The sequence below is a fragment of the Plecotus auritus genome (genome assembly GCF_963455305.1).
Source record: "Plecotus auritus genome assembly, chromosome: 3".
Taxonomy (NCBI): Eukaryota; Metazoa; Chordata; class Mammalia; order Chiroptera; family Vespertilionidae; genus Plecotus; species Plecotus auritus.
The window spans coordinates 14,525,370-14,669,548 of NC_137772.1; the positions used below are offsets into that span (position 1 = coordinate 14,525,370).

General features: G+C 39.6%; 1 protein-coding gene and 1 pseudogene across 3 annotated transcripts; one reads left to right on the forward strand and one right to left on the reverse strand.

Moving 5' to 3' along the window:
• Positions 1-31,569: 31,569 nt before the first annotated feature.
• Positions 31,570-102,803, forward strand: MSR1 (macrophage scavenger receptor 1). 2 transcript variants are annotated; one of them, XM_080661011.1, is made up of 10 exons: positions 31,570-31,677; positions 39,554-39,660; positions 42,853-42,966; positions 48,986-49,398; positions 51,635-51,821; positions 61,773-61,853; positions 67,550-67,639; positions 74,678-74,731; positions 92,825-93,013; positions 101,800-102,803. In XM_080661011.1, exons 1-10 carry the CDS (start codon positions 31,574-31,576, stop codon positions 101,931-101,933), a joined length of 1,473 nt encoding a protein of 490 aa, XP_080517137.1. In that variant the 5' UTR covers positions 31,570-31,573; the 3' UTR covers positions 101,934-102,803. The 2 variants fall into 2 exon arrangements, with proteins under 2 accessions (XP_080517137.1, XP_080517138.1); XM_080661012.1 differs by lacking the exon at positions 42,853-42,966.
• A 19,640-nt stretch (positions 102,804-122,443) lies between these two features.
• Positions 122,444-123,196, reverse strand: LOC308243464 (annotated as a pseudogene). The gene is made up of 2 exons: positions 123,032-123,196; positions 122,444-122,790 (listed from the first exon to the last, which is right to left on the reverse strand). The product of its transcript is annotated as an uncharacterized misc_RNA (transcript).
• Between the last annotated feature and the right edge of the window lie 20,983 nt (positions 123,197-144,179).

A 144,179-nucleotide genomic window follows, 5' to 3' on the forward strand; every position in this document is an offset into this window, starting at 1 on the left:
GCATTCTTGAGAAGAATCAGTCCTGCATTCTTAACCTCTGTCCTCTTAAGAATTTTCAAAGTTCAGATTTTGTTGGTGAAAGGATTGGTCCATGATGGTCATCCTATAGATGACCAGTAGTCTGAATAATAGATGGCAGGTGGTCTGGGCAAGTAAGTAAACATTCTTTTCCTAGTCCTTCTGGGAGTAATTAGAGGGTTATCTGGAGGTTTGATATATATCCAGGCATTAATAAAGGACTGGAAAATTCAAAGGTTTAAGTTAAAACAGGCTAATTAAAACAAAAATGTAATAGCTTTCTCAACCTACTTGCTTTTAATAATTTAGTATCTTGACTATAGTGACTCCATTTTATTTCTTCACTCTATTCCTCAGGGTAAAAATTAATGACAAAAGGAAAGAAGAGGGAAGTGACTGCTCTTGAAAAGGAAGCCAGTAGATGATCATTCAAAAAGAAAATACCTACATTAATTTGGTGTTGTGTGAGAAACTGAGGAAAAAAGAACATTATCTCTTAGCTATACTTACTGATGCCCACTGGGATGAAGCTAATTGCTTACAGTACCACCTAATTTGTTTTGGGCTGAAGATCCAATATGGGCTCCAAATGATTTAAGAGGCATTCAATCCGGAGTCATCTATCTTTATGTGTCAATAACACTAACAACACCTTGAGAAAGAACGCTTGAAGTAATTCATCTGCTCAAGGTCAATAGCCTGGGATCATGGCAGCAAAAGCACAAGGAATACTTTTATGAGAGATTTACGGTACTCTAACTTATAAGAATTCATAATTGGATAATGTAATTTGCATAGGTGCTCTGTGACTGCCAAGGTCTAGTCATTATATATTCATATTCAATAGTGCAATTAGTTGGGATTGGAAATCTATCAAACTTGACTAGGATTTTACCATCGAGGAGAAATGGGCATTACTTAAAGGCTCATTGGGAACCAGTACTAGCAATTTTATAGCATGAAAAAAGACATATGGCTATGCCCATAAAGGGATTTGGAATTCAAAATTAGCTGAAATTTAACTTTTTTATTTATCTCCTAATCCATGACAACATTTCTTACATGAACAAGAGCTGCTTTTGTTGGAAAGGCTGATAAAATGCTATTATATTTAAAACTGACTAATTTTCTCATAATTTTATTCTAAAACATAATATAACTGCTTTTTATCATAATATTGCTGTAGTTGATACAATGAAAATGAATTGATAATATTGATATCAGTTGTCAGATATAATAGTAGATAGAATGAAAATCTCCACAAAATGTTCTTCTCTTGGAAGCTGGTTTGATAGAGGAGCAACTAGATTTACTTAATACTTAAATAATTATTACTTAGTTAATCTGGTAATACCATTGCCAAAGTTCAGATTTTGATGGTGAAAGGAGGTAACAAAGTTGTCAAATTTTACAAGATTACAAACAATTTTGGGTTGGAATATTGGAAATGGAAATGTTTCTTTGAAGCAACACTATACTTCATTGACTAATACAAATAGTTAATATTTTGGTTGTTCTTTGCCTTTTCTATTTTATAAAAGGTGCGAAACATGCAGATAATGTGATAACGAACAGTTTATAATTTTAAAAGTTTGAGCATGAGTCAGAAGTGAGGAATGGATAAGATCTATCCTGTAGCTATATTGGAGCACCTATGCTCATTTTTGGAGACACCTATAATCCTCATACTGTTCCTTGGTCAAGATTAGGATAAGATACTCTAACTAGTGGTGATGTGCTGTTTAAAGTTCAATATTATCCTTGAGACACCAGGGACTAGCCTTTTTGTATTATTTTAGAATATATGAAATGATGATTTACACCTGGTTTTACCAGTTTTTCAGCCTGGCTCAACTTAGTGACCAGTGAGGCATAACAGATCCCATTGGAATTTTTTTGTCCAGGTTCTCCTGATGGTAAGATTCCTAAGGCATAGCTTGGTGTTTCGTAACCTGGTGATGATTCGTATCATGTGTGCCCAAGAAAGGCCCCTGTTGGGCTGCACCTGAAAATCTCCCTGATGCCAATGCTGCCTTCACTCTTTTTCTGCTCCTCAATCTATCCTCTGCCTTTATTAAGAGCCTTACCTGTTTCAGTACACACTGAGAACTCTGTGAGTCCTTTAGTTATCCCACCCAGTGTAACGGACACACTTTAGCACAACTACCTCTACAGACTTTGTTTTTGTACTATATACAATTACATATATCAATGTCTTATGGTTTCTGATTTTGTTAATATTAGTAATAGCTCATATTTATTGAATGCTTATTATGTGTCAGACACTGTTCTTGATACTTTAAAAATATTAATTCATTTGGTTTTCAAAGAGGGCCAGGTCACTTTTATTAGTTAAGTAATGAAGTTGGGCCCTAAAGTCTTTGTACTCACCCTCCATTTTTATCACTGAATAATTCTGGTATCAGATTTAGAAAATTTCTCTCAAGCCAAAATTACAAAAAAACAATTTTATATATATTTTTTTCTCCAGTCATCCTCATTTCTTCCACATGAAATAATTTGCATTTTGTTAAACATTTTATATTTTCAATCACTACCTTCTTTTGCTGTTGTCTTTCCTTCTATACAGTAAACCTTTTTCTTTAATTTAATTCTGCTTGCTAATTAGGACTCTTCCCATAGAGTTCAGAGTCCCTGTTACATCTTCCAGTGACAAACTCTGCACTCCTATGCTGTAGAATGTTTAATGATAGATTTTATTTAATCTTATATTTTTCCTAATATATATATATATATATATATATTTTCTAATGAGCATTTTAACCCCAAAATATAAGCTCCTGAGATCAGGATTATGCCTTACTTTTTACATCTGCAGGGCCCAACACCATTTCTGAGACACAGTAGTTCAATAAATATATCAAGGTTTATATTTTTGTGAAAACAATACTGTCCTTTGGACAAGTTTTGCTCTTTACCTTTATTATTTGGTCATTTAATTTCCCTGACGCACTCAATCAAACAGTAGCCCTGGTTTATGTCTGTTTTTCTTTATGAAAATACTAACCTCTGAACCATCAGCATCATTTTACTTTTTTTTTCTGAAACAATTGTGCTAGGCAATAATATATAAGAATAATTTTACTCAAAGGTTAAGCAAAAAGTAGCAGGGCATAAATTGGTATTTAGTATATGTTAAAAGTATAATTTTTTAAAAGACACAGAAACAGATTCCACAAGTCCTTCTTTGGGAGGAATGCTGAGCTTCCTTTTCTGTTCTGAGCTCTCAGATGCATCTCTTCTAGCTCCTTCCAATAACATGCGCTTTGAATTTTCTAAAAAATATTGTCAATGATCTCTTCTTTAAGAACGGTAAAATGAGAATCTTACTGAATACAATTAGTGTCATTTATTTTATATGGTAGGTTTAGAATGTTAGGTCTTAAATGAATAAGTTAGAGATAACTTTGGAATTACCATATTTCCTGCTCCCAGTCTATGCCCATCAGTAAGGAGAATCATTTGCCAAAATTTAGGGAGATTCAGCCCATGTGCAGCATCATCACCTCTATTAGATATGGCATAGTGTCCAGCAGAAAATGCCATTGAGTGAGGTTAAAAAGATTATGATTCTACTTTACTTACCTACGTGTTCCATACTGACAAATCCATTGATTGGAAAATCCAGATGCCCTTACTATCACCTTGACCTTCTGTTTAATGTTGTTTGTCTATTTCATAGGCTTGCACACATCACAACATGAACTTCTATATACTGGCAGAGATTTGGGCTTTTCTCCTACCTTGGAGGGCCACTGAGGCCAAAGTTTTCAGTCAGAATTACTAAAATAACAAGTGAAGTTCTTTATTATTCTTGATAAGCAGCCTTTATTTCAAATGCTGCCATATTTTCTATAGAATTCAGTAATTATTTTTCACTAATATAATCTAAAATGTTCCCTCATCTTGATTAATGTTAGATGGAGTTTAGCAGTCTGTAGACAGAAACTGGCATCATTCATTGCAGAAATACATCCATTTACTTAGATTTCCTCATTTAATCTCATAATAAACTATATTTTCTTAAAGCTAAAATCTTGGACACTCAATTGATGAAATAATAGAAAGTAAAAGTATGCTGCAAATCCAGATTCTTCTATTTTGGGGGGATCAGTTCATTTTTCCTAATCAATTTTCTCAATCACCAATTGCTTGTTCTTGTTGACAATGGGAAAGGAACATATAAATGTATAATCCCATACAAGATTGTCATTTTTTGTGAACATGAAATAAAATTGCATTCTGATTCACTTTCACTTACTTCTTTATATTTAGACCATCACACTGATGGTTTTCACACAGAATAAATCAGATAGCTAGTAGGCACTCTGGCCCAGAAACTATGTGAAGACATTCTTTGGTCTAAATATCAGATTTTTATGAAAGTTTTAAGATGTGTTTCTATATTTTTCTTTACAGAAACTTTCAAAAAAAATGTTAAAAGCAGACACAGAAAAAAGGAAGGGCACCATTCAACAAAAGTTTGAGGCAGGATTGTGCAATTCCAGGATAAGGAAAGGATGTGACATTAACGAGCAGGTCTCAACTGAATTTAAATACAGATAAAGAATAAGAAGTGTTAGTAATTGCCTCCCTCCCCACCCCAACTCAGTCTGCCACAGTCTCTGCTGAACTTACAGGCTCCACAATAGCTCTGCTTGGGATTAGACCACCCCTGCAATAACCTGAGGCAACTGATGGCTCCTCTTGTAGTTCCCTCTCTCAGGAGTCATTGCCTGGTGCCACCTTGTATCTGAAGTCCGAAACTGTTTTCATGTATTTTATCTAGTTTATAATTATTCCATGTAGGAGAAGAAATCTAGTTCCGTAGAAGTTCTACGCATTTTTCACCTTAGAAAAAGAGAAAAAACAAAAGTTAAAATTCACATGAATATTTTATATTCATATTGAAACTGGTAATTTCATTTGGTTCTTTCATCGCATGCTGTATTGGGAGTTATCTTGCGATAAAAGTCTTAAGTTTCTTAATGCAGGGGTGGGTGGGTAGTGGCATCATTTCCTTTTCAGAGCATTAAAATTAGCATAGTATTTCTAATTAAGCATATGTGGACTTTCTGTCATCTAATTTTAACTACAAAAGGTCAAGAGTTAAAAAAAAAAATTCACCAGGACAAACCTTATGTTGAAAATAATTAAGAACAAAAGAATGATAAGAAAATTATTTAGTTGTTATATCTAAGTATAAATTCTTCATCAGCTAAAGTAAGAGGCAAAAACCTTGTCAATGTTTAACACGAGAAGCTTTAAGATAATTATTGAACATTCTGAAATATAAAATTGCACTTATTATTGTAAAAAATAAATTGTATTATAAATGTATTCTTTAAGATATTAGCTAATAATACAGTGAAAACATCATGATTAACAATTCACTTAAAAAATATGACAAGAAGCCCAGCTGGTGTGGCTCAGTGGTTGAGCGTTGACCTATGAACAGTTCAGTTCCCAGTCAGGGCACATGCCCGAGTTGTGGACTCAATCCCCATTGGGGAACATGTAGGAGGTAGCTGATCAATGATTCTCTCTCATCATTGATGTTTCTCTCTCTCTCTCTATCCCTCTCCCTTCCTCTCTGAAATCAATAAAAATATTAAAAAAAAGAATATGACAAAAAACACAATAAAATAGAACAAGAGCCCCAAAGCAGACCCATATATTTGATTTGTGACGTAGGTTACATGCAAAGCTGTTGGAAAGGAAATCTCTTTTTAGTAAGTTGTGCTATGTCAATTAGCTATCTACCTGGAAAATGTTTAAAGTCTTCAGAGATAAACAAATAGCATCAATAAAAATAAACAAGAAAATATTGTCCCCCAAAAGACCCATATCTATTTGTGTCCTTATTTATTCCATACTATGTAAGGAGATAAGTATGAAAAAAGAAAGCATTAAAATGATATGGAAGATAGACTTAGAAGTTGCAATAGTTTCAGGAACAGAAGAGCAGAGTTTGAAGGGCTAAGTTAGAGATTTGTGGAAAGAATGATATGACTTTTGTAAGAACATATCAAGTAATAAGTATTAAAATATCACATTTAGATACATATATCATTGTCTATAAAACACCAAGATAAAAGAGAGAATGGTGAAATAGCTACCAAGGTAACATAACAAAACAAAGGACTATGTATTAGTCATCTTGTATCTTGGGCTCCTATAACAAAAAAATACTGGGTGACTTAAACAACGAACATTTATTTCTCACAGTCTGGAGGCTAGAATCTGAGATCAAGTTGCCAGCATTGTGAGTTCTTGGTGAGGGCCCATTTTCTGGCTTGCATATGGCCACCTTCTTGGTGTATCCTCACACGATGGAGAAAGAGGTCTGGTGTTTCTTCTTCTTTAAGGGCACTAATCCCACCAGGGGAATTCAACCAAACTCTTTCTTCCTATCACTTTGAAACTCCCATATTTCATCCCCCTGATGAAAAAGGCTCCCCCCCCCCACCCAATTAGAGCAATCCTATCCTACATAATCTATCTATACTACTAAAAGGGTAATGTTTTAATTAGACCCAGTCAACCGGCCATCTTCCAGACATCTGACTTCCTTCCAGACAAAGCCATGATGGTGGGGGCCAAGGCAGAGGCTGTTAGGGGCTATCAGGCCGGCAGGGGAGGGCAGTTTGGGGTGAGATAAGGCCGGCAGGGGTGGGCAGTTGGGGCGAGATCAGGTCAGCAGGGGAAGGCAGTTGGGGGCAAGATCAGGCCTGCAGGGGAGGACCATTGGGGGCCAGATCAGGCCCACAGGGGAGGGCAGTTGGGGGTGAGATCAGGCCTGCAGGGAAGGGCAGTTGTGGGTGAGATCAGGCTGGCAGGGGAGGGCAGTTGGGGGTGAGATCAGGCCGGCAGGGAAGGTTAGTTAGGGGCAATCAGGCAGGCAGAGGCAGTTAGGGGCGAGATCAGGCTGGCAGGGGAAGGCCGTTGGGGGTGAGAGCAGGACAGCAGAAGAGGGCAGTTTGGGGCAACCAGGCTGGCAGGGGAGGACAGTTAGGGGTGATCATTCAGGCAGGCAGAGAGGTTAGGGGCAATCAGTTCCAGGCAGGCAGAGGCAGTTAGGGGTAATCAGGCAGGCAGGCAGGTTGAGTGGTTAGGAGCCAGCAGTCCCAGATTGCAAGCGGGATGTCCGATCACCAGTTTAGGCTCAATCCCTGTGGGGTTGGGCCTAAACCGGCGATTGGATATCCCCCAAGGGGTCCTCGATTGGAGAGGGTGCAGGCTGGGCTGACGGAACCCCCTCCCCTCCTGCCACCGTGCATGAATTTCGTGCTCTGGGCCACTAGTTAATTCTTTAAAAGATTAAGCACATTTGTAAGAAATCCTCAGAGGAAAGGAGAAGTCTAGAAAAATATTAATACCAGAGCAAAAATTAGAGCTTAGCAATCATATGACATAAAGTAAGCTGGGGGCAAAGCAATCTCGGGAGCTGGGAATTAAAATCTGACTTTTGTCTTTTAATCTATGTGTACACATCTGCTAAATGTTGAGCAAATGCTATAGTAGCACCATGAGACATTGTCAATATTGATATTGCTTATAGATAAAGGGACCTCATGATGGAAAAGCACACCAAGCAAACCAACTTAACTATTTAAAGAATTCTAACTCAATCATTTTTCTGAGAACTACACCACATGGATATCTTATGCCTTTGATTAAGTGCATCAACAAATCTGTATCATTTTAATTTAATTATAAATTAGTTAATTTGAAAAAGATGTGTTTATATTCAGTTTCTTGACCATACTATTTCAGATCACGACATAAAATGATACCATCTTGCTTGCAGAGTTTAATCAAACAGAGCAGTGTGTTTAAATCGAGTTTTCTTTCTATCATTCCATCTGATGTTTTAGAATGAAACTGTCTAAAAATAATATTTTTCTTCATATAAGTTATCATTATTATGTCTTAATTGGTATTATGTTTTCACAATATGCACAGGTTGTGAAATGAGTAAAACAGCATTTTACACACTTATAAAACCAGCCACTTCAAATATAGAGAGCTCTTACTGTAAATGCTAGTGTAAGACAGTGAAAATGACTATGCCAGTTTAAAATATAATAAGTAAATTTAGGCAATGAGAAAAATTACAATAGTTTCCTTAACTTCAAAATTAAATTTTGTCCAAACATTAAAAAAAAAGAAATGCACAAAATTAAATTTTGTCCAAACATTAAAAAAAAAGAAATGCACAAGAGCCACATGTGGCTAGTAGCTACCATAATGGACAGCACAAAGCATTTTCTTCATCCTAGAGCAGTGGTTCTCAACCTTTCTAATGCCCAACCCTTTAACACAGTTCCTCATGTTGTGGTGACCCCCAACCATAAAATTATTTTCGTTGCTACTTCATAACTGTAATTTTGCTACTGTTATGAATCGTAATGTAAATATCTGTGTTTACCGATGGTCTTAGGCGACCCTGCTAGCGGTTCTCAACCTGTGGGTCGCGACTGCTGTAGAGCCTAAGACCATCGGAAAACACAGATATTTACATTATAATTCATTATGAAGTAGCAATGAAAATAATTTTATGGTTGGGGGTCACCACAACATGAGGAACTGTATTAAAGGGTCACGGCATTAGAAAGGTTGAGAACCACTGTCCTAGAGGTTTTGATTGGATAACACTGCACAGTTGTCACAAAGGATGATATTTTCTTGATCTCATATCTTAATCTTTTTGTACAATTGAAGACTGAAAGGATGTCTGCGAACTATATGCCAGCACATTATTACCTGAAGGAACTAATGCTTTGAAAGTTTTAGGTGACAGAAAACTTTCACTCTTGGGCCTGGTCTTAGCATGGTCCACCAGCCAGTGCTGTGGTCCAGGGGGCTCAGAGGACGTCCGCCCAGTCACTGGACAGGCTGCAGAGGATACTTCTTCCACCACCATGGTTCACTCCCCAGTGGTGGTGGTTTCCTGTATAGGAACTGAGAGACCTGTTGGTGTTTCACTGGAGGCATGACTGGCTGACTCTATCTTGGCCCAGACCAAGCCATAATTCCTGACATAGAATGGATGAATCAAATCCTATTAACAATGGATATAGTAAACTCTGGGAACTTAGTTGAAATCACCTTCTTCCAAGAGCCCCGTGTACAAAACCACGTGAAGAGCCTGGCCCTGAGCCTGGCATCAAAGCATCAGGAACACTGTGCCCAAGATGAGATGAAACAATTTGAGGAGTTCCAGAAGGCCCGGGCCCTAGGTGCCAAGCCTCCCCAGCCTCCTGTTGCTAAGTACTGTCAGGAGCATTATGACAACAGACCTGTTTCTGCTACTAATGTTCAAAAGAAGCAAATACCCTTAAATCTCAGCATTTATTTCTTCCTTTGTCTGGAAGGACAGTGGTTGTATTATTTTGATGCAAATGTGAGGGCTGTTCTAGTAAATAAATGAATTTTCTTTTTCCAATGGCAAAAAAAAAAAGAAAACTCTTTATTGTAAGTGATAGATGTATAGGAAAATGAAAAATGATAAAACTGTTATTTCTTTAATATACTGTAATTTGAAACATCAGAAACATTGAAGATTTACTTTTTTGTCAAAAAAAAAAGGAGTAGTTTGAATAGTGTTTGCCTTCTAATTGCGGAACTTCCTACAGAGGAAGCCTCTTTATCTTGGCAATTTTTCATCTTCTTCTACGATTGAATCAGTTTTCAAGATTTTATTCTTTTGCTTTCAGGTCTTGCACTGTCTCAGAGAGTTCATTTAAATTTAATTTTATTTTATTGATTAAGGTATTACATATGTGTCCTTATCCCTCCATTGGCACCCCACCCCCTCTCACTCATGCCCTCAACCCCTGGTGTCTGTGTCCATTGGTTAGGCTTATATGCATGCATACAAGTCCTTTGGTTGATCTCTCCCCCTTACTCCCACCCTCCCCTACCTTCCCTCTGAGGTTTGATGGTCTGAAACTCATTTATGGAAAATAATGCACAACATAAACTGATGAACAAAAACAGATCCAGAGACAAAGAAGCATCTTTCAGACCATCAGAGAGTTTTTTAATGTGAAGATTTTGCCGGTATCAATTTCTTTAAAACATCTTAATTCTTTTTCGTCGCAGCCACTTTCTAATTTTGTGAATAAGTTTGTCTTCACTATGTTCCGCTGGTTGCATAGCTACAGGCTTTTGAACAGTGGTAGTTTAACATCCACAGTCAGCTGTTTCTTCTGTGACTCCATTTACATTTGATTTGAAGTTCACTTCTAGCCTCAGCACTTTTTGTTTCCTTGTTTCACTTTCATTTTTTAAAATGTACACAGATCTTGTACGTGATAGATAATATTTGGAACCATAAAACAAGTCTCAATAAATTTGAAAATACTGAAACCATAGATATGTTCTCTGATAAGAATAAAATAAAATTAAAAACAAACCAAAAAAGCCCGGCCAGTGTTGCTCAGTGGTTGAGCCTCGACCTATAAACCAGGAGGTCACGGTTCAATTACCGGTCAGGGCACATGCCTGGGTTGCGGGCTTGATCCCTAGTGTAGGGTGTGCAAGAGGCAGCCAGTCAATGATTCTCTTTCATCAATGATGTTTTTATCTCTCCCTCTCCCTTCCTCTCTGAAATCTATAAAAATATTTTAAAAAAAGAGTTGAAAAGACTACCAAAAGCTTAGATTAGATCCTGAAGGAAAAAAGTAAAGACCAGTAAAAAAACTGACAGGTTATAAGGGTTCAATCCAATTGGAAATGATGAATTTTTAGGTTCTAGTTTTGATTAAAGTTGGAGATTTGAAGGACAGCCACTCAAAAGATAAAGGAAAGTTTCTTGAAAAGTGTTACTGATCAAGTAGTTCTAGTGACTAAACTTTATCTTCTGGATGGACAGGAATGATGAAGGCAGTAAAGAATAAAAAATTGGGGAAAAAATTAAAAGACCAAGGATGGGATTGCCTGCAAAGGTGAAAGAGCTTGTGATTAGTCTTAGGTTAACTTGAATTTTTTTCTGTTCTCAATTTCAACTATCCAAAATGTTAAGGTATACCCCATGTTGCCTGTCAAGCTTTTTAAAATGAAAATCCAGCCCTAACCGGTTTGGCTCAGTGGATAGAGCGTCAGCCTGTGGACTGAAAGGTCCCAGGTTCGATTCCAGTCAAGGGCATGTACCTTGGTTGTGGACACATCCCCAGTGGGAGGTGTGCAGGAAGCAGCTGATCAATGATTCTCTCCCATCGATGTTTCTAACTTTCTATCCCTCTCCTTTCCTCTCTGTAAAAAAAATAAAATATATTTTTAAAAAAATGAAAATCCATCTGGTACCATTGCAATTAGCTAGTTATTAATAACTAGAGGCCTGGTGCATGAAGTTCATGCAAAAGGGGGGGTGTCCCTCAGCCCAGCCTGCGCCCTCTCGCAATCTGGGACCCCTCAGATAGGGACCCTGGGCCTAGCCAGCGATCAGGGCCTACAGGGGATTTCCTTCCCCCAGCTGCTGGCACCTGGCCCCACCCCTGCTGCTGCCACTGCTTGCCTGTACGATGCTGCCCCTCTTCTCCCCCCCCACCAGTCACCTCCCTCTGCAGGCAATAATCGCTTGGGTGGCCTGGGCCTCCCTCTGAGGCGTGATCAATTGTGGGACCCCCAGATCAATTGCCCTGCAGAGGGAGCCCCCGCCCACCCAGCCGAGGCTCCGTGATTGATTGCTGCGCAGAGGGTGGCCTGGACTTCCCTCGTTGGGGCAATCAATCGCCCCACGAGCTTGGCTTGGGCCTCCCTTTGCAGGGCAATTGTGAGGCAATGGTGGGGCCCCCCGACCAATCACATCGCACCCGCCTTGGCTGCCTGGTGCCAGTACATGTCATAGCATGGTCGTCCAGCAGGTCGTTCGGACGGTCGTTCTGCTCTTCGATTGTTCAGTCTATTTGCATATTATGCTTTTTTTATTCTAGGTAGACAAGGAGCAAAAGGAAGGTCAGACATTATAGGCATGTCATTTGGGCAGCTTCACCAGGAAGCTGAAACTTTGCTCTGCACAGGGACCCATAGGCCCATCCCCTGCACATTATGGGGGAAGAGACTGGACAAAGGGGAGGATGGATGCCTGCACAGTGGAGTTGGGGTGACCTTGGGATGTACTTGTCAACCAAACCTGGAAACAAGTCATTGGCTAGGAGAAGTGGAGCCAACGCAAGCTGGAGGAAATTTGGAGATACTTAATCCCCGAACAAAGGCGTTTGCTCTCTCTTGGCCTGCTCTGGGCTCTGTTGGCTCTTGGTTCCCTTGGCTCTCTTGCATTCGCCCGTGTGGCCCATGGCAATGTGGATCCCATACACAAGGGACTGATGGACTACAACGGGGAACACAACCTAAGCTAGCCTGATGCTGCATTGGGCACTGCTCCAATGTGGAGCAAAATTTCTGGACATTGTTTTTCATTCCATCCCTACTGAAATTACAGCTGCATTTCTTCCTTGGCGCGGTGCGGGGGGGGGGGGGGGGGTTGGGGACACGGGGGAGGTAAAGCACAATAGGACCTTGGGAACTCAGGAGTTCGATTCCACAGAAATAAAGCTTTCTATAATACCTCATCCTCCTGTGTGAGTATCAGAAAATCCCTTTTCTTGGGAAGACCGCTCCCACCAGGAACTGGTGGGGGTACCAGGACCTCTCTCCACTGATAACACATTCTCTGAAATATTATTGCATATTCATCTTCAAATTAAATAATTTTAATGAGTATAGTTGCTACTTTATTAAGTTATCAGTTGTGTTGACACTTAATGTCAGTCCATTCCACCTTCCTCTAGATGGAAAGAATGAAAGCAAAAAATAACCAAAAAACTATATTTCACCTTTTTCAGACTCCCTTCCTGACTGAGCCTGAGTGCAGGTTGTCCAATTAGCATGACTCGTTTGCAGATTAAAAGTCAAAAGTGAGATAGAAGCCATCAGGGTCCTTATCCATTGCTATTGACAATCAGGTACATGGAGCTGTGCAGCTTTCCTGAAACATTCTGAGGAATGGTGTTCATTTCACAGCTCTCCCGATGAGAGACCCAGTGAGAGGAAGGGGCCTGGGCCTGCGTCTTTGGGCTTGATCCTTCGAAGTTCCTCCAAGTCCCTTGCTAGGTCAGTTTTAAATTGTCTGGGAGACATTCCAACAGTCCAAAATTAATTTGGCCCCTTTCCACCATTTCCAACTATTTGTGGATACTTTTGGTAACTAAATAATAAAAGACCAAAGTGAGAGGCATCAAGCATTAATTTGAGATCAGAGGCAAAAAGCACTAATTTGAGATCCAAAAGAACAGCTAATCGGAAAGCACTGATTCAGGCAGAAACTAAATAGTGTTCTGAATAGGAGGTGAAAGCAAGTGGTATTTATGAGAAAGGGAAGGGACCCAGGAAGGAAAGGAGGATCGACTATTGATGGATACTAACAATATCTTTTGTATGCCCCTTCTAGATTTTAAACCTAAACACAAGGAGTGTTTTATTTTATAATAGAGGCCCAATGCACAAAATTCGTGCAAGAGTAAGCCTTCACAGCCCAGCTGCCTCGGCCCTCCCAGCCCTGTCTGCCCTGCGGCCCTGCCCCCACCCACTGGTAGTTCCATTTAGGAATGTCGTTCTGCCATTGGGACTAATTAGCATATTAGCTCTATATTATATAGGATTTATTTTACCCACATGTCTACCAAAATGGCTAACTCATAATAAATCCTCAATAAACATATTTTTGAAATATGGGCAATGTCAAAGTAGTAGACATTTATCGAAAGTTATAGCAAATGTACATTTCAAAGGCTCAGGAATGGATACCAAAAATTGAATTATAATTATCCTATCTAATAAAAGAGTAATATGCAAATTAACCATCACTCCGCTACACCTACAAGCCACGCCCACAAGCCATGCCCACAACCCAATCAGGAGCAAATATGCAAATAAACCCAACCAAGATGGCTACAGCCACAGAGAGCAGGAGGGAGGCTTGGGTTTCCCCGGCAATGGAGGAAGCCAAGCTTTCCGCCTGCCCTTGCTGGCCTAGGCCTCCACTCAAGGCTACAAAGTTTCAATGGTAGAAGATAAATAAATCCCAACAGAAATGGCGGCAGCCACGGAGCTGGAAAGAGCAGGAGGCTAGGGTTGTCCCCAGTGATGGAGGAAGCCAAGCTTTCCCCACACCTTGGCCGGCCCAGGCCTCGCTTAAGGCTACAAAGTTTCAAAGATATATAAATCGCAAAAGAAATGGCTGCCGCCACGGAGCAAGCAGAAAGCTTGGCTCTGCTGCAGACTACAAAGTTTCAATTGTAGAAGATAAGTAAACCCCAGATACCAGGGCCTCCGCTTGGGTCACCAGGGGGCGTGGCCAGCCTGCAAACCACCACAGGCCCCTCACCCAGGCCCCCCCACACCCCAAGGGAACCACCACCCTGATCCGGGACACCCTTCAGGGCAAACCAGCTGGCCCCCACCCATGCACCAGGCCTCTATCCTATCTAATAAAAGAGTAATATGCAGATTGACCATCACTCCAACACACAAGATGGCTGCCCCCATGTGGTCAAAGATCCTCTCCCCATGTGCACACAAGATGGCCACCACAAGATGGGCAGCAAGGGAGGGCAGTTGGGAGGGACCAGGCCTGCAAGGGAGGGCAGTTGGGGGCAATCAGGCCAGCAGGGGAGGGCAGTTGGGAGGGACCAGGCCTACAAGGGAGGGCAGTTGGGGGCGATCAAGCCTGCAGGGGAGGGCAGTTAGGGGTGACCAAGCTGGCAGAGGAGGAAAGTTGGGGGCAGCCAGGCCTGCAGGGAAAGGCAGTTGGGAGGGACCCAGGCCTGCAGGGGAGAGCAGTTGCAGGGGGACCAGGCCTGCAGGGCAGGGCAGTTAGGGGTGACCAGGCCAACAGGGGAGGGCAGTTAGGGGAAAACAGGCTGGCAGGGGAGCAGTTAGGCATCAATCATGCTGGCAGGGGAGTGGTTAGGGGTTGATCAGGCTGGCAGGCAGAGTGGTTAGGGGCAATCAGGAAGGCAGGCAGGCAAGCAGTTGGGAGCCAGCAGTCCTGGATTGTGAGAGGGATGTCCAATGGGATCGGGCCTAAACGGGCAGTCGGAAATCCCTTGAGGGGTTCCAGATTGGAGAGGGTGCAGGCTGGGCTGAGGGACACACGCCCTCGTGCACGAATTTCGTGCACCAGGCCTCTAGTTTCATAATAAGAATTATAGTAATACCAGTAATAATAATTAACACTTATGAAAACACAGGTATAAACTCATTTAATTTTCACAACAAACCTATGAGACAACTTTCTTTTGTGCTTGTTTTGGAGATAAGCAAAACTGAGGCACAGTGAGGTTAAATAACTTACCCAAAAGCACATCCTATCTAATAAAAGAGTAATATGCAAATTAACCATCACTCCGCTACACCCACCAGCCATGCCCACCAGCCAATCAGGAGCAAGTATGCAAATTAACCCAACCAAGATGGCTGCAGCCATGGAGCAAGCAGGAGGCTTGGGTTTCCCTGGCAATGGAGGAAGCCAAGCTTTCTGCACACCCTGGCAGGCCCAGGCCTCAACTCAAGGCTACAAAGTTTCAATTATAGAAGATAAATAAATACCAATAAAAATGGCTGTGGCCACTGAGCAAGCAGGAGGCTTGGCTCTGCTCAAGGCTACAAAGTTTCAGTTATAGAAGATAAATAAATCCCAGATCCCAGGGCCTCCACTTGGATTGCCAAGGAGCATGGCCGGCCTGCAAACCACCACAGGCCCCTCGCCCAGGCCACCCCATGCCTCAAGGGAACCCCCACCCTCATCCGGGACACCCTTCAGGGCAAACCAGCTGGCCTCTATCCTATCTAATAAAAGAGTAATATGCAAATTGACCATCACTCCAACACACAAGATGGCTGCCCCCATGTGGACACAAGACGGCTGTCACAAGATGGCCAGCAGGGGTGGGCAGTTGGGAGACCAGGCCTGCAAGGGAGGGCAGTTTGGGGCGATCAGGCCAGCAGGGGAGGGCAGTTAAGGGTTACCAGGCCAGCAGAGGAGGGAAGTTGGGGGCGACTGGGCCTGCAGGGAAGGGCAGTTGGGAGGGACCCAGGCCTGCAGGGGAGGGCAGTTAGGGGTGACCAGGCCTGCAGGGGAGGGCAGTTAGGGGCAAACAGGCTGGTAGGGGAGCAGTTAGGCATCAATCAGGCTGGCAGGGGAGTGGTTAGGGGGTGATCAGGCTGGCAGGCAGAAGTGATTAGGGGCAATCAGGAAGGCAGGCAGGCAAGCAGTTGGGAGCCAGCAGTCCTGGATTGTGAGAGGGATGTCTGGCTGCCCGTTTAGGCCCGATCCCAGTAGGATCGGGCCTAAACGGGCAGCCGGACATCCCTTGAGGGGTCCCAGATTGGAGAGGGTGCAGGCTGGGCTGAGGGCCACATCCCCTGTGCACGAATTTTGTGCACCGGGCCTCTAGTAGATAAATAAGAGTAGATCCAGATTTTGCAGCCATTTAATTCAGCTCTAGAATCTGTGATTGTTTTTCCCCATGATATTAGCCTTCATAAGCAAAGCAATCATGATATACATAGTAAGAATCTTTCCACTCATTATAAGATTTAAATTATTAACTTAAATTGTTGAATAATCAAGGAAAAAATATGTCAGGAGAGAAATAAATAAGATAATAGAAAATGTAACAGATCATTGAATTTACATCAAAACAAACTCTACTATTGACTTTTCTGGGTAATGTTAAAAATTAGCTACTAACCATGAAAGAATATTGCTAATCAGTTAATATTTTCTAAGGGATTGCTCTTTTAGGAAAAAAGTTGTAATAGTAATGAAGAGGATTCAGTGTTTTACATTTTTAAATTTTAAGATTTCTATTTGTTTTTAATAATACTCTTAACAGAGGGCTGCTAATTGCCAAGCACTCTTAAACATGTTTCACAAATAAGAATTTATTCAATTCTAATAGGATCTTTCTTAAACTCTCATTTTGTTGATAAAAAACTGAGGTAAAAGAATTTGCCTGATGTCACAGTAAATTCCAGAGGCATGATTCAGTCTCAGCAGCCTGTATTAGCATCCATACTTTACCTATCATGCTATTAAAATAAGGATCTTGTGTATAACAAGGAGTAAATTATCATAAGAAAATAAAAATGTTTAGTTCCTAAAAAACATTGAGGATTCTATAGTGTGCTCCTTAAATAAATAATATCATGTTTCTTTCCTGAATAGTTTGTAACAACTAGTTTATCATTAGAGGCCTCACCTTGCTCATTTTCTCCTGTGTTGTATGAATATAGCAAGTGATTTGCATGCAAGGAGTTTATTTTGAGACATAACTATAATAACATCAGTAACCAATTTTCTAACAATTCTCCTTAATCTGCCTTAGCTAGTGAATATCTTAAAATGTATTGTGTTTTTGGTACAGGTTTTAGAGACAGACTGGAATATTTGATATGCCGGTGTCTCCCACAGTAAAACAAATAAAATAAACAAACAAAATACCTTCCATGTGATGTAAAACAGTCAATGCCATGTGAATCTGTGTAAATTTGTTGTATTATGACAGATGACAAAGAGTCATTTAAATTTCAAAAAACATTTGCTTGTGAATGAATCTTTTAAGATAATTTTTATTCATATCTAAATAATAGAAGGTTCAAGGTTAAGCACTGAAAGTGTCATATATATGATAAAGAAAAATGCAATCTCGAGCAGTTTACATTAATTCCATTTCTTCATTTTTCCTGAATCACTCTCTTTTTTGAACTATTATTCAAAAGATAGTGTTTTTTGTCCTTTGTGGGATATCCTTCATGTTGGCTAATGATGAAAAGTTGCCATTTCCTTTTATCCTTATTATCATACTAGAGGCCTGTTGCACAATATTCGTGCAAGAATAGGCCTTCCTTCCCCTGGCTTCACTCCCAGCCACCCGGGAGCCCGCAAGTCCCCACTCCCTGGCCGTCTGGGAGCCGGCACCTCCTCACTCCTGGGCCGCCCAGAGCCGGCAAGTCCTCGCTTCTGTCTGAAGCACCACTACAGTAGCTCTCTCCGCACCCCCCTTCCCCTCATAGCAGGCTTCACTCTGCTCTGTTCCACGCTTGCATTTGCAAATTAACCTCCATCTTTGTTGGATTAATTTGCATACTCACTCTGATTGGCTGTGGGCGTAGCGGAGTGATGGTTGATTTGCATGTTTCTCTTTTATTAGGTAAGATAGGTAAGATTCACTGTTCTCCTTAGTTGGTTGCTTATTGGATGACACCTGGTCCTGCAGAGAGCTGCAGGACTCCATCAGATCTGTTCAGTCATCTGAGCCTCATTAGTGAAGTTTGAACTGTTCTTTATATTGTTGTAGATTTGGAAAATTAAGGTGTTTTCCTCCAAGTCATTCAGGATTAAGTGAATATTTTAAAATGGGACATTACTAACAGTCATAAAGCATATCTCATATTTATATTACATATCATATTACACATCTAAAGAAGAGAAATAGAATGTGACCAATTTTCATGTAAAATTCCATTTATTCATACTGCCCATGATTTCATAGAGATAGCAGGCCATTTACAAAGTTACCGTTGGAATAGGGTAAATCATTAAATTTTGAACTCTTAACTGAATTGGAAAGTAAAGAAAAAGTTCTAGACAATGGTGATTAGCCAGAACAGTATTTAGTACTATTGAGACCATCTTTACATCTACTTTTATTTGGTTGTGTCAATTATCATCGCTATTGTAGTAGTAAGAATTCTGGCTAATTTCAGCAAAGAAATGTACTGAAAGACTATTTGATCCCTCCTGGAATCAGTAGGAAGGCTGACAAACCCAGCAAGGAGTAAAGAGGGCTAAGCACACAGGCCCAAAGCCTCTTTTACTTAAGGATGATGCTCACAGCATCACCAACACAGGATTCTTGATAGTAAATCTTCCTCTGGACTCTCATTCCTACCATTGCTATAAATCACTTCTTACCTATCCTACATCTTGTCTTAATTTTTTCTCAAGACTCACAACCCAGGCAGGATTAAATCACTGGCCTGGCTTACCTCATAGCTGAGCTCCAGGAAGGAAGAGAGAGATGCTGGAGTTTGCAGCCTCGAGGATCTTGCCTCCCCAGACTATACCCACAGTGGGAAATTACCAGAAACAGAAAGGGTCTCTCGTGCTGTTAGTCAAAAGGCAATGGCTTACTTCAATCATAAGTATTATATTCACAGGTAGGTAGTACAATGTTGCAAAGAATGTTCAGTTAACAAACAGGTTGGGTTCTAATTCAGACTCGACATTTACCATCCTTATGATATTGACTACGAAGTTAATTCTCTGAGCCTCTGTCTTCTAAGAAGGAGGATGATAAATGTTGAGTCTTGTGTAAGCAGTGTGCTATCAGATGATGGGCTCAGTCACAAAAAAAGAGGTATCAAGGGTTACCACTGCTGTTGACGTATTGAAAACTCATTAGCAACAATATCCAGATCATCCTTGTTCAGCTCAGGAGTCACTCCCATCTCTGTTGCGAGATCACTTTGTACATGTGCTGGTGGCTTGTGGAAGAGACTTACTGGCTTTCCCCAGAGAAGGTCATCTTATCAACCTGATTATTAGATGAACTTGGGCCAAGACAATCCATAAGCATCCAAAATGGCATGAGTTCTGAGCTCTAATTAACAAGGCTCAGCAAGTCACCTGAGTATATTTTCCCCAGGACCCTCTGAAGATGGCATCAGAGGAGGTTTATAATACCATCCTTGTTATCCACTAAATTGTGTTTCCCTAAAATCTATACTAACAAAAGGGTAATATGCAAATTGGTTAGGACACCCTCACAGTAACAACCAAACAGCAGGCTGCATGGGGCACAAGGCCAGCAGGGGGGTTAGTGAGGGATAACCAAATGACTGAACAGCAGGGGGGCAGTTGGGGGCGACAGGGGGGCAGTTAGGGGCGATCAGGCAGGGGGGTTAGTGAGGGACGACCAAACGACTGAACAGCAGGCTGCGTGGGGTGACCAGGCCAGCAGGGGAAGGGGCAGTGAGGGGTGACCAGGCTGGGGGGGGGGGCAGTTGGCAGCAACCAGGCCAACAGGGGGCGCAGTGACGGGCAACCAGGCCAGCAGGGGGTCAGTTGGGGTGCCAGGATGGCAGGGGGACAGTTGGGGGCGACCAGGCTGGTGGGCAGGGGCAGTGAGGGGTGACCAGTCCAGCAGAGGGGGGCAGTGAGGGGCGACCAGGCCGGGGGGAGGGCAGTTAGGGATGACCAGGCCGGCAGAGGGGGGCAGTGAGGGGTGACCAGGCCGGTAGGCAGAGGCAGTTAGGGGTGATCAGGCTGGCAGGGGGGCAGTTAGGGGTGATCAGGCAGGCAGGCAGGTGAGCATTTAGGAGCCAGCAGTCCCAGATAGTGAGAGGGATGTCCCAGATTGGAGAGGGTACAGGCTGGGCTGAGGGGACCCCCAACCCCATGCACGAACTTTGCGCATCAGGCCTCTAATCCATGATTCAACCCTAAGCCCTAGTACCTAAATGACCAAATTTGGAGATAGGGCCTTGAAAGAGGTGATTAAGGTAAAATGATTAAGGCCTTAATCCGACCTGACTGGTATCCTTATAAAAAGAGGAAAGTTGAATACATAGGAGACAACAGGAAAGTGAGCACTGAGGGATGACCATGTAAAGAAGAAGCAAAGTGGCAGCTATCTGCAAGTCAAGGAGAGGCCTCAGCAGAAATCAGACCTGCTGACACCCTGGTCTTGGACTTCAGTCTCCAACTGTGAGAAATAAATTTCTGTTGCTTAAACAACCCAGTGTAGTATTTTGAATGACAGCCCTAGGAAATGAATACAGTCCTGTATTAGTTTTTTTCTACTGCTGTAATAACAAATTAACACAAACTTAGTGGCTTAAGAGAACACAAACTTGTTTTCTTATACTAGTATTTCTGTGGCTTAGATGTCCAAAATGGATCTGACTGGGCTAAAATCAAGTATTGGCAGGGCTGCACTACTTTATGGATGCTCTAGGGGGAAATCTGTCCTTGCCTTTTCCAGCGTCTAGCAGGCACCACAGTCTTCAGAAGCCTTCTTCCTTCCTTGCCAAGGCCAGCAACCGTAAGTTTGGCCATTCTTTGATCACCACATCACTTTTTCCGTCTCCCTTCTGCTTTCCTCTTCTACATTAAAGGGTCCTGATTATAACATTGGACACACTCAGATACTCCAGAATAATCTCCCTATTTTAATTTCAGGTGATTAGCAACCTTAATTCCGTGAGCAACTTTAATTCTTCTTTGCCCTGTAACTTAACATTGTTCTTGGAATTAGGATGTAGATATCTTCCTGGGCCAGGGCATTATTCTGCTTACCATAAGTCCTATCACCTGTGGGTTGCTCAAGGGTCCCATAGCTCAAAAAGTAGTGGATTTTTTTTTTTAAACTATTACAGTTCTGGAGCTGGGTAAGTCATTGAAATCATCATAATAATGAGAGTGAGGTTTCTGCCTACCAGACCCAGAAATGTTCTGCTCAATTAGGTCAAGTAGCTCCTTAAGAGGCCACCTAACATTCCCAGACAGTAAATATTCATTTTATTTCTAGGCAATTAACATGAAGAACGAACCTTCCTTCCTTTCACAAATCTGCTGGCCTGCCCATTTGCCAAACCTAATTAGAAGCCAGAGGCCAAGGGAGGCATTTATCTTAGTGCAAAAAGGTTAGCCTGTTGGGTAAAATAGAAGGGTGAAAAGAGGTAAAAGGAGATCTTGAGTAGTAAATAATAAAATGCCAAGCCTACCATCTGTCACCATTTAACCCATTATCAAGTCCCATTAAATTTCCCTTTCAATATCGATCCACTTCTCCCCATTACCATGACCCCACCCAAGTCAGTCAGCTTTCCTAACTTTCTAACTCGTCTACTTCCCCTTATTCTAACTTCCAACCTCTAATTTATTCTCCACATTGCATTGCATTGCAAATGAGTCAACTTTTTCTTTAATCCCACTTCAAAATCATAAAAGTCTTGCCACTGCTCTTAAGATCAAGAAAAACTTCTCAATCCATTAGCCTCCTAGTAACTCTCAGCTTTTTCTGGAACCTTGCTTGCCATTTTCTGGGTTTTTGTTTTGTTTTGCTTTGTTTTTCTCCAGCCACATTGGCCTTCCTTTGGTATTTGATGCTCTTCATGCTCTTGCCTTCTTCAGGCATTTGGATACACTGCTTCTTCCATCCAGAATTCTCTCTTCCTGGGCAGCAGTTCAACTTCCAGTCCTTTGGATAAGTGTCCCTTTCTGAGTTCCCAGTCTAAGTAAGTATGCAGTATTGCTTTTTGCCTCACTATACAGCACTGCTGTTCTGTTTTTACCATTTTTTTCTGTGCCCTTGAGGAGATGCTAGTAACTACATTGTTCAGAATCACCTTCACCATATGGTTCCTGGTTAGGGTTCATCAGCGAGTGGTTCACTCAAGAAATGCAGAAGGCAAAAGAGAAAGACCCCTTTATTCTCTGAAAGCCATTGCAGGCAGATCGAACAGCAAAAGACAGATCTGAGCTTTGGAAGCACTCCTGAAAATTATCAGCAGTGGCTTCTGAAGATTGTAAGAGAGAAAACAGAGAAGTAGAGATAAATAATGATGTATATTCATGAAAGCTAAGTATTCACGTGGAAGTGGAAAGGACACTATAGAATACAGACTGAGTTCATGCTCTGTCATTGGCCAGGTGACCCTAGATAATTTTTTGAGGAGTCTTTCAGTTCTCTCATTTTAAAATGAAGAGGTTTTGCTGTAAGAAGGAAAGGGTAGGAAGTATATAAAATTGCTATAAAGTAAATGAAATCCACTTAGCTACAATTCCCTTGGCTATAATACAGAGCTCCTAGGCTAACATCCCATATAATGATTCCAGGAAACTTCTGGATAGGAATTTGCTTAATGAAGTTTGCTCAGACTTAAATTAAGTGACACTTTTATCACTTTTAAGCTTATTTAAACTACATGGGTCTGTCACTTTAATTCTGAAGCTGCACTTCCCCATACCAAGTGCAATGTGCATTCATGTTTTTAAAAATATCTCTTAGAAATGAGTTCACATTCAATTTTTTCCTTAACTGGTATTTTTCTGTCTTTTTATTACGACATGAATCACAAGGAAAGGGTAAATTGTTAATATTGCTTTGGGGAGTCAGCTGAGCTTGCAAGGAAATTAGTCACTAGTATTTGTGCATACTCGACCCCATGTACTTCCCCAGCTGTCCAAGGAGTGTGACTTTTAGGGCCTGGGATACACTTTCCTGCCATTTGACAAACCTTGTAATTTTGTGTTGAAAGCTGAAAATGAGGGAGTGCTGGGCAGGTGGCAGCAGCAGATCCAGTGGAGTGGTCAGGGCTGTGGGAGAGGGGGCAGAGAGGTGCGTGCGTTTATATCTGGAGTCACTATTCTCTTCTGTTGATCAACATATCTATTTTTATGCCAATACCATCCTATTATGATTACTATAGCCTTGTAGTATAGTTTGATATCAGGTAGAATGGTAATTTCAACTTTGTTCTTCTTTCTCAAGATGGCTGAGGCTATTGGGCTCTTTATGTAAAATATAAAATTTTGGAATATTTGTTCTAGTTCTGTGAAATGCACCATTGGTATTTTGATAGGAATTGAGTTGAATCTGTAGATTACTTTAGGTAGTATTAAAATTTTAATGATGTTAATTCTTCCTATCCATGAACACGGTATATGCTTTCATTTATTTGCATCTTTCTCAATTTCTTTCTTCAGTATCACTTACTAGTAATTTCTGAGTATAAGTCTTTTACCTTTTTGGTTAAATGTATTCCTTATTTTTGATGCAATTATAAATGAGATTGTTTTCTTAGTTTCTTTTTCTGATAGTTCATTATTGGTGTATAAAATGCCATCAATTTCTGAACATTAATTTTGTATCCTGCTACTTTACTAAATTTATTTATCAGTTCTAGTAGGTTATTTTTTTATTTATTTTTGTTTTTTAGAGAGAAGAAGGAAAGGAAGAGAGAGATAGAAACATCAATGATGAAAGAGAATCATTGATCGGCTGTTTCCTGCATGCCCAACACTGGGGATTGAGCCTGCAACCTGGGCATGTGCCCTGATCAGGAATCGAACTGTGATGTCCTGGTTCTTTGGTTGACACTCAACCACTGAGCCACGCCAGCTGGGCTCTAGTAGGTTTTTGGTGGGGTCTTTAGGATTTTATATACAGTATCATGTAATCTTTAAATAATGACAATTTTTCTTTCTAATTTGGATGCCTTTTATTTATTTTTATTGACTGATAGCTATGGCTAGAACTTCCAGTACTCTGTTGAATAGGAGTGGTAAAAGTGGATGCCCCTGCCTTACTCCTGATCTTAAGGAAAATGCTTTTAGTGTTTGCCCATTGAGTATGATGTTGGTTGTGGATTTGTCATATATGTTCTTTATTATGTTGAGGTATGTTCCCTCTATTCCTACTTTGTGGAAAGTTTTTATTATAAATGAGTATACACCATGCACAAGAATAAATTCAAAATGGGTTAAAAACAAATTTAAAACTCAAAATCATAAAAATACTAGAAGAAAACATAAACAGTAAAATCTTGGACATTTCTGATAGCAGTATTTTTTCTGAGCTATGTGCTCATGCAAGGAAAACAAAATAAAAAATAAACAAATGGAACTATATCAAACTAAAAAGTTTTGCACAGCAAAGGAAACCATCAATAAAATGAAAAGACAATCCACTCAATGGGAAAACATATTTGCCAGTGATACATCTGATAAGAGGTTAATATTCAAAATTTATAAAGAACCCAAACAACTCAACACCGCCCCCCCCCCAAAAAAAAAGACAACCTAAACAATCCAATTAAAAAATGGGCAAAGGACCTCAATGGACACTTCTCAAAAAAGGAACATACAAATGGCCAATAGATATATGAAAAGATGCTCAACGTTACTAATGATCAGAGAAATGCAAATTAAAACCACAAAGAGATATCACTTCACACCTATCATCAGAATGGCTATCATCAATAAATATACAAATAACAAATGCTGGTGAGGATGTGGAGAAAGGGAATCCTGGTATATTGTTAGTGGAATGCAAATTGGTGCAGCCACTGTGGAAAACAGTATGGACTTTCTTAAAAAAATTCAAAATGGAACTGCCTTATGATTCAACAATTCCACTTCTGGAAATATATGCATTGAAGCCTGAAACACTGATTTGAAAGAATATATACATGCCTGTGTTCATTGCAGCATTGTTTACAATAGCCACGATTTGGAAGCAGACCAAGTGCTCATAATAGATGACTGGATAAAAAAAAATCTGTTGTACATTTATACAATGAAATACTACTCAACTGTAAAAAAAAATCTTAGCTTTTTTGATAGCATGGATAGACCTAGAGGGTATTATGCTAAGTGAAATAAGCCAGGCAGAGGAACAAATACCATCTGAACAAAATAGAAACAAATAAAATAGAAACAAACTCATAAATAAAGAGAACAGATTGACAGCTGTCAGAGGGGAGAGGGTTGTGGGACTGGGTGAAACAAGTGAAGGAATTAAGCAATAAAAACCCACAAAAAAACCTCATAGACATAGTATGAGGATTACCAAAGGGATAGGAGGGTAGGGCAGGTAGAAGAGGATAAATAGATGATGTAGTATAGAATTGTACACTTGAAATCTATATAATTTTATTATTCAATGTACCCTAATAAATTCAGTTTTAAAAAATGGTTACTTTTCTTCTCCCTGTACCAGAGGCACCCAGTGATTTTGTTTGTTTGTTTTTTGGCCCTTCACTGTAAAGACCTGGTGAGATTTTTAGAGAGAAAGCCCATGAAAGGGTGGGGATGCCCCTAAGACTGCAGCCCTTAGGAGTCTCCCACTTCACACACTAGTCCTCACTCAGCCTCCAGCAATTCAACAAAGTGACCATTTAAGTGTTCTCACCAGTTTGTGCTCCTGTCCAAGTCTTCTGCTCCAGGTAAGCTGACCTCAGCTCTGAGTCTCTAGCCACCTTTCTGAAATTTGGGTGGCACTTTGCCCTGGGACCTCAGTTCTCTCTAAATGGCTCCAAGAAAAATGATTGCTTTTCATTTGTTCAGCTAATTTTTCTTGTTAGAGACATGAGTGGTGACTTCCAAGCTCTTTAGATGTTGGGGCTGGAACTAGAAGTCCTCCATGCACTTTCTTCTAAAAACTGACTACCTGCTGACGTGCTTTGATTCTCAAAGAAAAGTAAACAAGTACATTGGTCCTTCCACTCCACTGAGTGTTGATATTTTAATGTAATTTTACATTGCAACATAGAAACATAAATTTAGACCTAGAGTTCATAGGTCTATAGTTTTTAATCAACTTTTGAAGTACAATGTATGTATAAAGTAAATTTTAAAATCCTATAAAAATACTAAACCCTTAATATCAATTTATGATTTTGTGGGTGAACCAAAGCATTTTTGATAGGTTTAGTGGATGATACTGCTTAGTGCTGATACTAAGTCTCTTTCTGTATTTTAACTTCAATAATATTTGTTTAGGAAACTTCTATTCATAAAAGGTTATGTAAAATGTTACGGATAACATCAAGATTTTTTTCTTTTTCTATTTAGGATCATCAAACAAAAGCTCTGCTAGGATGCAATTTTTCAATATAAATTTCAATGAGGTATGTTTTGAGAGTTACATAAGTGCTTTATATTCACATAGAGATGTATCTGTTGCAACATTATTAAAATGTTTAAATCACTATCTAATTATTGCTTTGAGTTCAGAATATGAAAAAATATTATCTTTGCAAATGTATCACATAAATATGTGGTATCATATACCTTACTAGAGTCCTGGTGCACGATGCACCAGTGGGGTCCCTTGTCCTGGCCTGCGGGATCAGACCGAAACTGGCTCTCCGACATCCCCCGTGGGGTCCCAGATTGCGAGAGGGTTCAGGGAAGGCCAAGGTTATACCACTGGTGTATGATCAGGGCCGGGGAGGGACACAGGAGGTTGGCCAGCTGGGGAGGGACCTCGGGAGGGATCCAGGGCATGTCCAGCCCGTCTCACTCAGTCCTGATTGGCCGAACCCCAGCAGCAAGCTAACCTACAGGTCAGAGCATCTGTCCCCTGGTGGTCAGTGCACATCATAGGGAGTGGTTGAGCGGCCTTAGCATATCATTAGCATATTATGCTTTCATTGGTTGAATGGATGGCCAAATACATAGCATATCAGGCTTTTATTATATAGGTTAACTAATGACCTGTTGCATTTTGGGGCATACGAAAGTATCTCTTAATGAGTGTAAAATATATCTTCCTTTGAGTTCAGCATTCATGCATTTACCACAGTGAGCCCTGTGAGACCCTAGTCAGTTCTTCCAATCCATTCCTCTCTTTGATTGTAAAACTTTATCTGAACACCAGGGATAATGTTATATAGCCTCCACTCTAGACACATATGTCCACAGGCAACAAAAACAAAGTCATTGGAATCCCATGGCAGTAACTGATTGTAAAGCCACTATCCCGATGATCTGGAATATGTCCATGTTTGTAGTTTGTTTTCAATATAACATTTCTGATAGAGACCCTCTGAAAATGCATACACTGATCTTAGATTGAGAAAAATGTATATTTTGCCAAGATTTGAAATCCAACCTAACTGGCTTTGAATACTACATCCAATGACTCATAACTCTATTCTTGCCAAGTTTGCTTAATATATCTAAGCCTCAATATCTTAATCAAAAAGATGACCTGGCAAAATTTCTGTGAAATCAAATGAAACCATGAATATAAACTTCCAACTCCTTAGACATTCCCTCTGTTCTTTCAATTAATCATTAGGTTGACTTGAATATATTTTCTACATGGTTCCCTAGTAAGGTATGTTACATATAGAAAAACCTAATGGAGAATGTCATGTAATGTAATACATTATGTATTACTTTTACACAGAGAGAGAGAGAGAGAGAGAGAGAAAGAGAGAGCTTTTTAAATGCATAATTTCACTTTTGAAGAATGTGGAAGTAATCAAACAGAAGTGGTTAGCATTGTGAAAAGAAAGATATACGCATAACAACATTACAGAGACATGCTAGAAATATAGCCTACTCTGACAAAATTAAATCTCATTAGGCTAGAACAGTGGTCGGCAAACTGCGGCTCACGAGCCATATGCGGCTCTTTGGCCCCTTGAGTGTGGCTCTTCCACAAAATACCACGTGTGGCCGCGCATGTACAGTGCGATTGAAACTTCGTGGCCCATGCGCAGAAGTCGGTTTTCGGCTCTCAAAAGAAATTTCAATCGTTGTACTGTTGATATTTGGCTCTGTTGACTAATGAGTTTGCCGACCACTGGGCTAGAAGTTTGGAAAGTTGGTGCCTTAGCTTATTATTCCCAGTCTGACTTTTCTAATAATGAAGTGTTGACAGGGGTATTCAAGTTTAAGGTTCTTCAAATTCCAGATTTTTTAAAGACCACAAAAGGATCATATTTTATATGTACATCTAAAATAAGATTTATACACAATCAATTATAAAGGAAATAGAGTGAGTTCGATGTTAGTGTAAGTTCCTCCTCACTTAGAATTTCGTGATAAACTTAGTGTGGTTAAGGAATAGCCCAGTAGCCTTCCTGCAGGTCAGCCTTGATCCACCTCAGTGACCCTACTTCTTGTCTGAAGCTACCTGGCTAGACATCTCACAGCTTACCTCAGTGTCTCTGTTACTATTAGCCTTTCACTTGAAACCTGTATAATTTTATTAACCAATGTCACCCCATAAATTTAACTTTAAAAAAGAAGAAATAAGTGTATGGGACCTGAAGTCAAATGTTTGGATTTGAATTCTGGCCCAACAATTTACAAGGGCAAACCATTTAAACTCTGAGCCTCATTTTCCTCATTAATAAAATGAGGATGCTAATAGTACCTACCTCAAAAAATTGTTGTAGCCCAGCTGTCATGGCTCAGTGGTTGAGCATTGACCTATTAACCAGAAGGTCACAGTTTAATTCCCGGTCAGGGCACATGCCTGGGTTGCGGCCTCCATCCCCAGCGTGGGGCATACAGGAGGCAGGCGATCAGTGATTCTCATCATTGATGTTTCTCTCTCCCTCTCTGTTCCTCTCTGAAATCAACAAAAATATATTTTTTAAAAAATTGTTGTAAATATAAATGAAACTACAGACAAACTTACTATGTGGTTCATGGAAATTTGGCAAATATCTTTTAAAAGAATTTACTATTAAAATGCCAGGTGGATTTGAAAAAAGAAACAGAGACATGGATACATGGAGCAGACTGACAGCTGTCAGAGGGAAGAGGGTTTGGGGGACTGGATAAAAGAAGGTTAAAGGGTTAAGCAAAAAACATATATACATAACACATAATCACACCAGTTTGATAATAGCCAGAGGAAAATGAAGGGTGGGAGTAAGTGGAGGTGGGCAAAGTGAGGGAAATGAGATAAAAAAGAGACTTTGCTTGGGGGGTGCACAATGCAGTATGCAGATGATATTTTATCAAGTTGTACACTTGAAGCCTATATGGTTTTGTAAACCAGTATCACCACAATAAATTCAGTTAAAAAAGGCCCTAGCCAGTTTTGCTCAGTGGATAGAGCGTCAGCCTGTGGATGGCAGGTTCCTGCATTCAATTCCAATCAAGGGCATGTACCTTGGTTGCTGGCTCCTCCCTGGCCTGGGCCCTGGCTGGGGTGCATGCAGGAGGCAACCAATCAATGTGTTTCTCTCACATCGATGTTTCTCTGTCTTTCCCTCTCCGCTCTCTCTGAAAGATCAATGGAAAAATATCCTCGGGTAGGGATTAACCAAAAAAATAAAAAATAAAAAAGGAAGCAATTGAAATATTATATAATCTTAGAAAAATAAGAATGATTGTGTGATACTGTTACTTTCTCAAGTACAGTGCACTGTTCCTACATTCTTTCTCGCAGGCATACTGTCTTTGGAGAAGGTAGTGTTCTGTGGTACTCAAGGGCATGACAAGATTATTTTGGCCATTTATGGTAGAAAATATGATCTCTCCCTGTTTAGAGCACTAAGAAGTGCCTATGGAATATAAACTGAACACCTTTCCCCTGAAGAATTAGATCTAAATATTAGATTCATTAATGTAATGTATGCCTTTTGTATTTGTCACACTGGAACTTGTTGAATGTGATCAAGCAAATGAGACGAAAACTACAAACTCGGACAGGGAGGTAGAAGGTGAAGGACATTTCTTTCCTCTGACTCAATACTTGAGACCCCCTTTCCTGCTCTCTTCTTCTGGGGAAATAAATAATTGGTTAGGTGCTCAAAAGAGATCTGTAGATAATGCTAACATCAGTATAGACAGAGCCGAAGTGAGCATTGTTATATTATTACTTTTACTTAGTAGGTATTTGTTTCCTTTCCTCATGTGTTTTGTGTTTGAAGCAAGAGATAAGAATGTAGGGGGAGAAAAGGTTAAGAAAAATCACTTGCCTAGCCAGCATGGCTCAGTGGTTGAGCGTCTACCTATAAATCAGGAGGTCATGGTTCGATTCCTGGTCAGGGCACATGCCTGGGTTGTGGGCTCGATTCTCAGTGTGGGTTGTGCAGGAGGCAGCCAATCAATGACTCCCTCTCTCACTGATATTTCTGTCTTTCTCTTCCTCTCCCTTCCTCTCTGAAATCAATAAAAATATGTATATTTAAAAAAAAAGAAAAACAAAAACCTTAAACATGGAATTTCTCAACAAACTTACATAGTATGAAAGAGGATAAGATGAGAACCCTATATAATAAAAGCCTAATATGCTAAGTGTCCAGTCGTCTGGTTGTCCTTTCAACCAATCAAAGAGTAATATGCTAATGATATGCTAAGGCAGCTCAACCGCTCACTATGACATGCACTGACCACCAGGGGGCAGACAGTCTACCAGTCACTAGGATGTGCACTGCCTCCTGGTGGGCAGACACTCAGACTGGTAGGTTAGCTTGCTGCTGGGGTCCGGCCAATTGTGACTGAGTGAGATGGGCCAGACATGCCCTGAAGCCCTCCTGTAGTCCCTCCCCACATGGCCAACTTCCTGTGTCCCTCCCCAGCCTAGATCATGCACTGGTGGAGTCCCTCAGCCTGGCCTGTGCCCTCTTGCAATCCAGGACCCTTTGGGGGATGTCAGAGAGCCAGTTTCAGCCCAATCTCACAGGCCAAGCTGAGGGACCCCACTGGTGCATGAATTTGTGCACCTGGCCTCTAGTAGAAGATAATAGAGAATAGGAATTTATAGAAGGCATACACATCATAAGAAGGGAGAATTAATCTGCCATATATTCTGTTCCCTGGTATAATAACCCCTGTTTCTTTTTCATCTTACTTCTCTTTTTATTTTGTAATGTCCTAGATGGGAAGACAGATTTAGATTTTGCAAACTTGTGCTTTGGTGAGAGTACGATTGAATTGCATTGTTAAGAAAGATTTTCAACACTCAGTGTGTCATTTCCTTTCTTCATGTATCAGATGCTGAAATACTATGTGATAAAGATTTTACACTTCAATTGTAAAAAGTGGGAAGTGGATAAATCAGTTCGGCCGTCTTTAGGACAAACAGTAAAGTAAGTTTATTTTAATGTTTTTCCAAAATTCTATTAATTATAGAATTAATAGTGGGTGTGTGTATAGGATGTGTGAGATACATATAGGTGTATATACACAAAATCAATCATTTCTAGTAGATTTTTTTTTATTGTAGCACTAATAATTTGGTTTAGTTGTTTCAATGATAAAAAAATAGAAATTTGTGCTAGGTGTTCCATGAATGGACACTATATGTGTGTACATAGATATATACATAAAATATACTATATACTTTGCAGGTTAAACTGGTAAGAAATTTTAAGCATATAACTGTATATTTTATTGAAAAATATTGGCTTTATTAAAAATATGATTAAACACTTTAATTGGACACATTTCCTTAATTTTCACATTATACTTGTGGCTTTAATATCTTTTATTAGCTTTACATGCTCATGTAGGAACTATTGGTTGTGTATCTATATATGCACTTCACTGGACTAGTCGTAGGGAAGTATACACTCAAAATATAAAATACAGTTACTATCTTCAGGAAGTTAATGATTTAACTTGAGCATCTTGATATGATATGATATAATATAATATAATATAATATAATATAATATAATATAATAATAACATATACTTTAGGTACCTTGACTAGTGTGAAAGTGTATAGACAACTACTATGGGAATATAGGAGAGGCCAAAATTACTTCAAAGAGAGAAAGGACTATTAAAAAAATGTTCATGAATTTGTTAGAATTTAGATTCATCTTAAAGAATGGGTAAGATTTGCACAGCATAAAATGGAGATTAGTGTTCTCAGATAAAAAAAAAGTTATAGAACTCAGATTATAAATGTTTTATGCAATAGTTAGAAAGCTGATTTTCTGGAAGTACACACAAATCTAAGCTTCCTCTCTCCTTAGTTCTACAACATTAACTAGTTATTCAAACCTTTTAGGTCTTGGTTTTCTAGCCTTGTAAAATGGAGCCATACTGCTCTGTACCTCATGGAGCTGCTGTGAGGATAAATAGAAAAGGTACAGATAAAAAGGAATTGTTATTTTAAAATAAAGGTGATTCATTTTTTGATGGTTGTCTGTGTACCAAGCAATTTACAAAAATTATTTTAAATACTCATAATAAATCTTTAAATTATAATCATATTTTACATATATATATATAGAAACTGCAATAAAATAAATAAAAATATTTGTTAAAGGTCACATAGTTCAGAAATTGCACAACCAATATTGAATCCTAGACTTTATATTTTAAAAAAATGATGCTATTTTTCCTTCACTACCGAGGATGAGCATCAGTAGTACCAGGCACAATATAGTTGTTTCCATTTCTTACCTTAATCCCCTTTATGGACACATTTCTTAAGTGTAGAGCTATTGGTTTCTCAAATATGTCAGTTATTTTCATTTTATACACATTTTTTAAACTTTTCATGCAAAATCAAAGTTTTTTTATTAATAATAAAAGTTACAAAGTTATTATTTACCCCAAATCTTAAGGATAACGTTAACCTTAAGAGTTTGATGACAAATCTGAATAGGAACAGTCTTAGAAGGAAGTCTGCATAAAATGTACATTGCATATAAAGAGTTTATTTATAAACTCTATATAAAGATCTCCTGAGGATGTGTAAGCAATTGATATGAATACACAAACCCAAGAAGAAAAATAGTTACATGCCGATATCTCTTACAGACTAATAACAAAAAATATAAGTAAAAGCCACCATGAGGTATTAACTATTATCAAAGTCAAAATGATTCTAAAGTAAATATTATTACTGAATAGTGGTGAATTTGTTTTAATACTGCCATACTTATATTTGACTGTAATCTTTGTAAATTTGTATGATCTTTATAAAGAGCAGTTAGGCAGTAGATACCAAGAATTTTAAAACAGTTTTTCTGCTAACTGGTAGTTTTAACATACAGTGAATTATCCTAAAATAACATTTCTAAAGAAGACAGATATTATGAAAATATTTACATTATCTATATTAGTAAATATTGTCCTCCAAAGGAGAAGGGAAAAATTAAAAATAATCACATTATAAAAATGACTATATGAATAATATTCATGTATTTAATGAGTTATTATGTAGCCCATAATTATAAATTAAAAATAATTTGAAATATAAAATATTGATACGATTTTAAGGGAAATATATAAGACCAAATGATAATGTCATTATGAATCAACTAAGTAACATGGATATTTAGGTACAAAGACTCAAATTTTATGTAAAAGTATGGAAGTATATTTTTCTTATATTAGGACAAAGGATGATAGAAACTTTCCTTCAGTTTACCTCAAACATTGTTATCATGTTTTTATAATAAACAAACAACAGGAAAAACGTAAAAGACATATTTCCAAACAAGTTAACATTGAAATTCTTTCACATGGATTTCCTGTGGCAGCTTCTGTAAACTTTTCACGCACTTTACTAAAAGCTGATATTGCAGAGATGTGTTTCACTTCCCATGAGAACATGCTTTTAATAGATTATACAAACGCGGAAAATTTCACAGTCCTTTGTCAGTGCATTGACATTTGGTTGGAATTATAACTTTATGTGAAGTTACTTTTTCTCTTAACCTTGGAAATAATATTTAAATGCACAAATGAACTACATAAATTGTAAACTGGCTGCTAACTTCATATGTGTATGTTCTTTAAAATTATTTAAAAATTGCAATAATAATGCAGTAAAGAACTGAAGTAATCTAGTGGTAAATCTAATTTGTATGTTTGAGGCAAAGTGGGAACTTTGAGGGTGAAATGTTTTGTTTCAGTTTCTTATTTACACACAATTCAGAGAAATTTTTTTCATTTTCCAATGTATAAAACAACTTTAAAGTTTTTCACAATAGTGAAATACAGGCTTTTCTTGAGGCATAACCCTATATATGAAACCTAGTCATCTTGCAAAAAATACTGTCTTTCATTTATTTATGAAATTTCTTATAATGTATTTATGTATGTAATTGGAATCTAACAAGTGCAAGGAACTTTCTGGTCATTGAACTAAAGAGATAAACACTCCTGAATCATAGATCCAACTTGCGTGAAAGAAGACAGACAATAGACATGATGAATAAGAAAAATGTATTTCATATCAGTTAGATAGTGAAAATTTTTTTTGAAAAACAAACAAAAAATTAAGCCAGGAAGGACTTGAGGAAGTGAAAGAGATATGTTGTAATTTTACATATGAGGCTCTAGAAATGTCAGTCTATCTAAGAGAGTGAGGTTTTAATGGGGAGCTGAATGAGATGGGAAGGTGTTCACAGGTTTTGAGCCATGGAGTGACATGATCTGACTTGCTTTGTGAGAGGAACACTCTCCAGGTAGTATGGAGAATAAATAAGCATATAAAATGGAAAGAGTAAGAGTGAAGCTGAGAGACAAGTTGAGAAAGATGATGGGGCTCCAACTAGGATGGCAGAAGGGAAGGTGACAATGGATTGAATGTGGAGTATGAGATAAGGAAGACCCCTAGGTTTGGGCCATAAGGAAATCCAAGTTGTGATGCTGTAAGACCGTTGCATATACTAGTAAGGTCTGGAGTTAAGAGGAGAGTTCTGGGCAACAGACATCAATGTAAGAGTTATCAACCAGCCTTCAAGTTTGTATTTAAAGCAGTGAGGCTAGTGAGAACACCAAGGGGATGAATAATACAGAAAGAGGACAAGAACTGAGACCTGGGACAATCCAATGTTAATAAGTTGGGAGATGAGGAGGAATAAGGAGGGAAAAATAAAACTTCCCTCGATGTACTATCTCAGTGCAATCTTCAGTATCTCCTCAATATAAGAGGATGAACATGACCAAATTTCTGGTTTACATACTCACAGCCTATCATTTTTACACATTTACAGTTTCTTGATTTCTCAAGAATCTGCTTCTCTACCATAGAAGCAAAACAGCTCAAATTCCATGTAGCAGGCAGCTTATGGATGTTCTTACATGCCTTGGAATTCTTTGTCCTATTTCATGATCCGGCCTTCTTCTAGTATAGTGTCAAAGGTTCTTCCTTACCTTTAATGCTGATTCTTCTTCCTTTACTTGCTCATTAAATATATTTGTTCTCAAGTTTATGTTCTCCATATTTTTTTCCTGAAACATACTTTCTGTTTGATATTTTTCTCCTAGTATTTGTTAAAGTGTTATATTTTGATGCTTGCTCATCAAGTTTTTTCATTTCCTTCTCTTTTTAAATATCTCTTGGATTCTCCCCTTTCATTGACAACTCCATTTCTACTACCCAAGGAGCCTAGCTGGGATAGAGAAAAATGAGCTGAAATTAAAAAAAAAAAAAAATGGACTAGAGTGGAAGGAATGGAGGAGGAAGTCATGAGTTGCCATGCAATCAGATATGGGTCTGGTGGATGAGAGTGAACTAGAATAGACCCTGGCCTTTGGTTGAAGTGACTATGCTTGGCTGGCATCTCTATTTATCTTTACATCTGACTTTATCATGTGTGTCTCTCTGCATAAAAAATAGAAATAAATGATTATAATAAACAGATGATATAAATAGACATATGCCAACACCAGTAAACCTGGGAAAAATAAAAATTAGGTTGATGTGGAAAATATACCATTGTAGCTAGTTGTATTATTTAAAGAAATGATTTTGAGCTGGATCAGAAATAAGATCACAGCTGGATATATGTATATGTATAAGTATGTATGTGTATATATATATATATATATATATATATATATATAATTTATCTGGTGATAATTTATATATTTTAGCCTTTTATATTGGTGCATAAGATCTTTGGTGCTTGAAAATGTTCTATGCACATCGATCTTGGCTGTCTAGTGACGTACACAGTATATGAGGTGATGGTACATAATAGGAATTTGTTGGACTAGCCTACATGAAGGAATAGGTATTTCCATCTTAAAGTTATTGATTGAAAAATATCCCAATACTTACCATCCTATATAATAAAATCTAATATTATGCTAAGTGTCCGGTCTACCAGTTGGCTCTTCAACCAATCAAAGCATAATATGCTAACGATATGCTAAGGCAGCTCAACCTCTCGCTATGACATGCACTGACCACCAGGGGGCAGATGCTCTGACCGGTAGGTTAGCTTGCTGCTGGGGTCCTGCTGATCAGAACTGAGCGAGAGGGGTCGGACATGCCCAGGAGCCCTCCTGCAGTCCCTCCCCGGCTGGCCAACCTCCCATGTCTCTCCCCGTCCTCGATCATGCACCGGTGAGGTGCCTTGGCCTGGCCTGCACCCTGTCGAAATCTGGGACTCCTTGGGGGAATATCGGAGAGCTGGTTTTGGCCCGATCCCACAGGGTGAGCACTGCTCAACCAGAAGCTGGGCTCAGGGCTGGCAAGCACAGCGGCGGTGGCAAGAGCCTCTCCCACCTCCACAGCAGCACTAAGGATGTCCGATTGATGGCTCCTGGACTATGAGAGGGTGCAGGCTGGGCTGAGGGATCCTGGGCCTCTGGTATATATATATATCAGAGGCCCAGGATACATCATAAATATATATATTTATGATGGAGCATCTAGCATTCTAGATCCACCTTTAAAAAAAAAGGAGAAAAAAGTGGAATTCTTTCTTTCTCCCAAGAAAAGTCCTTTAAACCAAAACAGACCTGTAGGTTCTAAATTGCAAATTTATGAAAACATACATGTGGGAATTCTGAGCACGTATATGGATAAGAAATAACATTCATTTTAACTTATTGAGGCCAAAATCAGATCACTGTATTATCTTTCTGAATTTGCTACTTTCTTTTCCTCTTTAAAATACAACTAAGACTGTCATTTGCAAAAAAAAAAAAAAATTGTCCCAACCAAAATGTTAGTAATGTTCTCTTGAGAGCTATAGTGGGATATAGCCATTGCTAGATGCCGGTGGGCCTGACAACAAGAAAATGATGCTTATTAGGAACAGGCGAGTGGCAGTGCCTTAATAGTGCACTACAATCACCCAGCCCTAACATTTGGTTCATGTTTAAGGAAGCTATAAAAAGAAGAGTGTAGAATAGGAAAAAAATTTGAATTAAGGTCAAAACCTATTTACCAAGAAATTCTCTGTCAGCAGAAGCACACTTTTTTGGTCCCCCTATCTCCAAACTTCTATCTTGTCCTATCTAATAGAGAGGGAATATGCTAATTGACCCTCATGCTGTTGCAAAGATGGCAGTGCCCACAGCTAATAAGGAGGGTATATGCTAATTGACTGCCCCACCCTCAAAGATGGCAGCGCCCACAGCCACAAGATGGCGGCGCCCAGTCCCCTCAGCCCCACTGGGGTGGCAGGCATGTGGCAAGGCTGGGCCCACCCGCCTCTAGAGTCCCCCTGTACCCTCAGTCCCCCAGCCACCCAGGGCCGGCCCGAGGCGCAGGCAAGCCTCGGATGGCAGCTGCCCAGCCAATGCCCGAGGTGCAGGCAAGCCTCAGATGGTGGCTGCCCAACTGCCCAGAGCTGGCCTGAGGTGCAGGCAAGCCTCATATGTCAGCTTCCCAGCCACCCAGAGCCAGCTTGAGGCACAGGCAAGCCTCAGATGTCGGCTGCCCAGCCGCCCAGGGCTGCCCAAGGCTCAGGTAACCAGGGCCAGCCGAGATTTGCGCTGCTGGAAGTAGCAGCAGCAGAGGTGTGATGGGGTCACCTTCCCCTGATCACCAGGTCGCCTCCCACCCCTGAGGGCTCCCAGACTGTGAGAGGGGGCAGGCTGGGCTGAGGGACCCCCCCTTCAGTGCATGAATTTTCATGCACTGGGCCTCTAGTTTAAAAAATAAAAATAAATAAAAAAACTAATATATGTGACTTGATCTTGGCTGTCTAGTGACTTGCACAGTATATGAGGTGCTGGTACATAATAGGAATTTGTCCCAACTAACTGTCCCAACAGTTCAGTTCATTTGATTGATAAACTTACAAAATAAAATATTCTTGTTGAATAAATGATCTGATTTGTAATACCTGACCAAACACAAATCAGATCATTTATTCAACAAATATTTATTAAGAATATTTTATTTTGTAAATTTATCAATCAAATGAACTGAACTGTTTCCAAGAAAAAGTAGTGTAATTTATTTTCATGGAAAATGTTTTTAAAATGTGATCCTCAGATTCCAAGCTGCAGCATTACTAGAGAATTAGTTGGATTTGCAAATTCTTGACTCTTCCACCACAAACATTGGAAACTGAGGGTAAAGCCCATCAATCTGTTTTTAATCAAGCCTTTCAAATGATTCTGATGCATTTTCAAGACACATAGCTATAGATTGTATCACAGATTATGGATTGTGCTTTAAAAGGTACAAGGATAGCCCAGCCAGTGTGGCTCAGTGGTTGAGTGTAGGCCCATGAACCAGGAGGTCATGGCATCAATGTTTCTGTCTCTCTATCCCTCTCCCTTCCTCTCTCTCTGAAATCAGTAATTTTAGAAAAAAGGTACAAAGACATATTTATGATGCTGCCAGTGTATAATGAGGAGTCCCAAAAAATAAGTAAATAAATACAAGTAAGAAAAAGGAAAACCAAAACTAAGTTTTTTCTGTAATTCCTAACTACTGATTAGATTTTTTTCTGCCCAAAATGATAAACAGATGCCTTGGCAAAAGAAAAACTGGCTCATAAAGTTCTGATGAAAGACCACAGGAAATATGTACATGTGTACGTAGAAAGATACATGAGTAGGTCCTATGTAAGTCTATCTCACTGTTACAATTAAAACTTATTGATATATATGGTAGATATGTAAATTTAGTTAGTTAATTATGTTTTCTTGCTCAAATTGAATTTTAATTCTAAAATTCAGTTGGAAACATTATGCCAAAGGGTCCTAACCATTTTATGTGTAATTAATGTTTTTCCATGTGTTTAATAGAAGTATGGCACAGTGGGATAGCTTTTCTGATCAAGAGGGGGACACTGACAGCTGTTCACAATCTGTGAAGTTTGATGCTCGATCACTGACAGCTTTGTTACCTCTGAGTAAGTAGAGGAAGGGTGGGATGCCCAGGGAGGTTGTCCTTAGAGTTATTGACACGATGTAAAATTAGTCTTGTAACCTACCTTCAATGTGTATGACTGTTAAAATAAGACTTATTGGATAAACAGGTCTTTCCCTGTCTTGAGAGAAAATACAAAATAAACTTAAATTGAAGTAAGGAAACATTATAATACATTAAATGAATCCATGAGATTGATTGAGTTACCTGATTTCCCAGCCACTGGACTAGGTCCTGGAGATGTCTGTGATTGTAGCACCATGAGGGAAGGCAGGGTGGGTGGGAAGAGATTAACCAAAGAATTTATATCACATATATGCAGAGCCCATGGACACAGACAATAGGGTGGTGAAGGCCTAGGGGGAGGGGATGGGCTAGAAGGGTCAATGGGGAAAATAAAGGGTACATCTGTATAACTTTCAACAATAAAGATAAATTAAAAAAGAAACACATAGGTGGTTGGTACTTGTATTAGTTTCCTGTGGCTGCTGTAACAAATTACTACAAAGTAGGTGCCTTAAAACAACAGACATTTATTCTCTGACACCTCCAAAGGCCAGAAGTCTAAGTCAAGGTCTCAGCAAGGCCATACGCCCTTTGAAGGCTCTAGGCTCAGAATACTTTCTTGCCTCTTTCTAGCTTCTAGTGCAGCCGTGGGCAAACTATGGCCCGCGGGCCGGATACGGCCCGTTCGGCTGTTCTATCCAGCCCACGGAGCCGAAAGAGCGGAGGGTTCTCTTGCTCTCCCCTCCGCTCCTTTACTTTGAATTTATATTAGTTCACACAAACACTCCATCCATGCTTTTGTTCTGGCCCTCCGGTCCAGTTTAAGAACCCATTGTGGCCCTCGAGTCAAAAAGTTTGCCCACCCCTGTTAGTGGCTCCTGGTAATATTTAGTACCGCTCCTTTGCTTGTAACTTCATCACTGCAATCTCTGCCTCCATCTACACGTGGTCTTCTCCCCTGGTGTCTCCAAGTCCTCTTATCCTAAAGACATTAATCAGTGGATTCGGCCCCACCCTAATGCAGTATGCCTCACTTGATCATATCTACAAACATCCTTTTTCCAAATAAGTTCACATTAGTTTTCAACAGATAGTTTTTTGAGAAACACAATTCTGCACATAACAGTACTGAAACAGATGTTTGTGCAGGGTACCAGAAGACTTCAAAAGAAGCAGTATTTGTATCTGGATAGGTCCATTTAGTGTGAGGACAGAGGTGCTTTAATTCTGCTAAGCCTTAAGTGCATTTACCAGGCGTTGAGGTGGGTGGGGAAGGAGCCATAGAGATATTTCAGTTAGAGGAAGCAGCAAATGCAAAGTTACAGGATCGTATATGAATTCATACATAGAAAAACCTGAAATACAGACCACCACTGCAAGACATGATGGATCTTATATGCTGTGTTAACAATAGATGGTGGATGAGGCACCAGTGAGACAAGGAAAAAGATAACAGTAAAAGCTTTTAAAGGTGGAGATGTTGAGAGATTGAGGAAGGAGAACAGAGCCAATGGGAACAGAACAAAGGCAAAATAACCAAAACAAAAACAAACACGAAACAAACACACAATAACACATTTGAGGGTTTTTAAATGGCAGCTTATAGATTATTTGTGATTATAAATTGGAGGTAAAGGAGATGATGACTCCTGGGTTTCAGGCTTAGTCAATCTGGCGGATGGAATACCCCATCTTGCTTGTATTGTGGGTGGTTCTTTTTCCTTAGATCTATCCTTATTGTTTCCCTTTATTTTATTTTTCTTATATTTCTTTTGTTTTGTTTCGTTAGTCCTCACTTAAGGAAATTTTTCCATTGATTGCTTTTTTTTTGTTTGTTTTTGTTTTATTGTTTAAGGTATTACAAATAGTAGTACATATGTCTCCTTTTTTTCTTTTTTCCCATTGACCCCCCTCCCCTATCCCCTGGCACTTGCCCTCATCCTCCCCCTTCCTCCCTCCCCCCACAATGTATTGTATCTGTTGGTTTTGCTTATATGCATGCATACAAGTCCTTGGTTGATCTCTATTGATTGTTTTTTAGAGAGTAGAAGAGAGGGGGGAAGACAGAGAGAAATACTGATGTGCAAGAAACACATGGATTGGTTGCCTCCTGCACAAGCCCCGACCAGGGCCCAGACCCGGAGGAGCCTGCAATCAATGCACATGCTCTTGACTGGAAGCGAACCTGGGACTCTTTGGTCCACAAGACGATGGTCCCTCTGCTGAGCCAAACCAGCTAGGGCTTATCTTTACTTCTTAAAATTTTTTCTCCTTTTCCTTTCATTTCCTCATAGAACATTATTGAGCACTGTCTGAACTTTTGTTTTTAATTTTGGAGTTTACAACCTGAAAACAAAATTTACTTTTTAAAAAAAAATGAGCAACAAGAGCAATGGCCATAGGAAAAATATTTTAATAAATGGTTTTATTAACTTAATCTGAGAAATGTCTTCCTCTTCTACTGAGATTTCTTCTACATCAAGTTATCTTTTCCACAATTAGTACCCATTATGTGAATCACTGTTTATTATAAGTTAATAATACTGAAATGTATAATATTTTCTAATATATACAGAGGATGAACTTAATTGATTTATTTCAAAATTTAGTCAAAATGTGAATTTTTGTTTATTTTTTATTTTACATTTTACTCACATCATAAGAGGTATCCAAATACAAAGTTATAGAGATTGGATTATAAAAAGAAAACTGTATTAGTATAATCATCATAGAAAATAAATGTTTCTCTTATCTGACTTAATATAAGAAAAAAAATCATAGTTACATAGTTACTTGGGGGTTTTTATTTTCAACCAGAATATATTCCCATATGAAACAGAAGAATAAAATTGTTTGCATATGTTGGTATGAATATTAGAATGTATCAACCAGTGCCCCCAAATGAGACAAGTACAAACTGTAGAAGATACTCACTTTTTCATGCATGCTTAGTTCATGGCTAAGTAAATCAAATGTCCACAGTGATGCCAATATTGGCTTAGACTGTGATTGTCCCTTTTTCTTCCTACTGAATAAACAAGGACCTATCTCCCCCCACCCTCTTTTTTATTTCAGTAGGCTTGGTAGTTACAATATAACTGCAGATCATAAAAATTATAATTAAGTAAGATTAAGTTTTCTAACAATAGTTTGGGCTTTTGTTTTTTAGATTTTAAAAATGGCCCTGCCTTTCCAAAGAAACTGAAGTCCTTCAAAGCTGCCCTGATTGCCCTTTATCTCCTTGTGTTTATAGTTATCATACCTATCCTTGGGATAGTGGCAGGTACAGTATTCTAGAGTTCTGAAACCCAGCAGCTCAGCATGTGAATTAGTTACTGTAGAAGCAAAAATAAGCACTCAGTCTTTTGTATTTGGGAGATTCATAAGGTAAACTTCATATCACAAAGTGTTCCTCAAATTTATTAAATGAAAAAATAGATTCTTCAAAGTTACTAAGTCAAAGAATAGAAACAATGAAATAGAATAGAAAATGAAATATTAAGATAAAAATATAGCTGTGGAAAGGATTATTTCAAAAATATATTATCCTCTGAAGTCCTATAGACATTTAATGGTGAGTCACAAATTTCAAGGTAAGTATTCTAGTTGCCAATGTGAAAATATGAACATGATCATTTACATTAGCAATACCTAAAATATAAAAGCAAGCCAGTTGTTCAGGTAAAGATCTCCTAGTATTGAGAGCAGAAAGAAATATTCCTGTAAGTCTTAAAAAAAATAATGGCCTACACTTCAGTAATATCTTTACAGTTTATATGGCCACATATTTCATAAGGCCATTATTTAAAACATCTCTAAAAATTAGAACACTTTACTTGGGCTCAACATAATGTTTTCCAGGTACATATTTCTTTGGAGAGTCTGACTTAAATTGGGGATAAATCTGAGGGTTTCTACAGGGGTGGCTTGCATATAACTCAGTGAAATCTGTAAGTATTGTTCCCCTCAGCAGCATTTTTTATGTATTTGATTGGCATTTGCATTTATATACCTTGTAGCTCTCCTTTCTCTATGACTGAAAACATGTCTGGGCATGTGATCTACTAAGAGATAGGCTGGGAGTAAGATACATTTTTTTGTGCATACACTAATCAGCTTAACGAGAAAATGCTCCTAAATACAAGGCCAAACCTTCTCTGCTAAGAAGTAATCTAAAGGAATATTCCAAGACAGAGCCAAAATTATGCTAAGAAAGAAATGATAATAAAACAACAATTGTAACTGTAGCTATCAATTTTAGGCACTCACTATATTCAGGAACTGGGCTATAAATTTTCCACAGATTGTCTAAATACACCTTTCCAGTTACCTCTGAGTAGATATAACCTCACCCTCATTACCCACAAAAGGAATTTGAGAGTGTTCTGCAGTTCCCACCCACAACACTTGACTCCTAACCTCTGTGTCCTACTGTCTTCCAGGGTAATTGTGTTTTTAGCACAAAATATGATTGACCAATAAAAAAACAAAGAAGAGTTGCTGTAATTTTAGCCAGGAAAAATATTTTTCCCAGATAAAGATCAACTCCTATTTTGGCCATTAGAAACAAAATAAGAAACAAAACCAACAAGAAACGAAACCAGTCACTCAAACCAACCACAACCATCTAAGTAAAAGAACCTGATTATCTCTCGTGAAACTAACTTCCTGGTGAACTCGGGTTATCTGTATGCTGTTTATGTACATGCTTATCTGTAGTTTGAAAGACATAACTGAAAGATATTTTATTGTTTGGGATTATTAACAATAAGCCAGTTATGATTAGGTTAATTTAATTGCCTTTATACAAACCATGGTCTGTAGCGCCAACCCAAGAGTGCAACTGCTTTCTAATAGGCCAGTGCAGAATGTGGACTGAAGCCTGAAAAGAACTCCGGGTTCTCAGCAAGTTCAGGATCTCTGGGCTATTAGAAAATACTGTCCAGTCAACACATTTAATTTAGGGTTGACAATGATTGATCTGAGGTGGTTTTGTTTACTAAAACTATAATAGTACCTATTAAGATTGACGAGAAATTTAAAATGTTCAAATCAAATAAGCTCATGTTAGTACCCAAATTCATAAGAATAGGGAGATCTTGCCATGTCTATCACTCTTGAATAATAAACAATTGATCATCCATTTACAACTTTAATTAAGTTGTAGATCAGAATATATTCCAAAAAGAACTAAAATGTAATACATATCTCTATTGATACCAAAAAATTATAATTATAGACCAAATATATCCCTACTAAAATAACAGTAATCACTTTGTTTTGGCAAATATGAGTTGGTGGGTAAAGTAAAATGTTGTACATAAAAACTCTGCTTAAATTTAAAGTGTCATATTCATGAAAAGATATTCCTTAATTTTAAAATCTATTCTATATGCTATCTTTTCTTAAAGAACCTACTGGATCACTGGCTTAATAGAACAGCATAATATCTCTGGGCAATCCTATCTAATAAAAGAGTAATATGCAAATTAACCATCACTCTGCTACACCCACAAGCCAGGCCCGCCAGCCACGCCCACCAGCCAATCAAGAGCAAGTATGCAAATTAACCCAACCAAGATAGCTGCAGCCACAGAGAGAGCAGGAGGGAGGCTTGGGTTTCCCCCGGCTATGGAGGAAGCCAAGCTTTCTGCACACCCTGGCTGGCCCACTCCACGCTACAAAGTTTCAATTATAGAAGATACATAAATCCCAACAGAAATGGTGGCAGCCACGGAGTGAGCAGAAGGCTTGGCTCTGCTCCAGGCTACATAGAAGATAAATAAATCCCAGATACCAGGGCCTCCACTTGGGTCGCCGGGGGGCTTGGCCAGCCTGCAAACCACCACAGGCCCTCGCCCAGGCCGCCCCACACCCCAAGGGAACCCCCACCCTGATCCAGGACACCCTTCAGGGCAAACCAGCTGGCCCCCACCCGTGCACCAGGCCTCTATCCTATCTAATAAAAGAGTAATATGCAGATTGACCATCACTCCAACACACAAGATGGCTGCCCCCATGTGGTCAAAGATCATGCCCCCATGTGGACACAAGATAGCCACCACAAGATGGCCTGCAAGGGAGGGCAGTTGGGGGCGATCAAGCCTGCAGGGGAGGGCAGTTAGGGGTGACCGGGCCGGCAGAGGAGGGAAGTTAGGGGTGACCAGGCCTGCAGGGGAGGGCAGTTAGGGGCAAGCAGGCTGGCAGGGGAGCAGTTAGGCAGCAATCAGGCTGGCAGGGGAGTGGTTAGGGGGTGATCAGGCTGGCAGGCAGAAGCAGTTAGGGGCAATCAGGCAGGCAGGCAGGTGAGCAGTTGGGAGCCAGCAGTCTTGGATTGTGAGAGGGATGTCCGAATGCCTAAAGGGGCAGTCGGACATTCCTCATGGGGTCCCAAATAAGAGAGGGTGCAAGCTGGGCTGAGAGACACTCCTCTCCCCACCCCCCCTCCCCCCCGTGCACGAATTTCATGCACCGGGCCTCTAGTCAAATATAATTCAGTATTAATGTATATAAATTGTCACTGAAATATTGCATATTCTTTAGCTCAGAATAATATAGGTTTTTGGTAGGAAAAGGTATTACCAACACGAAAGAGTAAATGTGATCCATGGAATCAAATATAACTCTCTCCCTAGGACTTTACACAAGTCCTAAAAGCTTGTCTCCTTTAAATGTGAAATAGAAAAGTCAAAAAAATGCCATCTCTCCAATGATAGTGAGATAAATGAAAATCTGAAAATAGAAACTCTTGAGTTCTTTACCTAGATTTATGATACAGAATTAAACATTCTTAAAAAACGTAGGGATCAAATTAGTTCTCATTCAGAATTTGGGGAAATAAGAACTGTTTTGTTTTTAAATATATTAGTAAAATGTAACCTTTATTGTCAATCCATGTTGAACTTGATGTCAAATAAAAAAAACCTTTGGTCATATGACATTTTGTTAAATCAGGTGTCTCTCTTATATTGTGAGCAAGAGTTGCTTTACCCATTTAATATAGAAATTGTTCCCAGTATAAGCAAAATTACATGGTTGAATAATTATATCCATATGCCTCGTAAAATAAAGCACAGAGATTACTGTACTCATTGCAATATGGAACTTCCTCCAGTTTTTTGCATTACACAATATTAATTACCCCTAATTATCAATGATGTGCATATATAGATGCACAAGTCACAAACAGTGAATCCAAAATATTAACAATAACAAAAAAGCTGAAACTTGCCAAAAGCTTATTATGTGCCAGGATGTATTCTAAAGACTTCACATAAAATAGCTCATTTAATTATTTGAACACTGACTATTAGTACCCCATTTATATAGAAGTGAAATAAAAGCATTGACATCTTAATTTGCCCAAGGTCACAATTTGTAAAGGAAAGAGCAAGAATTGCTAACCCAGTTCTAATCCAGAACCTGAATTCTTAACTGCTAACTAAAAAACAAAACAAAACACAATAATGACCATAAAAGGAAAATTTTAAGGGACAACTTTGAATTTCAGTCTCTTATTCCCAGTGTTTTATACTTAGTAGGTGCTTAATAAATAAATCATAGCATTGGTGAATTCATAAATGAGGCTGTCAATCTAAAAATTACTCCCCACACTTAATTTAATAAATGGGATAAAATCTTAGTAAGAAATATACTTTTTTTGTCCAATTTGTTGATAAATTAAGAAGTATAAAATTATGCACACTTAAAATGGCCTTTGTTGTGGATCATATAAAAATGTAGTCACATTTAGCTTAATTGTAAAGAGAATGTAACTAGGAAAATAGGATATAATGTGTGTTTCTAAAAATTGGGATTTAAGTACATATACTATATGTCTTATCTCATTCATTCTTAGCACCACTGTTGAGATAGTTACTATTTCTAGATCTTTGTGAAGACTTAAGCAAGGAGAAGATAAGTAACTTGCCCAGAGTAACCCAGCTAATAATGAGGAGTAGAGCTAGATTCCAGAATCAGGCAGCTTGACCCTGTATAAACACCAATGTCTTATTTATATAACAGGTACCCTGAGCTAAGGGTGGAAACTAAATGTTTTTTCATGTGTTATTTCATTTAATTCTCAAAAACCTATAAAGATGATACTATTGCTATATCATCTTTACTCAGAAAACTGACAGATCAGGTATAGCTGATTATGTAGATATATTTTTCAACTGTGTGAAGTTATTTTTATTGCTTAATAATGGTCAGATATGGAAAAATTTATATAATAAAACAAATATAAATAAGAGATATATATGTAGATAAAAGGTATAAATGATGGAGAAAAATATATAGAGATAAGGAAAAACAAGAAAATGTTAACCATCACTGGTTAGTGGTAAAATAGTATTTAATGTTTTCTTTATTTTGTATAAATATATATTATTTTATCTGCAAAGTTAATGTTTATGCTTTTCATTTTTTGAAACTGTAAACATATTATATTGCTCTAGATCATTTCAGAAGGATAATTAGCTTGTTTAGATATTATATGTCTATTTGGAAGTACATATCCTCAGCTCTGCATGTCCCCAAAATATAATCTTGCTTTTGTAATAATAATATGATAGTGAAAACAGAGAGTCAGCTTTGATATACGTACACCAAAATGTTAGCATTTAACTTAGAAGAGATTAATGTTAAATCGTTTTTTCTTATTCATCTCTAAATTTTTGCTATGAATATATATTTCATAGTAGACAAAGACTAATCTTAGAAAAATAATACCTTTTAAAGTAAGAATATTATTTGCCCATTTTTTTGTTCCACCAACTATAAATTAGGCCTGTGTAAACTGAAAATGAAAATTCTTAATGATAGGATGAGGAAGATGAACCAACAATTTATTCATACAATAAATAACACTAATACTTCTACTTTACAAACTTTATTGTTATTATCATCATTTATCTTGATAAGAACTAATATATTCAACATGCTAACTTCAGATACTCTGTTATGTCATTTTATCTTAATGACAGACCCAAGGAGTAGGGTACAATGCACTTATAATCTGTGGAATCTCTCTTACTGGGAAAGCCAAATGCAATGGTCCAGGAGATCCTTATAAGTAGCAATTCAAAAAGAATGGCTTAAATCCTGGAATAAATTCTAAAGTAAATTGGGAATAGGAGACTGTCACCCTCTCAGCAATATACCTACTATGGTTCATACATGTCTATTTAAAATAAATACCTGATTTGGGATAGCATTCAGAATGTTAGAATGGGATGATATACTGGTATGCATCTAAGGAGCCAAGCCATGACTCTGCTTATTTTTACTTAAATACATAGCTCAACTCCTAAGATGGGAAAAGAAGAATTGCACAGTTGGTTCAATTAATGCCAATGATTCATCTCAGAGTCTCATGGGAAAAGGAAATGACCATGAAGAGGATATAAAATTTCGAGAAGTTGTCACAGGAAACCTGAGCAGCATGGAGAAAAGAATCCAGGATATTTCAGATACACAAGACAATCTCATAGATTCAGAGCATTTCCAAAATGTCAGTGCAATGACTGATGAAAGATTTGATGATGTTCTTCTCCAACTGAGAACCGTGGCTTCATCAGTCCAGGAACATGGAAATGAAATAGATGAAATCTCCAAGTCATTAATAAGTCTGAACACCACATTACTTGCTTTGCAGCTCAGTATTGAAACACTGAATGGCAAAGTCCAACAGAATACAGTTAAACAACAAGAGGTAAGAACTTTCCTATTGGAAGGCCACATGCTGACACTGAATTCATTTAGCTCCTGTCTCCTCAGAGGAACAGGAGATCAAACATTATAAACCCTGATTGAACATCATCCTACCTACCCAGATTCCGTTCAGAATCTTACCAGGTCTCAATCTAGTTCCTTTTCCAGATTCCCAGCGAAAAGGAAAGTATTTTTCCATTGGCTATAGCCTCTCAAGGTATTTTAGTATAATAAAACCTGGTATAGTATCTCTTGTGGCTGCCTAAACCAATTATGATTTTTACATTACCTTAGCAGATCTGGGGAGGTGGGCACTCTGTAAATTTTACAATAGATCCATCATTTTTTTTATCCTCATCCTTTACATGAATAACCTAAAAAATCTAGTTTAAAATAGTTACTTTTTCACTCCCAGGAAGTATACATAACTTTTATGTGTAAATTAACTATAATTTAAAAATGAAAATTTGAATAATATATTACATGTATTATCATAATAGCATCAAATATACAAGACAAAAGAGCAAGATATATTCTAGACCAGTGGTCGGCAAACTGCGGCTCACGAGCCACATGCAGCTTGTGAGCCGCGGTTTGCCGCTCTGTTGACTAATGAGTTTGCTGACCACTGTTCTAGACCAATTGTCAGCAAAAGTTTCTTTTTAAAGGGTCAGATAAATATTTAGCTTGGGGACTACACGGTCTATGTCAAAACTGCTCAACTCTGTGATAAAAGTAGAACAGAGAAACAAAACATTATCAAAATAGATAAAAAGGTTTGGTACATCAGCAAGAGAAAAGGCCAATGCACAACGGTAAACCAAGAAAAGACTTGAAAGGAAAAGTAATAAAGAAAAATATAAAAAAAATTATGATTTGGTATTTAACCTTATCATAGTTTGAAAAGCAAATTAAATATCAAGAATTTATTGTGTCTACTTTTACTCTGCCAAGTTAAATATATTGATAATGTCAAGAATTTAGGTGCAAAAAGTAGGCACTAATATACAATTAATAAGATTTTAAAATGATATCAAGTATTTGGATGACAGTGTGAGAGTATTGAACAAAAAATTTAATATTTACACACTTGGATCAGATTCACTTTCAGGAAGCTGTCCTATAGAAACACACACATATATATAAAATGATGTTCAGCCCAGCCAGTGTGGTGCACTGGTTGAACGTTGACCTGTTGACCTATGAACCAGGAAGTTATGGTTCCAATCCCAGTCAGGGCACATGCCCAGGATGCGGGCTTGATCCCCAATAGGGGTCATGCAGGGGGCAGCCAATCAATGATTCTTTCTCATTGATGTTTTTATCCCTCTCTCCTTCTCCCTCTCTGAAATCAACAAAACATTTTTAAAAGATGTTCATTATAGCATTATTTAAAGTTGTAAAATATGTGCAGCTCAAAACTCTAATAGGAATCAAATAAACTATGAAAAATACATACAGTATACTTCCACTAAATTATTAAATATAAGGCAGCCTCTAAGTTTTATAATAGGTAAATATATTACTGAGTAAAAAATTAAATATATTATTGAGTGAAAAAGTAAAGCATGTCCCAGATCAAACAAGTACTATCTCGCTTGTTCACAATCTCTCTATACTAGTATATGCAAATATGCATGCAGGTATATAAATGCCATTAAAATCAAAATAATAATGAAATCTCAAATACAGAGGCAATAAAAATTAAAAATAAGATATTGTTAATATGCTAGTTGAGATTGTATTGAATATGAAAAGCGATCCTGAATGTTCATTTCCACTGGGAAATATGTCATTAAACTTTGTTACTGATATAAAACAATTATATATTCAAATCTGTCAAATTCACAGAATTGGAATACTAAATTTTACTATAAGTACAGTATAAAAAAACTTTACTTCAGATAAATTAAAAATCATATCACAAGTGTTTTAAAATTATTTGTGTTTTGACGTCTATATATTTGGAAATAGAAGAACACCTTAGATATATTCAACTAAGGTGGGAGCAGGGCAGAGGGTGTGAATATTCAGCTGTTCAGTCAAAAGAGGAAATGCTTCAAAACCAAAGAATTAATCTTTTAAAATAGTTCTCTCATTTTTGTATTCTTATTCCATAATATTCTTGTAATATTATATGTATTTTTTAAAAACCTGTCTTCCAGGGTTTCTTAAGCTTACATATTTTATAAATAATGGTGTAACAAAAATTGTGGATGCTTGCTTATGCTTCACAGGAGATGAGTAAATTAGAGGAGCGTGTGCACAATGCGTCAGCAGAAATTATGTCTATGAAAGAAAAACAAGCACTTTTGGAACAGGAAATAAAAGGAGAAGTGAAACTATTGAACAACATCACTAATGATCTTAGACTGAAAGATTGGGAACATTCTCAGACACTGAAAAATATCACTTTAATTCAAGGTAAAATAACTTCTCTTTCTTCCAGAAAATGATATATTAAAATGTAATGATACACATGAGATTTGATCTTCAAAATCCTATGACTTAAAATAGTTCTTGAGCATACATTTACTACAAATATCTATAGAAAGAAATCTTCAGATCATATCAGGACATGGTAAGGTAACGGTATCCTGGTATCCTTTAAATAGAAAGGGATACGTTCTAATGAGTCATTATCCCAAGTTTTCTGTAAGGCACAAAGTTCTCTGTCTGTCTATAAATCAAGCTTGTTAATTCTCTTTTTCAAAACTTCCAGATTCTTTCTTATGTTTTACCCTATTGTATAATTAATTAGAAAAGTCTTTGAATTCTCCAAAATAAGTGAATTTGTCCATTTCTTTTTCATTGGTTTGTAAAGCAAGGTGAATTTGCAAATTAATATTTTTACACTAGTTTCTAGTTAATTAATTGTTAGTATTTTTCATATTTACTTTCAACCTTTTGGTATTCTTTTGTTTAGGTTCGTCTCTCATAGAGAACAAGTCCCAGAAGACTATATAGAGTAACATTTTTGCTTCCAATGCTCACAATTCAGAAAAAGTAAATAATGTATATTTATAGATATATACATATGCAATAAGAAAGCTTATTTTTAAAAGCAGGTTAATGAGACACACAGAGTTCATATTATCTTTTTAAATATTTAACTTCGAAATGGAAGTAGATGAATGAGTCTGGTAGAATGTAGATTAGATACCTATTTCTTGGATTCGAGGGATGTTCTCTTTATTACTCTGCAGTATAGCTTACTTATAGAAAACACGTATGTATTCTTTAATTATTACATTAAGATAGATGATAAAGAAATTTTTCAATTAATCAGCTTTCTCTCTAACAATTAGACAACTACACTTCAGATTTCAAATAAAGATCCTAAACTTTACAAATCCAAATCTAAATCGTTGATTCTTGAGCATCCCACTCTATCCACCGCCAAATCTGTTGCTTTCCTAGTCTTATCTGTTTGTTGTATCATTGTTCAATTTGTTACTCTCTCAGACATCTTGGAAACTATCTTTGACATTTTCCTCTCACTCCCTACATCCAGTACATCTATAAGTCCTGTTAACTCACAATATTTCAAATAAAATTCATTTTTACTATCTCCTCTGCTACTATTCTAATTCAAGCAACTATACTCCAGTTTGATGTATTCCATCAGCTTCCCAATGTTTGGCCTAACTGTACTCTTTAATTCATTCTACATAATTTAGAGCAAAAGAGTGCTATCAAAAAATGTCACTATCCTGGCTGGGGTGCTCAGTGGTTGAGAGTTGGCCCATGTACCAGGAAGTCATGGTTTGATTCCAGGTCAGGGCACATTCCAGGTTGCTGGATCAATCCCCAGTAGGGGGCATTGCAGAGGGCAGCTCATCAGTATTTCTCTCATTGATATTTCTATCTCTCTATTCCTCTCCCTTCCTTTCTCTCTAAAATTAATAAAAACATATCCTATATAATAAAAGGCTAATATGCAAATTGACCGAACAGCAGAACGACCAGTCACTATGATGCGCACTGACCACCAGGGGGCAGGCGCTCAATGCAGGAGCTGCCATCTGGTGGTCATTGCGGTCCTACAGCACCACTCAACCAGAAGCTGGGCTCAATACTGGTGAGCACAGTGGTGGTGGCGGGAGCCTCTCCTGCCTCCGGGACAGTGCTAGGGATGTCTGCCTGCTGGCTTAGGCCCGCTCCCTGAGAGCGCAGGCTGGGCTGAGGGCTCCCCCCGCCCCCTGCACCCTAAGTGCACGAATTTTGTGCACCGGGCCTCTAGTCTATAATAATAAAAGTGCAATATGCTAATTAGATCAGACCTTCTTCTGGACGACCTTCTGGATGAAGCCAGGGCTGTGAGGGAAGCCCTGGTCCTGGGTGACTGCCTGTGGCTGGAGGGAAGCTCCAGTCCCAGGTGCCGGAGGGAAGCCCAGGTCCCAGATGCCAGAGGGAACCTGGTGCTGGTAGCCGAGGGAAGGAAGGCCTACTCTTGCATGAATTTCGTGCATCAGACCTCTAGTTTAAAAATATCGTTAGACCTTTCCTCTCTCAAGCTAAGATGCTCCAATATCTCCCTATTGGACACGTAAGAAAATCTAAATTTCTACTTGGTCTGGCACCCATCTCCTTATCTGCCCTTATTTTCTAATTTTCCCTCTGTCTAGCTTAGAAATCTGGAAGAATGAAAATGCCATTAAAAGGTGTGAGTTAAGCCCTGACCCAGAGGCTCAGTTGATTGGAGGGTCCTCCCATACACCAAAAAGGATTCCTTCAGGGTGCATACTTTAGGTTGCAGATTCAGTCCCCAGTCAGAGTGTGTGTGGGAGGAAATCAATCAATGTTTCTCTCTCACGTCCATGTTTCTCTCTCTCTCTCTCTCTCTCTCTCTCTCTCTCTCTCTCTCTCTCTCTAGAGTGTGTGTGGGAGGAAATCAATCAATGTTTCTCTCTCACATCCATGTTTCTCTCTCTCTCTCTCTCTCTCTCTCTCACACACACACACACACACACACACACACCAATAAAAACATATTCTCATGTGAGCATTTTTTAAAAAGTGTAAGTTAATAAGGAGGAAGTGCTAGTTTCACTTGTTGCTATCTAGAATGAGCACTAGACTCTCTCTGTCTTGAAATGTCCTTCTCTTACCTCTCCACTTTTTCTTGGCTCCACTCAAAATCACCTTTTCAGAGATAAGTTCTCCCTTCCTCATTCTCATTCTTCTCTCCACCTCTATATCTTTACTTACTTTAAGTTCCTCATAGTACTTATTGCTATATGAAATTGTTTTCCACTTTCATTTGCTATTTGTTTATTATGTATCTTTCAATAGAATGTGAGCTCCAGGAAGTTGAATCTTGTCTTGACTGTCTTTTCTAGCATGTGTTAGAGCACCTGATATATAGTAGGTGAGCAACTATATATGTATTGAATGAATAAGTGAAATTAATACTTTTATTTCTTTTCATTTTTAGTACTATCTTGTCAAGTTACACTTTATAATGGCAATAGCATTCTTCCAAGTTTCCAAGATAGAATATTTAATTGTTTTTTATTCTTTCTCCCAAGGCTATTAGTTCTTATGTTCTACCCTTTATATGCTTGTGTAAACTGTTTTTATCACTGCTTTGCCAGACTTTTGAAATAGTCTCCCAATTATTTCCTGCCTCAGTCTTTCACACTATAATCCTTTCTACATTCTTGTTAGAATGCAGTGTTCTTGAAGGGAACATAGATTACAAAAAGCTTTCACTGCCTCCTCATTAGACATACATGTCTCTTTTTAGCATTGAATGTATTCTGTAATGTGTTTCTTAACTATTTTTTAATGTCTCATGCTCTCCTTTTCGCTTTTTGATCCCAAATATTTCAATTACTTTTACTTTCATACATCCTGCCTTGGGACTTTTCCTTCACTTGAAATAATATCTTTCCTCTTCTATTAGTATCTGAAAATATCTACCATTCAATGTCCATCTAATATGTGAGCTCTTACATGAAGCCTTCTCTAGTTCCACCATAGTAATACTATTGCTGACATTTTTATTTTGCTTAATATTGAACAATAAGTATTTTTTCACAGGAGTATTCTTAATATGATCCAATATAATAAAGATGTAATATGCAAATTGTTGTTATGCCATGAAGCGTAATGACCGACCACATAACAACCGGATCATGGATCAGCAGGAGGGTGGGGCAGCAAGCTACAAGGCAGTGGAGAGCTACAGGAGGGGGCAGGGCAGAAAGCTATGATGGGGTCAGGGGGCAGAGGGAGCTACAAGAGGGCAGGGCAGCAAGCTATGACAGGGGGCGAGGGGCTACAGGAGGGTGGGGCAGTGGGTGGAGAGCTACTGGAGGGTGGCCACGAGCTACTGGCAAGCTACTGGTGCACGGATTCGTGTGCAGGGCTACTAGCTGTCATATATAAAAGTATCTCATATTACCTCATAGTGAAATGTTAGGTCTTCTTGGAAACAATAAGTTCCTTAAAATGAAGGACTATTTCTATATTCTTTATAGTATCTAGCCATAAAATACATTTATAAATACATATTTATTAAACTATGACCCAGAGATATATATTGTATAAATTAATGAGTTCTTTATCATTTGTGGATTGTAGGATCATATCATTACTTTCTGTCCTTTTCTTTATATTAACAATTGCTAAGTAACTATAAAGATAAAAGAAACAAAGATGTTTTAATACATTTCTCAGCTAATTGTAGTAAGTAGAGTTTAAAGGACTAAATTATTAAAATGGTAAACAGAGTTTGGTAGAGAGTGGGGGACAACATGACTTAAAGTTGGTGAACACGGAGGCAGGAAGCTAAGAGAAATAAAATATGTCTCAGTAATGAAAAAAGATAACATAATGTTCACTTAGGAAAATTTTAATGTATTTTTCCAGCATCTAAAAGCACCAAATAGATATATTTCATGGTAAGGAAGAAGAATAAGCAATTGATTGTATTTAAATTTGGAGATTTGTGTGCAATTAATTATTGGAATTTAAAAATAGATTGACGTGTCTTTAGCCACTATAAAGGAAAAACTAATCTCAGGAATAATGGAAGAACAGATGTCAAAAATGAAGTCAACACTCTATCCTAGGATGTCAGGAAAGAAGGGTTCTAGCTCTGGTTTTACCCAATTAGCTTTAAGATCTTGAATAACTCACTCTCTCTGACCCTCTATAAGTATGTTTGACTAAACAATCTTTAAGGCTTTTCCAGATTAAATATATCTAAGTCAGTGAGTATGAACACTGGAAGAATACAAAAAAAGGGGGCACGTGTAAGTAGTTAGAGCCTACTTAAGATTTGAACTCAATATGAGGCAAGATTGAGAACAAAGTAAATAATTTATTATCATAATAATTAGGACATGAAACATAACTGGAAATTTCGGCAGATATTAGTGCTATATTATCGTCTGAGGATTTAAAATAATGATATGCCTGGGTTTGCTCTGCCAGTAAACTGCATAATGTTGATCTATAATATTTATGATTACTGAGTGTTCTAAATCAGTACATTTCTTGGGCTTATGTAGAAATCTCAGTTTTCCTTTTTAAAAAAATTATAGAGAAGGAGCTAAATAGTAGATTTTTTATGTGTGTTCTATAAAGGGAATTGTTCATGAAACATTTTTGCTATAGCATTTAATAATTATTCCTGTAACTTTGCAGTTAGGAGGTATAAAAATGAAGAAAAACTAATGTGAATGCTTATGGCTTTTTGAACTAGAGCAAATAATATATTTTGACCTATACCAATCTAGTTTTCTTTGACATATGCTAGCAAGGGAGTTGACAGGTAGCATTATTTCCATTTATTTATGCACATAGGTGCTTATTGATGTGATTATGGAACAGAATTTTTAGAGGCTAAATAGTAACTCAGAACAAAGAAGGTGACTATGATAGACTCTAAATCTCCTAACTTGAAGTTCTTCATTCTTTTTTTCCATAACATGGCAGAGTAGATTGCTACATTTCTTTATGGTTGAGTTGGAGATATATAATATCTAGATCAATAGATAGATGATAGATAGATAGATAGATAGATAGATAGATAGATAGATAGATAGATAGATAGATGATATAGAGATATACAGTTTTTAAGCTGACTGAAGGAAATCTGAGGGTGAAATATACAAAATACTTTCAGACCAGATTACAAAATATCTAGAATCGTCAGCTGAGGGATGATGGGCATGTGAACTACTAGAGATGGAAAGGAGAGCAGTTTTGGAAAGTAGCATGATAGCATTATGTTGACAATGTTTTCAAAAGTTCTATGCAAGAAGCTAAGAGAAAAGTGGTTTATGATCTGTGTACTTTTATATGCTCAAACTATTTAAGACACAAAACATTTATTTAAATATTACCCACATTTTGTTCATAGCAATAGAAGAGATATAACAATGGCTAAAAATGAAATAAAATATAGTGACTGACATTGATGTTATATGAAGAATAAGATAACACAAAAGTAGCATCTAACACTCCTAGTTAAAACTCTTTAAGGGAAACGTTAACCTGGTTTCCTTACTTTGAGATTCAGATACCTGGCATCAGGTGATTATTGTTGTCTTTGTTGTTTAAAGAAATGCCTTTATTTACTTACTGTTTAAATTATTTTTTTATTTTTCAGTTACAGTTGTCAATCAATATTATGTTAGTTTCAGGTATACAGGATAATGGTTAGACTTTTATGTAACTTATGAAGTGATCCCCTGATAAGTCTTCTACTACCCACCTGACACTGTACACAGGTATTACAATATTACTGACTGTAGTCCCTCCGCTGTACTTTACATATTCATAACTATTTTGTAACTGCCAATTAGTATCAGTATTATTATATTAAAATAGAAAGAGGGGGATTTTTAACTCAGAATTTTATGAAATAACATGTTTTTCTCTGGTATACTTATTTATTTAAGTGTATATATATATTTTTTCATCACCATTTATCCCCCCATCCCCTCATTTACCTTCACCCACATCCTTCCCCCCATGCAACACTGCACTGTTGTCTGTGTCCATGAGTTCTTTCTTTTTTTTTCTCTCTTCTGCTCAATCCCTCCACCTCTCAACCCCCATCTTCCCTGCCAAGCTGTCAGCCTGCTTTCTGTCTATGCGTCTGTCTCTATTTTGCTTGTTAGTTCATGTGAGTGAAATCATATGGAACTTGTGCTTGGCTTATTTCACTTAGCATAATGTTCGTTATGAATGAACTAATGCTGCAGCCTTAGAGCTGTATGCAGTTACTATACATAGTTACATGCAGAATAACTGAAAGGATGATTAATGATTATGACGTTCATTTCTTACCACAGAAATGGTGAAAACTCTTCATTTCAGAGGCTAAGAGCCTAGATCTAGTCTGTATGTCCTTCGTTTCTTGTCTCACACATTCTAGTTTTCCCTGAAATACCTGTTTCTTGCTTTAGAGGCTGAATCACTAAATCAAAGTTTTTGCTTGTCCACTATTTTAAAAAAACAACACCATCCTTGGGTACCATGGATTTCTTCCTTTCAATTCGATCAGCGAAACTCAGGCTGCAAATTGAGTCTCTCTGTCCTGCTTGCCCCTCCATCATCACGGTATGGAGAATGACCTGCTGCTGTGTGCATGGTGGGAAGTTAACCTCCCTTTGTTGGGAAGAACTGCATTTCACATAGATCAGGAGATGCACACAGATCCCCACCGATATACTAGTAGAATCACATTTCTTGTGGAACATCTAAATATATGTTTCCAACAATAAGCTATAGCTTAGGAGAATTTGCTAGTTAATTACTTAATGCCCAGTAGTATGTAGTTTGCATGATGATTATGTGAAAAAACGTGCAAAAATGGACAACATATACACAAATACAATAAAAATGTACAGGGCTGTTCTCTTAAGATGATAGAATTATAAATTATATTTTTCTCTCATATCTTTTCTAGGCTTTTACATTTTCTAGAATAAATAGAGTTGCTTTTGTAATGAAAATAAAATAAAACATTACTGTTCAATGTTGCATGTGAAAAAAAAGGACAATGTACAATTGAGAAGAACAATGATATATGAAAACTGAGTAACCAGGAAAGGAAGGTTCCGAAACACAAGTTATACCTTTAAAAAAATGGAACAGATCAGAAAAATAGAGAGAAGCAGAAACAAGGACTTCAAAAGAAACAAAGGAAATGGATGAATATACTTACTCATGATATAATCTTTACCTATTTATGTGGCCACCTCTTAGAATTCTTCCATTGTTACATCTCCAAACCTAATTAGAATTTGTAAACAAACCACTCTAACCAATAATGTTAAATGTAGTTGTGTGTTGTCCTTGGGCTTTGTATGTGGCCAAACCATAGCAATTGAAAATGCCTCTTTTAAAACATCTTTTTGTTATTCTACTAGTGGCCTGGTGCAGGGATTCATGCACATTGAAAGAAAATTAATTAGAAGAAATATTTTTAAAAATATATATATTATTGATTTTTTACAGAGAGGAAGGGAGAGGGATAGAGAGTTAGAAACATCAATGAGAGAGAAACATCGATCAGCTGCCTCCTGCACACCTCCTAGTGGAGATGTGCCTGCAACCAAGGTACATGCCCTTGACCAGAATCGAACTTGGGACCTTTCAGTCCGCAGGCCGATGCTCTATCCACTGAGCCAAACCAGTTAGGTCTAGAAGAAATATTTTAATATTGCTATTGGCCCTTTATAATAGAAGTGTCAACCACATTCACGATCGACAATGACAGATCGAAACACACACGTGCAATTGGCGCAAACGAGAGCCTTATATGTATTGTGCATGCACAAGTCAACGTTTATTTTTAAATTGCCAGTGCATGTCATCTGTACCGGCCGGTTGGTCGGACGGATGGACAGTCAGGTCACTTAGCCTTTTATATATATAGACTAGAGGCCCAGTGCATGAAAATTCGTGCACTCAGGGTGGGGGGGTTCCCTCAGCCCAGCCTGTGCCCTCTTGCTGTCTGGGACCGCTTGGGGGATGTCCACCTGCTGGCTTAGGCCCACTCCTGGGGTGGGGGGAGGGATCAGGCCTAAGTTGGCAATTAGACATCCCTCTGGCAGCCCAGAATCCCTGGGCCTAAGCCATTAATGGGACATCCTTAGTGCTGCCGTGAAGGCAGGAGAGGGTCCTGCCACCGCCGCTGCGCTGGCCAGCCATGAGCCAGCTTCTGGCTGAACAGTGCTCCACCTGTGGAAGTGCACTGACCACCAGGGGGCAGAACCTGCATTGAGTGTCTGCCCCCTGGTTGTCAGTGTGCATCATAGTGACCATTCATTCCTGGTCGTCCACCTTTAGGGTCAATTTGCATATTATCCTTTTATTGTATAGGATAGGATGATGCATCCGGTTTGTTTCTTCCTCTTGGAGCTGAAAAAAAAATTGCTAAGTGTTTTTTGCTTTACAGGTAGGGAAAAGTATTTTTGCCCTATGCACTCTGTATGGAAGAGAGAATACTAGTAGGATACCTTTAAGTTCTAAAGACATGCTCAGTGTCTAAGTATCTAAGTGTCTAAGTATCATTCTAAAGGAGTGATCACCACATATCTTATATCTGTTTTACTGGGCACAGAAAATTCAAATGACTGTATTAGTGTTGCTCTAACTCAGTACTCAGGGACATCTTGAAAATTGTGAGGCCAAGTAGTCATTAATATTCCCTGCAACCCCTCCAATTAGATAGATAGATAGATCTATATCTAAGGATCCTACTTAATATTTTACTTGAAAAACTATTCATTTTCACCTGCCTGCCATTCCCCACATCTCTCCCACTTACCCAGAATTTTCGTTTGTGTCATTCTACTCAGTGTTCAAAATATCCTGCAAATCCCACTCCCTCAATAAAGCCTTTCAAATATTGCTACCCATGCTGATCTGAACCTATCAAATACCGGAGTTTGTCACTTTTGACATTGTTTAGTTTGTCTAGTATGTGTGGTTTTGTCTTCCTTGAGGTTATCTGTCATGAGTTATAAGTCCGTACTTATACATTTCCTACACAACATGGAACTCAATACAGTGAAATATGCCAAGCATGTGCACAATACTACTATGGGTTTGTGCCATCATTGACTCATTGTCTCTTCTCTGCCCCAAGCTTCTGAGAACCTGGAAAAGTGCTAGGCACTCATAAATATTTATAAATAATTAGGTTGTCTAATTTAGGGCTGGCTCATTTTTACCAGTATAGAGCATTGCACAACTCAATATGGGTATGCTTCAGTCTTATTTATTCTGCATTATTGTGTAACAAATAACAAACTCTGGATTTACTTATACAATTGTCTTAACAAATGACAAGTTCATTTTGCCTATGTTTTAAAACTGTGATCAGTAATTGTAATTTATTTTTTAAAGGGCCTCCTGGACCCCCAGGTGAAAAAGGAGATAGAGGCTTCATTGGAGAAGCTGGTCCACCCGGCATTCCAGGTCCAATGGGTATGATAATAGAAACTCCTTAGTCATATACACGTCCATGTATGTGTGCAGTGTGTGTATGCATTGAAGGGCACATTACCTGTTCCAGCAGCCCAATCACTATAATGTACTGAATGGCAAACACTGATTTGGAAGAAAGTGAAACGCTTTAGCCAGAGCAACCACATGCAGTGGTTCATAAACCTCCTAAATGTCGGGAGGCTCTCTGTACCACGGGCTGCAGACAGTATATGGCAGCGATCTAGCTTTAGATCACATGTGAAGGAGAACATGACAATCATCTTCACTTTGAATATATTTGCAAGTTACCTGGTTTTTAGGATACAAAAAATTCATTAATGTAAGTCAAAAGCAAGTTCACTTATATTCCTTGTATAGCCCTTAAGTGGAATACATCTGCATAAACCTATGAAATCCAAATGTAAATATTGACTAGAATGCAGGTGATTTTTTTCTGTGCTGTCAGACATTCTCTGTATTTTAGTTAGAGCAAAACTGTTTCAAATGATTTTTCTCTGTCTAGGTTGTAATCTTGAAAGCAATATTTTGAAAGAAGATAGTAGAAGACAGAAAAGGCGAAAGAGCATAAACTTTCTTTGCTCTCAAGAAAATAAAGAAGACAGTAACAATAACATGATTGTCATGTAATTCTTGGCTAGAAATCAAATACCCACATGCTTTTGGAAAGTGGGGATTATATTGCATGGTCTGATTATAACCAGATAGTTTGTGCAGACAAAAGTATCTAAGTATCATGTATTTCATCTTATTTTTCTGTCTTCTGATTATATGAAATACTCTTTTTTTTTCAATCAATGTATTGACCACCCCAGGTGACATCAGAAAAATAATTTTTAAAAATGAAAAGCATGGATTTTACACCTGCCTGACCTTTACATCATTGTGTTTAAAAAGCCACTATATGAGGTTTATGTGGGAAAAGTTTAAAAAATCATTTTAAAGAAAAAAATATCTATTATATATATAATGGGTTGTTTGTGTGCCTTTGAAAGTACTGTCAGGTAAGATTCTTTATTCAGAAAAGTCTTTCTACTTGACTAGCATTAAGCAGATCTTAATAATGGTGCATTAATGGCATAAGCAGGTGAAGTAACCAGTAGTAGTCAGCTGCCAGAGCTGCTATTGTCAGAGGCCTGTCACCTCCTCCATCACAGAGAACAATTGTCACAGCTTTATAATTCAGCCATAAAAGTGGAGAATGGGTTACAACTTGCCCTGCAAAGCCTCATCCGGGAGCATCTTCTGCAGCTCTTTCTGAACTATGGATGCATGAAACACAAAGAAGGATTTACAAGCCTTAGCTCTAGTTAATACCATAAACAGATGCCATGGCAAAGCTGCTTTGATTCTTGTAGTGAGGGCTTAGTCTGTTGCTGTTGGTACTGCTCATTTACACAAATAGGCCTTATCCAGGCCCTCGTAACAGAAAGATTTCATTTGTTGGGGTGGACTCTTTTAGATGGTTAGGCCACCGCTTGGTTTGGTGTACTGTAGCAGAAGTACCCAAGTCATGAGGCATCTCTGTCAATGAATTCCTCCTTACTTAATTGCTGCATTCTGTTTCGTCCTCTGCCAAATTGCCTACCTGGCCATACTTGGTACTGGAATAAAGAAGTTAAGAATATATAATGGACTGTCAGGATAATTCTACTTCCTGATTTGAGCAAGTTTATTAAAATTCCACCTATACATCTAATGAAACCACTAAACTCAGCTTGACAAAGTCAAAGTCACTTAAACTCACACCAATAATATGAAAATCTGAGAAACTTAAGTGGTTATGCTAGTGGTCTTAAATAATACCATCACAATTTTACTCATGTACAGGGTGGATATTATGCTAAAATATGCTTTACCTCAAAATAATATGATAGAAATTTATTTCAGAGTGTCATTTCCTTGGAGTTATGCCAGGGAGAATGACCTATTATTGCCTTTTACTCGAGATACTATTCTTTCCCTGTGCTGGTGCTTTACAAGCCTCTGTGGATCCCGTGCACAGAAATAGTCTCTGCCTTCACAGAACTTACAGTATGATAAGTAATTATATAGCGGTGATGAATTTCATGACCAAGGATTCCTGATCTCACATGAGATTTTTGGGGGGCCACTTTTAGGGAAATTTCATCAAGTCAGGAATGCTTGGAAGAACACCTCCTAGTTCCTAAAGAAACCTCTTGGTAGCCATTTAATGGACCATTTCTTCCCATTGTGGGATCACAGTGGTGCCTGACCTGTATGCACAGGAGGTACGACCTTCATAAGATGCCTTGAAAGGGAACCAAAGACTCCTTGGCTGCAAAATTCTCATCCACTGGGGCTGTTAACTTTTCTTATGTGGTTTGTATTTTCCACCATGGATCATGCCTCTGGAGAAGAAATGAACAGTATCCTCATGTTGGATATTGGAGCACAGGAACCATATTGTATCAGACTGTATTTCCAGGCATGTCTTTATTCCAGCCCTCTCCTGCTGCCAGACTGACCTAGAGAGGCCCCGCCTCAGGCTTCCTTAGGACAATGCTTGCTAAAATAGACATGTTGTGCCAATGAATTTAAAAATGGCACTGCTAACTATGTACATACATTAAATAAAACTAGATTTAGCAGCCTTCACAAAAGGCGGGTGAAATAATAATTATCCTATCTAATAAAGAGGGAATATGCAAATTGACCGTTGCATCATCACAAAGATTGTGGCTCCCATAGCCACAAGATGGCAGCGCCCAGTCCCCTCAGCCCCGCCGGAGTCCCCCAGTCCTTTCAGCCCAGCCGGGGACGGGGGTGGCAGGCGTACAGTGCGGCTGCACCCACCCTCAGCCTCCCAGCTGCCCAGCACCAGCCCGAAGCGCACGCAAGCCTTGGATGTCAGTTGCCTAGCCGCTTAGGGCCAACCCAAGGTGCAGGCAAGCCTTGGACATTGGCTGCCCAGCTGCCCAGGGCAGGCCCGAGGTGCAGGCAAGCCTCAGATGGTGGCTGCCCAGCCTCCCAGGGCCACGGCTTGTGCTGCCAGCAGTGGCAATAGCAGAGGTTTGATGGGGGCGTCGCCTTCCCCTGATCACCAGGGCGCCTCCCACCCCTGAGGGCTCCCAGACTGTGAGAGGGGGCAGGTCGGGCTGAGGGACCCACCCTCCAGGACATGAATTTTCATGCACCGGGCCTCTAGTGTTATTATAAAGAAGGAGGAGGAGGAGAAGAACCAATGCAAAGCATTTATCATAAGGCAGGCACTTTTTCTAAGTGTTTTACATTAATTAGCTCTTTTAATAATCACATCAAGTTTGTGTTATAGGGACAAATAATATACAATTTTATAGATGCCAGGAAGGTTAAGTGGCCTGCCAGAAATTAAGCAGCAGCTAAGCAGCAGAGCCAGTATTTGAACCCAGATGGACAGGACTGCAGGTTCCGTGTACTTAACCAGTCAGCTAGACCACAGAAAGAAGCCAGAATGGAGAGCTGGGGACTCAGGATGTGTGAATCATGGTCAGACCAGTGTTACATAAACAGCTGGATCTCTCTGTCTTCTGTTCCTGCCTCTATAAAATGACAGATTTGAAAAAAATGAGGTGTAAGCCCCCTTGAAAGATTTCATAGCTGAGATTCTGTGTAAAATGTATTTGTGTTGCCTGTGGATTAGAAGCAGGTGCCAGACCCTTTCCCCTTGCCACAGATTATTGCAGAAAATTAGTTAATTGCTGCCTGAAAGGCTCAGAGAATCTGGTCTCTTGGAATAAAATTCAATAGTGGTGCTTATTTGTAGGGGTCACATTTTCAGACATCATTAAACAAACCATTGGGCTATATGGAGTTGGCTTAAACATCCCATAATAGAGGTCTCTCAAATGAGTAATTTCTAGTATCACAGGTGCTTTAGTAGTATTTATGGATTCATTTGTTCACTTATTGAAAAGGTAACATCATCTCTGGTTGAACAGCTGTATTCTGAAGATCACTCTGATGTACTCATCATTGGAAAGGCTCTTTCTGATCCCCAGAGGCATTCTCTATTACATTTCTTTTTTTTTCCTAAAATTTTAATGTCCAAAATTACCTTCTATATTTATCTGTTAACTTTGGTACCATCTGTCTCCACACTGGAAGATCTGTTTGGATAAGAGCCTTTGTAACTCCAGAGTGGGCAGGGACTGGAACAATGTGCATGCTCAGTATATTAGTGCTGCATTAATGGAGGAAATGGTCAACATGGGAGTCACCAGTGAGTGGCACTCTATAAAAAGTGGAGAATGTTCTAAGATAAAGAAAAAAGAAAGTTCAGAGTCAGTTTTTATTTGTAAATTTCACAGACAGATCTTAATACTTGCAAGTACAAAGGTCTGACGGCCTTGCTTGGAGAATGAAGAAAGGTATAAATATTAACCTATTAGCCTGTTTTGAGAACTTATGTTAGGTCTTTTTTAGGCTGTATGCTATGTATATAACCATACATATGCATACTGTGTATATATACACACACTATATATATATTTATGTAAATGTGTATATATATAAATATATATAAAATCTATCTATATATGTGCATATATATGGCAGTATATATATAATATATCAACATATATAACATAGTATATATTGTATAATTACATAAAATAGAGATGTCCTGACTTTACTAATATTTCTAAACATATTTTATCATTTTATTGCTTTGAATATCTGCTTAATATCTGTTGGAATCCAAATTTTACACAAAGTTGAATAATATTTCTTAACTAATTATAATAATATACTTCTTAAACTGAATACTAGTATTTCTTAGAGAACAGTTAGCCCAAATTTAGGCTTCTATATGAATGAACCTTAAGAAAATATTTTTTAATGAATTAAATATGTATAAGCACTGCCTCCTGGAACTTATAAACTGGTGGCAGTATATTAAGAGATTGACATTGGCAAAAGATTTATAATCAATTTTTCATAATATGCTTCCCAATGTGCTTCTGGGAACTGATAAACACACCTAAAATGGTATTTTTACCATAACTTATCTCAAGCTACTTGACTTCAGATGGAATATTTTATTCCACAGGAAAATATTTGCTTTTATATGCAGTTATCACAGTCAACATAGCAGGTTAGGGTAAAAAAACAACTATTTGTTTGCCTGTGTGTGTGTGTGTGTGTGTGTGTGTGTGTGTGTAGTTCCATTGTTGTTCTGGATTACAATGGAATATTTAAAAACAATTCCATGAGAGCTAGAGTAATGATTCCAGAACTAGGACCCCGATTTTTAAAAATAAATACTCTTTGATACTTCTCATTGCTTGAGCTGTGCTTTTTCTGGGCCAAATCTTAAGACTTCAATTTTCAGCTTATACATTTAAAAGTTATCATTATAGTTACAGCAAATCCTGCCATTTGAAGATTCCTGATTAGATAACATAAGCCCTCTGGTTTAAACACCAAGACTTTTTCCTCCTGATATGTTTTTATTTGTAATAACCATGTTATTTATTGAAAACCTACAATGTACTAAGTACACTAATGTTACTACCTACTGTTTAGATGTAAAATGGATGTTTCTACCTACTGTTTAGATATAGTATATGGAATTTTAAGAAATATACAATTATTTGGAGATTCACTTATATCATATTCATTAATGAAACTATATTGCTTCATTATACTCATTTTCTTTTTATTCATTAACCATGCAGGTCCTCCAGGTCTTAAAGGTGATCGGGGATCGGCTGGCTTTCCTGGAGGTCGAGGACTCATAGGACCAGCAGGGAAGACTGGGAGGCCAGGTATTATGATAATTGTATTTTATTCATAGAATATGTAACATAAATACTGGATCATAGGTATTTTTTCAGCTTCTTACATAATAATGGTCATCACAGTATGAATAGTAGCACTCAAGTGCAATACATTTAGTGGTCTGAAACATTTTGAAACTGATTATTATTCTCCTGAGGAAAGTTTCTATGTCCCCAAGGGAAATAGTTAAAAAACAACAACAACAGAGGATTTATAAACTCCACACAACCATAAACCACCATGAAGAATGGTATCTATTTTAGAACAAAGAGGGTGGAACGACTGGCAAAGACAAACAAGCAAAGTACAAATATTGCTTTGACCAAAACCAGCCAAACCCTCTTAAGGTATAGTTAGCAAAATACAAAATGAGCCTGAAATTCTATCCTATGCAAGATAAACTGCCTGCTATTACATATTACTACTTAATAATCAACATTATTCATGTCCTTTAAGATTTACATACATGATGATATTTCTATTCCTTACACTAGCCAGTAGCTTAAACTTGAATTATTAACTTTGCACAGACATTTAGACTTGAGCAGGTTTATTTTTTCCTAATTTAAATTATGACCAAGAGAATATGATCTTTATTATTTAAAAAAAATAGTGTGTTTTTTAGAATAGTTTTAGGTTTGTAGAAAAATTGTACAGAAAATATATACTTTCCATATACCACCTATCCACGTATAGTTACCATTATTATTTTTATTTTTTAAATATATTTTTGTTGATTTCAGAGAGGAAGGAAAGGGGGAGGTAGAAACAAAAATATCAGTGATGAGAGAATCATTGATCGGCTGCCTCTTGCACACCTGCTATTGGGGATCGATCCCGCAACCTGGGCATGTGCCCTGACTGAGATTCTAACTGTGACCTCCTGGTTCATAGGTCAAAGCTCAAAAACTGGCCGGGCCAGTTACCACTATTATTCATAACTTGCCTTAGAGTGGTGCATTTGTTACAAATGGTAAACCAATATTGATACATTATTACTAATTAAAGTTCACAGTCTACATTAGGGTTCACTCTTGGTGATGTTCATCCTGTGGGTTTAGACAGATGAATAATGGCATGTATCCACCATTATAACATCATACAGAGGAGTTTTACTGTCCTAAACATCCACTATTCCACCTACTCATCTTCACCCAGTTCCTCCTGAACCACTGATCCTTTTGCTACCTCTATACATTTACCTTTTCCAGAATGTCATATAATTGGAGTCAAACTATATGTAATCTTTTCAGAGTGGCTTATTTCACTTAGCAATTTAAGTGAATGCATTTAAAGTTCTGCATATCTTTTTTGTGGCCTGATAGCTCTTTTTAACGCTCAGGATATTCTATTGTGTGCATGTACTATAGTTTATTTATCCATTCACCTATTGAAGGATATCTTACGTTCTCCCCAATCTTAGCAATCATGAAAAAAGATGCGTTAAGCATACATATGCACATTTTTGTGTGAACCTAGAAGTGCAATTGCTGGATTGCATGGTAAACTTGTGTTTAGCTTTGTAAAAACTGCCAAACTGTCTTCCAAAGTGACTGTACCCTTTTGCATTCCCACCAAGTGAATGATAATTCCTATTACTCCAGATCCTCAGGCATTTGGTGTTGTTAGTGTTTTGGATCTTAGCAATTCTAATAGGTACAATGAGGTATTTTTGTCACTGTCAGTGTTTATGGACTGTCAATGGCATTAGGCTTAGAGGAAAATCAGCTGGCCACAAATAAGCAACCTACACTGTCTCCACCAGAGACCTGAGTACCTGAACTGAATGGTGTATTTAGGTACCAACCATTTCTAAAACCATCCAGCTTTAATCAGGCCTTTTTGTCATCCTGGGAAGAAGTGTTTGTTCATTTGTTAATTTGTTGGAAATTATCTGCATCACTCAGGAATTGTGAATTTCCTATATGACAATTTGGGTTCAGTAGAAAAGTTTTTAAAAAACTTAAATTTGAAAAAATGTCAAAGCTATTTATAGATTCCAAGACAATTCAAAATAATTCTGTGAAGTGAGAAAACATATTTTATCTGTGAAACGGAATTTTTGGACTGGAGCACGCAGTATTCCCGCTGGGCAGAATGGTTCCTGGGTTCTTTGTCTGTGGGAATCAAAAAAGGAAAACCATGGACGGAAGGTGGTATAGCAAAGGTGGAAATTTATTGAAGAGCAAGTACAGATTCCCACGTGGGAAAAGGGAAAGATTCCCACAGCACACACTCCCACATGGGGAGGGGGAAAGAGTCCCACTGAGTTCCTTTTCCTAAAGGCTTATAAAGGCTGCAGATCTTGGTGCCTTGATATCCCCTCTGATTGGTCACTATTTCCTTGGACTGGTTACTATAGTAACTTCTGAGCTCAAAGGTCAACCTCACAGGGGACATGTGAGGTTCTCGCCCTGCCTCCTTCCTTACTGTTTTCCTATTCCCTTTCAGGTTTCTCCTTCTCCTTCTGGATGAAGGGCTTCCTCCCTTTATTTTGTAAATATAGATCTTTTGCTGTTTCCAGCTCCCCTATTCTATGGAAATATACCTTCTGCTGCTCTGCAGCCCTGTGTTTCTTCCATGGTCCCCTTAATTTCTAAAATTTCCCAAAACCTGTCTTTTTAACCCTAGAAATTCCTGTTTCATCTGTATTCTAAGTTTAAAATGAAAATGGTGTATTAGTCTGTGATGTATCTCAAATAGCTGGTCATTTACTATCCTTGGAAACTCATGGTAAGATTTTGTTTGGGACTCTTTCTGGTGCAGTTTATAATGACTAACTTTATGATGAACTAATTTGTCTTTCTAGAAATCTACACAAAAAGAGGAAATGAGACAGAAATTTTAGGAATGTTAAGAGAGCTAGACTATTCTCCCAACAGTCTGTCAACTTTGCACAACTTTCCTCTGTAAGTGGCCAGGGAAGAAGTTAGGAATAAATCCCAGAATAACTGTAGCACACTTTGCTGGATTTAAGGAGAAATAGCTTACCTCATTAACTGAGTACCTACATGGCCTCATATACTGTGCTTGCAGGCGAGGACACAAGACAAGCTAGTAGCCCACACTTGAGGAGTTATCTTCCAGAAATTTCCTCACAATAACTGCTCTTTTAAAGTTTAATTAGCCCTGGCTGCTTTGGCTAGTGGATAGAGTGTTGGCCTGCGAACTAAGGGGTCCCGAGTTTGATTCAAGTCAAGGGCACATGCCCAGGTTGTGGGCTCAATCCCCAGTAGGGGATATGCAGGAGGCAGCCAATCAATGATTCTCTGTCATCATTGATGTTTCTATCTCTCTCCATCTCCCTTCCTCTCAGAAATAAATAAAAGAAATATATATATATATATAAAGTTTAATTAAAATGATAATTCTGTAAAGTTTATGTGAAGTATCTAATCTTAGATTGTTCATTTGGGGGGGTTAAACATTTGTCAGAGTGGCTTGACCTTGAATTTCATGGGGGCACATAGTTATTCCGTGTATAATATTTTCTTTGCCCTTTTAGGAAAAACAGAGGAAGTATAGTATATATTTGTATCTTACAGAGATAGTACATATTTGAATCCTATATCTGAATCCTACCTCTCCACATAGTTAGCCTCTCTGTGCCTCAGTTTTCTTATCTACAAAAACAGTGCTAATAAGAGGACCCATGTTTTAGAATTTCTATAATAAACAAATCATGGTAAGATTTTGTTTGGGTCTCTTTCTGGAACAGTTTATTTGTAACTTCCTATTGACATTAAATCATAATGATTAATTTTATAAATGAATAGATACTATGAACTAAAATAATCAATAGATTCCTTAAAGTGCTTCAAACAATTTTTATCATAAAGCGAGCTGTGCATACATGTTGGTTATTAGCTACAGCTTTTACAAGTTTTAGGCATTTTTCTACTTTCAGAGCCCTAGAGTTCAACAAATGCCAACTAGCCAAAGTACTTGGGAGGGCATTCATTCATTCATGCACCCGGTCAGCACAATTTTGTGAGAGTTTACTGTGTGTTGGGGATAAATATAGCATAGTTGCTTCCGTCAAGGATTAGGCCACAGAGAAATTCAGAAGCAGTTAGCTCTGATGCAATGTGCTAAGTCATAAGGCTGTAGGAAGCAGGACAAAATGCTATGAGAGTAGAGAGTAGAGAATGATTGATTCTTTACAGCAAAACATGTTAGTGTTAGCGCAGACCTGAAAGATGCATGGGATTTCTTTGGATGTGTGGTTCTCAAACTTGAGCAGACACCAGAATCATCTGTAGGGCCTATTAAAACAGCTTGCTGGGCTTGATCCCCAGCATTTCTGATTCAATAGGTCAGGGATTGCACTCCCAGAAATTCATTCACAGCCCAGTCTTTGGGATGCACCACTCTAAGGAAATGGAAAAGAAGACAGATAAATTGTAATGGGAATAGAACAACACAGCTTAGATTGAGGTGGAAGACACCAGGATTCCTGGGGTAGGGAGGAAGGCAAAGTCAAGAGAACAACGAAGATGAATAATGACCAGCCGGCGTGGCTCAATGGTTGAGTGTGGACCTATGAACCAGGAGATCACAGTTTGATTCCCAGTCATTGCACGTGCCTGGGTTACAGACTCGATTCCCAGTAGGGGGCGTGCAGGAGGCAGCTGATCTGTGATTTTCTCTCATCAGTGATGTTTCCATCTCTCTCTACCTCTTCCTTCCTCTCTGAAATCAATCCTATATAATAAAAGCCTAATATGCAAATCGGAACGACCGGTCGCTATGATGCGCACTGACCACCAGGGGGCAAACGCTCAACACAGGAGCTGCCCCCAGCCTGCAGGCCCCAGGCCAGCCAAGGAGGATGCCATCAGGGCCCCCTCCCCCCCACCATTGCCCCGCTGGTTGCCCCACTGGTCGCCCTGCAGAGGGAGGCAACCACGGCAGTGGGGCGATCGGGGGGTGGGGGGGTGGGGATGGCCCATGAGTGTGCCAGTGCCGACACCCGATTGCTCCACCGGTCGCCCCACAGATTGGCCCTGATTGCCGGCCAGGCCTAGGACCCTTCCCATGCACGAATTTTATGCATTAGGCCTCTAGTAAAAATATATTTTAAAAAAAGAAACAGGAATATTTATTTTTAAAAAAGGTGAATAGCCAAAACTGTTTTGGCTCAGTGGATAGAGCGTCGGCCTGCGACTGAAAGGTCCCAGGTTCGATTCCGGTCAAGAGCATGTAACTTGGTTGCGGGCACATCCCCAGTAGGAGGTGTGCAGGAGGCAGCTGATCGATGTTTCTCTCTCATTGATGTTTCTGACTATCTATCCCTCTACCTTCCTCTCTGTAAAAAAATCAATAAAAAATATATTTAAAAAAAATAAAATATTAAAAAAAAAAAAAGGTGAATAAGCCCAAACCCAGTTGAATAACACCTTAGTTTTGCCTACTTTTAGGAAAATGGACATTTAATGCCCTTGCACATTATTTAACATAATATGTGTAGAGGATCTACCCAGAACAGTGCCAGGTTTGTAATAGGGCTTCTAAAATCATCCCATCTAATAAAAGAGTAATATTCAAATTGACCGTACCTCTGCTACACTCACAAGCCACGCCCACCAGCCACGCCCACCAGCCAATCAGGAGGGAATATGCAAATAAACCAAACCAAGATGGCTGTAGCCAAAGAGAGCAGGAGGGAGGCTTGGGTTTCCCTGGCAATGGAGGAAGCCAAGCTTTCCGCCTGCCCTTGCCAGCCCAGGCCTCCACTCAATTCTACAAAGTTTCAATGATAGAAGATAAATAAATCCCAACAGAAATGGCGGCAGCCACGGAGCTGGAGAGAGCAGGAGGCTTGAGTTGCCTGTGGCGATGGAGAAAGCCAAGCTTCTGTAGCCTTGGCCTGCTTTGGCCTCTGCTTAAGGCTACAAAGTTTCAATTATAGGAGATACATAAATCCCAACAGAAATGGCTACCGCCACGGAATGAGCAGAAGGCTTGGCTCCACTCCAGGCTACAAAGTTTCAATTGTAGAAGATAAATAAACCCCAGATACCAGGGCCTCTGCTTGGGTTGCCGGGGGGGCGTGGCCGGCCTGCAAACCACCATAGGCCCCTCGCCCAGGCTGCCCCACACCCCAAGGGAATCCCCACCCTGATCTGGGACATCCTTCAGGGCAAACCAGCTGACCCCCACCCATGCACCAGGCCTCTATCCTATCTAATAAAAGAGTAATATGCAGATTGACCATCACTCCAACACACAATATGGCTGCCCCCATGTGGTCAAAGATCCTGCCCCTATATGGACACAAGATGGCCACCACAAGATGGCCAGCGGGGGAGGGCAGTTGGGAGGAACCAGGCCAGCAGGGGAGGGCAGTTGGGAGGGACCAGGCCTTCAAGGGAGGGCAGTTGGGGGCGATCAAGCCTATGGGGGAGGGTAGTTAGGGGTGACCCGGCTGGCAGAGGAGGGAAGTTGGGGGTGACTGGGTCTGCAGGGAAGGGCAGTTGGGGGGGACCAGGCCTGCAGGGGAGAGCAGTTGGGGGGTACCAGGCCTGCAGGGGAGGGCAGTTAGGGGTGACCAGGCCTGCAGGGGAGGGCAGTTAGGGGTGACCAGGCCTGCAGGGGAAGGCAGTTATGTGCAAACAGGCTGGCAGGGGAGCAGTTAGGCATCAGTCAGGCTAGCAGGGGAGTGGTTAAGGGGTGATCAGGCTGGTAGGCAGAAGCGGTTAGGGGCAATCAGGAAGGCAAGCAGGTGAGCAGTTGGGAGCCAGCATTCCTGGATTGTGAGAGGGATCCCAGATTGGAGAGGGTGCAGGCTGGGCTGAGGGACACCCCCCACCCCTATGCATGAATTTTGTGCACCGGGCCTCTAGTATAATAATAATTATCATCATCAATATTAGCATTATATTTGAATTCTGTAGGTTCTTATAAAGTGTTATTCTAGATTACTCTGTGATGTTCTGTCTCCATTTAAAGCAAGCATTGTGAATTGTCAGAATTTTAAAAAGTGTTTTTTTGTTTGTTTTTTTCTTTTTCTATTTTCCCCCAAGGACATCCTGGACAAAAAGGCCAGAAAGGGGAAAAAGGGAGTAGAAGCATGGCATGTAAGTTTATAGTTTCTTGTTTTTTTGTTTTTTCTGTGCACCCCTGTAATAAACAAGCTTTGATAGTAGTGGTCTGGGCTTGAGGCAACTGCTGAGAAAGAACTTCAGCATTGATCCATAGAGAGTCTGTGGAAGTCAGCCCCCATTTTCCACACACACAGTGTGCTAATTGGAGTAAAACAAATGGATTAAATTTGTACAACACTTTGAATCTCATTACCCATTTGTGTTTTGGTTTTGTGATGAGCACAATTTTCTAAAATTTCCATGTAGGAAATTGTTCAATTTTTAAGCCAATTTCTATCTGTTGAAGGAACAATTACTGTCACCTTACCTGTTACCTGAGCTAACAGAAATATTAATAGAGGAATCTGGACAATGTAAGAACCCTGACAGACTAATTCTCAGATGGCTGGGGTTTTGTGTTTTGTTTTATTTAACTAAAAATGTGAAAAGTGGTATTCTATGTCAGAGACCTGCAAAACTGCAAAAGAAGAGATTTCGCAAAAGGAATCTCTGTTAAATGGAGGCTAATCTCATATTGCAATGTAGAGAATCTGTAAATTGGGCCTTCCAAACTAAATATTAGATGAGATGTCTTCAATATGCCATAGGCAATCACTGTCTTGGCCAAATCTACACAGGTATAATGAAAGGGTTATGAAAAGGAGTAAGAAATCCCTCCTTCTCAGAATTCAAGGGTTGCTCCCCTGTATTCCCAATAGGAGCTACTTGCGATGTGTGTGTGTATGTCTGTGGGAATAGCTGATACACATACACACAGATCATAATCTTTACCCATGTCAGTATATATGACTCTACCTTTTTGCTCTCAATGGCTATATATTATTCCATTGTACAGCTGTACAATAATTACCATAATATATCATTCAATCCACTAGTCATGAGCACTTGAAGATTTTTGCTTGCTTCGATTTGGGTTTAATAAACTATGCTACATATAGCATTCTCATACAGGATCTTGTGGGAATATTTTTAATAGAGAATTTTCCAGAAGTATAATCAATACACAAATTACAGCAAATTCTTGAACATACAAACAAATCTAGCAGTTTTCCATAATAATTATCATTTAAAAATACAGTAACAATTTCTCTGTATTAACAAAAGTAATTATTTTAACCTAATGCTGTGTGTGGATGCCACCTTTAGACAATTTAACGTCACCATTGTGAATGCCAGGCATTAAAGTATGTGTAACCACATGACCTTTCCATCAATGTTGCATTATTGATCTCTTTGCCCTTGAATTAAGTAACACTAGCATTGTGTTTCTCCTCAAAGTACTTTAGTGTTATCAATGATTATTAGTGTTATTATATGAAGATAGTAGAAACATTAGTATATCTTTTTTCCTTTGATCACTTTGATCTACTGTATACTTTTTTTCCACTTTTTCCCCTTCCTCCTTGTCATCCATTTATTTTCAGTTGAGCCCCTTGTATAACTCACTCTTCCCTATCTTTATGTTTTTCTCTATCATTATCTCTACCTTTGTCTTTGGTTTTTCTTTATCTCCTTTTCTCCTTTTCTTGAGACTTTCTCTGAGCTACTTAACTATGACTGGTCAATCTTGGCAAATACAGGACTTCTTTATTTTGTAGTCTGTAAATCAAACGCATTCACACAGTCTTCTGTTGCCTGAGATTATCAAATGCTTTTTAGATGTGTGCAGAAATGTTTACAATTTCAGATACTTTCATGGATATTTGAAGTTCATGTGCATTCTTTCTTTGACAAAGCATTAAGAAAGATATTTCTGTGTATAAGTACATATAGCCTCCAGACTCCAGGGAGAGTATATAACTGTATAACGTTTCAAAACATCTATACAGTGTGTTCTGCTTTTCACTTAAAGTTAATATGCCAGTCATCTGCCCATGTCAGTACACATGGCTCTACCTTTTTGTTCTCAATGGCTATACATCATTCCATTGTACAACTATACCATAGTTATCGTAATATAACATTCAATCCACTAGCCATGAACACTTGAAGATTTTTTTTTTGCTTTGAATTAGTTTTAATAAACAATGCTACATACAGCATTCTTTTACATGATCTTGTGGGAATATTTTTTAGTAGAGAGAATTTTCCAGAAGTAGAATCAATAGTTCAAAAATGACATGCATTTTGCAATTTGATGGATTCTTGCAAATGGCTCCTAAAAGATTGTACCAATTTATTCTATATGAAAGTGCCTGATTCCCCACATCTTCAGTTGATTCTGATATATGAAAATTTATATTAAATTATTTTAATATGCAGTCTTTTATATGTTTCAGGCATGATTTAAATGTAATACAAATAACAATTGATTTCCTCTTTTATATACGTGTCAGGACCAGTATCACTCCCTGATCATATTAGGGCAGGACCCTTTTAAGATCAGGTGGGTTGACGGCACACCTTCTGCTACCATCTCATTAAAAGGCCCTTCACCTCTGGACAAGTCACCAGTACAACTGACTCCAAGATCCCTTTGTGGCTCCTCCAAACAGCTTTGGTTCCCGCGTGGTGCCCAGCTTCCTCGTGGCTTCCTCTGCTGGTCCTGGGTACCGTTTGGGCCTCTGTTCTTATGCTCATACCTCTCCCTACTCTAGTATCCCACCATCGCTACCACCCCCTAGCATCCCTAACTGGTATCCTTCCATTGTACTGACTGGCATGTTTTTCCAACCAGCCCTCAGCGCCAAGCAAGGTATCCTCTGCCACCTACTCATCTAGTGCTTGCCGAACCAATTTAGCCCATTGGGTTCTAAGAGAAATCCCATGGGTACTGACTAAATGTGGGTTCTTTACTTTCACAAACATGCCTCAACCAGCAATAGGGATAACATAAAAGAAAATCCATTCATTCATTCAACATATGTTTATCTTATACCTCCTGGAGCTGAACTTCACAGCTAATAAGATTGCTGTTGTATCTGGCCTTACTGAGCTAATTATCCCTGAAAGACATAGACATGTAAATAGGCAATTACAAAATATAGTGGAACTGTATTGGAGGAAGAACAGGGCTCTGTAGGTGTTTAGAGGAGATCAAAATATTTAATTCCTTAGGAGATTAAAAAGATAAATTGATTTTGATTTGCTTAGTTTACCTTCTTGTCTTCTTACCAAATTACAGCATTTTTTTCTAAGTTTTATAATGAGGTAACAGTTCATTCAACACATTTGAATAAAAAACAAAACTTGTTTTCTTAAATTATCTGGCCATTTCAAGTAAGATTTTTTTTTTTTGTCATTAAAAAGTAATGCTGATAATTTTTTTTTTTAATTCTAAAAAGCTCTTTATATCTTGTGCTATAAATATCGAATATAGATCCTGGAGAAAAGAAATATTTTAGTAGAACTGGAAATATTTCGTGTAGGTGAAGAAAGGGCTAAAAATGAGAAAGGATGAAAGATTAGAAAAGGAAGATCAAGAAAAAAGAATAGGAAATATGTGGGATTCCATGTCATTCTTGACTATCTCTCTATTAATAGATCACATTTTCACAACTCCTCCTTCCTTCAAGGTTTAACACATAATCCCAGGATTCACAGCATTAGGATCTAGTAGAACTCTGAGTAGTGTGCCTGTATGTATCTCACCACTTCCACTCCCTTCCCTATGAAATGGACGTCTTAACACCTACCTCACAGGGTTGTTGTGAGGATCACATGAGATACTGTGTGTGTGTAGGTGCTCTATATAATCATAAAGTGCTTTAAATACATAAGGTATGGTTCATAGTGTTCTCTTCTGAACTGATTGCTATTCCTTGTTGGTATAATGTAGACATTTCAAATCTGTAATAAGAAGGAGTGAAAGCAAAATGAAAATTCAAGAAGCCAAAGAAATGTCATGGACAAAAAGAGAGATGCTAGAAAATAAGATAAGATTTCACATTAGATAGAGCAATGCAGGTGTTACCAGATCACAAATCAAGGAGTTTGAGCCAAGCAGAAGAGCATAAATTATAAATAAAAACAGCAGCTAACCTGAGTGCATGCAAGGGGCCAGAAGCTGTCAGTAGAGGTCAGAAAAAAATGTCAGGCTCATAAAACAATAGTCCTGGCTCTGAAAGACAAAGCATGAGCCCAAGGCACTGCTGATGAGAAAGCTGCTGAAGTGTTGAAATAAATCAGAGTTGTCAGTGGTACTCTGGGTCTGGGCCTACATGACACTACAGTCTCAGGCGTTAGGAGGGGGAAAAGGAAGATGAGGGGAGAAATTAGCCAATTGTCAGATCGTCCTAAATATTAACAAACTGACAACATTGACTAGCCAGTTAGTACAAACATCTGAAACTAGTTGGATCTCTTTGTCCATGGTTTAATTGGACAGGACCTCCTCCCCTGCTCTGCACTGGGGAGCAGGTGTAAGCCGAGCAGCCTATTCACTAGCCAGCAGGCCTTGGTCCATGTTGGCCACAGAATGGCTCAGATCCCAGAGATCCTGGGAGACAATCCCAGGCGGTTCCATTCATAAGTTATCTGACACCTCAGACTACAAATAGATTCTTAGTGTGGAATACTCACCTGAATTTTCCAAATTAGGGGAGAAGGGCTTGTCTTTTTCAGACAAAAATAGATGCTAAATGCCCAGTTCAAATGCACAAAGTATACAACTTTAACAATGTCTGATGAAAAGAAAGCAAATCTGAACCAAGCTCTAATGCTAGTCACATGGTTTGTCTGCTATGTTGTCACCCTAACTTGGAAGGCTATGCGTTTCAGGCAACAAAAGAATTCCTGCCATAAAATGAAACACTGTGTGAGGCTCTGTCCTAAACATCCCTATTACTAATACGTGGGCTGTTAGTATGTTTTGCTGTGCTTCACTCATGCCCATGAGACTATAACTAGGATGTGACTTCGGATTATCTTATTTTGAAACTCATACAATGATATGAATCATCAACTTGTCTTTCACTAGACGTCTACTGAGGACTCAACTCAAACATAAATGAATTCTGGTCTTTCTCAAAGCATTCAACTGACCAAAGTAAACCTTCTTCTCCAATCACTAAATAATTATAATAATGAGCATTTGGAGAACATTTGCTGTGCACCAGGGGCTTTTGGTGCATTATCTCACTTAACCCTCAGAAGTGTGTTTGAGGTGAGTACTATATTATTCCCATTTTATAGATTAGAAACTGAAGTTTCCACTGCTAATAAGTGGAAGGGCAGAAACTCAAAGCCACGTCTATCCATCTCCAAAGTCCCTGTTTGTAACTACGACTCCATTCAACACTCCCACACTGGTTTTATGTATTCTTTAATGTCAATACCACATACATGTATTATGGAGGATATGGAGAGAGGAAGGAGGAAGAGAGACAGGTTTGTCATGAGTGTAGTTTTCCAGAATGGGCTTACTAATTTGAAGACCCGAAGGAGATAAAAATTCATACAGCACGACTTCCATTAGGTCAAATTCCAAAAAGCACTCCCAGTGAATCTTTATCTGTGTATGTCTCCATATTCATGTACCCCTCCATCTATTGTCTGCAGTTTCTCCCCCAGAATATCACTGAGAAATACAGTCTCCCTGGGATGCGCACAGAGCTTCCATTATCAGCAGTGAGAGTTACTTATGTGCAGGGGAAGGAGCCACATGTTACTGTTCCATCTTTATTTCAGTTACTGGCTCAATTTTAACATTTTTCAATATAATTTGGCTGCTTTGATGTCCCTGTTTCACTGAGTCTCCTTTTCATCTCCTCACTTTTCTCCATAGCCCAGTTATGGCTTAGCACAGCAGAGTGTACCTGAGTAGCAATGGCTCCAGGTAACTCAGACAGGTGCTGCCCGTTCTCCACAGTTATGTAATGTTTAAAGCTTTACATGATTCCACAGATTGTTGCTAAACACAGCGAGTGTTCCAGTAACACAACAGACATGTTCCTGGATGGTGTGTGTAACTAATGTTTTGTAAGGTGAAATAGAGATTTCAATCAGTAATGGATCCAGCAGTTAGTGCTTGTCCTGTTTAGTCCTTAGCCCAGCTAATTCTCACAGCGGCTCTCAACAGAGCCACTTCGAAGGGGGAAATTCATTCCAGCTCCAGCCAGGTCTTCTACACCAGCAAAATCTGAAGTTCATCCAGTTATGTGCCAGAATGCAGTTGGAGTAGAGAGACCCAATATGCCACTTGGCATTCCTCCACAACCTCAGAGGACAAGCGGGTTTCCTGCCCTTCAGAGAACTGGGTCCTGCTTCTGATTCTGCATCAACATGTCTTAGACTAGCACAGGGTCGTTTAGTTCATCCCAAGTAGAGCACAGTCTGAATAGAGGTTCACAATCTATCACTTGCGCCCTCTGGAAATGCACTGCCCTACAACGTGAATCTTAAGGCCAAATTCCCTAGAACAGTGGTTCTCAACCTTTCTAATGCCACAAACCTTTAATATAGTTCCTCATGTTGTGGTGACCCCCAACCATAAAATCATTTTTGTTGCTACTTCATAACTGTAATTTTGCTACTGTTATGAATCGTAATGTAAATATCTGTGTTTTCCGATGGTCTTAGGCGACCCACAGGTTGAGAACCGCTAGCAGGATCACCTAAGACCATCGGAAAACACAGATATTTACATTACGATTCATAACAGTAGCAAAATTACAGTTATGAAGTAGCAACGAAAATGATTTTATGGTTGGGGGTCACCACAGCATGAGGAACTGTATTTAAGGGTCTCGGCATTAGAAAGGTTGGGAACCACTGGTCTAGAACAACACGGTTACTTCTTTGCACATGAAGTGTCCAATAAACATCACCCACCTGCGGACTCCTGACCCTTTCCTGGGGTGCAACAGTTATTCCCACTTCCTGGTTCCCCAAAATTCTTAACTTCTGGCTTCATCCCTTGCAAAGCAAAATATGAGCATCCCAGCGACCTTTCAGATGCTCATTCCAGGGAACTATTTAAAGGAATCCTCATGTGAATCTGTAGCAAAAGGAAAAACACCGGTCTTTTTAATGATGTTTTACGTAATTTGAAAATTTTATTTAAAAATAAAAATTGCTATGCTTCTTGCTATGCTTCTTTATTTACAAACCTAGCCTTGTCTGGGAAATAATGCCACCTCTTTTCCTTCCAAAGAATTCTTCTTGTCTCTGCTTGGATCCTGAGTTTTTCCTTGACTAATAATTTTAGTGTCTAAAGAAGGGCACACTTGTTGTCTTATCAGATGAGGTAAATGCCAAGTGATAGGTTAGACAGGATCACCTCTTCTGAATCTCAGGGTGCAGACAAAAGGGTCCTGAAAACATGGATTAACCTCGTTGTGCTGTCCAATAATATTTAGTAATACTCTTGCTAATTGCTATTGGACAGCAATACGCTAGGTGAATTTTTCCATAATGTCAAAGACTTAGAACTGAGTAACCATACTATGTTCTAGTATTGTTCTATCCGCTATTCGCAGGCTATGGAGATCATCTAAATGACCTCTACAGCTTTTGTCATATGCAGATGGCTGGAATTACTAGTAACATTCAGAAATTCTGATTTCAAAGATTTAGGTTGTGGTCAGATATACTTAATTTCCAAAAGCTCTCCTTAGGATTCTGAAGGGCAAAGTCATTGAGAAACTTTTTAACATAGGATTCTTTTGTGCTGCCATCACCCATCCCAATCATTAGGCCAGAAATCTAAATTATATTATTAATAACAATAATGCTTAGAACACAGAGGGTAACCCCTGTGTGCCAGGTACTTTGTATACCTCCTTCACTTAAACTTCACAGAAAACAATCACTTAGTTTTACCCATGAGGATTTAGTCAGTTGAGCAACCTGTGCAAAATCACACAGCCGATATATATGTGGCGGGTCTGTAGTTTGAATCTTGATTAATCTGATTTTAAGTTATATCACTTGGTTCAATATTATATTTCACCATAACCTAACTTTCCCTCTCAAGCCTCTTCAAAGTACATTTGTGAACTAAAGCAATTCTCACAAAAGTCCTGAGAGGGAATTATAGGAAATATCATAAGAATGAAAGAAAGAAAGTGCAAAAAGGCAAAATAGTATGTCCAGAGTCGTACGGGAAGTTTGTCACTCAGCCGGGACTTGGGCCCTGGGCTGCTGATTCTAGTCTAGGGAAGCATACTGTTTTCTGATAAGGAGCCTGCCCCTTCTCTGAAGAGTAAGCCCTGAGACCTTCCCTTTTGAAATAAAATGTTTAGTTCGAAGTTCAACCTCACTAAGAACCCACAGGTTGAGAAATACCATATTTTACAGGTTTTTTTTTTCCTTCTGTTATTACCCAAACAAGATATGTCATCCATGTTTTCTTTTGTGTTTCTAAGAGTATCTAAAAAAAATAGTCAAGATTTAAGCTGAGCAAATGGAAGCAATGTTTGCTGGAGCATTCTTTGCTGAATTTTTGTTGAGTTTTCGAGTGATCTGTCCTTAAATACCTCTGGGCACAGCTGTTAGACACAAGTTATGGCTTCCCCTGTCGAGTGCAGAGTAATAAAGACCACGCACACTATTGTCTTCTCACAATTCCAATAAGCCAACCTGGTAACAGCTTGCAGAGCTCTGGACAGTTAAGAGCATAAACAAAATATAGCATACAGTGCCGAGGAGAACGGATACTGTCTTTTCATTTTCTCAATCCAATTCAAGATACAAACACTCAGTTACTTAGGAAAATTATTTTATCTTCATAAAAAGTCAGAAAATCTGACTGAGTGGTCAGCCCTGCCAAGAACCGGACAGATTAAATGTTAGTGGGCCAAATTTGGGACATTTTTCTCCACAAGATCCACAGCTCAAATCCCCTACAGTCTATGCTTTCACAGGTTTCTACAATAACTTTCAGAATTAAGCATAATAATTCTATCACTACCATTTATATAGTACTTTAAAGTTTAAAATACCAGTTTTTTACATATTGTCATATTTGAAACCTCAATCCTAGGAAGTAGGCGTTATGTTTATTTTTATAAATGAGTAAATGAAACCACAAAGAGTTAGGTTACTTACATCTCAGCAGCTTATAAAGAGGGACATGAAGACTTCCATGAGGTCTAGCTGAGGCCTACATTGTCAGAAATCAGAAAAAAAATAATAATGTAATTTATGCTTTTTTATGATGTGAGTTTTCTAAATTAGCTTTGTTTCATATATTGATGGATGACTTGATTATTTTTATGCCTTAGGGTTTTAAGTGAAGAGCAAAAATTTACCCTACAAATAAGTAAATAAAATTCCCCTTTATAAAGTTTTAAATATTCTCCTACATAACTCTAGAAATTAAGACTCACTTAGAAATGACATATTAAAAATAGTAAGATTGCTTTAAAATTATGACAAATATCCCGGTAAATGAACACTATCCCTTGAAGAAAGCCATGTGCTTTTTGAAATGCAGACCTTTTGATTTAATTGGTATTTTGAAAATCCAATGGTAGGAGCAGTTTATAGCTGATGACACTCTGAGGAGAACTTACACCAATGACCATGCTCTGCTTTTCTGGACTCCCTCGATTTTTCAGTTTTGTTTGTTTTCCACACATATGCTTATTCTTAAACATCACATTCCTATGAGAATCTGTCTCACTAGAGAGGTCTTCTTAAACACCAAGTTCTTTCATCTTAAATATTTACCACTTTTTTAGTAATATTTAAGTCCTATCTGATGATTCATTTCAAAAACTGACAAATTAATATTGAAAATAATAGTCTTCTATTTTTGAACTTGCATATATTGAAGTAATACACTTATTCATGATTAAGTTTTATTTACTCAGTATCATGAGTTTAGTAAAGTTAATTTGAAGCAACAAATTCTCAACCTTTAGTTATTCAGCAGTTGAACTATTGGGTGTTCAGTATAATCATGGCTGACTTTGCTAACTAATTTGCAGTGTAACCAAGATATGTACTACCCAGCTATTCTGCAGTCTCAACTCTTAGGGGTCAGTTTGTGCTTTAATATTGAAATGAAATTATTTGAGCAACAGCCTCATGCTCTAAAGCAATTCGAATGATTCCTGTCTAAAATAGTTTGATGAAAACATAGAAAACTTATATTCCTCTATATATCCTCATTCAAATCCCTGCCACCTATGTGATAATGGGTGTAATCGTGCTTCTAAAAACTCATGGGCACCTAAAACCTCAGAATGTGACCTTCTTTGGAAATAGGGTTTTGCAGATATAATTAAGTTCATATGAAGTCATTTGGATTCAGGTGGACCCTAAATCTAATGACTGACACCTTTATAAGAGGAGGACACACAGAGACACAGTGATGATCCTGTGAAGACAGAGGCAGAGATTGGAGAGATGCAGTTGAAAGCTGAGAAGCCACTAGAAGCTGGGAAAAGGCAAGGAAGGATATGATTTCAGACTCTGGCCTCCAGAGCTGCGAGAGAATGCATTGCTGTTGTTTTAAGCCGCACAACTGTGAGCATTTGTTACCACAGCCTTAGTTTCTCCGCTTTATTCTGTCCTGGGATTTCCAGAATGTTTGTCTCTCTTAACACGCCAAGTCAGATTCAAAATCTGTTACATTCCTTGCTGGAAGCCAATTCCAGCATGTCATAATTGCAAGAGTTTCATCAAAAGGTTGATGGAACTTGGGGACTCAACAAGGGCTGAGTCACATATGTTATTGCCTGCTGGAATGGCTAAAGGCATTTCCCCAAACCTGAAAAGGATGATTGTTTGCTGCCAGACAGCTAAGGGCATCTTAATCTACATGTTATTGCCTCCTACTGGCCAAACACCTGAACAGCCATAGGCTATTCCCCAATCTGACAATGCTTCTGTAAAAACACTATCCTTTGAAGTATATATCTCCACCTTGCCTTAGGACAAATTGTGTTAATAAAAAGCAAGGGCTCCTGAGACAAGGAGAACTTAGCTCCTTTAGGTAGACTCCTCTGACCCCAATGCCTTTCAAAATTATCTTTCATCTCTGGACTCCTATTTAATCTACACACAGCCCTTTCTCCAGATTCCAGAACCCTTCTAGATGCTGGATCAAGACCACTGGTGTTAAATGACGCCCAACATCTGGCATTAATTCCTTTTCCAGAGAAATTTAACTTGTTTCTCCAAACATCTGATATCTGGGTTGTGGCTTTCATAGCTAAGTACCTCATTCAGATAATGATCTTAAAAAGAAAAATCACTTCCCTTCCTGGAGGAATCTTGCCATATTGCAAGTATATCCAGGTCAACCTGTAGCCATTGTTTTAAATGTCTGTTACATTTGGAGCTCAAATATAATAATTACCATTGTAATATATTTAACTCTAAATCCCAATTTAAGTAAATGATATGAAAAGGACCACAAGGTTAACAATATCATAATTAAAAATGAATTTCAGTCCTCAAGTCGTTTTTAACCTCAGTTCTTCACCCAAGCAGCAGTGATAGACACATGCAAAAAGCCCCAGAGTTCACATTCTTACCAACTTCTCTTTTCAAATTAGAATGTTGTCTGTCTAATAGAGGTTAGCAAATCCATAATATCCTTTTCCAAACTTTTAAGGAGAGACCTACTTTTATAATTTATTTAGGGTTCATGTATGACTCTATCAACATCTTTGTGAATGTGTTGTCTTCTTTAAATAAAATATATTTCACACATAAGAGAAAGAAGGAGGAACATTCACAACAAATAGCTAATAAATAGTCATGTACCTTAGTTTTAGAGATATTAAAATTTTACCACACAAACTGCAGGTATTTGTTTTTAAAGATACATAATTTTAACTCACATAGTTGAAGCTCTAGTTATGCCTGCCTCCCTTGCTTTTCCAAGATAAACTATTATCTTGGAGTTCATATGTTTCTTTTCATTCAGGTTTTCATACATTTACTACATATGTAAGTATGCATAAACAATAGATGGTATTGTGTTGTATGTTATCCTACATAAATAGGATTATTTATCATTCTGGCATTGTTCTTTCTACTAAATTTTTTGAATTTCAACTGTGAGTCATAGACCTGTTACAACAGTAAGCATGAATGAATATCCAGTCACTACTTATGTTATTAAATTAATCTTAGTTTTTAAAATAATATAATTATATACAATTAGGAAAAGATTAGATATTCAATTTCTGTCCCAGAATTACTGTCAATATGCTTAGATACTTTCTTCCAGTCTTTTTATATGTAAACTAGGGGCCCGGTGCATGAATTCGTGCACAGGTGGGGTCCAGCCAGCCTGCCCTGATGGGGACCTATCGGGCCAGGCTGGCTGGGGGGGGCTGTGGGAGGCCAGCCGGCCCCAACCTGGTCAGGGTCGGGGGGGGGGCGATTGGGGGTGGAGCCAGTGGGGGGGAGAGGCAGTGGGCAGTTGGCTGGCCCTGCCCCTAATCGGGATGGGGGGACTGATCGGGAGCAGGGCCGGCTGGAGGCAGGGGCTGTTGGAGGGGCCAATGGGGGCCCTGATCGGGCCTGTTGGCTGCCGCAGTGCGCATCATAGCGACCTGTTGTTCCAGTTGCTGCGCTTTTATATGTACAGATATTTTGCATAATTGAAATAAATTTTAAATATTAATATAGTCATTTAATATATTATCATCTATTATCATTTTCCCCATTCTACACGATCTTTTTGACAATTGGGCTTAATGTCTCAAAAACTATCCATCTACTGTATAACTGTCTCTCTATTTTGAGATATTTAATATATTTCTGTTTTACTTCCCCCTTTAAAAGTAAATCTGCAATAAAAAAATAAAAATAACCTTTGAACTTGTTAATTTTTATTATATTTGGTGTAATTTCCTCAGATTAAGTTATAAACCATTTTATAGAATATCTGCTCTATTACATATTTTTATTTGGTATCATATGGTCATAGAAATATGAATGTACTATTTAAATAAGCATTTTATATATTGTTTTTATTTTATATACACTTCAGAAATTATCATACTACATTATTCCCTACAGAACTAGGAAGTAGGAATAGTAAGATTGCCTTTAAAAAGTTAAATTGCAATGAATCAGAGCAGAGATACATGTCAAATCAACTCACCTGATTGAATGTATTATCATATATAAAGAAAAATGTGTTAACCTAAGAGCTTGCTGTCCAGTCCCAGAGGCAAAATCTCATTGCTATGTCTCATTGTAAATTAATAAATTAATTAAATGAAGAATTCACTTATTGTAATTTGACTTCCTATAAAGATTGCCCATGGGGAGAAAATGGCCTTGTCAAGCAGATACAAATATTTCGTTTTTTGAGGCAATCACATTTCTCCTTGTAAATTGAATTGACATTTAGTCCCAAGATTCTGTTTAACATTAGTCTGCCACTAAGAGATAAATCCTCTAACCCTACAAAATCAAGTTTTGGAATATGTAAGGCTTTTGATCAGACCTTCCCACCAGATCCTGCTGCCTTGGGGACTTTCAGTAGACAGCCATGTCGTTTTTCTCCATAAAAAAACTCATGATTAATTCAGTTAAATCAATCTTTTCCTTCACAATTTCCCTTACTGCTTCTACATATAGAGACTGTGTTCCCTCTAGAGACTTGTAAAACACTAAATTTTATTACTTCTATTTTTTGATATTTTAAGCATTTACCAATTTAATTCATTCAGTTAATGCAGTTTGCATATCAAGAAGAGCTCACCATTCATTCATTCATTCATTCATTCATATCATAACTCTTTATCAAGTAACTACTAAGTGAAAATCTAGACTTCGTCAGGTGCTAAAAAGATAACGGCAAGGATTTCTGTCTAGTGGAGAAAATAAACTAGTTTACAGTGTTTTGATAGGTCAGCTGTGCTGTGGGAGTTGGAAGTGGGAATCCTGTCCAAACTGGGGGAGGAGGGGAGAATTGAGGGTGAAGAAATGGGAGATTTGTGTGTGGGAGAGGGAAAGGTGCAGGGAGGTGGTGAGGGGGAATAGAGGGAACATTCCAGAAAGGGACAAAAGCTCCAGAAATTAAGGAGAGTAAGGCTTATTTAGGCAAATGGAATAATATATATATATATATATATAAAAGCCTAATATGCAAATTATCCCCATGGGAGTTCGACCAGGAGACCGATCACTCACTATGACATGCACTGACCACCAGGGAGTGGTGCGGAATGAAGGAAGGCCCCGGCCGGCAGCTGGCAGCCAGGGAAGGGAGGTCCCGGCTGGCAGCCGGAAGGCCTCAATCGACCCTGATTGCCGGCCAGGCCTAAGGACCTTACCACTGTTTGAATTTTGTGCACCGAGCCTCTAGTTATATTATATATATATAAAAAAAAAGCAGGAGTGAGGGGTGTAGGGGTTCTCAAAGGGTTCGATTAGAGAGGAAAGCAGGGATCACTTGGCAGGAGTATCCCTACTGAAATCCTGGTCTATTGTGTTTTTAACTATAAGAGGGATTGCCAAGCTTTTTAATAAAGGGCCAGATAGCAAATAAGCCAGAAGGTCTCTGTCACAGCTATTCAATTTGCTGTTTTAGCCTGAAAGTAGTCCTAAACAACAGACAAATGGGTATGGCTGCATTCCAATAAAACTTCATTAGTATAACAGACAACAGGGCCATAATTTATTCTTCACTGGTATAGCAGACTTTCCTCAAAATAATAGATAATCATGTTTTTAAATAATAAAGGTCAAATAAACTTACATCTGAAACCATGGGTAGGTTTTGTCTCTGTACAGAAGCTTATCCTAGTTGACTAAGAACTCCTCTTTGAGGAGCATAAGCATTAAACAGGGAATTAGTAAAAAAGAAAAATTAATGAATAAGGTGATTAATATCACATATAACATATTTATTCCAATGCTTTCACCAGAAAATGATAACCTCAAAATTTTCAAAACTTGTAAAAATAAAAACTTTGTACTTGTATACCATCTTAAAGAATGCACTATTTCTTCTAACTTTCAAAATGATCTCAAAAATACATGAATCTTGAAGGCAGGATTCGTATATTATTCAAAATTTTCTAGGAACCCATTAAAATGCCCGGTACAGAAAAGTTATGTGAAGATACATTTAAGAGCAAATATCATTTTCCCTTTTAAGCAGCTGAAAAACTTGATCTTAGGTTAAATGTTCCAATAAGGCCCATAAAAAAAAAGTGTCAGAGGCAGAACAAGTGTCCAGTAACCTGCCTCCTGGATTTTAATTTCACTCCAGAAATACCATGTAAATGCAAGTGACACTGTCTTTGGCCCAAGCTATTAAGACCATAGATGGGCAATCTAACTAAAACAAAATCAGAGGAGGACTTCCCTGGATATCTAGAACTGTCACTGAGAAGGAGACTATACAATAGAAACCTGGGCATTATTAACACACATGTTTTATCATGTGGATTGGAAAACAGAGATATCTATATTGCAACAAAGAAAAGAATGCAGCAATTTACAGAGAGGCTTTTGTGTAAAGCTTGGAGCAGAGGTTCTCAAACTTTTTAAACAGGGGGCCAGTTCACTGTCCCTCAGACTGCTGGAGGGCCGGACTATAATTTAAAAAAAAACAACTATGAACAAATTCCTATGCGCACTGCGGGCCCGGGACGAGTCAGCTGCTAAGCAGGACAGGCAGCGGTACCCGGCGGGCCGGATAAATGTCCTCGGCGGGCCGCATGTGGCCCGCGGGCCGTAGTTTGAGGACCCCTGGCTTGGAGAGAGATTACTAAGCAGATTTGAGTTAGTCCAGCTGTTCTAGATGCCTACGTATATTCTTACCCCTGGGATCATAGGAAATCCTGTGGTTCCTACATCATCATTTCCAGTTTGGTTTGTGTTTCTGTTTTAGCCAATTACAAAGTAATGACTAATACCAAGAGTCATTAAAGGGACACATGGTCAGTGTTTATCTGTGTTTACCTGATTTGAATCTGGAGAAAGTCTACATTGATAAAGTTAAGAGGAGAATTAAGACAGCTACCCAGAAAAACAAACAAGCATTACTCTTTTCTGAAATCTTTAGGTACAAGGTAAATATTCCCCAATGGAGAAAATCTGTGTGACTAAATCTGTTAGCTTGATAGCAAAGAAACCATAGCCATTATTTACATCCATATAATGAGCTGGCTAAACTCAGAGGAAATTCTGACCTGCAGTCTGACAGAGAAAATGCTGATCGTGGATGTTCAGAATGACAAAATGGACTTTTCTCCACCAGCAAACCTGAGTAGTTGAAAGAGCCTGTTGGCCTGCCACTTTTCTCTGTATTAGTGTATAGATGGTCAAGGATTGGCAAAATATGGTCACACTTCTGTAATTGATTTATAATTGAAAAATATTTAGTTGACAGATAGGCATAGACATCCCAAACATATTTAGTCCTAAAAAATTCATTAGAGGACTTATTCCCCTTCAAAATCACACAAGCATAGGGAATTTGGAAAAAATATGCAGCCATTCTATTTGGAATAAATATACATTCTAAAGGATTCTATAAGAGCTTCAGCAGGTGTGTCTGATTAACATGTCTCCTCATTTAAATATATAATGTGATCTTGTAGGTTAGTGGTTCTCCAAGTACGGTCCCAGGAATAACAGCATCAGCATCATCTGGGAACTTGTCCCACTTAAGACCTACTGAATCAGAAACTCTGGCTGTGGGGCCAGCCATCTGTGAATCTAATGCATACTGCTATGGACTGAATTATGTACATTCATCCTCCTCTCCCTATCAAATTTATATGTTGAAGCCAAAAACACAATGTGATGGTATTTGGAGGTGGAGTTTTTAGGAGATAATTAGGTTTAGATGCTGTCATGAGGATAGGGTCCTCATGATGGAATTAGTACCCTTAAGAGATCAGAGAGCTTATTCTCTCCTTTCAAAAATTGTCTGCTTTGTATCTCATTCAAAGAAAGAAAAACATGTTGGGACACAAAATCCAGTAGCCTTACTAGTATAATAAGAAATATCTTTGCTATCCTATATAATAAAGAGTAATATGCAAATTGACCATCACTCCAACACACAAGATGACCGCCCCCATGTGGTCAAAAATGGCTGCCCCCATGTGGACACAAGATGGCCACCACAAGATGGCCAGAAGGGGAGGGCAGTTAGGGGTGACTGGGCTGGCAGAGGAGGGCAGTTGGGGGGACCAGGCATGCAGGGGAGGACAGTTGGGAGGGACCCAGGCCTTCAGGGGAGGACAGTTGGGGGGGGGGGACCAGGCCTGCAGGGGAGGGCAGTTGGGAGGGACCCAGGTCTTCAGGGGAGGACAGTTGGGGGGGGGGGGACCAGGCCTGCAGGGGAGGGCAGTTAGGGGCAACCAGGCTGGCAAGGGAGGGAAGTTAGGGGTGACTGGGCCAGCAGGGGAAGGCAGTTGGGGATGACCATGCCTGCAGCGGAGGACAGTTAGGGGTGACCAGGCCAGCAGGGGAGCAGTTAGGTGTCAATCAGGCTGGCAGGGGAGTGGCCAGGGGATGGTCAGGCTGGCAGGCAGAAGCAGTTAAGGGCAATCAGGCAGGCAGGCAGGCGAGCGGTTGGCAGCCAGCAGTCCTGGATTGTGAGAGGGATGTCCCAGATTGGAGAGGGTCAGACTGGGCTGAGGGGCACACCCCCCTCATGCACAAATTTCATGCACCGGGCCTCTAGTTTCTAAATAAATGTCACTATAGTTATCTTGTATCTCTTACTAGAAGATAGCATGTTTGGTCATTTATTTTTGTGTTCATGATGTTATAAAATATCTTCTCCACCTCCTATACCATTGAAAGTCACTGTATTGTGTTTTCCAATTTGTGTGTTAGCGTGTCAAGAATATAATAAATCATTTTGTTATAAAATTTTCTAAATAGTATGCAAAATCTATATAACATTTAAAAACTGGTAGCTGTTGAGTTTTATAGTCATTGAAATGTAATCTTTGAAGTGTTCCCATATACATAACTTACATAAATGTGTAAAACAGAGAGAATAGATTTTAATCTTTAGCTTTGACTAATGCCATGCTTGTAACTAAACTCTTCAGTGGGTGATGCTAGAAAGTTTAAAATATATTCCAATAGTTGACCTTACTGAAAAAAAAGTGCTAAAATGACTTTTAAAGCATTATGAAACAGTGTTAATATATAACTAACCCCTGCTGACTGTTGTTACAGCTCCACCTCGGACAATACGCCTGGTCAATGGCAGTGGCCCTCATGAAGGCAGAGTGGAGATTCTCCACGATGACCAGTGGGGCACAGTCTGTGACGACCACTGGGAACTGCGCAGTGGACTGGTCATCTGCAGGAGTTTGGGATACCGAGGTGTTCGAAATGTGCACAAGGGAGCTAGTTTTGGACAAGGTAATTTTAAAAAATATATATTTTATTGATTTCATAGAGGAAGGGACAGGGAGAGATAGACACATCAATGATGAGAGAAAATCATAGATAGGCTGCCTCCTGCATGCCCCCTACTGTAGATGGAGTCACACCCAGGGACGTGCCCTGACCAGAAATCTAACCCTGACCTCCTGGTTCATAGGTCGATGTTCAACCACTGAACCACACTGGCTGGGCAGACAAGGTACTTTAAAAAAAATTTATCATTGTTGTTGAGAATATTACAGATTTTTAAAATGTTTTTTTAAAAAAAATGAAGCATAGGCATTCTCTAATATGTAGAAGCAAGTAGAGATAGAAACTTATAGCATAGGAAGAAAAATGGTGTGTAGGATTTTTTTAAATGGCCTTTCCTAGAAAGTAGAAATGAAGAGAAAGGGACATTAAAATCAAGTGACATATGCTCTCAAACTTTAATATGTAAATTTTATTTAGATTCAATCGGTTAGTTGCAGGGTACTAACATAGAGGAAAATGGAGTGATTGGCAAAGCAGGACAAGTGAATTAATAAGGTGACTTAGAATCTATAAAGTGGACAGCTCGTTTCTAATAGAAGGCATACAGCTGTCATCCATGCTGATTACTCACCTGGTAGGTGATGGCTAAAAACTCGTCAGTTTTGGAAATAACAGCATGTGATGGTGATCTGAATTCTTAGGATGTGTCTTTGTTGACAAAATGAAATATAGTTTGCCAGTTGTCCAGATAATTCAATCAATATGGACTGACTGAATAGCTCAACCCAAAAAGAGAAAAATACTCTAAAATAGCTTTTATCAAGATGACTTACACTTTACATTATCCAAAGAGTTGACAACTCTGCATTTAGCTTTGTATCTCGAAGGAACAAGCCTGGTGGTAACAATTTATTAATTTCTTATATCCCAGATGGTAAAATCGCCGCTGTTTCAACATTGCATTCACCTTAAGGCCTAGTCTCACAAGTAAAATATTCTTTGCCCCACAGCTTTTATTCATTCCTGCTTATATCTAGAGGGAGTTCTGGTCTAATGCACTGGCAAAAAAAAAAAAAGTATTATAGAATACTGGCAAGAAAATGTTTTCTATTTAAATAAGTAATGAAACAATAGAGTTTAGTCTCATGTGAAATTAGTTTATTTATTTATTTGGCTACATGGAGGCAATTTTCTTCAGATAACTGACCACTTCTCTAAGATGAATATCCATTTTTGCTGAGGCTGTGCATTAGGGTAGTTGGTGATGCTATACATTATACTAGAGTTTTATTGATAAAACAGCAAGGTATGCCAGAATTTTGTTTTCTGTTTACATTTTCAAGCACCTGCTGAAATGAATCAGAAAGAACAGGCATTTGATAACGAAGGAGCTATGAGTTGAAACTTTAGTGCTGATACTTTTGTTTCAGATTTCAATCTCTTATTTCAATAAAATGAGAAGAAGAAGAATAATACCAAGCCAGATTTATTTTGAATCTTAAGAGCTGGCATATACCAAGTGTCAAACCCTAGCAGGTTTTGCTCAGTGGATAGAGCATGAGCTTGTGGACTGGAGGGTCCTGGGTTCAGTTCCAGTCAAGGGCATACACCTCTGTTGCAGACTTACTCCCTCGCCCTGGTGGGGGCCCAGGAAGCAACCAATCGACGTTTCTCTCTCTCTGTCTCTCCCTGCTCCACTCTTTCTAAAAATCGATGGAAAAATATCCTCAGGTGAGGATTAACAACAACAAAAAAGTGTCCAGTATAAAGCCTGCCTGGTGGCATTGCACAATAGAGGCAGAGACACCATCAACAGGTTACCTTTTATCCTCTGGAAGCTTGGAGAGCCAGATCTGTATGCATGGCACAGTGGCAGAGTGATGTTCCCAGGGTCACAGAGTTGAATGTGACTTCGTACTGAACAGAGAGGAGTGTGACTGAATGTACTAGGAACTCGGATCATTTCCCGTCTCCGCCCAAGGAGACCCAGCTCTGGTCTCTGCTCACTGCGTGGAATCCAGTACCAAACTAGTGAGGAATGAATGATTACGAGAAATTTAAAATCGCAGAGCAAGATGAGCCGGGAGAGGTAATAAAACTCAGGTTATTCTTTCTGAAGAAAAAGAGTCTGAGAAATAAATTTCACGATCTGCTTCATTGTATGTTTTATTTTAAGAAACAGGCTTACTTTGTAAGCTGATTTGGGATTAGACACAGCAAACAACCTTTTTCTGTAAAGCTGCTTACGCTCCCCCTTCCTTTTCCACTCCACCTTAAATTTGCAGTTTAACTGGGGTGGAGGGGGAGGCGCCAGAAAAGCCATTTTGAATGCAGCATAGAGACAGAAAACAGAAATATGAGTGGAAGGGTTGGGGAGAGAAAAGGATGCATTAGAATTTGAATTATTTGTAATTTCATAGTAAAGCAAGAATAATCAGATTAATACTCTATGTATATATACATTATACCAAAATTCAAACAAGAAGAAAAAACATTTGCATTTATCTTCTTTGTATAAGTCCCCATTAAAGAAAGAATACCATTTTCTCTCATTTTCTCTCAGTTTTGAAATAGCAAACCTGGCTTACCAGAGAGAATCCTTGTTAGCTTTAAGAAGAATTAGTTTCGCAGCTGCAATGGAAGTGACTGATAGGAACAAAGCTTAAAGCATGCTCCTTTACATAGGTTCCTCCATTTGGATGTGTCTTTTGCTAAAGTGGAATGTTCTTTTTTCCTCCCCCTCAGTAGACCAAAAGGTTAACTTAAGGAAGCACTGAGAAGCATTTTGCCTGTCACTGCATGGGGCAGGGAAGCAGGGGGCGGGGGAGAGTCACCTCTCTCCCTGTGCAGGCTCTCCAATCCCTTGTCCCAGGGGTCTCCCTGCAGCAAACCTGGAGAGCTTTGTCAATGGTGGTGCTCCTGGGATTTGTTCCAGCCTATCTGAGCCCCTGTGCGAATGCAGGAAGCATAAGCTGGGCCAGGAGCAGCTAGCGATCTCCTCTCCTCAGTTTAGAGAAGTTTGTGCTGAAGCCCCAAACCTGAGAGCAGAAACAAAAGACAATTCTAGATACACTAGTAAATGTCATATTCTATTCATCACTCCTTTCCCATTTTATAATCAAATTTCTAAGTGGAATTTAAAATAAATACAAGAATAAACCGAAGGAGATCAAAGATATAGCTAACTATACCTCTGAATTAAGCTTTAGTAAATAGGAGTAAAAATAATATCAAAGATAAATAAAATATCTCAATGGATAGGAGCTCAAATTCTTGCATACTGTACCTTGCATAGTGACAGCTTTAAAAGATGTCTACATGTTGGATCTTATGGAACCTGATATGGAGCCTATAGAGTTCTTAGCACATCTGTTTTGTTACTATGGTAACAAAGACAGTATGAAGTAGGAATATTGTTTAGCAAGTGCTGATTGCTGATTACATGATTTCATTTAATGCACATTGTGCCTGTGAAAAATAGATATTATAGCCCCAATTTTTCACAGAGAAAGTAAGTAAAGCTGTCACAAAATTTGCCCAAGTTTACACGGCTATTCTGATGCGTTTTGTTGTGTTGTTTTTTTTTGTGTGTGTGGGGGGGGGGTTCTAGATTATTGTCATAACCTGTCTCTTCACTAGACAGAATGTTCTAAGTTCTTTATGCTTAAGAACTTCATGTTGGAAGAGCTTGCTTCTTCAAAATCTTAAAATCATAGCTTTTAAGAGGTAAATGAAATTTTAGAGGTACTTCAGCCATATCCCTTTATTTTGCATGTATAATACAGTAGGGAAAATGAGTGGCTTCTTTAAAACCACAAAGCTAGAATCCAGAACTTTATTCCGTTTCATTATTCTCTATTCTGATTCCCATTCCATTTCAACTTTGATCTGAAACACAGTGATTTTCTTGAGAGGCTGTTGACAAAGTACTTCCCTACTAGAGGTCTTAAAATGGATACAAATTCATGTCACTCAGCCATAACTGGATTTAATTCACATTCATGCAGAGATTGTTAACCATGTGATTTTTACTTCCACAGATACCAATTCAGCAGCTAGTGGAAAAATCTCATCACTTTGCTATATATCTGGCTAATGTATAAAATCTGATTCCCTTTTTCCCCATAAAAGTTTTGGGTTAGTGATGATTAGGTTAAATAAACTCAGAGTCCCTCAAAGAACAACACTATCTGCATTCTTTTAAAAGAAGTGAAAGACCCCCAGAGGGAGACCCTCACTCTGTCCCACGGATGACGGCGACCCCAATCAACCGCAGGAGGCGTCACTTGATGCAAACAGCAAGAGGCTTTATTCCAGCGCACTGGGGCTCGACTCGTAACTCACACGGGAGCAGTGAAGACGAGCCCCGAGCAGAAAATTTTACAGGCTTATAAAGGCAAAAATCACACATTGGGAGGGGTACACATGTGAGGGGGGAAGAGAGGACAAAGTCGCCAGGAAATTCCAACAGGGCTCGTTAATAACATGTTTAATGACAGGGCTTAAGTTTTCAGTCAACAGTCCCATCCGGTAATCTCATGTCCTGCTTTTCTTATCTGTCAGAGCACTATTTGCTCTGTCTGCTCTTAGCTCGGGGCTGTTTCCTGGGACAGGTTTAAGGGTCTTGTTCCCATCACTGGCGAAGGGGGAAGACCTTGGAGATTTAAGATAAAACGGACAGCTGTAAAAAAAAAAACTTTACTCTTTCAGTTAGGGTTTGCTTTTTTTCCTGAAGCTCCATTTTCTATTGTTGCTTTTTAATCTCTGGAGTTAAGAAGTTCAGGATTTGCCCAGATAAGATAAAGTAAACAAAATTCTTTACCTTTCAGAAGAGATGAAGGAAAAATGGCATAGTCTGTCAAACATACTCTCAGTCATCACAAACCAAGCTCATGAACCCCCAGAAGCCATGGACAGTGCCTTCATTATGTCTGCTTTTGGAACACCAAGTCAGTTTGTCCTGACACAGCCCTAAACTGTCAGAGGAATTGAAGCTGTGTAGATGATTAGGTAGATGACAGATAGATAGATAGATACAGATGGGATTAGAGAATGAAAACATCTAAAACATACTCATCAATTTTGCTTAAGTTCCCACTAAGAAGAAAGAATAGTTTGGAGGCAAAAAATAAAAATGACACCAGCAGCAACAAAATCCTCGAGTAACAGTTATTACCTGAAGAAATAAAAACAAATTTGCTTTTTTATCTTTGAGGTTCAGATGAAGATAAAATTGTATTAATTTTATGCCACCTTAGCATTAATTTTTAATGCAGAAACCAATTTGGAAGGATATGGGAAATGTGTATTAAGTAAATTTTTCCCTTAGGCTCAATAGTCCTGAATATATTAATATAAAAATAAAATGACAAATCTTTGAACATTACTTTTGTAACTCTTATTTGGGCTCCTGTGTAGTCAATAAATATCACCAAGCTATAAAGGGCATTATGTTCTGTGGTTGGCTCTGTTCTCTTTGAGAAAGCCATACATCCTTTCTGAGTCTGTTTATCTACCCATGAAATGGAGATAATTGCCATTATTTTACAAGATTATTAGAAGAGTAAATTTTTAAAATCATATGTGAAAAGGCTTAGTATGTTCACTGTGTCTGAGTCTTTTCCACATAGAAAAGGCCAGATTACCCGACAGCACAATCTGCTTTTCATATTAGTGGGGTCAGCGTTAGGAGTTCTAGATGCAAGGGTCAGCTCGGCCACTAATTACGTATGTGAGCTCAGTTGCTCCATTTGCCTAAAGCAGAAGTCCTCCCTAGGAAGTCAGTGCAAGAGAAAATGGATTTTGATTTTGTTCACTCGTGTAGATGCTCAAAACATCTGCTGAACAACCCAATGAATAATGCAGAGCATTGCAGTAAATCACTGACTAAAACCTGGCTCTAGGCGGATGCAGGGGAATGTTCCACCATGCATTAGCTACGTGACCTTATTGTCTCCGATTTTTACTTTCCTCTCCAGTAAAATGGCATACAGAAGCACTTAACTTTTTAAGGTTATTTGAGGATTCAATGAGATAACAGATCAAAAGTACTTTGAGTGTTTCTGCCTACATTGTAAATTCTTCCAAGAGTGGGCTGAGATATTCATTATTATGACCCCAGAATGGTATTCTAACATTCATGGATTCCTCTACTGTGATTTCTAAAAACAGACAATCCCAGTATGAACATTTCAAGCTCACATGAGCTCTCCAGGTCCTTCTCTTACAATTGATCAGTCCAGGATAGCCTTTGCTTTTCCAATAGATTGTTTGAATCCTAGTGATTTAATTTCTCTTATATTAAATGAAAAATACAATGTTCCTAGTTCCTTTGGTAATGTAAACCAAAATATAATTTTGTCTTATATTTGGATCTTTCTAGTGAAGGCACAAATTATACAAAAATTAAGTGATTGTACCAATTTATTTTACATGTGGAAATCAAAATTTCTCGTCTAATTCAAAATGTAAATAAAAACATGAGTCATCACAGAAAATGTCTACATCAACATCCTATTAACTTATAGACTCTTCAATTTAACTTCCACATTTCTGCTAGACACAATTCTAAAATGTAGTTCTGATTATGTCATTTCTTGTGACTCACAGTATAAAATTAAAAATATTTTATAGTGTGGTCCTAGCTTCCTATCAGCCTTCCTTCTTCCTCATTAATATACTTTGTGTTTGGATGCCAGGAGACTATTCACTATCCTAATACCTCCAGCATGTTCATGCTATCCCCACTATATGGAATGACTTCTATTTTGTGCATGAAAACCTCTATCCACTTTTTAAGATTGGGTCAAATTTTATCTACATTGTGATTACAAAATTCCCAATATCTGCTATTTTATTCTTATATTATACATACGTATGACTATATACTGTACACATTAATAATCATGCACATATTGTTAACTTATGAAGCTAACAGAATATTTGAAAAATCAGGAAGAGTAATGTCATTGTATGTGCTTTACATATGCCTCTGAAAAACAAGGTTTTATTTAACTGTTTTATAGTGACCCAAAGATCTGTTTGCAAGTTGAATTTAGTATTTCTAAGTACATTTCATATAGCTCTTGTGACTGAAAGAGGACCTTTTAACATATTGATCTGAATGAAAAAGCCCTCCACCAGTTTTTCAAAGGTGCTTGCTGAAATTTAGCTGCTAAATCAACAGTTTCCTGATGGCATGAAATGTTCTTGAAAATTCATTAGGAGGTTTGAATATTGTATGTTTAACAAAACCCAATGAAATCATTCATTTACAAGTTTTCAAAGGTTCTATTTCTAGATGTTGTAAACCTAAAAGAAAGGAGAACTTTAATAAATGAAACACTTGGGAAAATTTTTAGAAAATATCAGAAAACATTTCCAAACCTTCTTTTTTAAAGTTACCTTTTCTTGCAATGAATTCCTTTCAAAAAAGCAGTTTTCTTCTTCATGATTAAAATAACATCCTTATCTTAAAAGTGGCAGTTAAGTGTGTTTATTTAGATGAATATCTTCAAGGCAGCCTACTGCTGACAGCCATTGTTTTTCCTTTTAATGTGTCTGAGGAAGAATCAGAAAAGGGTGTGAGCTTTGCCTACCCTTGCAAAGAATGCAGACTGGTGCAGCCACTGTGGAGAACAGTATGGAGTTTCTTAAAAAAAAAACTAAAAATGGAACTCCCATTTGACCCAGTGATCCCACTTCTAGGAATACGTCCCAAGAAACTAGAAACACCAATCAGAAAGGATATATGCACCCCTATGTTCATAGCAGCACAATTTGCAATAGCTAAGATTTGGAAACAGTCTAAGTGCCCATCAGCAGACCAGTGGATTAAAAAACTGTGGTACATCTACACAATGGAATACTATGCTGCTGTAAAAAGGAAGGAACTCCTACCATTTGCAACAGCATGGTTGGGACTGGAGAGGATTATGCTAAGCGAAATAAGCCAGTCAGAGAAAGATAAATATCACATGATCTCACTCATTTGTGGAATATAATGAACAACATAAACTGATGAACAAAAACAGATCCAGGGGCAGAGAAGCATCAATCAGACTGTCAAACCTCAGAGGGAAGGTAGGGGAGGGTGGGGATATAGGGGAGAGATCAACCAAAGGACTTGTATGCATGCATATAAGCCTAACCAGTGGGCACAGACACCAGGGGGTTATGAGCGGGGGAGTTGGGGGGTTGGGAGGGGAGGGATAAGGACACATATGTAATACCTTAATCAATAAAAAAAATAATAATCCATGGTCTTCTTACAGGACAGTTTGTAAGACCTCCGCTGGTTGTAGTGGTTTTAGGTTAATTAAAAATAGTTAATGTGTTTGGGAAACCAGGCCCATGTAAACTAAAATACTAGAGGCTAAGAACTCCAGGATAGCTCATGATCCAGGTCTACCCCATACTCATACACTTGAATTGTCAGGTCACTGCATATATCCATTACTACTGAATCTTATTTCTTTCCTTATTTTAAAAAATAATTTGCTAAATGCTTAGAGGAAACCAATCATTCTTTAATCTGTGATTTTGTAGAACTGTGTACCTTTGTTACAGCTCTTACACTTTGGATTTTAGTATTTTACACATTGGCAAAATATAAAGTTTTCTGGGGCAGGGGGTTGATTTTTGAATCCTAATAAAGAGCACAGAACTTGTATATAGATTATGATCAACACATTCTGTTAAATTAGTGAGTAAATAAATGGCTTTGTTCCATTCAAATATAAAAACTAAACTACACCTCCTAATAATGCAATTGTATCTGATTTCTGTAGGTACAGGTCCAATATGGCTGAATGAAGTATTTTGCTTTGGGAGAGAATCTTCTATCGAGGACTGTAAAATCCGACAGTGGGGTGTGAGAGCCTGTTCGCATGCCGAAGATGCTGGAGTCACTTGTGCTTTATAACGTATTATATTTCATTCACATTTATGAAGTCGCTGCAAAATGATTTTTATTACTTTTCTCCATTAAAATCAGTTTAATGAATAAGAGATTAAGAATATTGCCCCAAAATATGTAATATTTAAAAGTCACTGGATAAACAGATAAACAACCTTCATACTGAAGCAGGAATTTTAGGGGAACCTAGGCAGGCTTAGGGATTTTTTAGAATTGGGGTCCCTGGGAAAGCATGGGGCTGCAGACTGGGAGAAGGTACATTTCCAGAACACAAAAGCCAGGTGCAGTCACATCTCCATAAGACAAGGAAGCCAGGTGCAGTCACATCTCCATAAGACAAGGAAGCCAGGTGCAGTCACATCTCCATAAGACAAGGAAGCCAGGTGCAGTCACATCTCCATAAGACAAAGGAATTGAAGTAGGCAGGAAAGGTCTATATTTACAAAATAAAGAGAAGGAAGCCCTTCATTCAGAAGGAAAAGAAGAAAGCCCAGAGGGAGGGAGAACCTCACATGTCAAAGGGGAATAGTGACCAATCCCAGGGGATATTGGGGCACCAGGACCTGCAGTCTTTATAAGCCATGGGGGCGCCGGGACCTGCAGTCTTTATAAGCCATGGGGGCGCCGGGACCTGCAGTCTTTATAAGCCATGGGGGCGCCGGGACCTGCAGTCTTTATAAGCCATGGGGGCGCCGGGACCTGCAGTCTTTATAAGCCATGGGGGCGCCGGGACCTGCAGTCTTTATAAGCCATGGGGGCGCCGGGACCTGCAGTCTTTATAAGCCACGGGGAAAGGAACCCAGTGGGACTCTTTCCCCTCCCCACGTGGGAGTCTGTACTTGTTCTTCAATAAAACTCCATCTTTGCTGTACCACTTTTCTGTCCGTGGATTCATTCTTTGATTCCGCCAGACAAAGAATCCAGGTTCCAGTCCAAAAATTCTGTATCAATACTTACTATATGTTTGTTTTTGAACCATTTTAACATCTAATTGTCAAATGGAATTTTGTAATGATTTATACATTGAATTGAATATACTGAGGTTTAAGGCTTTTAGATTACAAATGTCAGTAATATGGAAACAATTTCAATCTATGGTTCCAAATTATGTCTTCACCATGAGATTACAATTTCTGTCATTTTTGTCTTCTTTGTAATCTATTTAGTTGATTTTAATTGAATTACTTTCTGAATAATGAGAAGGTTGAGAAAATTTCTTTGGTGCCAAGTTCGCAAAATCTTTAATTCATGCATATTTTTAAAGAAAGAATCTTATCCAGCTGTCGAGATGTCTAATGAGCAATAACTTGCCTGTAAATGATAAGTGTTAAGTCTAAACTTTTATCAGAAGGTTTTGCAAGCTCATGTATTAACATGGTAAATAATAACATGCTTAATAGCATATTTATTAACAATAATAACGTGGTTGTTTTACATGGTAATGTATTGACAGTTTTTTAAAAAAGTATATTTTTATTGATTTCAGGGAGAAAGGTAGAGGGGGAGAGAGAAACAAACATCAATGATGAAAGAGAATCATTGATCCCCTGCCTCCTGCACACCCGCCCCCCACTGGGGATAGACCCCCTCCCCCTCAACCCTGGCGTGTTTCCTGACCTGGAATTGAACTGTGACCTTGAAAGGGCAGGGAGAGACCGACTCCATGTTCCCTTTGTTCCATGTCCTCCACCTCGTGGAGTCAGGTTCCCGCCCTAGAACCTCTCCAAGAGCCCAACCCACACTTTTGAATTAGCCAATAGAAATGCAAGAGGAAAGTAAGCTGCGCCCTGCCCCCATGTGCAACCTGACCCCAACCAATCAGCGGAGGCCATACTACCTCACCTCTCCTACCTCTCCCAGGCCCCCTATAAATCAGCGCGTTTGGGGCCTGGGGCTCTCTCTCTCCACCTCGCCGCTGCGCAGGTGTGTGTGTGTGGGACTGAGCTCGAGCTAGCTCGATTAAAGGCTCTTTGCTTTTGCATCTGACTCGGCTCCCTGGTGGTCTTTGGGGATCACGAAATCTGGGCATAACAACCTCATGATTCAAAGGTTGACGCTCAACCACTGAGCCATGCAGGCCGGGCCACATTGACAGTTTTTACCGAATCATAAAGTTAGTTGAAAGCAAGACTCAGGAGAAAAGATACAGGCCCACCTTCGCCAGATTGTGTATAAATAATGGATGGATCAAAAGTGTTGTTTTTAACATGCAGCTCAGATTGTTATGCACTTAAGTTGAGTAATTACCTTGTTGCAATTCTAATACACTGTGTTTAAAATGTAAATACATCTCCTTACTCCATCTAAAGGAACAGCATGCTAATGTCTTGAGTGCAGAAAGAAGTGTCAACTATCCTGTGTTTTTCCATGAAGTCCCTGCCTCCCACCACTACGCTAGGTTTATATTGCATCCACATAGCTATGCTAGAGCTAAATTTTCCAAAATTCTCTTTCCTACACTGTTCTTGTCATGGACCACAGAGGACATTTTGATGGGATTGGGAAGCAGTGTGCGGACGCAGCCATGGGTATCTTGAGGCTCAGAATGTGGGGCAGGGGCCGCAGAGCACCGACAGCACACACAGGTTGTCCCTGCTCTGCTGGCTGACCTGGTTTACAGGACAGAAGTGCCTGTAGCTCCCCCCGTCCCCTGGGTGCCCCCTTCAGTGTCCCATACTCCTAGGCCAGGTGCATATTTAGCTCCCTGGTGAATTCACTGCCTTCTTCCTGAGGCCACCGGAACCAGCAAAGCGGGAAGCAGTGAGAAACTAATACAGGTTCCAGTGCATCCTCCTGGCTCCCAGTTTGTCCTTGCTGTCTCCACGTTCATGTCCATCTTCCTTGCTAAACTGCCACCGTGCTGAACTCAGACAACCCAGCACCAGGCATTAAAAACAGCAAACATTTCTTAGAGCAGAGGTGGGCAAACTTTTTGACTCGAGGGCCACAATGGGTTCTTAAACTGGACCGGAGGGCAGGAACAAAAGCATGGATGGAGTGTTTGTGTGAACTAATATAAATTCAAAGTAAACATCATTACATAAAAGGGTACGGTCTTTTTTTTTTTTCATTTCAATAGTTTTATTCATTTCAAACATTTTAACAAGAAGAATGTAAACACTAATTATTATAATTTGAAACTTCAAAAAATGGAGGAATCATGGCACAATAACATACCTTATATTGAAGATGGCAAAGGCAAAATAAAATTGCCTAACAAAGGAAAGGTACAAAAGCCTTTCAAATTAAACTTAAATATAATAAAATAATTTAAAACTAAAACAAATAGAAAAGAACAAAATGTGTAAACAGTAAATTAAACATTTTCTTTAGTGCAACTTCCAAATTATGCCCGGGACGTAGATGTAGATGGCAATGTAGACTGGGTTGAAAGGTTTTTGGTCTTTAAAACATCAACTTCAGTGGGAACAGTGTTGTTGGTCTCCTTTTTAGCTAATGCTCTGATACTGTGCTCTCCAGGGGCGTGTCCCCCTACATCACCACGATAACGTGTCTACGCATTCCCAGGGTGATGTCGGGGGACGTGTCCGCGGGCATTACAAGGAGCCTCTGGAAGACTGAGAGGTTGTTCCTTCTACTGAATGGGGGATATAAATCCCCCACTCAGAAGAAGGAGCTGCGGCCGTGTTTCCCGACGTTGCCATGTTAACACTGCTGCTGGTGAAGGAGCGGAGGGGAGAGCAAGAGAACCCTCCACTCTTTCGGCTCCGCGGGCCGGATAGAACAGCCGAAGGGGCCGGATCCGGCCCGCAGGCCGTAGTTTGCCCACGGCTGTCTTAGAGGCTTAGTCACAATTGCACAAGACCTGATATGTTGAAGGGAATAAAGGAAGAGCTGCTCTGGACCGGGAGACAGTGACTGGCCTCAGACAGCAAAATGCACAAGAGAACACAAGGCATTCAATAACTGCATGAGCCTGATATTTAGTATCTTCTAGTTCCATGGTTGGCAAACTGCGGCTCGCGAGCCACATGCGGCCCTTTGGCCCCTTGAGTGTGGCTCTTCCACAAAATACCACGGCCTGGGCGAGTCTATTTTGAAGAAGTGGCGTTAGAAGAAGTTTAAGTTTAAAAAATTTGGCTCTCCACAGAAATTTCAATCGTACTGTTGATATTTGGCTCTGTTGACGAATGAGTTTGCCGACCACTGTTCTAGTTTATAAAGAAATGAGATTATTTTTACTTATTTTGGCTGTTTAACTGTGCTTTCTGAGATTTAAACACAGGTTTTTAGAATTACATCAAATATCAAACTCTTCCACTGTAGGTTTTTCTACAAAAATGTCAAGTACACAAGTGATTTTTAAAAAAGGGATATACTATATTATTGTTAATAACTCTAGAATTGAATGAGACCGTTAAAGCTCTTTGAGGTTCCCTGAATGAAAAACTCTATTACACTCCTAGCTAAAGTAATTTTAGGCAATGGAGGAAAAGCAAACTGAAATATATTTGTTAATCACCCATTAAGAATCTCCCTAGGGCCAAGTAAGTTCAATCAAACCTGTGAAACATTCCAATAACTTTCAGAAAAGTCTTTGATGCTTCATACTTAACAATATTTCCCTAAAAAGACAGATGCAATTAATGACATAAATTGTTCTAATATTTTCTTTTGTTAAATTCATAAAACAGTCTGGTTCTAAAGGTTCAATGAGAATAAAGTGAAAACAGCTACTATTCTGAATTAGGGCTTATAAGGGAAGGCAAGCTGGCTTTCAGAGAACCAATTTGTCTGATATCCAGATCAGCTGCCAGAGTGATCAGAGGGTGAAAAGGAATAACCTGAGAGAGTTCACATAAATTAAAAAAAAAAAAAACACACAAAAACAAACACAAAACAGGAAGGAGGAGAGAAGGGAGAGGAGGAAGGGGGCAGGAAGGAGGAGAGGAAGAAAGAAGGACTAGAAAATGGAAGAAAGGAGATTCAAGGAATAACAAATTTGCTAATTGTCACTTCATCATGTGTCCAAGTTCTGAATTAAAAGGTAGGCCAGTTTGTGATATTTTTAAACATCTTATACTGAGGAAGTGAGGTAGCAAATTAATTGGGGGAATGTGACTCTTAGGATTGTAGTAGAGTCAGACAATTCTTTCTATGTTAATAATTCAAATTCTAAAGTTGACTTCCTACTCAAAGCAGAGTTTTATTTTGTGTCACAGGTAGTAAGGGAATCAAGACATGTAAGAGAACCAATTTGTGGTTTAGTTCTGACCGGTGGCTCTGTACTCGGATTACAACTGAAGGAGATCACTGCCTGTAGACTTGACTTATGTTTACTTAGAGACAACGGACCAAACACTTTCTATGCTAGAACACCGTCTGCTCTATTTTTCATTTTCAAATAGAATCACAATATTATCAGCTAATCATTAACATTGAGAAAAGTTATATTAAGATAAAGCAAATGCATAACATTCTGTCTGTGGGTTATGCTTTTCCTGTAGAGATAAAAAAAAAAAAACAAAAAAAAAAACTTAAGTAATTCATTCTTATTTTCTAAGTTATCTTCTCCGTGGACAGGAGAGCAGCATCATTTCACAAAAAGGCTAATATTTGTCAGAAAGCCCTGGGAGGCGGTCCGTGTACTGCAGGCAGCGGAGACCCGGATTCCTGTCCTGGGTGCGCCTCTTGCTGGCTGCGTGTTCTTTAGGGAGTCATTTTACCTCGAACCCTCAAACCCTAGCAAATGAAAGAGGAGTGTGTCTTAGTAACTCGGTGTGATGGCGAGGACCAGAGGTGAGCATAAAGAACCAAACAGAAGTCATTCATTTTCTCGCACCCGTAATACTAGCCACCCCCCACATTTGGTAGTGTTAATGCAAGTAAAGAAACGGAATTATGTGGACGTTACTTTTGTTTACTAGACTGTGTTTTTTTCATTTTGATGTGACTTTGATGCCCTCACACTTTATAGCTTTATGGGGGCTAAAAATGGGATAGTCTCTCTAAATTACAAGGAAAAGTTAATTGTGTATCTAGAACTTTTCATTGATTCGGGTCCTTAGGCAGAGAGAATGCTGTGCGAATCAGCATCGTCTACGTCAGTGAAGAGATGATTACCTTGTAAGCAAAAAACATGAAAAGAAAAACACAAAAAACAGTAAGGGGGACATTCCCAAGGCTGCCCGGGGTACGTGGCTTTCCGGTGTGAACAAACAGCCAGCTCTCGGCCTGCACAAGGCGTTCAGAGAAAGGAAAGAGGCAGAGAGAAAGAGGAATGTTCACAGACAGATCCTCAATGGAGCCGCAGCAGAAATCTCAGGTCCAGAAGCAGAGGCCACCCAGGTGAATTGGCTTCCCTCCGGCTTCCAAAGCTCCAGTCCTTTACTGGGGGCTTCTCTCTCTCTCTCTCTCTCTCTCTCTCTCTCTCTCTCTCTCTCTCTCTCTCTCTCCCTCCCTCTCTCCTTCTCTCCCTCTCTCCTTCTCTCCCTCTCTCCCTCTCTCCCTCTCTCCCTCCTTCCCTCCCTCTCTCCCTCCCCATCAGTGCTCTTCTGTCTCCACTGATTTTTGTTTTGTTTTACTTTCCCCTCTCACTTCCCCTAAGGCCTGGGGTTTCATTTAGAGGCTGTTAGGTAAAACCCGTTAGGTAAAACCTGTTTTTTAGGTAAAACCTGTTAGGTAAAACCTGTTTTTTAGGTAAAACCCGTTAGTTAGGTAAAACCGGCTGGTCCTGGAGAACGCCAGCCAAGACCCTGGTCCAAACCACTTGCTGGTGCAGCCGGTCGGCCATCCCTGACACACAGCAGCCATCCCAGTCGGTCGGAGTGTTACTGACAAGTAGGAAACCAGAAAGAGAGAAGAATCCCGGGCCCTTCTTGGGAAGTGGCTATGACCCAAAGAGAGAGAATGTGGTTTGGCACAGAGGGGAGTTTTGCGTCAGTGCCACAGAAGGATAAAACTTGAACAGCCTGAGTGGAACACTAAGCCGAGAACAAACCAACAGTTTGCTAGAAGAACAGACACTCCATTTAAGGGCACCCTAACCCCACAGAAGGGAAAGTGGCATCTAGCAGGAGGGTGGCTAGAGAAAAGGTGGTGATCTGCAGGCCTGAGGGACTGGCCATGCCTAATACCAGATTAGCTGGATCAAGAGCCTCTTTCAGCTGAAAGAGATACTTTTCTTGCTCCACAGCAACTTAGAGCAGGTCACAGAATGTGGATTGAAGGGTCAGGATGCCCCTCATGAAATTAAGCAAGCCAAGGACACTTTCTGTGCTTAACAATGTCATCCTATCTAATAAAGAGGAAACATGCTGATTGACCATCACTCCGTCACAAAGATGGCTGCACCCACAGCTGAGGCCAAGTTCCCATAAGGAGCCTTAACGAGCAATCAGCAGGGACCTGAGGCTATGCCCTCCCCCACCCCTGGGGCTTGACAGGGGACCTCAAGCCATGCCCCCCACCCCAGTGCCAGGCCAGGGGACCTGAGGCCACGCCCCCCGCCCTGCGGATCTTGACGGGGGACCTCAAGGTGCGCTTCCCGTCCTGGTGCTGGGCTAGGGGACCTCAGGCTGCTCCCCTCACCCCAACGCTAGGCCAGGGGACCTCAGGCCGCACCCCTCCACCCAGTGGGGCTTGACAGAGGATCTCAGGCCATGTCCCCCACCTGGCGGGGCTTGATGGAGGACCTCAAGGCATACCCCCACCCCGGTCTAGGCTGGGGGACCTCAGGCCATGCCCCCCATCCTGGCACTGGGCCAGGGGACCTGAGGCTACGCCCCCTTGACAAGGGTGGGACTGGCTGGGTCTGGATCTAGCCCAATGAGGGGGGGCGGGGGGCTGGGTCTGGGTCTCACACAATTTTGAGGTGCATGTGGGTGGGCAGGGACTTGACTCTGGGTCCCATGGTGTGCCCCAGACTCTGACAGGAGGAAGGTTTTCATATACATTTTACTAATTTTCTTTCATCTCTGACACTTCTATTATAGAGAAAGGGCAAATAGCAATATTAAATTATTTCCTCTAATCCCCTTTTAATGTGCATGAATTTCGTGCACCGGATCACTAGTCTTTAAAATAAGATATTTACATCTCGACTCTCTTAGTTCTCAGTGTCACTGTTGTGATAAAATTAGATCTGAAAATCTGTGTAAACTGCATAATCTAATGTTTAAATTAGCCTTACTATTATTGCTACCTAGGAAGAAAAGGTGAGAGAGAGGCTGAGGAAATGTTTCTAGTTTATATTCAAGGAATGAGTCTGGCTTAGTATAATTTTGAGTATGGAATTAGACATGTGTAGGATGAATTTTAATATATGATAATATTATAAGATTCTTAGTAGTTTTGATTAATCATTTTGGCATAATTGCCTTGCTTTATTGTATAATTCATGTTATGACATTGCCAGGTGCCAGCATAGTTAGTAATGAGTCTTCTGCTTTAATTTTCATGTTTTTCTTAAAAGGTATATGCAAGGTGCACCTTGGCGTATAAGAGGCACAGTGTTCTGAGGAACATTTTAGGGAAAGAATTTGGGGCACAGGCTGGACTCCTCCCTCACTTACCAGTCACTCCTGTTCTTAGGTCTCATGGTCAGGTGTGAGTTTGGAGCTGGTTCCACCACGTACAAGTTTAAACTCCATAAGCATCAATCGATGAACATCCATTTTCTCATCTGTGTATGTAGGAGTAACAAAAGTACTTACAGGTTTGTTACTAAAATTAGTAAAATAATTCGAGGACAATTGGAGGTATGCTGGTGTTATGTAAGATTCATTCAGAAGGGAGGTTTTCTCAACATTGAATGACAATACCTAGGGGAGCTTTATTATAAGCTTTAGTGATGAGGACAATGGGCAGAGTTCTGTATGTCCACTTTAACTCTTGGGTGTTGAAATTCTAGCTCCCCACCCCTAAAGTATTAAAAATATACTTTTAGCCCTGGCCGGTATGGTTCAGTGCTTAGAGCATGCCCCCATGCACTGAAGGATCTCGGTTCAATTCCTGGTCAATTCTGGGTTGGGGCACATGGGGGAGGCAAACAGTAAATGTGTCTCTCTCACATCAATGTTTCTCTCTCTCTCCTCTCCCTCCCTCCGCTCCCTTCCATACTCTCTTAAAAAAAAAAAAAAAAAAAGCAATGGAGAAAATAACCTCTGGTGAGGATTAACAATAAAAACAAACAAAAAAGCACTTTTATAACATGAAAGTCCACAGCAGAATGCTAATTTAAGAAGTTCATCACTTTGAAGGATTATAAATGTATCTTTGTAGTAATCAGAAGTTTTTAAAGATCCAGATATATTTAATGCCAGATCCATACTAAATGGGAAGCAAGCTGTGTAGAAAATGAGAGAATTGTTTTCCCGTATGGTCTAGAACAGGGAAGTCTTGTAAAATTAACAGACTCCTTAAATTTACATTAAACAGATTGATTTCTGTCTCCCCTCCAGCGAAGGAGGCCTAAGTCCCTTTCAGTCTCTCTAGGAACTTCACTGGAGTGAACAGTCAGAACAGAGGGTTTAACCTGTTCAATCTGAGACTCCCGTTCCTCCTCCTCTAAGTTAGTTACATTTAGCGTTCGTACTCGTGTCCCAAGTACGAACCCTAAATGTAAGTTTCTTTTCCTGCACTGCCTCATGGGCACTGCTCGAATTCCATTATGCCCAAAATATCACAGACACAAACCCTGAGAGTTCAGAGAATATGAGCTGCCCAATAGCATGAGCCTCTCAGGACCAAATATTAAATGTCCTGTTGTCCACCACTGGAACAATCTCATTGGTTGATTTTACTTCCCCTTTGCTTCTCAGTTCCCTACCTCCCCTCAACCCCTTTCCTACCCTCTCAGGCTGTCGATTAGCACCCAGTGCCTAGTAATTGCTTGAGCATCACAGGTCTTCATGTTATGCTTTTCACTATGTCCATGACTAAGGAGTCTTACTTTCCTCCTCCAAATCTACCACTAGACCTTGACCTAATAGTTATCATTCTCTTTGAGAAGATCTGTTATGTGCAACTAAAACAATATTTCCCCCCATCTTATGGGCTGGATTTAAAAGGAGAGCATTATCATTCATTCATTAAGAAGTCAAAATAGGCAGGCATATAGCTACATACTGTGGGAAAAACAAAAGTGAATAAGATATAACTGGTAAATAAGAGATGAACAGGAAGAATCACCATGGATAAAGAGCTATTGAGTTTATGATTCATAATCTGCAGAAGGCTCTGGCAAATCAATAGTCTCTGTTACTTAATGACTCATTCTGGCCAGTTCTTGAAATAAGAGTGAACACGTGTAAGAAACCCAGTCCCCACCAAGCCGTGTGATCTCAAATCATGAGCACAGGGTAGTCCTGGTATCCATCCTGTTTCCTGAGAATGCCGTGTCCCTGCGCCTACAAAGCTGTCTTCTTATCACTCCTGCTGCATAGGTAGCCAAAGCACCGGATGTTTGCCTCAGTGACGATCGCCACAGGGCTTCCTGCCTGCCTGGAGGGCTTCCTGGGACTCTGTCCAACTTGCCCCCAGCAGATAGGGTCTTTTGGTCCCAAGTAGTTCAAGCTAACTGGGTTCTCAGGTCCAGTAAACCCCAATGTATCTCTGCTCATATCAAGAGAGACCAGGAAAAACTATACCCCCTTCTGGTGTTGTGACTTCTTATTTTACCCAATTAAAGTGCCAGCCCTGCTTATGTGCCCTAGTCAGCAATCAGAAGGGGTGGACCTCTCTTTACCTGGTACCTGTCTCTCTTACGCAGCCAAGTCATCGATCCCATAGCATCTCTCCAGCTCTTATTCCAAAATAGTTCAATTCCTTTATCACTTTATTCCACTGGTAATGTGAAGCATAATATTACAGCCCAGCGCTTCTGAACAATGCTCCGTTTAGAAGGTAATGCGAATAACTACTAGTTCATGCACAGAATTGTCAATAGACCATAAAAAGGTATTTGTTCATATAGCGTATCACTCATTGCTTTTCTATTGTACCCTTTAAGTACCGTGTTGATATCCCTGTGCAGTAATAATTTCATTTTTGAACTTTAAAATAAGTCTTTAAATGACTTGCGTATCTGCTTAGCTGGGGAGGCATAACCTTCCCTGAGTCTTGATGCCAGGGCACGTCAACTGAGCTCTCTAGACATTTTCTGACTTTTCAAGGAACATTTTAAAAATTAAAGCTAATGGAAAATAATTTCCAACTTAAATAGTTGAGAGAAAAATATAATAACATAGTTATAAAACATTTTCCATAGCTAAGTATCCTCTCAAATAAGAATGATGGCATCCCTGAATCAGTAGCTTTCATAGATTACAAATAGAAAAAAACTGGAAATTAAAGAAAAAGTTGTAAAATAGAGAAAACTGTTGATTTTCCATAATTTGTAATATCCGAGGATTTATCAAGAAGGCAGAGTAGGAGAAGGTGAAGGACACCCCCCTCCCCACTCTGGACAGGCCACAAGGGACATAAAATGGGGCTGGCTTAGAGATCTGTCAATATTTAGTTACACACTGTGCTGAGGCATCTGCAATAATGCAGTAAGGTGACCCAGCTTGTGGATTGAACATAGAAATAAGAATTTAAGTGCATGCCGTGCTAGGTAAAAAGGCATAATGGAAGGGACACAGCATCTGGGTTCAAATCCTGCCTCTGCATTCAATGAGTTTACTACTTGTAATCTTAGGCAACTCTGTAACCGCCCTTGGACTCACTGGTCTTATCTATCATATTAATGTAGTAATTATCAGGAAGAAACATGGCAGTCTTCCAACTCATTGGCAGCCTTGCTAAGTGTTGTGCAGAGCAGAACAGTGATCAGCATATGTGCTCATAAATAATAGAATTGAGGCCTCCAGACCAAAGGGAAAGCAGAGAGGGGACCAGCAAGAGGATAGATCTATGGAAACTGATGTTGACAGTGGACTAAAACAGAGGACTCTGGGCCACGTTGGATTCAGGCAGAATCCAAGTAGAATGAGCTAAATCACCCCAAGTGTGGGGAGCCACCCGGGGTGCTAGCCTTCAGCCTTGGGACAGGATGGGATACCAGCTCTGCAGCAAGGGGGACTGGAAGCACCGTGCCCCACAGGAGCCAGGATTGGAGCTGCTGCTGTGTCCCAGCTTACCTAACGGGCAGCAATCAAATTTCAAGAGATTTTTCTATTCTTCTGCCTGGAGGTTAGATTGGTGCTCAAACTAAAAACTGTTTTGTCAGCAGGAAGAGGAGCTACTTACTCATTCTTGATTCCCCTCATAGATCGATGAACAAACGCATCCGCTCGTTGACCACATCCTTAGAAAAGGGTCCCCATGCTTAGGGGCCAGTTGTGAGGAGGTGTCTCCTAGACTGTGTTACCTGCAGTGGTTTCCTGTTCAGGCAGCTAGGTTTTGCTGAAACTCCACCTCCCAAACTTCAGAGGTGTAATTCAAAGGCTTCGTCTCACTATGATAACACTCAAAACAAGGGCTAATATTCTGAGAAGCTAAAAAACTATCTCTCGAACTGTAGTTTTTTAACTCCAGGTTTACTAGATTCATATGCCATCGCTGAACTCGGTGGTTCTATTCAATTCATTCCTGAGTCTCTCTCTGCAGGCAGGAGTCTAGAGTCCTGCTATTTTCCTTTTATTATCTCTCCCACCTAACCCTTAGCAATGGAGGGTAATGGAAGGTGGCCAGTGTGGTTCCATATATCCACAGGGAGTCTAACCCAGCATGGTCATGATACTTTCTGCTGCTTTTCTATGTATACATTACATAGGAAATAGCATGAACAATTAGATCCTGGAGTAGTCCAATGCATATATGAAAGCATGATATATGATAGAAAGTTAGAAAAGTTATTCTCTGTTATACTGAGAAAACAGTTTATCCATATGTGGTAAAAAATGAAATCAGTTCCTGGTGTATACCAAGCATAAAAATCAATTCCTAGTCAATTAAAAATCCAGTGTTTAATGCCAACCTGTAAAACTAGGACAAAAAAATAACACAGGAGGATATCCTTCTAACTTCCTTATAAGGAAATATTTCTTGAATGGGACAAAATATATAAACTACAATGAAAATATTGATGAATTTGCTACATTAAAAACTTTATAGGAATCTACATAAAACAGAGAAAATAAGACAAGGCAAAAATTGAAAAAGGATATTTGCAATACATATAATAAGAAAATAATTGGTTTTCCTAAAACAGAAGATCAAAATAAAATAAAAATAGGAAAAATAGACTTAGAAAAATGGGCAAAATATATGACTTAGCAGCTGACAGAAAGCAAACCAAGTAGTAACTAAGGAAAGAAAGCTAACCCACATTAAGGAATTATTTAACTGTTCCGTGGCTTGTAAGGCTCACCTTAAAATCACCCAGCCCCAGGTAGGGGAGGCCAGGGGAGGTGAGTGGGGGAAGAAAAAAAAAGAGAGAGAGACATATGTACTACCATTTGTAATACCTTAAACAATAAAATAAAAATAAAAAAATTAAACATCACCTAGCCCCATTTCTAAAACTCCGAAAATATCCATCCTTCTTTCTACCTTCTAAAACCCTTGGAAAACTATGTCAGTGTTGTGTTCTTTTTACAGTAAGAACAGTAAGCAGTAAGTTAATGAGCTCGACTTGATTAGCAAGTTATTCAGGTCATCTATTGTGCAGTCAACTAAAGTATATTTCATTTATTTTTTATATATTTAGGTTTCTCTCAAAGTTGAGATTTTATTGGTTGTTTTGAGGATAAGTACAGATATTTCAATTTGTACACAATTCTTAAAAAATGAATATACTATGTGTAGACTAAAAAGAAATACCCTGTTGCTGTACATACCAATATAAATAAATCTCACAAAAATATTGACTTAAAAACAGTAATACTAAACAAAAACTGCTATAGAGAAATACTGTTTATCTCCATTTAAAGAATGCAAATCAATAGTAGAAGTTATTTAAGAATTTGAAAAATGGGGATTGAGAGAAATGGGGTTGCAATCAGAAAACATAAAGGAAGCTGGAACTATGTTTTTAATGTTTTAACTCGCAAGATAGATGGCGGCCTCATAGGTGTTCATCACATTATTATTTAAACCTTTTTGTAATTTATTTTCTAAATTTTAAAGATAAAAGTAATATAGGTGTACACTATTTGAAGACAGTTGTTTCCAGAAAGAGGAAATAATAGTGTCAAATGGTGCAGAGTGTTCAAAATTTAAAAAATAAAATGTGTCCTTTGCATTTTAGGACCTAGTAAATTTTTGTAGACTTGGAAACAGGAGAGTGGAGTGGTAGGAATGGAGGTTGAGAATAGCCCGGGAATCGTGGAGGTAGAGACAGGAAATACAGACAATGTTTATGAAAGATATGTTTATGCCAACTGTACACTGTTAAACTGTGCCCAGTTCAAAAGCAACACACCATGAAGAGGTTTATCTTGTACTACAGGCCCGGTGCACGAAATTCATGCATGGGTAGGGTCCCTAGGCCTGGTCGGCGATCAGGGCCAATCAGGTTCCCTGCCTTCCCGCCTCCCTGCCTTCTCCTTTCCTCCCCACCCACGCGCCACCACCACACAGTTCCCCGCCTCCCTGCCTCACCCTTCCCTCGCTCCCTCAGAGCCCCACCGCCACCACTGATTGCTTACCATGTTCTGCACCGCCCCCTGGTGGTCAGTGCACGTCATAGTGAGCGATCGAACTCCCAGTCTCCTGGTCAAACTCCCGAGGGGACACTTTACATATGAGCCTTTTATATATATATAGATGCTTTTCTCTGTGTGTTCTCCTGTCACACTTTAAGCCAACAGACACTGTAATCAGTCCCTTTGCTGAGAAGCAGCAAAAGCACAGGAATCTGTAGTCATGCAGTTTGCATTTTTAGAGATCTTAATTGCCTTGACAACAGACCACTTTACATAACTACCAAACAGCCAGAAGGTCAATTGGATGGGTACAGTGGAATACATTTACCAAAGAGTTTCCATTTGTTGAGTCAGCTTTAGGGATAAGAGGCAACGGAGAGCTGGAGAGAGAAAGATCTAGGAATCAGAAAGAGACAAGAGAAAAACAGGAAATAAAACAGTATGAGAAAAGAGGATTAGGGAAAGCCTTCCTCATACTGACTCACGAGAACACATTTTATACTTCCATTGCCTTTAATAAGTACATTCACAATTAAAAATGCATTATTTGTGAAAAACACATTGTAAAACTACATGCTCTTCTTGAAGCAGCCAAGCTCTAGTATATAACGAAATGCTGATGGTACTGGCCATGTTGGCTCTCAGTTCTTGAGTTCCTTATATATTTTGGATATCAGTGACAGGTGATTAATAGAATTAGCGGGATGATCGCATTTTAAGGTATAAAAATTTGTCCCTGACTGGTTTGGCTCAGTGGATAGATCGTCGGCCTGCAGACTGAAAGGTCCCAGGTTTGATTCCAGTCAAGGGCATGTACCTTGGTTTCAGGCACATCCCCATTAGGGGGTGTGCAGGAGGCAGCTGATCAATGTTTCTCTCTCATGGATGTTTCTAACTCTCTCTCCCTCTCCCTTCCTCTCTGTAAAAAACCAATAAAATGTATTTAAAAAAAATTGGAACCACTATATTATACACCTGAAACTAATGTAACTAATATGATATTGTATACCAATTATACTTAAACTAGAGGACTGGTGCACTAAATTCATGCACGGGAGGAAGGGGTGTCCTCAGCCGGGTCAGCACCCTCTGGCAACCCGGGACCCTCGGGGGTTGTTCCACTGCTGGACATCTCTCTTGCAATCCAGGACTGCTGGCTGCTAACCACTCACCTGCCTGCCTGATTGCCACTAAGCACTCTGCCTGCCTGCCTGCCCGATGCCCTTAACCACTCTGCCTGGCCTGATTACCCCTAACTGCTTGTCTGCCTGCCTGATTGCCCCTAACCTCTCTGCCTGCCTGATCACCCCTAACTGCTTACCTGCCTGCCTGATCACCCCTAGCTGCTCACCTGCCTGCCTGATCACACCTAACTGCTTGCCTGTCTACCTGATTTCCCCTAACCACTCTGCCTGGCCTGATGCCCCTAACTGCTCACCTGCCTGCCTGATCACTCCTAACTGCCTGGGCCTGCCTGCCTGATGGTCCCTAACCCCTCTACCTGCCTGCTTGATTGCCCCCAAACACTCTGCCTGATCACCCCTAACCACTCTGCCTGCCTGCCTGATGCCCCTACTGCTCGCCTGCCTGCCTGATCACCCCTAACTGCTCGCCTGCCTGCCTGATTGTCCCTAACCCCTCTGCCTGCCTGCCTGATCACCCCCAAGTGCTCACCTGCCTGCCTGATCACCCCCAACTGCTCACCTGCCTGCCTGATCTCCCCTAACTGCTCGCCTGTCTGCCTGATCACTCCTAACTGCCTCTGCCTGTCTGCCTGATGGTCCCTAACCCCTCTGCCTGCCTGCCTGATCACCCCCAACTGCTCACCTGCCTGCCTGATCTCCCCTAACTGCTCGCCTGTCTGCCTGATTTCCCCTAACCACTCTGCCTGGCCTGATGCCCCTAACTGCTCACCTGCCTGCCTGATCACTCCTAACTGCCTCTGCCTGCCTGCCTGATGGTCCCTAACCCCTCTGCCTGCCTGCCTGATCACCCCCAACTGCTCACCTGCCTGCCTGATCTCCCCTAACTGCTCGCCTGTCTGCCTGATTTCCCCTAACCACTCTGCCTGGCCTGATGCCCCTAACGGCTAGCCTGCCTGCCTGATCACCCCTAACTGCTCACCTGCCTGCCTGATCACACCTAACTGTTCACCTGCCTGCCTTATTGCCCCTAACCACTCACCTGCTTGCCTTATTGTCCCTAACCCCTCTGCATGCCTGCCTGATCGCCCCAAAACACTCTGCCTGCTCCCTTCTAACTTCTTGCCTGCCTGCCTGATCACCCCTAACCACCTCTGCCTTGGCCCCTACCATCGTGGCTTCGTCCAGAAGGACGTCCAGAAGGTCATTTGGCTGTCCAGTCTAATTAGCATAATACGCTTTTATTATTATAGTTTTAAAAAACTAGAAAAAAAGGAGGAGATAAGATTGAGTGTTCTTCATGAATTTGGCTCATGAGTACTCTATATGAGTTTTATGGAATAACAAATGAAATGTTAGGTATGACATAGGTAATCAATCTATATCCACCACCCCATAAAGACAATAAGAGATCCCTTTTGTCCAGATTTCCTTGGGTGTAAATCTGTATCAAAGGCTGTGTCCTATTTATGTGTGCACTAAAGAAGGATGAGAATCTATAACCTCCCACCTGCACTCCTAACAGCTCAGGACTAAAGAGTTTCTATACTACTATCTCTAAGGACAATATAAACAACACCTCCTCAGTACTTGGGAAGAATATTAAAGTCTGCAGGCTCAATGAAATCTTAAAGCATCACCTTGATATACTCTTCTGATGTCTGATTCGATTAGTGCCAATATTGGCTGCTGCCTCAGATGCAAAAACAATGGTAGGGTCCAATGTCTTATTTCTAGGGAGTCTTGTCAACTTATAAATCTTTGTATACTGGTTGGTACATGGGAAAAATGCAATCAATGTTTGGCAATTAAATGAAAACCATGAGTGAGAATTATTTCTGGAATTCAACTTTTAACACAATGTCAATTTTTATGAGCGGATAATTTTGGATGCGAATTAGTATCTTTGCTGGCAGTTTCTTAAATTTTAGAAGCTTATTGCTCCCCTAAACTCTATTCTTTAAGAAAATCAATTTCCCTCCCTTTAGTTATGCTAATATTTTAGCTGGAAATAAGGTCCAGAATAATGGACCATGTTCTGCAAATTTTATAAAGTTTGAGAATACTAGCTATTGAAAGAGCTGAAATTTACCTGACTGATTTGTATAATATTGAATCACTTCCTTGTTCTTCTGTGACTTGGAAAACATGTTTTCAACTTTTTATAGTTGAAAAATATTGACATTATTCAGAAGAAAATTTTAAAGGTATTTCTCTCAAATAATACCAGTTCCTTTTCAATATATATTCTTAAATATGTTTTTATTGATTTCAGAGGGAGGAGAAAGAGACAGAAACATCAATGAAAGAGAATCATTCATCAGCTGCCTCTTGCACACCCCCTACTGGGGATCAAGCCCACAACCCTGGTGGCATGTGCCCTGACTGGGAATCAAACCATGACCTCCTGGTTCACAGGTCAATGCTCAACCACTGAGCCACCCAGCCAGGCTCAATATATATTTTTGTCTTACCTATATGCTTTTCTTATTTCTCTAGTATCCCTGATTGATTTATAAGATTTCATTTATAATTTATAAGTACTATTTTTTAGTTCTAGAGTTAAGGAGGTAAATTTTTTGTTCTTTAGGAAAAACATATTTGTTGATTTTTTAAAAAATATATTTTATTGATTTTTTTTTTACAGAGAGGAAGGGAGAGGGAGAGAGAGTTAGAAACATCGATGAGAGAGAAACATCGATCAGCTGCCTCCTGCACATCCCCTATTGGGGGTGTGCCTACAACCAAGGTACATGCCCTTGATCGGAATCGAACCTGGGAACCTTCAGTCCTCAGGCCGACACTCTATCCACTGAGCCAAACTGGTTAGGGCATATATTTGTTGATTTCTATCTCTGCATGATCAAAGCTCACTTTTAGATTTCCTCTATTTTTTTTCTGAACTTACTCCTTTCCTATAAGAGTCAGTCCTTGAATTTTTTAAAACTTCTCAGCAGAATGGATCGTTTTCCTTTCTCTCCTTCTCCCTTTCTTTGCTCCTTTGCTCCATTTTTAATAGCATTCATATCTTCTCTCACCTATGTTTCGGTGTATTTTCCTATATTGCATTATAATGACTATTTGAAATATAGCCCTCTTTGTGGCAGATCACCATTTACATGCTGGAAAATACGATTTATGTTTTAATTTACTTTCCCGTTGTTTCAGGGAGCTATTTAGCTCCTCCTATCGCACAAAAGTGAAAAGTTTCATAGCAAATGAGAATAGAAATTACAAGAGAAATAAGGAAATAAGATAGGTAAGTTTATTAAAAAATCTACTTTTCTGGGTTATAAAATGAGTAGAAACAAATTTCTTACCAAAATAGTTAATCTTGATGGGAAATTTTTAATAAAGAATATGCCAAGTAATATCTGAGGGCTTGGGGAACTAGAAAAGAACAGCATACAAATCATGCTTCCTGAGTGCTTACAGTTTACTTGTGAGAAAACTTACAACACAAATAATTGCACAAGAATATAAGATATAATGCAAGGTCATATTTTATTAAGAGGTAAATAAGTAGAATAAATTATCACAAGTCTAAGTCCAGAGGGGAGAATGGAGTTTTATTACAAAGATTAGAGTCTTGATACTATTGCATTAATATATTTTAAAAACTCTCTTAACATAATAGTGCCAACTGACCTATAAGTTAAAAAATTTTATGTAATTTTGGAGCCAATAGCTCTTATTGATTATTAAAAACAAGTCATCTGATACAAAGGGAGATTGGAATGTTTGCAATAAAAGTTTGAAATGTTTGCAATTTAATCGAAGACAAAATAATCACAAAATATGTGTGTAAAATGGCAGTCTTTTTTTACTTTAAATTTTTTATTGTTGAAAGTATTATATAAGTCTCCTTTTTTCCCCATCAATCTCTCCCTGTCTGCTCCCCACCCCCACCCCCAGCACATGTCCCCACCCTCTTACTGCTGTGTCCTTTGGTTGATCTCTTACCCGCCCTCCCTCCCCCTCCCCCATCTTCCCTCCCAGGTTCAATGGTTTGTTCAATGCTTCTATGTCTCTGGATCTTTTTTAGTTCATAGGTTTATGTTGTTGATTATATTCCACAAATGAGTGAGATCATGTGATATTTATCTTTCACTTAGCATAACGCTCTCCAGGTCCATCCGTGCTGTTGTAAATGGTAAGAGTTCTTTCTTTTTTAAAGCAGCATAGTATTCCATTGTGTAGATGTACCATAGTTTTTGTTGTTTTTTGTTGGTTTTTTTGTTTGTTTTTTTGTTGGAACAACTCAGCAAAATAAAATTCCCATTTATTGTGGACAACATTGTTTCACACATACATCAAACAGGCCAAAAATAAATAAATAAATAAACAGCAATTTCATAATCAAAAAAAGGGGAAAAAGAAACCTTTTAATCTTTGGCCTTTTTAAGCATCTCATACAAACCAACTACTTATAGGACAGCTAAGAACATACACAAAGTTGCTGGAATGCTCGGAATAAGATTGTTTTGTTGTTGTTGTTTTGCTTTTTTTTACAAGGTTTTTTCCTCCTTTAAGATTATAATGAACATGGTCACACCACAAGTGACATCAGAAGTAGGACAGAGAATGGTCCAAAGGCTGGTTTGGTCATCCCAAGATCATTAAAAAGGGCTGACCCCTAACAATATGTACAAACATATAAAATGTAAATAAAAAATACAAACAAATGTTCCTTATTAAAGTACTTTTAAGAAAAAAGCAGGGCCTTGGAAGTTTTGGTTCTTTTTCCTCCCCTGTGGCAAATTCACGTTGTGGTTTTGGTTGGGTGGTGAAGAGCGCGTGTCACCTGCAGTCGGCGCTGCCCGAGGTGGGTGGGTGGGCGGGCAGGCGGGCGGGAGTCTCTGCTCGAAGGTGACCACGTTTGGATCCTGAGACGGGAAGTGGAGGGTGAATAGGTCACGGAGGCCTTTAACTTTTCCTTGTCTTGCTGTCTGTCATCCTCAGCAGTTTTCTGCTTCTTGGTGTCAACATCGTCATCCTCATCATCTTCAGCTGCCCGTTTGCCTGTAGCTGCCGCAGCCTCCTCCTCTTCATCTCCATCCTCTTCCTCACATCACCTTCCTCCTCCTCCTCCCCCTCCTCCTCCTCCCCCTCCTCCTCCCCCTCCTCCTCCCCCCTCCTCCTCCTCCTTCTCCCCCCTCCTTCTCCTCCTCCTCCTCCTCCTCCCCCCTCCCCCCTCCTTCTCCTCCTCCTCCTCCTCCCCCCTCCCCCCTCCTTCTCCTCCTCCTTCTCCTCCTCCTCTTCCTCCTCCTCCTCCTCCTCCTCCTCCTCCTTCTCCTCCTCCTCCCCCCTCCTTCTCCTCCTCCTCCTCCTCTTCCTCCTCCTTCCCTCCTCCTTCTTCCTCTTCTTCATCTACCTCATTGTCAGCCTCCTGCTCCCCATTTTCCTCACTAGCATTTCCGTTCGCAGGTGCATCTCTTCCATTCTCTGCCTCCTCCACCACTGCCTTCTTCTCCTTTAAGTCCTTGGTGGTGGTCTCGGAGCCGGTGTCTGACATGGTGGGGCATGCCGTGATCCTAGGCAGAGGATTTTTTTTAAAAAAGCGAGAGTTGGAGGACTCTGGCGAAGAAGCTGCCGGAGTGCCCGGCGGTGGAGGTGGTTGCAGCGAGCGGAGAGGAAGCCACAGGAACAATGCAAAGATGGCTTTTCAGAGCTGCCAGTCTGTACCACAGTTTCTAATCCACTCATCTGCTGGTGGGCACTCAGGCTGTTTCCAAATCTTAGCTATGGTGAATTGTGCTGCTCTGAACATAGGGGTGCATATATCCTTTCTGATTGGTGTTTCTAGTTTCTTGGGATATATTCCTAGAAGTGGGATCACTGGGTCAAATGGGAGTTCCATTTTCAGTTTTTTGAGGAAACTCCATACTGTTCTCCACAGTGGCTGCACCAGTCTGCATTCCCACCAGCAGTGCACGAGGGTTCCTTTTTCTCTGCATCCTCGCCAGCACTTGTCCTTTGTTGATTTGTTGATGACAGCCATTCTGACAGGTGTGAGATGGTACTGCATTGTCGTTTTGATTTGCATCTCTCCGGTGATTAGTGGTTGGGCATGTTTGTTTGTTTGGCTTTAAGTCAATGGGTAGTGAGTGGTAGAGACAAAGTAAAAATTCTGAAAATGATGGACCTGCCATCAATCTGAGGTCTGCTAACCCAGATTTTTTAAGATGAAAACACACACACACACACACACACACACACACAAACAAAAAAAAACAAAAAAACCATTATCAAAACTCCAGCCCCCTTCTCAGTCTTTACCTTATGTACCAGAGTGACACACTTCATAGAACTTGATTCACCAGAGTGTATACATCTTTAACCTTCTGTCTGTGGTTAACCAGTGTCTTCGTCCAGCTGCCTGCAGTGGGTCTGCTCATGTTTGCCCACTCTACCAAAGTTTAAAGACATCTTTGCTCAGTTGTGGTCATATCTAAGAAAGGAAAACAATGAAAGATGCGTGAGAATGCTTGTTTTCCTCCTGTTCTTCTCGTTCAGTTCTTCAGCCTTTCGGTAGGTTGGGTTGGGAACAGGCAAGACGGAGCCAGCTGGAAGAAAGCAGTTTGACGGGCAGTCTGAGTTACCCAAGGGGAAGGAATTGCTTCTGAAACACCTTGCTGCAGTTTTCTGCCCGGCCAACACAAACTTCTGTTTAGAAGCCCATTTAGGGAACCACATTCTGTTTCCAGCATTTTCAAACATCTGCCTCCTCCTTTAAAGAAGCCAATCGCTAACAACCAGTTCTGGAAACTGTAATAGCTTATGACTGTCACCGGAATCACTGTTAGTGGACCGTTGATGGCAGGTTTTAGACAATTCCCAGGGACCAAACAAAGCAATACTTTAAGTATTATTTATAACGCTTCTGTGGATATCTCTAAATTCAATATTCTGTTCTTTGTGACAGACGCTGCAAACAGTTTCATCAGATTATACTGTGAGAAACATGTTCCACACCAGCAAGGTCTCCCCGGGAATTAATTATTTTAACAACAATCTCATTTTTTAAGTTATATTTTAGAATGAATTTGCAGACTATTTTATTAGAAGCTAGTTATAAGCAGTATGCACTTGAATTTGTTTTAGTTCGATGCCTTCATTTATGGTTAAAAAAAATAATCTACTCATTCAATTCTGATAATGTTTTTCCTTTCCTCTTAAAAAATCTGGGTTAGCAGACCTCAGATTGATGGCAGGTCTATCATTTTCAGAATTTTTACTTTGTCTCTACCACTCACTATCCCATTAACTTAGTGCCAAACAAACAAATAATGATTTTAACATGGAAACAATTCAATATATTTGAGAAGGCCTTTACAATTTTTAACATAAAAGAATAGAAGAACATAAAACCCAAGGCAAGTTGTCTTGTGCCCATGAGTAACCTCCAACTTTATTACCCAGGGCAGCGGGGTGCGGGGAGAAGAGAAGTTGGACTGAATGGTCATCAAATGACTCAAAGACCTCATTTTTTCAGTAGGCCAGCTGCTTCCTCACCACTCTTAATCATGAGCTACTAAAAAGTAGAAAAATTGAGGGACTTGAGTTTCATCTTTTTAATTTCCCTGTCCTCTCCTTGATGCTGCTGCTAATAATCAGTGAGAAGGTTCTAAGGAACAAACAGGTGGGTTGTACAGGTGAGGGAATCTCATCAAACTACAAAGCTAGGTAATTAGACCCTGAATAAATGGGCTTTCAGGCCTCCCATTGAGGTCTCCAAACCCCTTGGAGCTGAATTTAATGCTTTTATTGCACATTTCTTTTTTGCCAGTGGCAGTTAAAGGCTGGAGAAGAAAATGCCTTTTTTTTAAAAAAAATTTCTTTATTGATTAAGGTGTTACATATGTGTCCTTCTTCCCCCATTACTCCCCCAACACCCCCACTCATGCCCTCACCCCCCTGTTGTCTGTGTCCATTGGTTAGGCTTATATGCATGCATACAAGTCCTTTGGTTGATCTCTCCCCCTTACCCCCACCCTCCCCTACCTTCCCTCCTAGGTTTGATGGTCTGATCGATGTTTCTCTGTCTCTGGAACTGTTTTTGTTCATCAGTTTATGTTGTTCATTATATTCCACAAATGAGTGAGATCATGTGATACTTATCTCTCTCTGACTGGCTTATTTCACTTAGCATAATGCTCTCCAGTTCCATCCATGCTGTTGCAAATGGTAGGAACTCCTTCTTTTTTAGCGCAGCATGGTATTCCGTTGTGTAGATGTACCCCAGTTTTTTAATCTCATCTGCTGAAGAAAATGCCTTTTAAACACAGCATTAGCAGAAAAAGGACCTCGTGGTCTGTGAGCTGCTCAAGGAAAAGACTGCTTCCTGCTAACTAGTGCCTGACTTTTCAGGTACTCGAATGAGTGATAAGTGAATAAATTATTGACTAGGGCAATGAGCTGCACTAAGAATTGTACTTTTTCTGCACGACCTTGGATTCACTCTGTGAACATGAACCTGCCATGTCACTTACTTGATACCAGTCTTCTCATCTAAGAAATAGGAGCAGACATATGAGTTCTGTCTATTTTAACCGTTTTTCTGAGCATCACATGACATCATGGAAGTATAAGCACTTTTTAACCCAACCATTACTATCGAAATGTAAAAATAGATGTACCTTTTTCCCCAGGACCTGCTTACGTGATTTACATAGATAGTCTTCTCTCCATAATCCTTTCATTTACCTTGAGCCCAGCAGCCAAGCAGGATTGGCTTGGCCCTTATTGAAGACACAGGAAAGTCCTGCAAAGCCGGTCTTGGAACGCCCTCACCTTCTCCTAATCTGTGTAGGTCTGTTATTAGTGGCCTGATACACCAATTGATCAGAGTTTTGATGCATGTGTCTCAATCCCCTCTGCTCTGATAGTTGCATCCCCAACCTTAAAAGGTCCCCAACCTCTGAGCAAATCTCTGACAAGTAGCTTTGGGGTCCTGCCCCTAGAGCTGCTCTAACTGGGGATCTTCCCTCTATCTTTGCCCTCAAACCCGACTCACGTCTCCAACTTCTTTTCATACCTACAATCTTGGGCTGGCCACCACCTAGAGCATTAGTGCCCACAAACGGGGCCTCCAGAACCTGGGTCTCAGAGCCTTCCTATGGCAATACCACCGTAGTAGGGAAACTTCAGATCCCAGAAGTCATTCTCATTGGATCTGAAATGGTTGACTTGGAAAGCCCTGGGCTGCCTCTTCTTTAAGAAAAAACAACTTATTTTTTTGTGTAGGTATCTACAAAGTCAAAACTGCATTAAAATATACACAAAAAAATCTAATTTTATGCCTTACACCCACAATCTTCCTCTGTCCCTTATAAATATTTTTGTTTGTTTACCTTTCCACTGTTTCTACTCAAATACAAGCAAATATGAAGATCCAACACATATTCTTGTTTCCCCCACAGTCTGACATGAAAGTCGTCACATACTCTTAACTTTTCTTCCCCATGAATTTTCACTCAACAAGGCATTCCTATTAGCATATGACTACCAATACATAGAAAACCTCCCAAAATTTTTTCAACTAATCCATCAGTTTCTGAAAAGTAGGACTTAAAATCTCAAAATACATTGGGATTTATTTCCTTCTGGAATTTGGTCAGGTGTTCCTTTGTATGTTATCAGACTGTATTTTCTGGTGCAAATGTTTATGGCTAATTTCTTCTTCATGGAATATCATTTTTTTCCGGTATGTAGCTTTCCTTTTTGTTCCTTATGATTTTTTCAATTAGTTCTATTTCACTGGCTACTAAAACAGCTGGTATAGTTTCTTTTTGTTTATGTTTGCTTTTCATATAAATGTTCACATACATGCACAGGGACTCCAAGGACTCTGGACAACATCCACTCTAGCATTAGAACGGATCCAGGTGTCATCTCTGTGTCAGAAGGTCCAGGAGCTCCCCAGTAAGACAGCGGTGTAGCTGGGGTAGTAGGAAAAGGTGATTTTCTTTTCTGTTTGCCTTTAAATTATTTGTTTAAATTGTTTATTTTGGGGTCTTTCTCTTATGGTCCTTATAGTTCTCAGGGACTTGTAGCTATTTAGTCCCCTGAATTCATATTCTGTAATGTATTATTGGAGGGAGGGAGGTAGAGAGATAGGATGAGGTGAAAACCCAGGTCTTACCTACTGCTCTCTCTGAGTATTTGGAGATTGCAGTATAGTTTGTTTTAGGGCAGAAAGTTTCTAATATTTAATATACTAGAGGCCCGGTGCATGAAATTTGTGCCGGGGGGAGAGATGGGGGGGTATCCCTCAGCCCAGCCTGCACCCTCTCTAATCTTGGACCTCGACCACCTGTTTAGGCCTGATCCCACCGGGATTGGACCTAAACGGGCAGTTGGACATACCTCTCACAATCCAGTACTGCTGGCTCCCAACCACTCGCCAGCCTCTGCCTGATTGCCCCTAACCCCTTCTGCCTGCCAGCCTGATCACCCACTAACCACTCCACTGCCAGCCTGACCGACGCCTAACTGCTCCCCGGCTGGCCCAATTGCCCCTAACTTCCCTCCCCAGCCAGCCTGGTCACCCCTAACTGCCCTCCCCTGCCAGTCTGGTCGCCCCTAACTGTTCTTCCCTGCAGGCCTGGTCGCCCCTAACTGCCCTCTGTGCTGGCCTGATCACCCACAACTGCCCTCCCCTGCAGGCCTGGGTCCCCCCGCCCCAACTGTCCTCCCCTGCAGGCCTGGTCCCCCAAAACTGCATCCCCTGCTGTCCTGTTCCCTCTCAACTGCCCTGCCCTGTAGGCCTGATCGCCCACAACTGCCCTCCCCTGCAGGCCTGGGTCCCCCTCAACAGTCCTCCCCTGCAGGTCTGTTCCCCCCCCCAACTGCCCTCCCCTGCAGACCTGGTCCCCCCCCAACTGCCCTTCCCTGTAGGCCTGGGTCCCCCCAAACTGCCTCCCCTGCAGGCCTGGTCCCCCCCCAACAGCCCTCCCCTGCAGACCTGGTCCCCCCAACTGCCCTCCCCTGTAGGCCTGGGTCCCCCCCCCCAACTGTCATCCCCTGCAGGCCTGGTCCCCCCCTAGCTGCCCTTCCCTGCAGGCCTGGGTCCCCCCAAACTGCCTCCCCTCAGGCCTGGTCCTTCCCAACTCCTCTCCTCTGCTGGCCCAGTCACCCCTAACTGGCCTCCCTGCTGGCCGGATCACCCACAACTGCCCTCCCCTGCAGACCTGGTCCCCCCAACTGCCCTCCCCTGCAGGCCTGGTACCTCCCAACTTCCCTTCCCTGCTGTCCTGGTCCCCCTCAACTGCCCTGCCCTACAGGCCTGATTGCCCACAACTGCCCTCCCCTGCAGGCCTGGTCCCCACCAACTGCCCTCCCCTGCAGGCCTGGTCCCTCCCAACTCCCCTCCTCTGCTGGCCTGGTCACCCCTAACTGCCCTCCCCTGCAGGCCTGGTTCCCCCCCCCCCCAACTGCCCTCCCCTGCTGGCCTGATTGCCCACAACTGCCCTCCCCTGCTGGCCTGGTCTCCCCCAACTGCCCTCCCCTGCAGGCCTGGTCCCCCCAACTGCCCACATCTGCCCTCCCCTGCCATCTTGTGGTGGCCATCTTGTGTCCACATGGGGGCAGCCATCTTTGACCACATGGGGGCGGCCATCTTGTGTGTTGGAGTGATGGTCAATTTGCATATTACACTTTTATTAGATAGGATTCCTAACACATCCCCCATTACACTTTCTCTTCCACTGACCAATCTTGTCTTTCAGGGCATCTGTTAATATCTCAGTTCTAGGCAATGCTTTTTGCAAAGGATTGATTCACCTTGGTGTGGTAGATGAAGACGAATTCATAGTCACCCACCTATTAACACCATGTGGAGTTCACTTATAATCCACTCATTAGCACGTTTCTGATGCTACCCCAGTGACTCCAGTCAGCACTGAATGATTTTCTGCCCCCATACAGAGCTGGGACAATAAACGGTCCAACCAGGTACAATCAGAAGAGCTGCCAAGGGACTCTATTTGGTGCCCATTCCTTTCTACCCAGACCATTATTTCCTTAACTCACATTCGGACTAGCTGATCAGCAGTTTCTTGCCATTTAAATGTTAGGTTCTGAGATAAACCAAGTGTTCTCTTGCTTCTAGATACCAGCAGGGTCATGTTTGGGGGTGGTAGTCAGCAACTGTTAGTTCACCCACTTATCATGAAGTGGACTTTCATCTCCTCTCACCCTTCCTAATAAATGCATATAGCAGTTTGCATTAACTTCACAGTATCCACCCTGAAATCATGGTAGAACATATTTTTTTAAATCTCTAAGTCTTTACTGCATTTCTATTTTATAAATAATTCAAACACATAGGCCTCTTGAAAATTGAGGCCATATATGATTGATTATTGCATGTTTCCAAATATCTGCCAAAGTGCTTTGAGACCAATAAGTTCACTATAAAAGCTATTTGACTTAATGAGCACTTTCAGTGTAACTGAAATTTGGAAGGATAGCTTTCACACAGAATAAGAGGTATGGAAATGTATGGCATCTTAGATAATTTTGCATAGAAGGATATTGCCCATCATGTGGCTTCTGAATGAAATGTTTCCATTGAGATTACAGCTCGAATTAACTCTATTTCATTAGTGTTAAAAGCCCAAAGCAGAAATGTGGTATAAACATTCTTCACTGCTTAAGAGCTGTATTCTCTGTTTCCTTTGTCATCTAAAACATAACCTAACCACATATTGAACCTGGAAAATGCAGGTCATAAACTTGGCCTTTGGAGAAGAGGTTATATTACATAATGTTAAAATCATGAATTTTAAGACACAGTTATTTTGTGATTGTATTTTTCCTTTAAGAAAAACCAGTGGAGGGAATTTCAACTGATAGGTGGAAATCCAAGGTAATGGATTAAAAAGTGGGATGTGAGAGAAAAAGCAGAGTTCAGGGTAATTCAAAGGTTTGGGGCCATTTGTAGTATTAAATTTTTAAAAAATTATTGACCACCCCTGTGTCAGTGGGAAACCTCCAGATCATAGAAGGTGAACAGCAAACAGAATTGCTGGTGGAACCCTAACATTTGGTATTACTGGGAAATCAAATCTTTATTGACAAATATGATACTTTCTTGCCAATTAATTTAAAGTCCCCCAATACGTAATCCTTTATTCAGATCTGGCCATGACACATTTATAATAATAAAAGTGTAATATGCTAATTAGACTGGACACCCGAACGACCTTCCGGACATCCTTCCAGATGAAGCCAGGGCTGCTAGGGCTGAGCCCCTTGCACAAATTTCATGCATCGGGCCTCTAGTTATTGTATAAAATCATTGTGTACATCTTGGTTTCCAGTGTCTGGGTATCTAAATACAACTAGAAAAAATTATAAAAGATGAACTGATACCACTATAAAAGCATAATTATTAGCTCTCAAAACTGCTTACTATGTTTATCTGGCTAGCTCAATCTTATGCTGCTTGCTATGAAAATTAGAAAACTTTTTATAATTTCCTCTAAGTGGGTTACCTACCATTCTGGGCTACCACCATCTACATTTACAAGCCAGGAAGAGAGCTCTCACCAGCAACAAAGTCAGCTAGCATATTTATCTCATACTCTTCAGCTTCCAGAACTGTAAGAAAATAAATTTCTGTTGTTTGAACTACTCAATCTATGTTATTTTGTTATGGCAACCTGAAGAGTCTTGTGACGTACTACGCCTTTAACTCGTGGGGGTCTTAGCTATTTCTGGGTAGTGTCAGAATTTAATGAACTGTAAGATGTCCAGTTGATATCAGAGAATTGGTGTTGGAATACAGCATCAAAGGTGACAATCTTAAATTTTCTTTTTCTAATAGTTTTGAAGTAAAAAACAATACAATCAATAATATTTGACCTCTAGACTTCCTATCTGCTAAAGTATAAATATCACATGGATAACGTTTCAGGCTGCTTTAAATTCCATTGTTTGCATCCTCCGCTATATCCCTGGCACCTAGGACAATGCTGACACATAGTAGATGCTCAATAAATACTTGTGAAAGAAATGAATGAATAAACTAATAGCCTTTCCCCAGAAAATAAACATCAGTGCTATCAGAGGCTTTAAATATTATTTTTTTGCCTAAAAGTTTTTCTAAAATAGATTGTACACTTGCTAGTTAGGTTTAAGCAAGATGTAATATAGGGTCTTCTTAGTTCATTAAATCTAGATAGGATTGCCTCAAACCCCAATTTCACAGTATGGCAAAGCTCTCGACTCATTTTCTCCCTAAATTGTGCTAATTTATAAAAGTATGTCCATAGTTCCCTTCAATTTCTGTCTCATTTTTTATATCCACCTTTTCTGTTTTATCTTTTGCTGATCCTTCCATAAAGCTTAGTCCTGATTGTCAGGATACACGCACACCCATGCCAACCATTTTGTAGGGTAAAGGTCAGAGGCGGTCACATGACACAGCAGGTTATCCTTTGCCTTTCTCAAAGGATAACCTGCTGTGTCATGTGACCACCTCTGACCTCTAGCCTACAAAATGCTTGGCATAGGTGTGCATGTGACCTCTACCCTGACCTCTACTGCTCCCCTAGATCCTCCATTTCTGAAGTCCTAATGCCAGGTCATGCCCATGCCTTGCAGACACTCATTTACCCAAGTGCTCTAATCAAGGCTTGCTCCAAACCAAGGCAGCTTGATCCCTAAGTCGTTTTTTCCTACCAGCTATGAAAACTCAATTTTCTCCCTCATTACATTCTCCTGTGAGCAAAACAGTTATAGCCCCTTACAAATTTATTTCATAAATTCTCTCTGCAAACCCTAGGTGAGTAAAAGAAAAGAAGTACAGTGAGAAAGAGTCCCACTGTCTTAATCCAGCCTTTCTTGTTTCTTTCTAATCTAGGTTTCTGCAGGACTCTTCTTTGAGGGCTTGGTAGAGTATTACTCCCAGCATTTTCCTGTTGCTCACTATCTTCCTCTTTGGGCATTAATTACCCACAATGAGTCTCCTCTTTATTCAAGCCCAACAACGGGTTCCCCTCTCCCTCTGCAGCAGCTTGGTGGCCTGTGGGCCATGAGGGTGGCTGAGAATTCTTCAGATATCTTTCGTTCAAACAAGAGAGAGAGCCTTTAGATTTCATTAAGAGAGAAAAAAAGATAATAGAGTCTTTATTCATAAAACAAGGCCCAACCCCTGTGTCCAACCCCCAGATGTGAAGAAAGTGTATCAGGAATGGGATCCTTCAGCTAACAGGAGCAGCAAAGACCAACTTTCCCTGACCCATCTTCTGTCTCCAACCCCGCCATCCAGATCACGATGAAGATTTACCCAGGAACCCCTCCTCTCTGTAACCAGGGCCCCTGGTCTGTGCTTTTCCTTACATCTGCCCCATACAGACTGTAGCCTGCTGGATGCCAGGGCATGTGTGTCTATTGTTCCTGAAGATTCTGTGCCTCGTGGTATTCTCCATAAGGAAGGCTAATCAGTGAGCATAATCTCAGACCAGGTCATGGGGCTCATTCTAGAGAGTTCTCTGGTTGGAGGTGGAGAGCTCCTTACTCTACCTGGATCTTGCTGGTTGTCAGTTGAACCTCAAGAGGATGAATGTTCCATCATGTCCAACTCCCGTGTCTGAGTGAAGTCACTGCAGTCCCAGCTCTACTTGGGGTCTTTCCCTGTGTGGACGTTAAAGTTGCTTTTCTTCCTCCTGCCTCCTGAGCTAATGTCACTAATAGTGACTCTGCATATGATTTATTACAAAAGTTTAATTTAAACACATGTAGAGATATTTTCTCACAGAAGTGAGAGAAGGTTAAAACCTAGGTGTCTAAGTCCCTGAGAGCTTCTATAATTAACACCAGTGGTAGCTGGCCAGACATTCTGCTCAGAAAGAGCTGGACACATTTCTAATTTGTTACTGATCAAATAAGGGCTCTTAAGCATACTTTCTCCAACTCTGAAGCCCGACAATCCTGTAATATTTTAGTGGTATATTCTTCCCAACTCAAAATTCCTCTCTCCAATCTTTGACATACGGTGAATGTCCCCGGTTTCTCAAAGAGAAATGTTGTAAAAGATGCCGAATATACAAAACCATGATAGGTAACAGTATTCCGAGGGATTCTTTATTGTCTTTAAAGCTGAAAAGGGACCATTTGAGAATCCTATATAATAAAAGGGTAATATGCAAATTGACCCTAATGGCAGAATGACCAGAATGACCGCTCGACCAGTCACTGTGAGGCACACTGAGCACCTTTCAGTCCCTCTCCCGGCCGGCAGGCTCCCATCATCTGATGATGAACAGGGAACCGGGGGTGGATGGTGGGGGATGTGGGCGGCACCAGGGGGCGCCCACACACAGAGGGCGAACCTTGAGGCAGGGCCGGCAAGTAGGCGGGAATGGCTGACCTCTTGGTTCCTTCCCCCTTCTTCCCCCCCACCTCCCGCTTGGCCAGCAGCTCCGATTGCCCGATGGCAAATGGGGAACAGCGGTGGGGGGGCGGTGGCTGTGGGCAGCCAGGGAAAACGGCCCTGATCGTAGGCCAGGCCTAGGAACTGTTGCGCTGGGGCTCTAGTATTATATAACAGCCATAGGCCATCTTTCTTGACCAATAAAACACATATTTTCCAATGAAATAATTATGTATCTCGTGTTGCACAATGCTTCTTTACCTGCTTCTTCATGGGAAAACTTCATGAAATTTATCACTCTTGTAAGCTTGTGTAACACTGACCTATATCTGTAAATCCATCTCAAAGCCTGCACATCCAGTACGTGTAAGGCAGTATTCTCAGAGCCATAATAGCCCATTAAGCACAGACATTCCACTGTTTTGGAGTCGTGTTGACAATGTTCTTCTGCTGGGCTGGTGTGGGGATTTCATCTGAGGCAAACCAGGAAAGTGTACTTGAAGTTTGTATTTCCTGGAAGAGCTGCCAAGCACATGTAGTGATGGCCGAGGCCCTTCCAGTCTTGAGCAGAAGAGAGTGCCTCGAATCACTAGTTCTATAATGTGGGGAGATTCTAATCTTCCCCTCCATTCTGCTCAATCCTGTGTTCTTGTGGGTCTCCTTCAGCCTTGGCTCCAGAACCCTCATATGTTGCTTCAGGTTCACCCCATGGAAGTCCAAATGCACAACTTTTCCTTCTTCACCAGTTTCTACACACGCGTAAACCCACAAAGAATTCTACCACCTTCATAGCCAGTTTCAACTTCTGAGAATTCACAAGGAGCTTCATACTGTCGCATATGCAGTCTTCTGAGACAATGCAAACCAATTCCTTCTCTTTCTTCCCTCCATGGCAGCCCTTTTCTACCCTTCCTCCTACGCCTACAGCAAACAGTGACTTTCCTTAAACCAAGTCATTTTGTTCTCTTATGTGACAACCATGATCAACACGTATTCTCAACACAGCATTTTCCAAAGCCAATTCACCCTTAAATTTAAAAAAATATTAATCATCTACTATAGGTAGAAAATACACTTATTTATTATCTGCAGAAAAGCACAATGAAGAAAGTAATTATTAACAAAAATCTTACCAATCAGCATTAGCTAATATGAACACTTTGGCAAATATATTTTGGATTTTTTTTTGAAAAAATACATCTTTCCACTATAAATTCTACCATATCTATGTTTCTTAATTTAGTTAACAAATACTCAATTTTTGCACACTTATTTTTTTATTCTAAATTGCTATAAGCAATGCTATGGAAAATAATGACCCCATAATTATAATTTGCAAATGCAAAGACACTTTGATGGTGCTCGTTTACATTTAAGCTGAAAAATCAGCCCATTTGGTTTACTATAAGCAAGAACAGATAACTCAAAATGTGTCATTTGAAACAAATATTTACAAGTTGAGTATCTTCAGTATGGACTGAGGGAAAGCCTATGTATTTTTAAGAAGCCTTTTTTTCCTAAGTACAGCTGAGAAAGTATCAGAAAACATGATGGATTCACTGACAAATATTATTTGAAGCGTGACAACTAAACCATCTATAGATATTTACTGCAAACCAGTAGCAGAATTTCGTGATCCTTGTTTTAATAAAACAGAAGACCAGATTCCCAGAAGCAATTCTTTTCTGAACTAAATAAGGTTCAAGGAAAAGATGATCTTTCTAAAACTACCAGAGAATTCACCCTTTTGGAGAATCTAAACATTAAAATCTTGGAGAATCTAAGGATTGAAAGAATAGGGCATCCATACTCTCTGTTTATATCCACAAAAATGTCACCACCCTAAACACCCTTACAAAACCACTGAGAAATAGTTCACTAGTTACTTCGGGGATCTTCCTCAATCTTACTATAATTGACTGATATAAAACTACTTTCTTCAGTGTGGGAAGATGAAATACAATATAATGTGTGTGTGTGTGTGTGTGTGTGTGTGTGTGTGTGTACTGCCCGCATTAGACGCAGATATTCACAGACATAAGTATGATTGCAAAAGAGCAATGTAGAAAACTTGAATTATCAATTCTTATGTAATAGGTTTTCAGACTATAAATTTATGGGCAATTGAAAAGTATATTTATAATATAAAATATGTGGAATAATATTTTTATAAGCATTATGTACATAATTATGCACAAAATATCTTATTTTTCTATATTAAAAGGTAGTGAAGATCAATTATATAAATTAAATTTTTAAACTATTTAATTTTTACCAAGGAAGAAATAATGTTTAAAAATAATTTTACTCTAAGAAAGTTTAACATTTCTCTAAGGATTTGGTTTGCCTTTTCTCTCCCTAATTGAGAACTTTAAAACAAATCTGGTTTCCCTTTGTGTAATAATTTTGAGGAAGCTCAGAGCCAAATTTAAAATTATGTTGAATTTCATGGCTAGCATTTGTATCCCCATTGTCCTAGGTCCTGATTTTCTATTTCTATTGCATTATTACTTGTATTTATCTTCTATTATAAGCCATTTAAGAAAACTTTGTAATAAAGAATTGGAATCATATATAATAAAAGCCTAATATGCTAAGTGTCCAGTCAAACGGTTGGCTGTTCAACCAATCAAAGTGTAGTATACTAATGATATGCTAAGGCTGCTCAACCTCTCACTGTGACATGCACTGACCACCAGGGGAAGTTGACTGGTCGACCAGTTGCTATGACATGCACTGACCACCAGAGGGCACATGCTCCAACTGGTAGGTTAGCTTCCTGCTGTGGTCTGGCTGATCGGGACTGGGAGAAATGGGCTGGACATGCCCTGGAGCCCTCAGGCGGCCCCTCCCCAGCTGGCCAACCTCCCCTGTCTCTTCTGGGCCCTGATTGTGCACCGGTGGGGATCCTTGGCCTGGCTTGTGGCCTCTCACAATCTGGGACCTCTCGGGGGATGTCAGAGAGCCAGTTTCAGCCTGATCCCACAAGCCAGGATGAGGGACCCCATTGGTGCATGAATTTGTGCACTGAGCCTCTAGCATAAAAATAATTTCTTTGAACAACTAAAAATGTTGTAATTATGTGAAGATGTATTTATATATATCTATAATAATAAAAGTGTAATATGCTAATTAGACCAGACGTTCTTCCAGAAATCCTTCTGGACAAAGCTGCTGCTGCAGGCAAGGGCTGAGGCAGAGGTAGCTGCCGCGGCGGTGGGGGCCAAGCCCCTTGAACGAATTTTGTGCATTGGGCCTCTATAATATATATAAAACATAAAATTTCAGTCATTCAAATATTTATTAATCTTCTATTTTGGAAATGACTCTATGAATAAAATAATTATTAATAAGAGAAAATCTATGATAGCCCTCCACCTCTTCTCCTTAGCTTTATCATATAATCTAGAATAGAAGCATTTAAATTAGCAAATGGTATTATTTTTCTTCAATCTATTAATATGTCTGAAAATTCTACATGATTTTCACAGAACACTTTTATATATTTGGTATTATGAATATAGGTCTCATCTGTCAATAAATTTATAATCTGAAACCTACATAAATAAGAATTTACACTTGAAGTTTTCTGCGTCGCTTTTACTGAAGTGATGCTCTCTCCTGTGATTACATAATACCTACATCTAGTCTGGCGATGGCAGGAACTGCAGCTACCTTGTTCACCATCAGTTTTCATGTTCCGTTAGAGTAGGGGTGAGTGAACTTTTTTGTATAAGGTTAGATGGCAAATATTGTAGGCTTTGCAGGCATAAGGACTCTGTCACAATAATGTTCTGGTGTGAAAACGGCCACAACAACTTTAGTGTGAATGAATGGGTATGACTGTGTTTCAACTTTAGTGTGAATGAATGGGTGTGACTGTGTTTCAATAAAATATACTTTACAGGTGCTAGTGAATGGCAGGCCATAGTTTGCAGACCTCTGCTATTGAGTACAGTAGGCATTCAATGTTTTTGAAACCAAATGTATGAAAATCAAAATTAACATAAGACCTGGAGAAAGGATAGATTTCATGTTTAACAGTACTAATGGTGGAATAGCTTTTTTTTTTTTTGCATATTTTTCTTGAGTGGAAAACAAAATTAAATATTCCAACAGAAATTAGGGCCAAGGTAAATATGCTCATTGTTAGCTAACTCCGGATGGCAATATAATCTAAAGAAATATTATTTCTGTTATTTGTAATGTGATTTCAGTGGTTTTTCATGCTTTTTCCCTAAAAGAAGAGAAAATAAAATTGTGTATTATTAAATATTTTCAAATTTCAAAATTTTGATTTATGTTTGTTTTCAATTATACCCTCAAGCTATAAACATCAAATTTAAAAACAGATTTAGCAAGCTTTAAATAAATAATACTTTTCTTAACAAATTATCCTTTCTGTCCCAGTATATTTGTCTAAAACAAAATCTATAGTTGCAAAGATATAAAAAACAACAACAAATAGTAGAGCTAACACTGTAATCTCAGTAATTTAACCCAAAACAGCACCTTTGCATTTTGTGAGAAAATATTGGTTGGCCTGATTTATCAATGTAATGAAGTAGATGATTATCTTTTTTTCTTCTATATTCAGAGATAGTAATAGTAGCCCAATAACAAATGGAAAACATACAAATATTGATATACAGGGTTGAATAAAACTAGGTCTATAGTTGTTTGTATGGAAACTAAGTCAATAATTAATATATAATAATACAAGTTAAACTCTGTTTTGTATACTCACAAGTGAAAACCTACTTTGGCCCCACCCTGTATGTAAAGAGTGTCATCAAATCAAGAAATCACTGTAGTTAAATGAATTAACAGTGAAACTTCTTGAAATATTAGCTGTACTACTGAGCTGTGTTTCCAAAGGGGGAAATAGATTGCCTGAAAGTGTAGCAAATGACATTTCAGACAAGGCCTAGTGGATAATGGATGCATGGTAGGACAAGCCTTAATTGTCCACTAAATTTTGCTAACTTAGGCCTACCCTAAATAAAGAAGTATTAAATGAATACTTCCAAGTCATTTAGCTCTTAAAAGTAAGGCTAATTTGTCCTTAGACACACAGCTTTCCAATAATTCGCCTAAAAGTAATTTCTGCTCCTCTCCCACAGACCATAACATACTATTGATTTTTGTAAGCTTTGCAATTTCTGTTGTTTCTGTCTACCATCTCTTTCATGCTCTGCTTTGGAACTTATCTCACCTGCTGGGCACACTGCTGGTGGAAACATTTAATCTGAATTTCACCTATTTTCCATCGAGATCTCAAAGAGGAAACGAGTTTTTTTTTTTTTATCTCTATTTTATTTGTTTACTGGAAAAAATGTTAACTCACTAGAGGTCCAGTGCATGAAATTCGTGCATGGAGTGGGATTCCTCAGCCAAGCCTGCACCCTCTCCAATCTGGAACCCCTTGGGGAATGTCTGACTGCCTGTTTAGGCCTGATCCCACAGGTATTGGACTTAAACCAGTAGTTGGACATCCCTCTCTCAATCCAGGATGACTGGATCCTAATCACTTGTCTGCCTACCTGCCTGATCGCTCCTAACCCCTCTGCCTGCTGGCCTGATCACCCCTACCTTGCCCCCCTGCCTGCCTGATCACCCCTAACTGCCTCTGCCTGTCTGATCGCCTCTAATTGCCCTCCCCTGCCTGCCTGATCTCACCCCCAGTTGCTCTCCCCTGCAGGCCTGATCTCTCTCCCAACTGCCCTCCCCTAATGGCCTGATCTCACTCCCAACTGCCCTCACCTGCCGGCCTGGTCGTCCCCAACTGCCCTCTCTGCCTTGGCCCCCACCACCATGGCTTTGTCTGGAAGGAAGTCAGACATCTGGAAGATGGCCGGTCAACCCGGTCTAATTAGCATATTACCCTTTTATTAGTATAGATAGATTATATAGGATAGAATTGCTTAAGTGGTGGGGGGGAAGCATTTTTCAGCAGGAGGAGATGCTCTTGGCAAACAAAAACACATAATCCCTATATCTGGACTGATAGCCAGCCATATGCACTATACTGCCAAACCAGTCATTAAAAAATTGAACCGCTTTCTTACACCTTACACCAAACAGCTGTTGCTCTTAAAATCCTTCCTCAGCCCCCACCTTAAATTCTGCCTTCACAGTTCACCCAGAAACTGATTGGTCAGTTTCTATGCCAGTCAGCATCAAAAGCTCTGCCTCCAAGCAGCCAGTGGCTCCTCGCATCTCACCCAGATTTGGTTCTGATTGGTCAGTTTATATGCCAGCCAGTGTCAAAAGCTCCACCTCCTAGGCAGCCATTGGCTCCTTGCAATTCACCCAGATTTGATTCTGATTGGTCGGTTTCTATGCCAGTCAGTGTCAAAAGCCCTGTCTCCTAGGCAGCCATTAGCTCCTTGCAATTCACCCAGATTTGATTCTGATTGGTCAGTTTCTATGCCAGTCAGCATCTCTGGGCCTATCTCCGGGCCTGATCATAGAGGCAGGGCTGATCAGCAGCCACCCCAGGCTGCTGGCGAGCGGGCTGAACTGCTGACCTCTGGGAGAGAGAGAGAGGCTTGGCTGCTAGCATGGCCTGGAGAGAGAAGCAGGGTGTAACCCATCTCTCTCTCTCTCTCTGAGAGGTCAGCAGTTCAGCCCACTTGCCTGCTGCACGTGCAGTCTGGTGTTCGGTCAAACCTCCGGTTGTTGTGGATGTTACGACCCTGGCTCTTTATATATATAGATTGCAGAAAGAATTAACTTAAACTGGATTATGGTGATATTGCAAAACAGATCTTGATGAGGTACCTACCATGGTGCTGGCTTCATATGCTTTAAGGACAGTGTGCACAAATTTGTTCCTTTGCAAATAGGCCTGCTGGACTTACAAACTGAAGGAAAAAAATGAGATTTTTGAGTGTTAAACAACATTTACTTTGAAAAAATTTTATAGAATTAGAAAATTTATAGAATGTATAAAACACTTAGTTAAAAAATCAGAAAATGAACTTTGATATTGACCTAATTTCTGAAGGTTGTGGTTTGAAGCAGCAGTGAAAAGAATCACCTAAATTTTTTTCATATCAAAGTAAACAGACTTCCCTGGACAGGTAGTTCAGTTGGTTAGAGCCGTGGTTTGCCACTCTGTTGACTAATGAGTTTGCCAACCACTGGACTAGACTAAATGTTACCGTGTAGTTGGAAGCTGTGAGGATTAGGCAATTGTGGCACATTGTGTGCAAAGAGGTAAAGGGTAGTATATGACAGTGGTCGGCAAACTCATTAGTCAACAGAGCAGCAACGGCTCGCGAGCATGTGGCTCGCGAGCCGCAGTTTGCCGACCTCTGGGTTAGAGCATTGTCCCAATATGCTAAGGTTTTGGGTTTGATCTGTGGTCAGGGCATATACAAGAATCAACCAATGAATGCATAAATAAGTGGAACAACAAAACTATGTTTCTCTTTCTCTCCAAAAAAAAAAAAAAAATGGAAAAGAAAAGAAGAAACAGACTGGAAAATACCCTTGTAGATAAAACAAAAGTAAATACATTTATTGTGTTCTTTTTTTAAAAAAAAAAATCTTGGTTATTGAAAGTATTATATACAGTATGTTCCCATTTCCCGCCCCTCATTGACCTCTTCTAGTCCATCCCTGCCTCCTACCCCAGGCATTTCTCATGTTCAATGAAAAGTTCTCTGTAGAGAGAAAGAACCAGTATATAAACAAACAAACAAAAAAGGGAAATAAATGAACAGAAAATGTACAGAAGACAAGTAGAACTTGATAGCAAATATAAGGACACATTTCAACACTGGAAAACCAAGAACAAAGATTGCCATGTGGAATCATTTGGACACACTTGTTTATTCATTTTATGGGCACTCCCTAATGTTGGTAAAGGTGGACTTAAGCTGGCTGGGACTGAACATTGCTGGTGGCACATAACCTTTCTGGAAGCAAAAAGATATTTTGTACTGTCAAGAGGAGAAGAGATGTTATCTCTCTTCAGGATACTCATGATAGAAAAATAATCTAAATAGAGAAGGAACACTAAAGAGTTCCATAACATTTAAAAAATAATAGAGCTATAAAGAACCTAATGTGAGTAATGATGGCACACATTTAAAATAGAAATTATCAGTACTATATACTGAAAGAAAATGCTTTTGATAATATTAAATAAAATCTGGATACTAAATTATATGCACACTAGAGGCCTGGTGCACGAATCTGTGCACCAGTGGGGTCCCTTGGCCTGGCCTATGGGATCGGGCCGAAACTGGCTCTCCAACATCCCCTGAGGAGTCCCAGAGTGTGAGAGGGCACAGTCCAGGCCAAGGGACCCCACCAGTGCACACTCGGGACCAAGGAGGGACGTGGGAGGTTGACTACCAAGGAGGGACTGCGGGAGGGGTCCAGGGCATGTCCGCCCGTCTCGCTCAGTCCTGACTGGCTGGACCCCAGCAGCAAGCTAACCTACCAGCCGGAGTGTCAGTGCACGTCATAGCGAGCAGTTGAGTGGCTTTAGCATATCATTAACATATTACGCTTTGATTGGTTGAACAGACGACCGGATGACCCGACAGCATATTAGGCTTTTATTATATAGGATGATTTTACATAATTTATAGCTCAATCAATAATATGTAGTAGTGTGGGAATATGAGTGTTTTAAAAATTTTCTCAATCAATAATAGAAAAATACAATAAAAATTTAAACTTTAATTAAGATTATGCTACAAAATAGTAATTTTCAACATAATAAAAAAGGCACTTAATTGAAACAAAACTATTGAATAATTTTTTTTCCTAAACCCACATTTTTAAAAGTTGAAAAAGAAAAAAAAAATCTTATTGGTATCATTGCTTTTATTTCTCCAGGGTTTATTTGGAGTTGGCTCATCTGACAAATTCCAAATAAGCCCAGTTTCTGCTTTGGGTTATGACAATAACATGGGAAAAGCATTTTGGTGAAATTAAGATTCTCTGGGTTTCTATGCCCAAAATGACCTTGATTCCTTTCTGGAGAGCACTAATGAATGTGGAATGTGTGAAAACATTGAATAAACGTAGTAGCTTGGCCTATTTATTTAATCTGGAGCCTTGGATTACTAATTCATGAAATGGAAATAATGATTTCTATTTTTCAAGATTCTTGTATTAAATGAGATATACTCAGTTCCAGTAACATACATTTATTTCTTTTGCTATTTTAAGTAATAAAGAAAAATATCCTGAAAGTATATGATAAAATTCCCTGCCCTGAGAAACAATAGACTTGACTCTTACTTCAGGTCCGTTAGAACAGTCTAAATGTGTGCCTCCTAACTGTTTAACCAGTTCCAATCTCAGTTGTCTGATACATAAAATGGAACTGGTCTGGATGATATATTGAGGTTCTGTCTAACTTTATTGCCCTCTAAAACTGAAAGATATGCAACTACATGCATAATTAGACATTTTCCCCATATTTCATCTTGATGAAAGTTTTACTTTTAGTCACTAAAATATTTGTCTCCATTAGAAATATTCTCAACCTCCAGATTTATACGTTTTTAAAGACCCAGATAGCCAGTTAAAAATTAAAAATAGTCCCTGCCTAGATATAATTTAATTTTCATTTGTTTATTGGACATGAGTTATGAAGTATGCTGAGTCAGCTTAGACTAAGCTGAGTCTGCATGGACTCACAGGTAGAGATCCATGTGAGGAATCCCTGGCCACTCCTCCAAATTTTCCAACTCCATCAAAATTGGGTTCTTTATTTAAAACCATTAATTTACCATATGTTACAAATTATATATTTGCATAAGTGTTCCCATTATATTAGGAAATCCTCTACATGACCTTGTTAGTGCCTTCAAAGTCTCCATAGCTTTAACCACTCTGCCCCTGGATTTGAAGACAGGCTGTTTTATCTGGCTGTAAAGATGGGAAAGTTTTAAACTGAAAACAGGAGAAAACTAAAAGGAAAGCAAAACCCATTTTTATAAGAGAGACTCAGCAACTTGGGTAGTAAACACTCCATCTCCACTTGAACGTCAAGCTTCCCCTCCTCAGGGGGAAAAACAAAGATCTGAAGAGGGAATGAAATGTAAAGAGAAGGTTGAGGACTCAATCAGATGCCAACATCATGGAAAGA

Excerpts from the sequence above, each read along its gene's own strand:
- MSR1 (XM_080661011.1), top strand. The coding sequence starts at position 31,574 with ATGTATCAGATGCTGAAATACTATGTGATAAAGATTTTACACTTCAAT. Across the intron at positions 51,822-61,772 it reads AAATATCACTTTAATTCAAG|GGCCTCCTGGACCCCCAGGT; the intron begins GTAAAATAACTT and ends TATTTTTTAAAG. Across the intron at positions 93,014-101,799 it reads GGGAGCTAGTTTTGGACAAG|GTACAGGTCCAATATGGCTG; the intron begins GTAATTTTAAAA and ends TGATTTCTGTAG.